This window comes from Panulirus ornatus, chromosome 3, assembly GCF_036320965.1.
Source record: "Panulirus ornatus isolate Po-2019 chromosome 3, ASM3632096v1, whole genome shotgun sequence".
In the NCBI taxonomy this organism is placed as follows: domain Eukaryota; kingdom Metazoa; phylum Arthropoda; class Malacostraca; order Decapoda; family Palinuridae; genus Panulirus; species Panulirus ornatus.
The window spans coordinates 563,469-707,647 of NC_092226.1; the positions used below are offsets into that span (position 1 = coordinate 563,469).

The window sequence follows — 144,179 nt, forward strand, 5'->3', positions numbered from 1 at the left end:
CCGATCACACAAAATCTTTTTCACTCCATCTTTCCACCTCCAATTTGGTCTCCCTCTTCTCCTTGTTCCCTCCACCTCCGACACATATATCCTCTTGGTCAATCTTTCCTCACTCATCCTCTCCATGTGCCCAAACCACTTCAAAACACCCTCTTCTGCTCTCTCAACCACGCTCTTTTTATTTCCACACATCTCTCTTACCCTTACGTTATTCACTCGATCAAACCACCTCACACCACACATTGTCCTCAAACATCTCATTTCCAGCACATCCATCCTCCTGCGCACAACTCTATCCATAGCCCACGCCTCGCAACCATACAACATTGTTGGAACCACTATTCCTTCAAACATACCCATTTTTGCTTTCCGAGATAATGTTCTCGACTTCCACACATTCTTCAAGGCCCCCAGAATTTTCGCCCCCTCCCCCACCCTATGATCCACTTCCGCTTCCATGGTTCCATCCGCTGCCAGATCCACTCCCAGATATCTAAAACACTTCACTTCCTCCAGTTTTTCTCCATTCAAACTCACCTCCCAATTGACTTGACCCTCAACCCTACTGTACCTAATAACCTTGCTCTTATTCACATTTACTCTTAACTTTCTTCTTCCACACACTTTACCAAACTCAGTCACCAGCTTCTGCAGTTTCTCACATGAATCAGCCACCAGCGCTGTATCATCAGCGAACAACAACTGACTCACTTCCCAAGCTCTCTCATCCCCAACAGACTTCATACTTGCCCCTCTTTCCAAAACTCTTGCATTTACCTCCCTAACAACCCCATCCATAAACAAATTAAACAACCATGGAGACATCACACACCCCTGCCGCAAACCTACATCTGAGAACCAATCACTTTCCTCTCTTCCTACACGTACACATGCCTTACATCCTCGATGAAAACTTTTCACTGCTTCTAACAACTTTCCTCCCACACCATATATTCTTAATACCTTCCACAGAGCATCTCTATCAACTCTATCATATGCCTTCTCCAGATCCATAAATGCTACATACAAATCCATTTGCTTTTCTAAGTATTTCTCACATACATTCTTCAAAGCAAACACCTGATCCACACATCCTCTACCACTTCTGAAACCACACTGCTCTTCCCCAATCTGATGCTCTGTACATGCCTTCACCCTCTCAATCAATACCCTCCCATATAATTTACCAGGAATACTCAACAAACTTATACCTCTGTAATTTGAGCACTCACTCTTATCCCCTTGGCCTTTGTACAATGGCACTATGCACGCATTCCGCCAATCCTCAGGCACCTCACCATGAGTCATACATACATTAAATAACCTTACCAACCAGTCAACAATACAGTCACCCCCTTTTTTAATAAATTCCACTGCAATACCATCCAAACCTGCTGCCTTGCCGGCTTTCATCTTCCACAAAGCTTTCACTACCTCTTCTCTGTTTACCAAATCATTTTCCCTAACCCTCTCACTTTGCACACCACCTCGACCAAAACACCCTATATCTGCCACTCTATCATCAAACACATTCAGGAAACCTTCAAAATACTCACTCCATCTCCTTCTCACATCACCACTACTTGTTATCACCTCCCCATTTGCGCCCTTCACTGAAGTTCCCATTTGCTCCCTTGTCTTACGCACTTTATTTACCTCCTTCCAGATCATCTTTTTATTCTCCCTAAATTTTAATGATACTCTCTCACCCCAACTCTCATTTGCCCTCTTTTTCACCTCTTGCACCTTTCTCTTGACCTCCTGTCTCTTTCTTTTATACATCTCCCACTCAATTGCATTTTTTTCCTGCAAAAATCGTCCAAATGCCTCTTTCTTCTCTTTCACTAATACTCTTACTTCTTCATCCCACCACTCACTACCCTTTCTAATCAACCCACCTCCCACTCTTCTCATGCCACAAGCATCTTTTGCGCAATCCATCACTGATTCCCTAAATACATCCCATTCCTCCCCCACTCCCCTTGCTTCCATTGTTCTCACCTTTTTCCATTCTGTACTCAGTCTCTCCTGGTACTTCCTCACACAAGTCTCCTTCTCAAGCTCACTTACTCTCACCACCCTCTTCACCCTAACATTCACTCTTCTTTTCTGAAAACCCATACAAATCTTCACCTTAGCCTCCACAAGATAATGATCAGACATCCCTCCAGTTGCACCTCTCAGCACATTAACATCCAAAAGTCTCTCTTTCGCACGCCTGTCAATTAACACGTAATCCAATAACGCTCTCTGGCCATCTCTCCTACTTACATACGTATACTTATGTATATCTCGCTTTTTAAACCAGGTATTCCCAATCATCAGTCCTTTTTCAGCACATAAATCTACAAGCTCTTCACCATTTCCATTTACAACACTGAACACCCCATGTATACCAATTATTCCCTCAACTGCCACATTACTCACCTTTGCATTCAAATCACCCATCACTATAACCCGGTCTCGTGCATCAAAACCACTAACACACTCATTCAGCTGCTCCCAAAACACTTGTCTCTCTTGATCTTTCTTCTCATGCCCAGGTGCATATGCACCAATAATCACCCACCTCTCTCCATCAACTTTCAGTTTTACCCATATTAATCGAGAATTTACTTTCTTACACTCTATCACATACTCCCACAACTCCTGTTTCAGGAGTATTGCTACTCCTTCCCTTGCTCTTGTCCTCTCACTAACCCCTGACTTTACTCCCCAGACATTGCCAAACCACTGTTCCCCTTTACCCTTGAGCTTCGTTTCACTCAGAGCCAAAACATCCAGGTTCCTTTCCTCAAACATACTACCTATCTCTCCTTTTTTTCACATCTTGGTTACATCCACACACATTTAGGCACCCCACTCTGAGCCTTCGAGGAGGATGAGCATTCCCCGCGTGACTCCTTCTTCTGTTTCCCATTTTAGAAAGTTAATACAAGGAGGGGAGGATTTTTTTTTTTTTTTTGCTTTGTCGCTGTCTCCCGCGTTTGCGAGGTAGCGCAAGGAAACAGACGAAAGAAATGCCCCCCCCCTCATACACATGTATATACATACGTCCACACACGCAAATATACATACCTACACAGCTTTCCATGGTTTACCCCAGACGCTTCACATGCCCTGCTTCAATCCACTGACAGCACGTCAACCCCGGTATACCACATCGCTCCAATTCACTCTATTTCTTGCCCTCCTTTCACCATCCTGCATGTTCAGGCCCCGATCACACAAAATCTTTTTCACTCCATCTTTCCACCTCCAATTTGGTCTCCCTCTTCTCCTTGTTCCCTCCACCTCCGACACATATATCCTCTTGGTCAATCTTTCCTCAATCATCCTCTCCATGTGCCTAAACCACTTCAAAACACCCTCTTCAGCTCTCTCAACCACGCTTTTTTTTATTTCCACACATCTCTCTTACCCTTACGTTACTCACTCGATCAAACCACCTCACACCACACATTGTCCTCAAACATCTCATTTCCAGCACATCCATCCTCCTGCGCACAACTCTGTCCATAGCCCACGCCTCGCAACCATACAACATTGTTGGAACCACTATTCCTTCAAACATACCCAATTTTGCTTTCCGAGACAATGTTCTCGACTTCCACACATTCTTCAAGGCCCCCAGGATTTTCGCCCCCTCCCCCACCCTATGATCCACTTCCGCTTCCATGGTTCCATCCGCTGCCAGATCCACTCCCAGATATCTAAAACACTTCACTTCCTCCAGTTTTTCTCCATTCAAACTCACCTCCCAATTGACTTGACCCTCAACCCTACTGTACCTAACAACCTTGCTCTTATTCACATTTACTCTTAACTTTCTTCTTCCACACACTTTTCCAAACTCAGTCACCAGCTTCTGCAGTTTCTCACATGAATCAGCCACCAGCGCTGTATCATCAGCGAACAACAACTGACTCACTTCCCAAGCTCTCTCATCCCCAACAGACTTCATACTTGCCCCTCTTTCCAAAACTCTTGCATTTACCTCCCTAACAACCCCATCCATAGACAAATTAAACAACCATGGAGACATCACACACCCCTGCCGCAAACCTACATTCACTGAGAACCAATCACTTTCCTCTCTTCCTACACGTACACATGCCTTACATCCTCGATAAAAACTTTTCACTGCTTCTAACAACTTTCCTCCCACACCATATATTCTTAATACCTTCCACAGAGCATCTCTATCAACTCTATGTATGTATGACTCATGGTGAGGTGCCTGAGGATTGGCGGAATGCGTGCATAGTGCCATTGTACAAAGGCAAAGGGGATAAGAGTGAGTGCTCAAATTACAGAGGTATAAGTTTGTTGAGTATTCCTGGTAAATTATATGGGAGGGTATTGATTGAGAGGGTGAAGGCATGTACAGAGCATCAGATTGGGGAAGAGCAGTGTGGTTTCAGAAGTGGTAGAGGATGTGTGGATCAGGTGTTTGCTTTGAAGAATGTATGTGAGAAATACTTAGAAAAGCAAATGGATTTGTATGTAGCATTTATGGATCTGGAGAAGGCATATGATAGAGTTGATAGAGATGCTCTGTGGAAGGTTGATATATATATATGTATATATATATATATATATATATATATATATATATATATATATATATATATATATATATATATATATATATATATATATATATATATATATATATATATATATATATATATATATATATATATATATATATATATATATATATTTCCTTTTTTCCATAGCCAGAGGTTGAACCATTATGTGACATTCATTTTTTTCATTCATTTCAAGCTAGAAGTTTCAGTTTTCTAAATTGTTTCTTACATTTTTCATATGTATATATATGTATGTGTGTGTGTGTGTGTATATGTGCGTATGTATGTGCATGTGTATATGTATATATATATGTATATTATCCCTGGGGATAGGGGTGAAAGAATACTTCCCACGTATTCCTCGCGTGTCGTAGAAAGCGACTAGAGGGGACGGGATCGGGGGGCCAGAAATCCTCCCCTCCTTGTATTAACTTTCTAAAATGGGAAACAGAAGAAGGAGTCACGCGGGGAGTGCTCATCCTCCTCGAAGGCTCAGAGTGGGGTGCCTAAATGTGTGTGGATGTAACCAAGATGTGAAAAAAGATGATAGGTAGATATGTTTGAGGAATATGTAGATATGTAGAGATAGGTAGTATGTTTTGAGGAAAGGAACCTGGATGTTTTAGCTCTGAGTGAAACGAAGCTCAAGGGTAAAGGGGAAGAGTGGTTTGGGAATGTCTGGGGAGTAAAGTCAGGGGTTAGTGAGAGGACAAGAGCAAGGGAAGGAGTAGCAATACTCCTGAAACAGGAGTTGTGGGAGTATGTGATAGAGTGTAAGAAAGTAAATTCTCGATTAATATGGGTAAAACTGAAAGTTGATGGAGAGAGGTGGGTGATTATTGGTGCACATGCACCTGGGCATGAGAAGAAAGATCAAGAGAGGCAAGTGTTTTGGGATCAGCTGAATGAGTGTGTTAGTGGTTTTGATGCACGAGACCGGGTTATAGTGATGGGTGATTTGAATGCAAAGGTGAGTAATGTGGCAGTTGAGGGAATAATTGGTATACATGGGGTGTTCAGTGTTGTAAATGGAAATGGTGAAGAGCTTGTAGATTTATGTGCTGAAAAAGGACTGATGATTGGGAATACCTGGTTTAAAAAGCGAGATATACATAAGTATACGTATGTAAGTAGGAGAGATGGCCAGAGAGCGTTATTGGATTACGTGTTAATTGACAGGCGTGCGAAAGAGAGACTTTTGGATGTTAATGTGCTGAGAGGTGCAACTGGAGGGATGTCTGATCATTATCTTGTGGAGGCTAAGGTGAAGATTTGTATGGGTTTTCAGAAAAGAAGAGTGAATGTTGGGGTGAAGAGGGTGGTGAGAGTAAGTGAGCTTGAGAAGGAGACCTGTGTGAGGAAGTACCAGGAGAGACTGAGTACAGAATGGAAAAAGGTGAGAACAATGGAAGCAAGGGGAATGGGGGAGGAATGGGATGTATTTAGGGAATCAGTGATGGATTGCGCAAAAGATGCTTGTGGCATGAGAAGAGTGGGAGGTGGGTTGATTAGAAAGGGTAGTGAGTGGTGGGATGAAGAAGTAAGAGTATTAGTGAAAGAGAAGAAAGAGGCATTTGGACGATTTTTGCAGGGAAAAAATGCAATTGAGTGGGAGATGTATAAAAGAATGAGACAGGAGGTCAAGAGAAAGGTGCAAGAGGTGAAAAAGAGGGCAAATGAGAGTTGGGGTGAGAGAGTATCATTAAATTTTAGAGAGAATAAAAAGATGTTCTGGAAGGAGGTAAATAAAGTGCGTAAGACAAGGGAGCAAATGGGAACTTCAGTGAAGGGCGCAAATGGGGAGGTGATAACAAGTAGTGGTGATGTGAGAAGGAGATGGAGTGAGTATTTTGAAGGTTTGTTGAATGTGTTTGATGATAGAGTGGCAGATATAGGGTGTTTTGGTCGAGGTGGTGTGCAAAGTGAGAGGGTTAGGGAAAATGATTTGGTAAACAGAGAAGAGGTAGTGAAAGCTTTGCGGAAGATGAAAGCCGGCAAGGCAGCAGGTTTGGATGGTATTGCAGTGGAATTTATTAAAAAGGGGGTGACTGTATTGTTGACTGGTTGGTAAGGTTATTTAATGTATGTATGACTCATGGTGAGGTGCCTGAGGATTGGCGGAATGCGTGCATAGTGCCATTGTACAAAGGCAAAGGGGATAAGAGTGAGTGCTCAAATTACAGAGGTATAAGTTTGTTGAGTATTCCTGGTAAATTATATGGGAGGGTATTGATTGAGAGGGTGAAGGCATGTACAGAGCATCAGATTGGGGAAGAGCAGTGTGGTTTCAGAAGTGGTAGAGGATGTGTGGATCAGGTGTTTGCTTTGAAGAATGTATGTGAGAAATACTTAGAAAAGCAAATGGATTTGTATGTAGCATTTATGGATCTGGAGAAGGCATATGATAGAGTTGATAGAGATGCTCTGTGGAAGGTATTAAGAATATATGGTGTGGGAGGAAAGTTGTTAGAAGCAGTGAAAAGTTTTTATCGAGGATGTAAGGCATGTGTACGTGTAGGAAGAGAGGAAAGTGATTGGTTCTCAGGAATGTAGGTTTGCGGCAGGGGTGTGTGATGTCTCCATGGTTGTTTAATTTGTTTATGGATGGGGTTGTTAGGGAGGTAAATGCAAGAGTTTTGGAAAGAGGGGCAAGTATGAAGTCTGTTGGGGATGAGAGAGCTTGGGAAGTGAGTCAGTTGTTGTTCGCTGATGATACAGCGCTGGTGGCTGATTCATGTGAGAAACTGCAGAAGCTGGTGACTGAGTTTGGTAAAGTGTGTGGAAGAAGAAAGTTAAGAGTAAATGTGAATAAGAGCAAGGTTATTAGGTACAGTAGGGTTGAGGGTCAAGTCAATTGGGAGGTGAGTTTGAATGGAGAAAAACTGGAGGAAGTGAAGTGTTTTAGATATCTGGGAGTGGATCTGGCAGCGGATGGAACCATGGAATCGGAAGTGGATCATAGGGTGGGGGAGGGGGCGAAAATTCTGGGGGCCTTGAAGAATGTGTGGAAGTCGAGAACATTATCTCGGAAAGCAAAAATGGGTATGTTTGAAGGAATAGTGGTTCCAACAATGTTGTATGGTTGCGAGGCGTGGGCTATGGATAGAGTTGTGCGCAGGAGGATGGATGTGCTGGAAATGAGATGTTTGAGGACAATGTGTGGTGTGAGGTGGTTTGATCGAGTGAGTAACGTAAGGGTAAGAGAGATGTGTGGAAATAAAAAGAGCGTGGTTGAGAGAGCAGAAGAGGGTGTTTTGAAGTGGTTTGGGCACATGGAGAGGATGAGTGAGGAAAGATTGACCAAGAGGATATATGTGTCGGAGGTGGAGGGAGCAAGGAGAAGAGGGAGACCAAATTGGAGGTGGAAAGATGGAGTGAAAAAGATTTTGTGTGATCGGGGCCTGAACATGCAGGAGGGTGAAAGGAGGGCAAGGAATAGAGTGAATTGGAGCGATGTGGTATACCGGGGTTGACGTGCTGTCAGTGGATTGAATCAAGGCATGTGAAGCGTCTGGGGTAAACCATGGAAAGCTGTGTAGGTATGTATATTTGCGTGTGTGGACGTATGTATATACATGTGTATGGGGGGGGGGGGTTGGGCCATTTCTTTCGTCTGTTTCCTTGGGCTACTTCGCAAACGCGGGAGATAGCGACAAAGTATAATATATATATATATATATATATATATATATATATATATATATATATATATATATATATATATATATATATATATATATATATATATATTTGCTTTGCCGCTGTCTCCCGCGTTTGCGAGGTAGCGCAAGGAAACAGACGAAAGAAATGGCCCAACCCACCCCCATACACATGTATATACATACGTCCACACACGCAAATATACATACCTACACAGATTGCTATGGTTTACCCAAGACGGTTCACATGCCCTGATTCAATCCACTGACAGCACGTCAACCCCGGTATACCACATCGATCCAATTCACTCTATTCCTTGCCCTCCTTTCACCCTCCTGCATGTTCAGGCCCCGATCACGCAAAATCTTTTTCACTCCATCTTTCCACCTCCAATTTGGTCTCCCACTTCTCCTCGTTCCCTCCACCTCAGACACATATATCCTCTTGGTCAATCTTTCCTCACTCATTCTCTCCATGTGCCCAAACCATTTCAGAACACCCTCTTCTGCTCTCTCAACCACGCTCTTTTTATTTCCACACATCTCTCTTACCCTTACGTTACTTACTCGATCAAACCACCTCACACCACACATTGTCCTCAAACATCTCATTTCCAGGACATCCATCCTCCTGCGCACAACTCTATCTATAGCCCACGCCTCGCAACCATACAACATTGTTGGAACCACTATTCCTTCAAACATACCCATTTTTGCTTTCCGAGATAATGTTCTCGACTTCCACACATTCTTCAAGGCTCCCAGAATTTTCGCCCCCTCCCCGACCCTATGATCCACTTCCGCTTCCATGGTTCCATCCGCTGCCAGATCCACTCCCAGATATCTAAAACACTTTACTTCCTCCAGTTTTTCTCCATTCAAACTTACCTCCCAATTGACTTGACCGTCAACCCTACTGTACCTAATAAACTCGCTCTTATTCACATTTACTCTTAACTTTCTTCTTTCACATACTTTACCAAACTCAGTGACTAGCTTCTGCAGTTTCTCACCCGAATCAGATACCAGCACTGTATCATCATTGAACAATAACTGACTCACTTTCCAAGGTCTCTCATCCACAACAGACTTCATACTTGCCCCTCTTTCGAAAACTTTTGCATTCACTTCCCTTACAACCCAGTCCATAAACAAATCAAACAGTCATGGAGACATCACACACCCCTACCGCAAACCAATATTCACTGAGAACCAATCACTTTCCTCTCTTCCTACTTGTACACATGCCTTACATCCTTGATAAAAACTTTTCACTGCTTCTAACAACTTACCTCCCACACCATATATTCTTAATACCTTCCACAGAGCATCTCTATCAACTCTTATCATATGCCTTCTCCAGATCCATAATTGCTACCTACAAATCCATTTGCCTTTCTAAGTATTTCTCACATACATTCTTCAAAGCATACACCATATATTCTTAATACCTTCCACAGAGCATCTCTATCAACTCTATCATATGCCTTCTCCAGATCCATAAATGCTACATATAAATCTATTTGCCTCTCTAAGTATTTCTCACATACATTCTTCAAAGCATACACCATATATTCTTAATACCTTCCTCAAAGCATCTCTATTAACTCTATCATATGCCTTCTCCAGATCAATAAATGCTACATATAAATCCATTTGCCTTTCTAAGTATTTCTCATGTACATTCTTCAAAGCAAACACCTGATACACACATCTACCACATCTGAAACCACACTGCTCTTCCCTAATCTGATGCTTTGTACATGACTTCACCCTCTCAATCAACACCCTCCCATATAATTTCCCAGGAATACTCAACAAACTTATACCTCTGTAATTTGAGCACTCACGTTTGTCCCCTTTGCCTTTGTACAATGGCACTATGCAGGCATTACGCCAATCCTCAGGCATCTCACCAAATATATCATATGAATAGATAAATCTCCAACATATTCCCTTGCTCTTTGGGAAATGAATTTCATTATATTGTGTGTGTTCCGGCAGTGTTTGACACTATTTCGGTTAATAATAACCTGAAGAAATTTAACACACGCCAGAATCTAGTGGCTAGGTGGTTATGGGATGGTAGCGATGGGTCACGAGTCTAAGTATCAAGGGAACCATGGGAGTGTTAGTCATGACGTCATCATGAGTGTAAACATACACAGGATTGGTCGAGGAAGAGGCTCGTTCTATGGTGGTGTTGTGGTAGTCATACTCGTCCTGTGGTGGTAGTTATACTCGTCGTGTGGTGGTAGTTATACTCATCCTGTGAGTTGTATATTGTCTGCAGCAGCCACACAAGACTAGCCGCCTCCAGAGACGTGTAATGACACATCCAGAACAGTAATGGTGGAGGACGTGCATTGTGAAGTGCACGTTAACCTTGGTGTGGCCTGTAGTTGGCTGTGAGTGCTTGTGGTGTGGTGGCACCATGGGGCAGGGCAACAGTCAGTTTACCGAGGCTGAGCTGGAGGAATATCAGGTATGACAACGTTGACTTGCTGCTCATGTTGTCAGCACTCGTCTCCCTAACACACCTCAATAATGGCTGATTTGAATTGACTTTAACAAAATACTTATACATCGTCCACATTTGAATATTTCACTAATAATTGTGTAGAAATTACATGAAATACTTATTTCCAGTGTGGTTTTGGCAGTATATTCGATATAATGAAGGAAAGCACCTTATGACGAAAGACCTGCCTGTATATGGTGTAGGGTCTCTGTTCTGCTTTTATGAATTGGTTCATACCATTGTATATAAATATATATCAGGATAGGATTATCAGGCCTCACTGATGTAACTTATCTTTTGATACAGTGAATACCTACTGATCTAGGAGTGACTGTGATGAGATGGTGGCAGGGCTAGGCCTCCTGCCCTCAATGTTTCATTGGTTTGAGAGGTAAACAGTAAGTTCAGATATGTAAAGAAATATAGGAATCTAGCCTTGTGTGGAATATATCCCCCTATGCATTAATTGGATCCCAGTATCTTTATAGATTTCTGAACTAAACAAACAAACAATACCATGAAATTTCTCACCCTGATATTACTCAGTGGCTAAGCTTTATGTAATGTCCATCATAGGAGGGGCAGTGCTAATGACCTCAATGTCGAGATTAAGTCTACAGTGTAAGGATTCTAATAGTACCACTTTCTTCAAAATGTAAGATACAATGCACATCCATTTTTATACATTGCTTATTAACTGTAGAATGTAACAGAATTTTCAATGGGTTCATTGTACTTTATAAAGGTAATTCCTCCAGTAGAAAATGCACATGCTTGAGGGTCTACATTTTAGTTTACTGAAATTATTGTTTTGCATAAAAGTATGGATTCAAGAGTGGGTTTTTTTTGTTAGTACTAAATAAATAAATAAATGAAATAATATATATATATATATATATATATATATATATATATATATATATATATTTTATTATTTTTTATTATACTTTGTCGCTCTCCCGCGTTTGCGAGGTAGCGCAAGGAAACAGACGAAAGAAATGGCCCAACCCCCCCCCATACACATGTATATACATACGTCCACACACGCAAATATACATACCTACACAGCTTTCCATGGTTTACCCCAGACGCTTCACATGCCTTGATTCAATCCACTGACAGCACGTCAACCCCGGTATACCACATCGCTCCAATTCACTCTATTCCTTGCCCTCCTTTCACCCTCCTGCATGTTCAGGCCCCGATCACACAAAATCTTTTTCACTCCATCTTTCCACCTCCAATTTGGTCTCCCTCTTCTCCTCGTTCCCTCCACCTCCGACACATATATCCTCTTGGTCAATCTTTCCTCACTCATTCTCTCCATGTGCCCAAACCACTTCAAAACACCCTCTTCTGCTCTCTCAACCACGCTCTTTTTATTTCCACACATCTCTCTTACCCTTACGTTACTCACTCGATCAAACCACCTCACACCACACATTGTCCTCAAACATCTCATTTCCAGCACATCCATCCTCCTGCGCACAACTCTATCCATAGCCCACGCCTCGCAACCATACAACATTGTTGGAACCACTATTCCTTCAAACATACCCATTTTTGCTTTCCGAGATAATGTTCTCGACTTCCACACATTCTTCAAGGCCCCCAGAATTTTCGCCCCCTCCCCCACCCGATGATCCACTTCCGATTCCATGGTTCCATCCGCTGCCAGATCCACTCCCAGATATCTAAAACACTTCACTTCCTCCAGTTTTTCTCCATTCAAACTTACCTCCCAATTGACTTGACCCTCAACCCTACTGTACCTAATAACCTTGCTCTTATTCACATTTACTCTTAACTTTCTTCTTCCACACACTTTACCAAACTCAGTCACCAGCTTCTGCAGTTTCTCACATGAATCAGCCACCAGCGCTGTATCATCAGCGAACAACAACTGACTCACTTCCCAAGCTCTCTCATCCCCAACAGACTTCATACTTGCCCCTCTTTCCAAAACTCTTGCATTTACCTCCCTAACAACCCCATCCATAAACAAATTAAACAACCATGGAGACATCACACACCCCTGCCGCAAACCTACATTCACTGAGAACCAATCACTTTCCTCTCTTCCTACACGTACACATGCCTTACATCCTCGATAAAAACTTTTCACTGCTTCTAACAACTTTCCTCCCACACCATATATTCTTAATACCTTCCACAGAGCATCTCTATCAACTCTATCATATGCCTTCTCCAGATCCATAAATGCTACATACAAATCCATTTCCTTTTCTAAGTATTTCTCACATACATTCTTCAAAGCAAACACCTGATCCACACATCCTCTACCACTTCTGAAACCACACTGCTCTTCCCCAATCTGATGCTCTGTACATGCCTTCACTCTCTCAATCAATACCCTCCCATATAATTTACCAGGAATACTCAACAAACTTATACCTCTGTAATTTGAGCACTCACTCTTATCCCCTTTGCCTTTGTACAATGGCACTATGCACGCATTCCGCCAATCCTCAGGCACCTCACCATGAGTCATACATACATTAAATAACCTTACCAACCAGTCAACAATACAGTCACCCCCTTTTTTAATAAATTCCACTGCAATACCATCCAAACCTGCTGCCTTGCCGGCTTTCATCTTCCGCAAAGCTTTCACTACCTCTTCTCTGTTTACCAAATCATTTTCCCTAACCCTCTCACTTTGCACACCACCTCGACCAAAACATCCTTTATCTGCCACTCTATCATCAAACACATTCAACAAACCTTCAAAATACTCATTCCATCTCCTTCTCACATCACCACTACTTGTTATCACCTCCCCATTTGCGCCCTTCACTGAAGTTCCCATTTGCTCCCTTGTCTTACGCACTTTATTTACCTCCTTCCAGAACATCTTTTTATTCTCCCTAAAATTTAATGATACTCTCTCACCCCAACTCTCATTTGCCCTTTTTTTCACCTCTTGCGCCTTTCTCTTGACCTCCTGTCTCTTTCTTTTATACATCTCCCACTCAATTGCATTTTTTCCCTGCAAAAATCGTCCAAATGCCTCTCTCTTCTCTTTCACTAATACTCTTACTTCTTCATCCCACCACTCACTACCCTTTCTAATCAACCCACCTCCCACTCTTCTCATGCCACAAGCATCTTTTGCGCAATCCATCACTGATTCCCTAAATACATCCCATTCCTCCCCCACTCCCCTTACTTCCATTGTTCTCACCTTTTTCCATTCTGTACTCAGTCTCTCCTGGTACTTCCTCACACAAGTCTCCTTCCCAAGCTCACTTACTCTCACCACCCTCTTCACCCCATCATTCACTCTTCTTTTCTGAAAACCCATACAAATCTTCACCTTAGCCTCCACAAGATAATGATCAGACATCCCTCCACTTGCACCTCTCAGCACATTAACATCCAAAAGTCTCTCTTTCGCATGCCTGTCAATTAACACGTAATCCAATAACGCTCTCTGGCTATCTCTCCTACTTACATACATATACTTATGTATATCTCGCTTTTTAAACCAGGTATTCCCAATCATCATTCCTTTTTCAGCACATAAATCTACAAGCTCTTCACCATTTCCATTTACAACACTGAACACCCCATGTATACCAATTATTCCTTCAACTGCCACATTACTCACCTTTGCATTCAAATCACCCATCACTATAACCCGGTCTCGTGCATCAAAACCACTAACACACTCATTCAGCTGATCCCAAAACACTTGCCTCATGATCTTTCTTCTCATGCCCGGGTGCATATGCACCAATAATCACCCACCTCTCTCCATCAACTTTCAGTTTTACCCATATTAATCGAGAATTTACTTTCTTACATTCTATCACATACTCCCACAACTCCTGTTTCAGGAGTATTGCTACTCCTTCCCTTGCTCTTGTCCTCTCACTAACCCCTGACTTTACTCCCCAGACATTCCCAAACCACTCTTCCCCTTTACCCTTGAGCTTCGTTTCACTCAGAGCCAAAACATCCAGGTTCCTTTCCTCAAACATACTACCTATCTCTCCTTTTTTCACATCTTGGTTACATCCACACACATTTAGGCACCCCACTCTGAGCCTTCGAGGAGGATGAGCACTTCCCGCGTGACTCCTTCTTCTGTTTCCCATTTTAGAAAGTTAATACAAGGAGGGGAGGATTTCTGGCCCCCCGCTCCCGTCCCCTCTAGTCGTTTTCTACGACACGCGAGGAATACGTGGGAAGTATTCTTTCACCCCTATCCCCAGGGATAATATACATATATATATACATATACACATACACACACATACACATACATACGCACATATACACACACACACACATACATATATATACATATGAAAAATGTAAGAAACAATATAGAAAACTGAAACTTCTATTTATTTATTTTTATTTATTTATTTTGCTTTGTTGCTGTCTCCCGCGTTAGCGAGGTAGCGCAAGGAAACAGACGAAAGAAATATATATATATATATATATATATATATATATATATATATATATATATATATATATATATATATAAATATATATATATATTTTTTTTTTCTTTTTCTTTTATACTATTCGCCATTTCCCGCATTAGCGAGGTAGCGTTGAGAACAGAGGACTGGGCCCTTGAGGGAATATCCTCACCTGGGCCCCTTCTCTGTTCCCTCTTTTGGAAAATTAAAAAAAAAGTGAGAGGGGAGGATTTCCATCCCCCCGCTCCCTCCCCTTTTAGTTGCCTTCTACGACACGCAGGGAATACGTGGGAAGTATTCTTTCTCCCCTATCCCCAGGGATATATATATATATATATATATATATATATATATATATATATATATATATATATATATATATATTTATATATATATATATATATATAAAAAAAAAATATATATATATATATATATATATATATATATATATATATATATATATATATATATATTTATTTTTTTTTCTTTTTATACTTTGTCGCTGTCTCCCGCGTTTGCGAGGTAGCGCAAGGAAACAGACGAAAGAAATGGCCCAACCCCCCCCATACACATGTATATACATACGTCCACACACGCAAATATACATACCTTCACAGCTTTCCATGGTTTACCCCAGACGCTTCACATGCCTTGATTCAATCCACTGACAGCACGTCAGCCCCGGTATACCACATCGCTCCAATTCACTCTATTCCTTGCCCTCCTTTCACCCTCCTTCATGTTCAGGCCCCGATCACACAAAATCTTTTTCACTCCATCCTTCCACCTCCAACTTGGTCTCCCTCTTCTCCTTGTTCCCTCCACCTCCAACACATATATCCTTTTGGTCAATCTTTCCTCACTCATCCTCTCCATGTGCCCAAACCACTTCAAAACACCCTCTTCTGCTCTCTCAACCACGCTCTTTTTATTTCCACACATCTCTCTTACCCTTACGTTACTCACTCGGTCAAACCACCTCACACCACACATTGTCCTCAAACATCTCATTTCCAGCACATCCATCCTCCTGCGCACAACTCTATCCATAGCCCACGCCTCGCAACCATACAACATTGTTGGAACCACTATTCCTTCAAACATACCCATTTTTGCTTTCCGAGATAATGTTCTCGACTTCCACACATTCTTCAAGGCCCCCAGAATTTTCGCCCCCTCCCCCACCCTATGATCCACTTTCGCTTCCATGGTTCCATCCGCTGCCAGATCCACTCCCAGATATCTAAAACACTTCACTTCCTCCAGTTTTTCTCCATTCAAACTCACCTCCCAATTGACTTGACCCTCAACCCTACTGTACCTAATAACCTTGCTCTTATTCACATTTACTCTTAACTTTCTTCTTCCACACACTTTACCAAACTCAGTCACCAGCTTCTGCAGTTTCACACATGAATCAGCCACCAGCGCTGTGTCATCAGCGAACAACAACTGACTCACTTCCCAAGCTCTCTCATCCCCAACAGACTTCATACTTGCCCCTCTTTCCAAAACTCTTGCATTTACCTACCTAACAACCCCATCCATAAACAAATTAAACAACCATGGAGACATCACACACCCCTGCCGCAAACCTACATTCACTGAGAACCAATCACTTTCCTCTCTTCCTACACGTACACATGCCTTACATCCTCGATAAAAACTTTTCACTGCTTCTAACAACTTTCCTCCCACACCATATATTCTTAATACCTTCCACAGAGCATCTCTATCAACTCTATCATATGCCTTCTCCAGATCCATAAATGCTACATACAAATCCATTTGCTTTTCTAAGTATTTCTCACATACATTCTTCAAAGCAAACACCTGATCCACACATCCTCTACCACTTCTGAAACCATATATATATATATATATATATATATATATATATATATATATATTTTTTTTTTTTTTTTTTTCATACTATTCGCCATTTCCCGCATTAGCGAGGTAGCGTTGAGAACAGAGGACTGGGCCCTTGAGGGAATATCCTCACCTGGGCCCCTTCTCTGTTCCCTCTTTTGGAAAATTAAAAAAAAAAGTGAGAGGGGAGGATTTCCAGCCCCCCGCTCCCTCCCCTTTTAGTCGCCTTCTACGACACGCAGGGAATACGTGGGAAGTATTCTTTCTCCCCTATCCCCAGGGATATATATATATATATATATATATATATATATATATATATATATATTTTTTTTTTTTTTATACTTTGTCGCTGTCTCCCGCGTTTGCGAGGTAGCGCAAGGAAACAGACGAAAGAAATGGCCCAACCCACCCCCATACACATGTATATACATACGTCCACACATGCAAATATACATACCTACACAGCTTTCCATGGTTTACCCCAGACGCTTCACATGCCTTGATTCAATCCACTGACAGCACGTCAGCCCCAGTATACCACATCGCTCCAATTCACTCTGTTCCTTGCCCTCCTTTCACCCTCCTGCATGTTCGGGCCCCGATCACACAAAATCTTTTTCACTCCATCTTTCCACCTCCAATTTGGTCTCCCTCTTCTCCTTGTTCCCTCCACCTCCGACACATGTATCCTCTTGGTCAATCTTTCCTCACTCATCCTCTCCATGTGCCCAAACCACTTCAAAACACCCTCTTCTGCTCTCTCAACCACGCTCTTTTTATTTCCACACATCTCTCTTACCCTTACGTTACTCACTCGATCAAACCACCTCACACCACACATTGTCCTCAAACATCTCATTTCCAGCACATCCATCCTCCTGCGCACAACTCTATCCATAGCCCACGCCTCGCAACCATACAACATTGTTGGAACCACTATTCCTTCAAACATACCCATTTTTGCTTTCCGAGATAATGTTCTCGACTTCCACACATTCTTCAAGGCCCCCAGAATTTTCGCCCCCTCCCCCACCCTATGATCCACTTCCGCTTCCATGGTTCCATCCGCTGCCAGATTCACTCCCAGATATCTAAAACACTTCACTTCCTCCAGTTTTTCTCCATTCAAACTCACCTCCCAATTGACTTGACCCTCAACCCTACTGTACCTAATAACCTTGCTCTTATTCACATTTACTCTTAACTTTCTTCTTCCCCACACTTTACCAAACTCAGTCACCAACTTCTGCAGTTTCTCACATGAATCAGCCACCAGCGCTGTGTCATCAGCGAACAACAACTGACTCACTTCCCAAGCTCTCTCATCCCCAACAGACTTCATACTTGCCCCTCTTTCCAAAACTCTTGCATTTACCTCCCTAACAACCCCATCCATAAACAAATTAAACAACCATGGAGACATCACACACCCCTGCCGCAAACCTACATTCACTGAGAACCAATCAATTTCCTCTCTTCCTACACGTACACATGCCTTACATCCTCAATAAAAACTTTTCACTGCTTCTAACAACTTGCCTCCCACACCATATATTCTTAATGCCTTCCACAGAGCATCTCTATCAACTCTATCATATGCCTTCTCCAGATCCATAAATGCTACATACAAATCCATTTGCTGTTCTAAGTATTTCTCACATACATTCTTCAAAGCAAACACCTGATCCACACATCCTCTACCACTTCTGAAACCACACTGCTCTTCCCCAATTTGATGCTCTGTACATGCCTTCACCCTCTCAATCAATACCCTCCCATATAATTTACCAGGAATACTCAACAAACTTATACCTCTGTAATTTGAGCACTCACTCTTATCCCCTTTGCCTTTGTACAATGGCACTATGCACGCATTCCGCCAATCCTCAGGCACCTCACCATGAGTCATACATACATTAAATAACCTTACCAACCAGTCAACAATAAAGTCACCCCCTTTTTTAATAAATTCCACTGCAATACCATCCAAACCTGCTGCCTTGCCGGCTTTCATCTTCCGCAAAGCTTTCACTACCTCTTCTCTGTTTACCAAATCATTTTCCCTAACCCTCTCACTTTGCACACCACCTCGACCAAAACACCCTATATCTGCCACTCTATCATCAAACACATTCAACAAACCTTCGAAATACTCACTCCATCTCCTTCTCACATCACCACTACTTGTTATCACCTCCCCATTTGTGTGTGTATATATATATATATATATATATATATATATATATATATATATATATATATATATATACATATATATATATATATACACACACACACACACACACACACACACACACACACACACACACACATTGCCCACCGTCTTCGGTCATGTTACTCCATTCATCCACCTGTCTTGCTGGAAAAGAACTTTTTTTTTCACATCTTCCAGAACAAGTTTCTTGCTTGGTTCCACGTCATGTCACCTGGTTTATTCTACTCCGTCGTCCATCTCTCGCTGCACTGTTCACTGTCTACGTCATCAGCCTATTTTGAAACTTTATTTACTTTGCTATCTTAATTTCGGAAAGCAAAAATGGGTATGTTTGAAGGAATAGTGGTTCCAACAATGTTGTATGGTTGCGAGGCGTGGGCTATGGATAGAGTTGTGCGCAGGAGGATGGATGTGCTGGAAATGAGATGTTTGAGGACAATGTGTGGTGTGAGGTGGTTTGATCGAGTAAGTAACGTAAGGGTAAGAGAGATGTGTGGAAATAAAAAGAGCGTGGTTGAGAGAGCAGAAGAGGGTGTTTTGAAATGGTTTGGGCACATGGAGAGAATGAGTGAGGAAAGATTGACCAAGAGGATATATGTGTCGGAGGTGGAGGGAACGAGGAGAAGAGGGAGACCAAATTGGAGGTGGAAAGATGGAGTGAAAAAGATTTTGTGTGATCGGGGCCTGAACATGCAGGAGGGTGAAAGGAGGGCAAGGAATAGAGTGAATTGGAGCGATGTGGTATACAGGGGTTGACGTGCTGTCAGTGGATTGAATCAAGGCATGTGAAGCGTCTGGGGTAAACCATGGAAAGCTGTGTAGGTATGTATATTTGCGTGTGTGGACGTGTGTATGTACATGTGTATGGGGGGGGGATTGGGCCATTTCTTTCGTCTGTTTCCTTGCGCTACCTCGCAAACGCGGGAGACAGCGACAAAGTATAAAAAAAAAAAAAAAAAAAAAAAAAAAAAAAAATCTTAATTTCGGACACGTGTATGTTGTTATTTTCTGTAAACTTTCTATACGTGTTCTTTGTGCTTCCTTCGGTGTGGTGACCAAACGTGGGAGGCACATTCTAGTTTTGGCCTTGTGTATAATGTGAACAGCTTACTGGATATTTCCTTATTCATGAAAGTGTGTAATTACTATTTGTGTTACTGGGAGAGAGAGTTTTACACCCGTATTGCCCCATCTCTTAACCTGAAAGGGAGCTGTGGTTTCAGTGCATTATACATGGCAGCTAGAGACTGAGTGTGAACGAATGTGGCCTTTGTTGTCTTTTCCTAGCGCTACCTCGCGCACATGCGGGGGGAGGGGGTTGTTATTTCATGTGTGGCGGGATGGCGATGGGAATGAATAAAGGCAGACAGTATGAATTATGTACATGTGTATTTATGTATATGTCTGTATGTGTATATATATGTATACGTTGAGATGTATAGGTATGTATATTTGCGTGCATGGACATGTATGTATATACATGTGTATGTGGGTGGGTTGGGCCATTGTTTTGTCTGTTTCCTTGCACTACCTCGCTAATGCGGGAGACAGCGACAAAGCAAACAGAAAAACAATTAAGGTAAAGGTCAAGTTTTGGGGCATTACAGGAATAACATAGATTTTCTTGAAATGCATGTCTTTGGACTCCATGCACTTCACTCCAGTTGACTTCGAGTGAGAGCTCTTATATTTTTGTTCTGTATGTAACAAGGTGTAGGTATGTATATTTGCGTGTGTGGACGTATGTATATACATGTGTATGGGGGTGGGTTGGGCCATTTCTTTCGTCTGTTTCCTTGCGCTACCTCGCAAACGCGGGAGACCGACAAAGCAAAAAAAAAAAAAAAAAAAAATGTAACAAGGTACTAACAAAGTGGGCAGGGCTTTGATTTAGGGTGAAATTTTACAGTAAAAGCACTGAATACTAACACTTCATCAGAATGAAAAAATTTATTGGTACCACTGTTGTCAGAATCTATCTGTGAGAACAGGAGAGACACCCATGGCATCCCAAAGAGAATTGTGAATATTCTCGTGCATAGTTTGAGAATATTCACAAATAACCTTCCTGCACAGTCAAAGGCACACATCAACCAGGCACATGTTCAGAGTCTGTCGACTTTTATTCTGTTTGTAAAGTGACTGACGCATTTGATAAAGATGTAAAAAAGAAATAACTTGCCTGTAGACAATAAAGTACCAAACTTGCCTAGTCACACTTGCTTCACTTGTGCTTCATTACTAGGGAAAAAATGTAGATGATTTCAGTACTTTCTGTTACAAAACCTGATTAAGACTGGAGATACTAATGAACCAGTCTGATATTTTGATTACCATTAGGGAAAAACAAAATTAAATCCTATTCAGTAGTGTCGAAAACCCTTTTTATTGTTTCATTAAAACCTTTATACAGTGCAGTAATTATGATGTCACATGTACTATATAAACATCATGGTAAAAGCAGAAGAATGTAAATTGTAGAACATTTGAAATATATAGAAATGAACCATGAGTTTATAATAGGACTTGAAAAGTAGTGTTTTGTTTACTGAGTTATTGAAAGTGTATTTCTTTTAAAGCTTTTTTTATCATGTTGGTATCAGCTGGATGATTGTATACTAATGGTGAGGTGATAGACTATGCCATATTTACAGTCTTATTTGCTATAATTTACAAAATGGGATATGTCATTGTAAGTTTCAGTAATTCCTCTTTATATTGCAAATATTTTTGATTCTTTATCCTTAGATTTTCCCTTAATATTATAGCCCTATCCTATACTGCATATTTCCTCTTTATATTGCAATTATTTTTGATTCTTTATCCTTAGATTTTCCCTTAATATTATAGCCCTATCCCATACTGCATATCAAGTATCATAGGATAAAGAATGATACTTCAGTTGTTGTTCGCTGATGATGCAGCACTGGTGGCTGATTCTGGTGAGAAACTGCAGAAGCTGGTGACTGAGTTTGGTAAAGTGTGTGAAAGAAGAAAGCTGAGAGTAAATGTGAATAAGAGCAAGGTTATTAGGTACAGTAGGGTTGAGGGACAAATCAGTTGGGAGGTAAGTTTGAATGGAGAAAAACTGGAGGAAGTGAAGTGTTTTAGATATCTGGGAGTGGATTTGGCAGCAGATGGAACCATGGAAGAGGAAGTGAATCATAGGGTGGGGGAGGGGGCAAAAGTTCTGGGGGCGTTGAAAAATATGTGGAAGTCGAGAACATTATCTCGGAAAGCAAAAATGGGTATGTTTGAAGGATTAGTGGTTCCAGCAATGTTATATGGTTGCAAGGCGTGGGCTATAGATAGAGTTGTGTGGAGGAGGGTGGATGTGCTGGGAATGAGATACTTCAGGACAATATGTGGTGTGAGGTGGTGTGATCGAGTAAGTAATAATAGGGTAAGAGAGATGTGTGGTAATAAAAAGAGTGTGGTTGAGAGAGCAGAAGAGGGTGTTTTGAAATGGTTTGGTCACATGGAGAGAATGAGTGAGGAAAGATTGACCAAGAGGATATATGTGTTAGAGGTGGAGGGAACGAGGAGAAGTGGGAGACCAAATTGGAGGTGGAAAGATGGAGTGAAAAAGATTTTGAGTGATCAGGGCCTGAACATGCAGGAGGGTGAAAGGCGTGCAAGGAATAGAGTGAATTGGAATGATGTGGTATACCGGGGTCGACGTGCTGTCAATGGATTGAACCAGGGCATGTTCTGGGGTAGACCATGGAAAGGTCTGTGGGGCCTGGATGTGGAAAGGGAGCTGTGGTTTTGGTGCATTATACATGACAGCTAGAGACTGAGTGTGAATGAATGTGGCTTTTGTTGTCTTTTCCTAGTGCTACCTCGTGCACATGCAGGGGGTGGGGGTTGTTATTTCATGTGTAGCGGGGTGGCGATGGGAATGAATAAAGGCAGACAGTATGAATTATGTACAAGTGTATATCTATGATTATGTGTGAGTATATATATGTATGCGTTGAGATGTGTAGGTAAGTATATTTGCTTGTGTGGACGTGTGTTGACGTGTATGTGGGTGGGTAGGGCCATTCTTTCATCTGTTCCCTTGCGCTACCTCGCTAACGCAGGAGGCAGCGACAAAGTAAAATGAATAAATACTTCAGATCACCCTAACTTAATGTGAATCACCTATAATGCACTAATTATAAGGAAAGCCGTCATATTGTTGGGCAGTAGTTGGTAGGTAGACATCGACCAGAGAGGTACATTACTGGTACTAATTGCCTGGGTATCCAGAGGGTCAGTGATGGCTGCATTGTGAACCAGCACTTCATTAAATGTCAAGTTGCACTCCATTGACCCCGGTAGCTTTCTTTTCTTTCTGCCTCATTCACACATAGACTGCTGGCATTCTGTCCACAAACATACAATCTTTCCTTGACATATAACCTTTGACAACACACAACTCATTCTTCCTAACTTTATATTTTTCTGTGGTGAGTGCAGTGTGCTAGCCTTGTCTTTTAGCAAAATGGTAGAAGTAGAAGTAGTAGGTAGGAACAGTAGATAGGAACATTAAGTAGAAACAATAGGTAGAAGTAGTTGGTAGGAACATCTTTTGGGAGCATTAGAAGTAGTAGGTTAGAACATTACTGGGTAGACACATTAGGTGATAGTAGTTGGTGGGAGCATTATGTTGAAGCTTCTGAAAACACTGTGCTAGAGTTGTCCTATGCCAGTGGCCCGTTAAGGATGAGGGAGTAAAGGCTAAAAGGCAGCATTGACGTTCTGAAATTCACTCATTATGGAGACTTTTGTCATGGCCACCCTCAAGGGAGTTCCCAAAGGGAACAGGTGTCAGAGATATAAACAGATAGATCCATTCATATTCACTTTATTGAAATCTGTAATTTTTTTGTGTCCCCAAACTGGAACTTTACCAATAAAGGTAACATGATCTAATACAAGAATTTAAAATGAACAAAGGCTTTGATTATCTATCAAGTTACTTAAGATATGATTTGTGTGATTTTGCTCATAGCAATGGATACAAACTACTGGGCAAACAATTTGCCTGAATGAGGCAAAGTACTTTAGTTAACAGGATTGTTAACATATGGAATAATTTGCCAAGGAGAGTGGTTGAAAGCAGTATTATGGGTACATTTAAGAACAGACTTGATAAATACTTTGCTTCAAATCCATGACATTCATTATTTGTGCCTCCATTATCAAAATAACAGTTTGCAGATTGTTCTCTCTGAATTATCTGTATGCCTTCTAACTTTTATCACCTGTTCTGTGAGTTTCTTCCACTATCACAAACAGCCTTGAGAGGACCTAATGGTGACTTTTTGTTTGAATTCCTTTGTATTTATTCCATCTGTGTTCTGTAACATCCTGTAAGACTGCGTAATGCATTTGGAACAGATTAACAATTAGAGTAGCTAAAAGCAGCACAGTTGATACTTTGAGGAATAGAGTTGATGTATACTTTGCTTTTAGTCATTGACTGACATTATTTACTTGAAAAGTTTACTGGCATTTCTCTTTAAATGATATATAAGCCTTTCTATTCTTACCACACTTATTATGAGTTTCTGATCTCTTCCACTTTCACAAATAACCTTGAAAGGAACCAGTAGTTTGTTGCTTGTTCATTTACTCTGTTTATCTATGGTGTACATTTTGGCTTTTCATTTTTGTTGTGCTATGGCTTCCTAAGTCCACAATGTACTTTATGATCCACTGCATCATCATTTTTTGTTTCATTTTCCTCTGCTTTTGCTCGGAGATTAAGTCTTGTGCTATTGTATTTGAAATTACTCCTCATGGTCTCCTGACATACCCACATGCAGTATGCTGTAATGATAGGCTGTCATCATCATCCAAACCCCACAAAATATCATTTGTTTACTTTGTAGAGCATGATTTGGGTTTAGGTGAGGTATGCGTGCTTTGTCCTCATTCCATGGTGTATTCTGAGTAACCAAACTTTGTGGATATTTCTGCGTGCTAGGCAGATTTGCAGGTGACATTGGCATCTCCTATGTCTGTAGTTGGTAGAGGAACTGTTTGTTCCCTGAAATTCAGTTAGGAAAATTCAGACCATACAATATGTGTGATTATAGTTCTACCAGTCAGTCCTATGAGGTATATGGGTGGAACCAAAAGGGTTGATAAGTCATATGATCTATCTGTCTTTTCCATCAGTATCTCTGCTGCCTGTTCCAGTTGGAGCTCCCTCAAAGGGGTGGCCACTGCAACAGATTCTCCATAACTAAAGAACTCCAGTGCTGCTTCTCAGCCTTTAGTGCTTCACCCTTAACAGGCCACTAGCAGAGGGCAAGTCTTGTTCAATGTTTGCCAAGGCTTCTACCCAAGTCATATAATATGTTGATAAAGAAGTCTTAGACAACTTGAGACCTTGATGTGGGCACTTGTACCCAATGTTATTGCATTTTTGAGGTGGAGAAAAATGCTAAAGGATACTTATATATATTTTTCTCCTAATTCTCTCAGGAGTCAGACATGTTTATTGCTAACTTTGATAGAGATTAGTTTTGTACATAAGCTGCATGTTTTAGCTGCATATTAAATGTATTTGACACTACTGTATAAGGTTACATTTTATAGGGTAAGCAAGTATATAGTTTTTTGAATTCATGTTATTTTACCCAAAAACCAAAGTTTTGAAAATATTTCTCATATCTCTAAAATATTATTCTATTACATGAAAATTTATTTCATAAGGTTTTCAAGATGATGTGTGTATTTGTTTTATTAAGAATATTATGATCATTAAGATTAGTATGATAACGCATGTTAATTACCTTCTTGCAGGAGCTGACATATTTCACCAAGAAGGAGATCCTATAGTGAGTTGTCATTGTTCCATTTCATTAATCTTAGTAAAGTAGAATTTAGATATTGTGAATATTTCTGATGGATAGGGAAGGTTTTATAATTTGTGGTATACTGCCTTTAAATTCCAGTGCATTACATCAGAAGTTAAAGATTATTTAGATACTATAGATGTTTCTTTTCAACAAACTTGCTATCTAGAGCTAGGTAATGTCTTGGCCATCACAATTATATCCATGCCAAATCTTTCTAAGGCTTATTTTGTTTCATAATTTGCCCCAAATATATTATACTGGAGTCATTGTAAGCTAAATTCCCTTTTGATTGTTCAGTCAGATTGGAAAAGGCAAGAGAATCAAGATGGTGGTGGCTAAGGACAGTGTTAAGGATCATATAGGAAAAGGCAAGAGAATCAAGATAGTGGTAGTTAAGGATCAGATAGGAAAAGGCAAGAGAATCAAGATAATGGTAGTCAAGGATCAGACAGGAAACGGCAGGAGAATCAAGATGGTGGTGGTTAAGGATCAGATAGGAAGAGGCAAGAGAATCAAGATGGTGGTGGTTAAGGATCAGATAGGAAAAGGCAAGAGAATCAAGATAGTGGTAGTTAAGGATCAGATAGGAAAAGGCAAGAGAATCAAGATGGTGGTGGTTAAGGATCAGATAGGAAAAGGCAAGAGAATCAAGATAATGGTAGTTAAGGATCAGATAGGAAATGGCAAGAGAATCAAGATGGTGGTGTTTAAGGATCAGATAGGAAAAGGCAGGAGAATCAAGATGGTGGTGGTTAAGGACAGTGTTAAGGATCAGACAGGAAAAGGCAAGAGAATCAAGATGGTGGTGTTTAAGGATCAGATAGGAAAAGGCAGGAGAATCAAGATGGTGGTGGTTAAGGACAGTGTTAAGGATCAGACAGGAAAAGGCAAGAGAATCAAGATGGTGATAGTTAAGGACAGTGTGAAGGATCAGATAGGTAAAGGCAAGAGAATCAAGATGGTGGTGGTTAAGGATCAGATAGGAAAAGGCAAGAGAATCAAGATAATGGTAGTTAAGGATCAGATAGGAAAAGGCAAGAGAATCAAGATGGTGGTGTTTAAGGATCAGATAGGAAAAGGCAGGAGAATCAAGATGGTGGTGGTTAAGGACAGTGTTAAGGATCAGACAGGAAAAGGCAAGAGAATCAAGATGGTGATAGTTAAGGACAGTGTGAAGGATCAGATAGGTAAAGGCAAGAGAATCAAGATGGTGGTGGTTAAGGACAGTGTTAAGGATCAGATAGGAAAAGGCAAGAGAATCAAGATGGTGGTGGTTAAGGACAGTGTTAAGGATCAGATAGGAAAAGGCAAGAGAATCAAGATGGTGGTGGCTAAGGACAGTGTTAAGGATCAGATAAGAAAAGGCAAGAGAATCAAGATGGTGGTGGTTAAGGACAGTGTTAAGGATCAGATAAGAAAAGGCAAGAGAATCAAGATGGTGGTGGTTAAGGACAGTGTTAAGGATCAGATAAGAAAAGGCAAGAGAATCAAGATGGTGGTGGTTAAGGATCAGATAGGAAAAGGCAAGAGAATCAAGATAATGGTAGTTAAGGATCAGATAGGAAATGGCAAGAGAATCAAGATGGTGGTGTTTTAGGATCAGATAGGAAAAGGCAGGAGAATCAAGATGGTGGTGGCTAAGGACAGTGTTAAGGATCAGATAGGAAAAGGCAAGAGAATCAAGATGGTGGTGGCTAAGGACAGTGTTAAGGATCAGATAAGAAAAGGCAAGAGAATCAAGATGGTGGTGGTTAAGGACAGTGTTAAGGATCAGATAGGAAAAGGCAAGAGAATCAAGATGGTGGTGGTTAAGGACAGTGTTAAGGATCAGATAAGAAAAGGCAAGAGAATCAAGATGGTGGTGGTTAAGGACAGTGTTAAGGATCAGATAAGAAAAGGCAAGAGAATCAAGATGGTGGTGGTTAAGGACAGTGTTAAGGAGGAAGACACAATTAAGTTGCAGATAGAGGCATAAGTAAAGCAAAACAAAGAACATATTTGAAGAGTGCAGTGGGAAGGGATACAAAAATAGTGGGACAAGTTAGAAAAGAAACATGTTTGAGAAGATTATGGAACATGTTAATTCATTAGTTGATGCATAAGTTCAGTTGGAATGATAAAGTTTGAAAGAAAAATAGTTTCTATCCTGGTGCTGCCTTGCTAACATGGGAAATGGCAATCAAGTATGAAAAAAGGAATCTCTGCTTGTACACAAACCTGTTTTTTATAGGCAAGACACAGTACAGAGGAGAGTTAGCATTTTTGGAAACAGCTTTATGTGTTATGTTCTGAAAATGATTGGTGATCAGGAGAACTTGGCTAAGTGATCAGGAGAACTTGGCTAAAAAGAATATGTGCATACAGACAGCCGGAAAAGTATCATTACACTTTCATTGTCATACTTAATGACACAATAGACGAAAGACACTGAACAAAGGTCATGAGTCTTGTGTCACGTTGGTATACCTGTTTATCCCTCGTATGGATAAATGTGGATTAGGCTGTGATACACACATCCTTGTTTGGTTATTTGTTTAATAGGTGATAAATATGGTGTCATTGTGATTGTAATTCATAATAAAACACATAAATGGTATGGTATTCATGTCATGTCAGAATGCAAAATCATGCATGTGGCAGTGACCAGCACATGCTAGTTTGTAAGGGTGATTCTTGTCAGGTAATGTAGACTGTTTGGGAAACATTATGTGATTATTTGTTTTCAGCTTGTCTCAGTGTTAGATGTTATAGGTCACCTGAAACTTCAATAAGTGACCCAAGACATCTGAGTGAGGCTTGCCAAAACAATAAGAAAAGGAAATAGATGGATAAACTGGCTACAGTGACACCTGTGGGTTGACAGCGAGTGCATCACATAAGACAGATCTGTATACTGAAACCGTTTAATGCAAATTGTGAATTATCAACAAGTCATATAAATGATGATCCACTTGAGACATGACTTATGTCATGGACAGAAAACCAGAAATATTCTGAAACAGTTTATTCATTAATATTGGTGTAGGAACCTCCTTTGTCAAGCACACAGTTGAGTCTATGTGGCATGGGAGCCCAGACATGTTCTATGGGATTAAGGTTGGTGGATTTAGGAGGATGTGGCAGTAGGATTATACGAGGGTGTTGCCAAAACCATTCCTGAACTACCTGACTTGTGTGTATTGGGCTGTTGTCCATCTTCTTTCTTTCTCAGCTACACTCTGTTACCATACATCTCACTTACCCTTTCATTACTTAATCAAACCACCTCACACCACATATTGTCCTCAAACATTTCATATCCAACATATTAGTTCTCTTCCACTCAGCCGATAATTATCTATAGCCATGCCTCACATCCATATAATATTGATGGTACTACTATTCCTTAAACATACCCATTTTTGCCTTTTAGTACATCATTCCCAGAACCTTTGTCCCCTGCCCCACCCTATGAGTCTTCTGCTTCCATGGTTCTGTTCACTGCCATGTTAACTCCCAGATATCTAAAACACTTCACTTTCAGTTTTTCTCCATTCAGACTAACCTGTCCGTCAACCCTGTTGAACTTGATAACCTTGCTTTTATTCACATTCACTTAACTTTTTCCTTTCACATCTTCTTCCAACTTCTGCAGTTTCTCACTCGAATCCCCTTTCAGTGCTGTATCATCAGCAAACAAGATATGACTTGCTTCCCAGCTTCCCAGGCCCACTCATCCCTACAGACTGCATACTCAACCCTTTCTCCAAAACTCTCGCATCTACCCTTTCACAACCCCATCCACATACAAATTGAACAACCGAGGTGACTTCACTTGGAACCATTCACTCTCCTTTCTTCCTACTTGTACACAAGTCTTATGCCCTTGATAAAAACTTCTTACTTCTTCTAGCAGCTTTCCTCCAACACCATATATTCTTAAGACCTTACACAAAACATCTGTGAACTATATCAAATGCTTTCTTCAAATCCATAAATGCCACTTACAAATCCATCTATTTTTCTAAGTATTTCTCACACATGTTCTGTAAAGCAAACACCTGATCCACACATCCTCTACCACTTCTAAGACCACACTTCCCCACTTGTTTTTTCCCTTGTCTTGAAGGTCCCCAGGATTCAGCCTGCCAAAATTCTGCATGAAGCAACATTTTTTTTTTTTTTTTATGAAGGTTAAGTCATTAGATGTTATTACTCCAAGATATTCCACATTCATCTGGTATGTGCTAGTGTATTTGTCTGTCCAGTACTGTGTGTTGTTTTTGCTTTCTTCATTTTCCCCACGCCGGAGGAGTGAAACTTATCTCCATTGAAAAGCATGTTGTTCTTGGTTGCCCTGTCAAAGGCTTCATTTATTTATATTTGTAGCCTTTTGGCATCTTCTATTAACGTGATTTTCATACCTATTCTTACATCATCTGCAAAGGATGATATGGAAATATATGGCTGATGTTTGTATCAATATCAAGTATATGAATGAGGAACAGGAGGGATGCACATACAGTTCCTTGGGGGGTTGAGCATTTTATTATGGACACACTGGATATGGCATAGTTTAAGTTTATAGGTTGTGGTCTATTCGTTATGTAGTTGTGTATCCACCTCCCAGTTTTTCTATCTCTTGACATTTTATGTACTATGGTACCATGATCACATCTGTCAATGCTTTTGCAAATTCTGTGTAAATCAAGTCAGCAATTTCTTTGTTTTCCAGAACTTTAACAATCCTATCATAATTGTTGAGTAACTGAGACAGGCAAGATCTTCCCACCATGAAACCTTGTTGTCCAGGGGTATGAAGCTTGTTCGCTTCAGTAACTTCAGTCAGCTGCCTCTTAGGATTTTTTCAAAGATTTCAGTGATCTGCAGTGTTAATACTGTTGACTGATAGAATTTTTTGATTGCTCTGCTTCCACCTATTTAAAGTAGGGTGATGTGGTCAGCTTCAGACTCTTGAGAATGATACTAGGACCTACACTTTTTCTTTGGAGGATACTTAATGCATATGCTAGAGGTGTTTTGCATTTTTTTTATGAAGACTGAGCTCCGTGAGCATCGGCCTGTGAATGAGAGCATGGTCATGATTTCTATGGCCCTCTCAAAATCTTGTGTTAAGAAGGTGATATCTTGTTATGTATATACCAGGAGGACTGTTGTTTAGAAGTGTTTGGTCATTTATTTTTAGAGTTGTTTTGGCTCACTGAATACTGATTCATATTGTCTTGTAAGAATTTCACTTATCTCTTGGCATTCATCTGTAAAATTACCTTGTTTTGAGTGGGCCAATGGAGTTTGTGGTTCTGGATTTGTGTTTTGCATAAGTAAAAGTATTTTGGGTTACTTTTTATTTCATAATGGCTTTTTATTCTTTTCCCTGAGTTTATTATGAGTTTTAGCTTAAAGTCTATGTATGATAATTCACTTTATAGGTTTTTTCCTTTGCTGGGCAAGCTGTGGCATCATTAAAAGATCTTTATTTCTCTTTTGCCCCCTGTAAAATGCCTGTCTTGCTCATTGTCACATAGAGCTTTTAGTGCTTTCTTCTCACTGTTATATGTCTGTTGCTTGTTTGGAGTACCAAAGTGGTTGTGTCATTTACACAATCCTCCTTTTTTTTGGCACTCAGCAAGGTTTTCCACTGTGTCTCAGACATGCCATCAATCACACCCTCCTAGTTTATCTGTTTATTGTTAAAACTGAAATTATTGAAATCACCTTCACTGTTTCATGTGTTCTGACTGGGCAGTTTAGCATCTAACTTTTTTTCAGTCAGATTGTATTCAGAGTGTAGGGTGTATGAGATTGTAATATCACATATTAGGTCCACATTATTTTTGAAGATTACGTCTATGTTATTTCTTCTGGTTGGTTTTGTTATTTGGTGACTTGGGAGTACTTTACATTGTCTGATTAACTCTATTTTTTCAGCTGTTCATCTGAGTTGTTTTCAGTGTTGGTACTTTTTGCTACAGTATTATTTCCTGCCTATCTTCTTTTAATGTGTAGTAGGTAGAACTCTAGTAAGACAATTATATTTAGGGCTAGGTTTTTTTAGGTCATGAGTCTTTATTTCTTATTAGTTCTGCACATTTAGAAGGCTTTTCATTAAGTGGTCTACAGATTAATGCAGTGATCAGGTTTGGATTTTCAGTCTTGACAATGAGATGCTTCTGCTACATCATTTAAGGAGTTCAGGATTTTTGTTGTTATAATTGTGTCTGCTATATACAGTGCAACTCCTCCACATGATCTTTTAGTCCTGTTGCATCTGTACAGGTTTTAATTGGGACCCACAGCTCACTATTCATATAATGATCTGTGTGTTTCAATGAAGGCCACAAGTACTGCACTTCACCCATTTAGCGAGCTACTTATAAGTGGTGCTGTCAGTCTGTAAGAATGGAGACCATTTTAATTTTTTCACCTATCACCTCATTGCTCTCACTTCTCTTGTCTCCAAAGTTTATGAAACTCACTAATGAACACTTTTCTAAAGATTTAGAATACCTTTTTTTCTCTTGATCCTATGTGACTCACCTTTCAGGGATTTTAGTGAATTCTCTGTCGTGGCCTTCAACATCTCCGGAGTATTTAAGAGGGTTTAGCATAAGTCTTTGATTTTTAAATTTCCTTCCTTTGGCCTCTCTGCTTCTTTTACTTCTCTGAAGTGCAGCATCCTCTTTGATTAGTCGATTGTATTAGTCACAGATGGACCAATGTCTCCCTATTAATGTATCAACACTAATATCCCACTTTTGTCATGCTCTGCTATGTATCCTCTTGCTTCCCTTCGTGAATGATCTTTTTTCAGCGTTTAATCCTATTTACTCTTGTGTCAGTGAATCCATTCTTCTTAAAGTACTTCACTTCGCCTTTCCTATTCTTTTTATTAATCTAAGGTGCGTAACATAATCTTTTCTTAATTTAAACCTATGCAGCATCTCAGAATGGGGATTTCTCTTGGGCAAAACTCAATTGTCACCTTTATTTCTCCCTAAATCTCATTTATTTCCAGTTGTTAAACTTCAGAATCCTACATTTAAACCCAACAGCAACATTAATTATTTTTGTTTTTGTTTAACTTTGTTGCTGTCTCCCGTATTAGCAAGGTAGCGCAAGGAAACAGATGAAAGAATGGCCCACCCTACCCAGATACACATGTATATACATACACGTCCACACACGCACATATACATACCTGTACATTTCAATGTATACATATATATATTATATTTTTTTTTTTATTATACTTTGTCGCTGTCTCCCGCGTTTGCGAGGTAGCGCAAGGAAACAGACGAAAGAAATGGCTCAACCCCCCCCCCCCATACACATGTATATACATATGTCCACACACGCAAACATACATACCTACACAGCTTTCCATGGTTTACCCCAGACGCTTCACATGCCCTGCTTCAATCCACTGACAGCACGTCAACCCCGGTATACCACATCGCTCCAATTCACTCTATTCCTTGCCCTCCTTTCACCCTCCTGCATGTTCAGGCCCCGATCACACAAAATCTTTTTCACTCCATCTTTCCACCTCCAATTTGGTCTCCCTCTTCTCCTTGTTCCCTCCACCTCTGACACATATATCCTCTTGGTCAATCTTTCCTCACTCATCCTCTCCATGTGCCCAAACCACTTCAAAACACCCTCTTCTGCTCTCTCAACCACGCTCTTTTTATTTCCACACATCTCTCTTACCCTTACGTTACTTACTCGATCAAACCACCTCACACCACACATTGTCCTCAAACATCTCATTTCCAGCACATCCATCCTCCTGCGCACAACTCTATCCATAGCCCACGCCTCGCAACCATACAACATTGTTGGAACCACTATTCCTTCAAACATACCCATTTTTGCTTTCCGAGATAATGTTCTCGACTTCCACACATTCTTCAAGGCCCCCAGGATTTTCGCCCCCTCCCCCACCCTATGATCCACTTCCGCTTCCATGGTTCCATCCGCTGCCAGATCCACTCCCAGATATCTAAAACACTTCACTTCCTCCAGTTTTTCTCCATTCAAACTCACCTCCCAATTGACTTGACCCTCAACCCTACTGTACCTAATAACCTTGCTCTTATTCACATTTACTCTTAACTTTCTTCTTCCACACACTTTTCCAAACTCAGTCACCAGCTTCTGCAGTTTCTCACATGAATCAGCCACCAGCGCTGTATCATCAGCGAACAACAACTGACTCATATATATATACACACACATAATAACTTATGGGCTATGGATAGAGTTGTGCGCAGGAGGGTGGATGTGCTGGAAATGAGATGTTTGAGGACAATATGTGGTGTGAGGTGGTTTGATCGAGTAAGTAATGTAAGGGTAAGAGAGATGTGCGGAAATAAAAAGAGTGTGGTTGAGAGAGCAGAAGAGGGTGTTTTGAAATGGTTTGGGCACATGGAGAGAATGAGTGAGGAAAGATTGACCAAGAGGATATATGTGTCAGAGGTGGAGGGAACGGAGAAGTGGGAGACCAAATTGGAGGTGGAAAGATGGAGTGGAAAAGATTTTGAGTGATCGGGGCCTGAACATGCAGGAGGGTTAAAGGCGGGCAAGGAATAGAGTGAATTTTGATCAATGCGGTATACCGGGGTCGACGTGCTGTCAATGGATTGAATCAGGGCATGTGAAGCGTCTGGGGTAAACCATGGAAAGTTGTGTGGGGCCTGGATGTGGAAAGGGAGCTGTGGTTTCGGGCATTACTGCGTGGCAGCTAGAGACTGAGTGTGAACGAATGGGGCCATTGTTGTCTTTTCCTAGTCTACCTCGCACACATGAGGGGGAACGGGGATGGTATTCCATGTGTGGCGAGGTGGCGATGGGAGTGAATGGGGGCAGACAGTGGGAATTGTGTGCATGGGTATATATGTATGTGTCTGTGTATGTATATATATGTGTACATTGAGATGTATAGGTATGTATATTTGCGTGTGTGGATGTGTGTGTATACATTGTGTATGGGGGTGGGGTGGGCCATTTCTTTCGTCTGTTTCCTTGCGCTACCTCGCAAACGCGGGAGACAGCGACAAAGCAAAATAAAAAGCAAATAAAAATATAATGACTTATGTATATCTCGCGAAAGAGAGACTTTTGGATGTTAATGTGCTGAGAGGTGCAACTGGAAGGATGTCTGATCATTATCTTGTGGAGGTGAAGGTGAAGATTTGTATGGGTTTTCAGAAAAGAAGAGAGAATTTTGGGGTGAAGAGGGTGGTGAGAGTAAGTGAGCTTGGGAAGGAGACTTGTGTCAGGAAGTACCAGGAGAGACTGAGTACAGAATGGAAAAAAGGTGAGAACAAAGGAGGTAAGGGGAGTGGGGGAGGAATGGGATGTATTTAGGGAAGCAGTGATGGCTTCAGTAAAAGATGCTTGTGGCATGAGAAGCGTGGGAAGTGGGTTGATTAGAAAGGGCAGGTGAGTGGTGGGATGAAGAAGTAAGATTATTAGTGAAAGAGAAGAGAGAGGCATTTGGACGATTTTTGCAGGTGAAAAATGCAAATGAGTGGGAGATGTATAAAAGAAAGAGGCAGGAGGTCAAGAGAAAGGTGCAAGAGGTGAAAATGAGGGCAAATGAGAGTTGGGGTGAGAGAGTATCATTAAATTTTAGGGAGAATAAAAAGATGTTCTGGAAGGAGGTAAATAAAGTGTGTAAGACAAGGGAGCAAATGGGAACTTCAGTGAAGGGCGCAAATGGGGAGGTGATAACAAGTAGTGGTGATGTGAGAAGGAGATAGAGTGAGTATTTTGAAGGTTTGTTGAATGTGTTTGATGATAGAGTGACAGATATAGGGTGTTTTGGTCGAGGTGGTGTGCAAAGTGAGAGGGTTAGGGAAAATGATTTGGTAAACAGAGAAGAGGTAGTAAAACTTTGCGGAAGATGGTGGTTTGGATGGTATAGCAGTGGAATTTATTAAAAAAGGGGGTAACTGTATTGTTGACTGGTTGGTAAGGTTATTTATGTATGTATGATTCATGGTGAGGTGCCTGAGGGTTGGTGGAATGCTTGCATAGTGCCATTTTACAAAGGCAAAGGGGATAAGAGTGAGTGCTCAAATTACAGAGGTATAAGTTTGTTGAATATTCCTGGTAAATTATATGGGAGGGTATTGATTGAGAGGGTGAAGGCATGTACAGAGCATCAGATTGGGGAAGAGCAGTGTGGTTTCAAAAGTGGTAGAGGATGTGTGGATCAGGTGTTTGCTTTGAAGAATGTATGTGAGAAATACTTAGAAAAGCAAATGGATTTGTATGTTAGCATTTATGGATCTGGAGAAGGCATATGATAGAGTTGATAGAGATGCTCTGTGGAAGGTACTAAGAATATATGGTGTGGGAGGCAAGTTGTTAGAAGCAGTGAAAAGTTTTTATCGAGGATGTAAGGCATGTGTACGTGTAGGAAGAGAGGAAAGTGATTGGTTCTGAGTGAATGTAGGTTTGCGGCAGGGGTGTGTGATGTCTCCATGGTTGTTTGATTTGTTTATGGATGGGGTTGTTAGGGAGGTGAATGCAAGAGTTTTGGAAAGAGGGGCAAGTATGCAGTCTGTTGTGGATGAGAGAGCTTGGGAAGTGAGTCTGTTGTTGTTCGCTGATGATACAGCGCTGGTGGCTGATTCATGTGAGAATCTGCAGAAGCTGGTGACTGAGTTTGGTAAAGTGTGTGAAAGAAGAAAGTTAAGAGTAAATGTGAATAAGAGCAAGGTTATTAGGCACAGTAGGGTTGAGGGTCAAGTCAATTGGGAGGTAAGTTTGAATGGAGAAAAACTGGAGGAAGTAGAGTGTTTTAGATGTCTGGGAGTGGATCTGGCAGCGGATGGAACCATGGAAGCAGAAGTGAATCATAGGGTAGGGAGGGGGCGAAAATCCTTGGAGCCTTGAAGAATGTGTGGAAGTCGAGAACATTATCTCGGAAAGCAAAGATGGATATGTTTGAAGGAATAGTGTTCCAACAATGTTGTATGGTTGCGAGGCATGGGCTATGGATAGAGTTGTGTGGAGGAGGGTGGATGTGCTGGAAATGAGATGTTTGAGGACAATTTGTGGTGTGAGGTGGTTTGATCGAGTAAGTAATGTAAGGGTAAGAGAAATGTGTGGAAATAAAAAGAGCGTGTTTGAGAGAGCAGAAGAGGGTGTTTTGAAATGGTTTGGGCACATGGAGAGAATGAGTGAGGAAAGATTGACCAAGAGGATATATGTGTCGGAGGTGGAGGGAACGAGAAGAGGGAGACCAAATTGGAGGTGGAAAGATGGAGTGAAAAAGATTTTGAGTGATCGGGGCCTGAACATGCAGGTGGGTGAAAGGCAGGCAAGGAATAGAGTGAATTGGATCAATGTGGTATACCGGGGTCGACGTGCTGTCAGTGGATTGAATCAGGGTATGTGAAGCGTCTGGGTGAACCATGGAAAGTTCTGTGGGACTGGATGTGGAAAGGGAGCTGTGGTTTCGGGCATTATTACATGACAGCTAGAGACTGAGTGTGAACCAATGGGGCCTTTGTTGTCTTTTCCTAGCGCTACCATCGCACACATGAGGGGGGAGGGGGATGTTATTCCATGTGTGGTGAGGTGGCGATGGGAATAAATAAAGGCAGACAGTATGAATTATGTACGTGTGTATATATGTATATGTCTGTGTGTGTATATATATATGTACATTGAGATGTATAGGTATGTATATTTGCGTGTGTGGACGTGTATGTATATACATGTGTATGGGGGTGGGTTGGGCCATTTCTTTCGTCTGTTTCCTTACGCTACCTCGCAAACACGGGAGACAGCAACAAAGCAAAATAAATATGAACTATGATATACACAGACAGACATATACATATATACACATGTACATAATTCATACTGTCTGCCTTTATTCATTCCCATCGCCACCCCGCCACACATGAAATGACACCCCCCCCACACACACACACACACACACGTGTGCGAGGTAGCGCTAGGAAAAAACAACAAGGCCATATTCGTTCACACTCAGTCTCTAGCTGTCATGTATAATGCACCAAAACCACAGCTCCCTTTCTGCATCCAGGCCCCATAAAACTTTCCATGGTTTACCCCAGACACTTCACACTCCCTGCTTCAATCCACTGACAGCACGTCAACCCCGGTATACCACATCGCTCCAATTCACTCTATTCCTTGCCCTCCTTTCACCCTCCTGCATGTTCAGGCCCGATCACACAAAATCTTTTTCACTCCATCTTTCCACCTCCAATTTGGTCTCCCTCTTCTCCTTGTTCCCTCCACCTCTGACACATATATCCTCTTGGTCAATCTTTCCTCACTCATCCTCTCCATGTGCCCAAACCACTTCAAAACACCCTCTTCTGCTCTCTCAACCACGCTCTTTTTATTTCCACACATCTCTCTTACCCTTACGTTACTTACTCGATCAAACCACCTCACACCACACATTGTCCTCAAACATCTCATTTCCAGCACATCCATCCTCCTGCGCACAACTCTATCCATAGCCCACGCCTCGCAACCATACAACATTGTTGGAACCACTATTCCTTCAAACATACCCATTTTTGCTTTCCGAGATAATGTTCTCGACTTCCACACATTCTTCAAGGCCCCCAGGATTTTCGCCCCCTCCCCCACCCTATGATCCACTTCCGCTTCCATGGTTCCATCCGCTGCCAGATCCACTCCCAGATATCTAAAACACTTCACTTCCTCCAGTTTTTCTCCATTCAAACTCACCTCCCAATTGACTTGACCCTCAACCCTACTGTACCTAATAACCTTGCTCTTATTCACATTTACTCTTAACTTTCTTCTTCCACACACTTTTCCAAACTCAGTCACCAGCTTCTGCAGTTTCTCACATGAATCAGCCACCAGCGCTGTATCATCAGCGAACAACAACTGACTCATATATATATACACACACATAATAACTTATGGGCTATGGATAGAGTTGTGCGCAGGAGGGTGGATGTGCTGGAAATGAGATGTTTGAGGACAATATGTGGTGTGAGGTGGTTTGATCGAGTAAGTAATGTAAGGGTAAGAGAGATGTGCGGAAATAAAAAGAGTGTGGTTGAGAGAGCAGAAGAGGGTGTTTTGAAATGGTTTGGGCACATGGAGAGAATGAGTGAGGAAAGATTGACCAAGAGGATATATGTGTCAGAGGTGGAGGGAACGGAGAAGTGGGAGACCAAATTGGAGGTGGAAAGATGGAGTGGAAAAGATTTTGAGTGATCGGGGCCTGAACATGCAGGAGGGTTAAAGGCGGGCAAGGAATAGAGTGAATTTTGATCAATGCGGTATACCGGGGTCGACGTGCTGTCAATGGATTGAATTAGGGCATGTGAAGCGTCTGGGGTAAACCATGGAAAGTTGTGTGGGGCCTGGATGTGGAAAGGGAGCTGTGGTTTCGGGCATTACTGCGTGGCAGCTAGAGACTGAGTGTGAACGAATGGGGCCTTTGTTGTCTTTTCCTAGTCTACCTCGCACACATGAGGGGGAACGGGGATGGTATTCCATGTGTGGCGATGGGAGTGAATGGGGGCAGACAGTGGGAATTGTGTGCATGGGTATATATGTATGTGTCTGTGTATGTATATATATGTGTACATTGAGATGTATAGGTATGTATATTTGCGTGTGTGGATGTGTGTGTATACATTGTGTATGGGGGTGGGGTGGGCCATTTCTTTCGTCTGTTTCCTTGCGCTACCTCGCAAACGCGGGAGACAGCGACAAAGCAAAATAAAAAGCAAATAAAAATATAATGACTTATGTATATCTCGCGAAAGAGAGACTTTTGGATGTTAATGTGCTGAGAGGTGCAACTGGAAGGATGTCTGATCATTATCTTGTGGAGGTGAAGGTGAAGATTTGTATGGGTTTTCAGAAAAGAAGAGAGAATTTTGGGGTGAAGAGGGTGGTGAGAGTAAGTGAGCTTGGGAAGGAGACTTGTGTCAGGAAGTACCAGGAGAGACTGAGTACAGAATGGAAAAAAGGTGAGAACAAAGGAGGTAAGGGGAGTGGGGGAGGAATGGGATGTATTTAGGGAAGCAGTGATGGCTTCAGTAAAAGATGCTTGTGGCATGAGAAGCGTGGGAAGTGGGTTGATTAGAAAGGGCAGTGAGTGGTGGGATGAAGAAGTAAGATTATTAGTGAAAGAGAAGAGAGAGGCATTTGGACGATTTTTGCAGGTGAAAAATGCAAATGAGTGGGAGATGTATAAAAGAAAGAGGCAGGAGGTCAAGAGAAAGGTGCAAGAGGTGAAAATGAGGGCAAATGAGAGTTGGGGTGAGAGAGTATCATTAAATTTTAGGGAGAATAAAAAGATGTTCTGGAAGGAGGTAAATAAAGTGTGTAAGACAAGGGAGCAAATGGGAACTTCAGTGAAGGGCGCAAATGGGGAGGTGATAACAAGTAGTGGTGATGTGAGAAGGAGATAGAGTGAGTATTTTGAAGGTTTGTTGAATGTGTTTGATGATAGAGTGACAGATATAGGGTGTTTTGGTCGAGGTGGTGTGCAAAGTGAGAGGGTTAGGGAAAATGATTTGGTAAACAGAGAAGAGGTAGTAAAACTTTGCGGAAGATGGTGGTTTGGATGGTATAGCAGTGGAATTTATTAAAAAAGGGGGTGACTGTATTGTTGACTGGTTGGTAAGGTTATTTATGTATGTATGATTCATGGTGAGGTGCCTGAGGGTTGGTGGAATGCTTGCATAGTGCCATTTTACAAAGGCAAAGGGGATAAGAGTGAGTGCTCAAATTACAGAGGTATAAGTTTGTTGAATATTCCTGGTAAATTATATGGGAGGGTATTGATTGAGAGGGTGAAGGCATGTACAGAGCATCAGATTGGGGAAGAGCAGTGTGGTTTCAAAAGTGGTAGAGGATGTGTGGATCAGGTGTTTGCTTTGAAGAATGTATGTGAGAAATACTTAGAAAAGCAAATGGATTTGTATGTTAGCATTTATGGATCTGGAGAAGGCATATGATAGAGTTGATAGAGATGCTCTGTGGAAGGTACTAAGAATATATGGTGTGGGAGGCAAGTTGTTAGAAGCAGTGAAAAGTTTTTATCGAGGATGTAAGGCATGTGTACGTGTAGGAAGAGAGGAAAGTGATTGGTTCTGAGTGAATGTAGGTTTGCGGCAGGGGTGTGTGATGTCTCCATGGTTGTTTGATTTGTTTATGGATGGGGTTGTTAGGGAGGTGAATGCAAGAGTTTTGGAAAGAGGGGCAAGTATGCAGTCTGTTGTGGATGAGAGAGCTTGGGAAGTGAGTCTGTTGTTGTTCGCTGATGATACAGCGCTGGTGGCTGATTCATGTGAGAATCTGCAGAAGCTGGTGACTGAGTTTGGTAAAGTGTGTGAAAGAAGAAAGTTAAGAGTAAATGTGAATAAGAGCAAGGTTATTAGGCACAGTAGGGTTGAGGGTCAAGTCAGTTGGGAGGTAAGTTTGAATGGAGAAAAACTGGAGGAAGTAAAGTGTTTTAGATGTCTGGGAGTGGATCTGGCAGCGGATGGAACCATGGAAGCAGAAGTGAATCATAGGGTAGGGAGGGGGCGAAAATCCTTGGAGCCTTGAAGAATGTGTGGAAGTCGAGAACATTATCACGGAAAGCAAAGATGGATATGTTTGAAGGAATAGTGTTCCAACAATGTTGTATGGTTGCGAGGCATGGGCTATGGATAGAGTTGTGTGGAGGAGGGTGGATGTGCTGGAAATGAGATGTTTGAGGACAATTTGTGGTGTGAGGTGGTTTGATCGAGTAAGTAATGTAAGGGTAAGAGAAATGTGTGGAAATAAAAAGAGCGTGTTTGAGAGAGCAGAAGAGGGTGTTTTGAAATGGTTTGGGCACATGGAGAGAATGAGTGAGGAAAGATTGACCAAGAGGATATATGTGTCGGAGGTGGAGGGAACGAGAAGAGGGAGACCAAATTGGAGGTGGAAAGATGGAGTGAAAAAGATTTTGAGTGATCGGGGCCTGAACATGCAGGTGGGTGAAAGGCAGGCAAGGAATAGAGTGAATTGGATCAATGTGGTATACCGGGGTCGACGTGCTGTCAGTGGATTGAATCAGGGTATGTGAAGCGTCTGGGGTGAACCATGGAAAGTTCTGTGGGACTGGATGTGGAAAGGGAGCTGTGGTTTCGGGCATTATTACATGACAGCTAGAGACTGAGTGTGAACCAATGGGGCCTTTGTTGTCTTTTCCTAGCGCTACCTCGCACACATGAGGGGGGAGGGGGATGTTATTCCATGTGTGGTGAGGTGGCGATGGGAATAAATAAAGGCAGACAGTATGAATTATGTACGTGTGTATATATGTATATGTCTGTGTGTGTATATATATATGTACATTGAGATGTATAGGTATGTATATTTGCGTGTGTGGACGTGTATGTATATACATGTGTATGGGGGTGGGTTGGGCCATTTCTTTCGTCTGTTTCCTTACGCTACCTCGCAAACACGGGAGACAGCAACAAAGCAAAATAAATATGAACAATGATATACACAGACAGACATATACATATATACACATGTACATAATTCATACTGTCTGCCTTTATTCATTCCCATCGCCACCCCGCCACACATGAAATGACACCCCCCCCACACACACACACACACACGTGTGCGAGGTAGCGCTAGGAAAAAACAACAAGGCCATATTCGTTCACACTCAGTCTCTAGCTGTCATGTATAATGCACCAAAACCACAGCTCCCTTTCTGCATCCAGGCCCCATAAAACTTTCCATGGTTTACCCCAGACACTTCACACTCCCTGGTTCAATCCATTGGCAGCACGTTGACCCTGGTACACCACATCATTCCAATTAACTCTATTCATTGCTCACCTATCACCCTCCTGCATGTTCAGGCTCTAATCGCTCAAAATCTTTTTCATTCCATCCTTCCACCTCCAATTTGGTCTCCCACTTCTCGTTCCCTCCACCTATGACACATATATCCTCTTTGTCAATCTTTCCTCACTCATTCTCTCCATGTGACCAAACCACTTCAACACACCCTCTTCTGCTCTCTCAGCCACACTCTTTTTGTTACCACACATCTCTCTTTCATTACTTACTTTCATTACTTACTCGATCAAACCACCTCACAGCACATTTTGTCCTCAAATATCTCATTTCCAACACATCCACCCTCTTCTGCACAACCTTATCTATAGCCCACGCCTCGCAACCACATAACATTGTTGGAACCACTATTCCTTCAAACATACCCATTTTTGCTTTCTAAGATAATGTTCTCGCCTTCCACACATTATTCAAGGCCCCCAGAACCTTTGCCCCCTCCCCCACTCTGTGACTCACTTGCGCTTCCATGGTTCCATCCGCTGCCAAATCCACTCCCAGATAACTTAAACACTTCACTTCCTCCGGTTTTTCTCCATTCAAACTTACTTCCCAATTGACTTGTCCCTCAACCCTACTATACCTAATAACCTTGCTCTTATTCACATTTACTCTCAGCTTTCTTCTTTCACGCACTTTACCATACTTAGTCACCAGCTTCTGCAGTTTCTCACCTGAATCAGCCACCAGTGCTGTATCATCAGCGAACAACAACTGACTCACTTCCTAAGCCCTATCATCCACAACAGACTGCATATTTGCCCCTCTTTCCAAAACTTTTGCATTCACCTCCCTAACAACCCTATCCATAAACAAATTAAACAACCATGGAGACATCATGCACCCCTGCTGCAAACTGACATTCACTGAGAACCAATCACTTTCCTCTCTTCTTACATGTACACATGCCTTACATCCTTGGTAAAAACTTTTCACTGCTTCTAGCAACTTGCCTCCCACACCATATACTCTTAATACCTTCCACAGAGCATATCCATCAACTCTATCATATGTTTTCTCCAGATCACAAATGCTACATACAAATCCATTTCTTTTTCTAAGTATTTCTCACATACATTCTTCAAAGGAAACACCTGATCCACACATCCTCTACCACTTCTGAAACCACACTGCTCTTCCCCAATCTGATGCTCTGTACATGCCTTGACCCTCTCAATCAGTACCTTCTCATACAATTTCCCAGGAATACTCAACAAACTTATACCTCTGTAATTTGATCACTCGCCTTTATCCCCTTTGCCTTTGTACAATGGCGCTATGCATGCATTCCACCAATCCTCACGCACTTCACCATGAGCCGTACATACATTGAATATCCTCACTAACCAGCAACAACACAGTCACCTTCTTTTTTGATAGATTCCACTGCAATACCATTAACAACATTAATACATTAGAAAAAACCGTATCCTGTTCTCTATCCTATAATCCCCTCTAAATGAACATTATGAAATCTGCTCCCCAGATGCTGAGAGCATTGTATAGGTGACATAACTGCTTCTTTAGTGAGCAGCTGTTCCATATTTACTGGGGTTTTATTTGACCCATATTGTTCACATGCCTAAGATGGTTCATCCTACGCCTCCCACTTAAGTGGAATCAGAAGCCTTATTATTTCTTTCATTATCACCTCTCTTCAGCAGTCATTTTTCATCCATTGGGATGTTGCAGCCTATTCCTTGTTCTGTTGGTATCTTTTGGCCACTGGTCTCAAGTGTTGTCTGCCTATGTTACTGCCACAAAAGGCATGGATTCATGGCTTATACCTGGCTGCTTTTTCTCACAGATTTTTAGCGGAGATCATTGAAGATTGGTTATTATGATTCTTTCCTCAAGCACTGAAGCTCTGAAGTTCTGTTCTTTTATTCATGTTTCACACTTTATATAACCTTTCCACCTGTAAGAGTCAGGTCTTCAAATGCTTAAGGCGTTATAATTGTTTCTATTCCCTTTCTTGTATGCTATTTCTCTTTCTTCTGAGATCACTATGAGTAAGGCATTTCTGTCTGTACTATGTTGGCTATAATGAATAGAAGATTCATTTAATGACTCGTGTTATTTTTTATGATGATTACAGCATGAATGATATTATGTGGAAGTTTGACAAACTGTGTAATCAAGCTCATAGAGATTGTATTTAGTACTCCAACTTTTTCATGTAAATTTTAATCGTAAGCAAATGTCACCATCATAGTGACCTCCAGCTTAGTTGCAGCAAGCAGTCTATACTGTACTATTAGTTTTTTTCATATTTTCACTGATTATTAATAACATTACTACCATCCAGGTTTTGTACCACAGTAGTCAAGATTTGGTAAAACTATTCAGCTTGAATTTCAATTTATCTGGTGCATTAGGATTTATGTACATATCAGCATATTATTGTATAAACTTCTCTATTTTATAAATGTGTTCCTTAGTTTAGAGCTTCTTTTTCTTCAGTGCTCACAAGCGTTTTAAGAACTTGGCCTTGGAGAAAGTAGGACATAACCGCAATGCCAAATTGCCAATGGACAAGTTGTTGACACTTCCAGAACTGCGGGCAAACCCATTTGGTGAACGCATGTGTCTCATTTTTTCATCAACAAAGGTATGTATTACCTTACATTAGTATGAAACTGTGAACTGAAATCATTCTTTTTATTTATTTTTTTATTTTACTTTGTTGCTGACTCCCACGTTTGCGAGGTAGCGCAAGGAAACAGACGAAAGAATGGCCCAACCCACCCACATACACATGTATATACATACACGTCCACACACGCAAATATACATACCTATACATCTCAACATATGCATATATATACACACACAGACATATACATATATACACATGTACATAATTCATACTGTTTGCCTTTATTCATTTCCATCGCCACCCTGCCACACATGAAATAACAACCCCCTCCCCCCCATGTGCGCGAGGTAGCACTAGGAAAAGACAACAAAGGCCACATCTCAACATATGCATATATATACACACACAGACATATACATATATACACATGTACATAATTCATACTGTCTGCCTTTATTCATTTCCATCGCCACCCCGCCACACATGAAATAACAACCCCCTCCCCCCCCATGTGCGTGAGGTAGCGCTAGGAAAAGACAACAAAGGCCACATTCATTCACACTAAGTCTCTAGCTGTCTTGTAATAATGCACCAAAACCACAGCTCCCTTTCCACATCCAGGCCCCACAGAACTTTCCATGGTTTACCCAGATGCTTCACATACCCTGATTCAATCCATTGACAGCATGTCGACCCCAGTATACCACATCGTTCCAATTCACTCTATTCCTTGCACGCCTTTCACCTTCCAGTATGTTCAGGCCCCGATCATTGAAAATCTTTTTCACTCCATCTTTCCACCTCCAGTTTGGTCTCCCACTTCTCGTTCCCTCCACCTCTGACACTTATATCCTCTTGGTCAATCTTTCCTCACTCATTCTCTACATGTGACCAAACCATTTCAAAACACCCTCTTCTGCTCTCTCAACCACACTCTTTTTATTACCACACATCTCTCTTACCCTATTATTACTTACTCGATCAAACCACCTCACACCACATATTGTCCTTAAACATCTCATTTCCAGCACATCCACCCTCCTCCGCACAACTTTATCTATAGCCCACGCCTCGCAACCATATAACATTGTTGGAACCACTATTCCTTCAAACATAACCATTTTAGCTTTCGGAGAATGTTCTCGACTTCCACACATTCTTCAATGCTCCCAGAACTTTTGCCCCCTCCCACACCCTATGATTCACTTCCGCTTCCATGGTTCCATCCGATGCCAGATCCACTCCCAGATATCTAAAACACTTCACTTCCTCCAGTTTTTCTCCATTCAAACTTACCTCCCAATTGACTTGTTACTTGTATACTACTTGGGACTGTCAAACCTTTTTTTCTGTTGGTAGCCCTTTCCTTGGAATACACAACGTCGCAAGGTATTTTTTGAGTGTATGAAGTGGGGTCAGCCTTGTGCTAGTCCCTTGAAAATGCAACTGAAACAGAGGCTTGCTAAAGAGTGACCTTTTATTGTGCAGGGTCATTTTATTAACAATGAACTACTGCTACGTGATCACTTTACCCCCATCTGGCTGGATCTTTTGTGCAACTCTGCCTGCTGATATAGTAGAAGACGACATTGGACAAAGCTCTGCCTGATAATAGAATAAAAGACACAGACAGGCATGATCGGACTGATTTCACGCAATAAAAGGCTGTTTTACAGCACTGCATTATGATCATTGGCTGTACGCACAGCATCATGCACTGGGCTTCATTGAAGCAGAGGGGCCATTGCCTGTGCCCCCAATTATGGATGTGGTCATGTTCTGAGTGAAGCGCCCTTTGTTGCTAGGTAAGCTATTTTCATCTGGGTGGTTGGTAAGAGGTTATGGTGCCATTTAGCTGACAGGGATTTGGCATTGAAAGCGTCGAGGAGATTCTTCTTGATCCAAAGTCTTGCTACTTTGTGTTTCTGGTGTTTGATCTGTTGCAGGCTCACTGGAATTTGCCCCTGGTTGTTGCTTAAACATGTGGTTGCTTTGGCTGCCTCGTCTGCTTTCTTATTCCCTTTGATCCCCATGTGGCTGAGGATCTCCTGTATGGTGACAGGACAGCTTCATCACTGTCACCGTAGTTCTTGAAGTTGAGCAAGGATTGAGGTGACGAGCTTGATGTTGTCTTTCGGGCGGCTGTGTTGAAGTGCTTGCACTGATGATTTGGAATCAGTGTGTACTATCATGGGCTTGGAGTGCTTGGTAGATGTGTTTTCCAGGGCTTTAGAGTTAGCCACCAGCTCCATCTGTAGTTTGGATCAGCCGTCTGACAGCCTCTAGAGGTGAGTATGACTGTAGGTGTGGAAAGCCACCCCCATACTTCACTCATGTGTATAGTCCACTGAGCCATCTGTGAAATGTATCACAGCTTCAGCTGTTGTCTCCTTGGCCATGGCTTTCAAAGCCAGTCTTCTTAGGTCTTCCTGCTGGAGACTGGACTTTCTGTCTCCGAGTGATGTGACTGTGAAAATGGCTGGTGTTGGGTCCCATGGAAGCAGTACACTGGACTCATGGTGGCATGTATCCTCTGTATTCAGTATGGATGCAATTGCTTCAAAATGTTGTATGATGTAAGCTGCCTCATGTGTCCAGGTGGTCCCTCGCACTGTATGGTCTTTGTGGAAGGCAGCACTGTTTTTGGCCTTCATATCTGTATGGTTATCTAACTACACATCTTGGCTAAGAGCACAGCTGTTGTCGGCTTCACTCTTGCTGCTGGTCCACATAGGAGCTCCCAGCATGGTCCTGAGTGCATTATTCTCAATAGCCTCCATCTTGGTCACCTGGTTATCCCTTAGGCCAATGAGTGCTGGAGCACAGTAGTCCACCAGTGATCGGATGGCACTGGTGTAGGACATCTTAAGTACTTGTATGTTGGCCCCAGCGATTGGGCTGGTCCCTGACCTCATATATCCTCAATTTTGGTCCTATGAAGGAGATATTCAAGCTGTGGCCTGAAGCTGAGGTTTTGGTGGAACCACACCCAAGACATTGGTGGGTGTCAACCCAGTTCACTGGCTTTTCCTGAATGGAGAGCATCTTGTCTGGCTTTGCTGAGCAGAGGGCCATCGCTTTTGTCTTGGTTGTGGTGACCTTGAGACTCTTTTGCATTTGTTCTCAACAAGCTTGAGTGTGTGTTGAGTGATGGCAAATTTGTTGGACCCTTGCACTATCAGCCAAAGATAATCTGTGTAACAGAGGAGCATAGCTGTTTGCCTGAAAGAGAACTTTACCAAATTCTCCATCAAGACATTGAAAAGCATTGGGCTGAGGATGCCTCCTTGTGGAGTGCCATTCTCAAGGAGCTTGTATGTTGGGACAGTATGTTGGACAACTCCTTGGAATCATACTTGTTCTGGGTGGTGTGTTGGATAGTCCGGGATCCACTCCAGTAGCCTTCCCTGCACACTTTTCGAAACTAGAATTTCTAATATTGCCAGTAGACTGGTTAGCTCGAAGGCTTTTTCCAGGTCCAGGAAGACCAATGTGGTCGGCCTGTCATCTATAGTGCTTAGTTAGTTGCTGAGCTGGTGTTTTCCCTGTAGGCCACCTTTCCACTTGAGCTTGTTGAGAACCATCCCCTCTGCTGTCTTGGCACTGCAACTGTGGAGGGAGATGGGTCTTGGTTCTCTGGTTCTCTGGGCATTGGAATAGACTGGATATCTGCCTATTTCCATTCCAGTGGAAGTCTCTGTGGCATTCATGAAGCATTGATAACATACAGCAGTGCCTTGTGTCCAGCTTCTCCAGTGTGGTGTAGCATATTGTACATTTTTCTGGCAGCCTGTGATGCCATTCCCTGGTCCGTTTCATCGCTTGATTTGGTTTCTGTTTGGTGAAGGGCCGGTTGGTTATGTCTTCTGTTACATGTTTCACCTGCTCGTTTTGCCCTACCCGGTCTGAGTTATTCTTGTGTCCCAACTCCATGTGTGGTCAGGTTGTATGTGGCTGCTTAGTCAGAGAAGAGACCCACAAGCCTCTCTGCCTCCTCCCTGGGATTGGGGTGTGTCAGAGGACTTGGTCTTGGGGATTGCTAGATCTGCTGCTTCCTGAAAGGCTCAAACCAGTTTCTCACATAGGCTACCTTAGTCTGTTAGTTTGAGGGTTGCAAGTTTGGTACCAGCCTGCTGCTGCTTAGCTTGCCATGTTTTTTATTTTCTTCATGAAGAGCTCCCAGTTTGCTTTTTGAGTATTGTATCTCCATCTCTGTGGTGGTGGCAGGAGGAGCTTGCTGACCAGTAGAGTGGTAAGTGTGGCATAGTGGTCGCTGAAGAGATTTGGGTATAGTTGCCAGCAGGCTAAGTCTTGTAGTAAGCAGGAGAGGAAAGTAAGATCGAGTCTTCCTCCCCTTATGTGGATGTGTTCTCCATTGTTGAGTAGGGTAATGTCTGGCATATCGTGCATTGTGTGGTAGAGGTGTAGCCCATCCTTGTTTTTGGCACTCGAGTTGATTAAGAGGTGGTGGGCACTGAACTCTTCACCATCCAGCATGATATTATGTTTTCAAGTCTGTGTGACTCAGCATAGATCTGTAGTGCGTCATTAGCACCTGCTGAGTCTGTGCAGTTTTGTTCATGAGTGGAATGCAGCATTTTGCCTTTAGAACCTTGGGCTGGTTTTCCAGGGGATCAAGGGGTAGTTCCATTAAGTAATTCAGTGCCATTGATTTGGTGTCCTTCAGCTCCAGGTCCAGTTTGATGGAAAATATGCTGGAGTTCTTTAGAAGTATGTCCAGGGCATTGGTGGAGGAAGCATCTTTGGGGTGCAAAATAACCTCCCCCCCCTGAGGTTTGGTTGGACTAAATGTTGCCATGGGGATTTTCTGTAATGATGGCGTATGCTGATTTGATCTCTGTCCTTGCAATCCGGAACTTTGGAAGTGTAAAAGTTGAGCTTGTGGAGACAGTGGTGTTGGTTTTGGTTGTGGTGGCTGAGGCTCTGGGGGCATCCTGGAAACTCCTGAGGAGTGGAGGTGGCATTTTTCGTTCTCGACAGTGGTCTATCCCTCTTTGTCGTTGCTTGCAATGGTGCTAGCAGTAGCATTGGCTTTTTTGGTGGTGGCAACTGAAGACCAGGCAGGGGCAGTGTTGGTTGTCAAGGCATTGGCGGGGATCATGGTCTCGGGTCCTTCTTTGGAGAGTATAAGCCCTTCGTACCAAGTGAAGGAAGAGGAAAGACCCTACTTTGGAGTTTTTGTGAAAAATCTCCCCTAACAGCTGTAATTTCGTAGAACCGTCAACCATGGTTGCCTTTATATGATCACAGAATCCCACAGCTAATCGGTAGGTTGCTGCTGATCCTTTATATGTGCATGAACCCACTCTGAGTGAGAAGCACATCACTCTAGGTGCTTCAGAGCAAATACAAACCCTACTTTCACTGTAGGTTCTGTAGGCCCCTCCATGACAGAGGAAAAAGGAAGGAAATGACTAAGAGAGAAAGTGTCTGATAAATCCATGAGACCATGATTGAATGACAGAGACCCTTAGCAGCAAGAGGGTTTCCAGTGGGAGGTCCAATGCTGTGAGAGAGTCTCTCCTTAACCACCTTGCTCTTGCTTCCTCAAAAAAGTCTAGTAGCAGCTGTGGTTGACCAAAGTTGACAGTATCTCAGCCCAGATGAGTTAGTAGATGGTCAGAAGAGCCTGCTGTCTACAGAACATGTAGAAACCTGCATGTTTTCCAGGATCAGCATTTTAGCTGGAGAAGAGAGAACTTCTTGCTTTGGTGGTTCTTGTTTTTGATAAAGGAAGATTTCTTCTATATCCTTTGACCATGATTACAGACAGGTACATTTATGGTGGCAGTAATGGGATTAAGCACTTCCAGCATCGAATCAAGAGTTTACAACATTCTGGTGGATTCATGTGGGACGTCAGTATTTGTTGCGTTTCCTGTTCAGGCCAACATTTTGTTGAAGTGTTGTCGTAACAACCTTCCCTCTACAGTCAACACCTGGTAGTTGTGAAGTCATGTTGTAACCATCCAGCAGCTTCCTGAACCATGCTGAGACCATGTTGTGTGAGCAGCATGATGCCTCTTTTTTATGCTTCATGTCATCACTTCGTCACTGAGCCGTGCCCAGCCCCTCTTTATTCCTGACTACATCAACTCTACTTTGCTCATGATGACAATGGCACCTGCATCCTGCTGAGGTTCATCTTGACGTTCCATACTGCATCATCCAGGAATATTTCTCGTAACAATTATGTAGTTTGATATTGTACTATTTTAAGAATTTATGAAACTTAGATCAAGGGTTAAAAACATGGCTCCTCCACAGACATTCCAGTGCACTAATGCACTGACAACTCAACACTACATTCATCCACCTCCTTCAATTTTGCTCCTTTTTCTCTCTCTCGATGTGCATCTCATATTGTTATGGCTTCCTCAGTGGACTCAGACTGTGGCAGGATATCTCAGTGGGTTCGGGGGTGGACAGAATCTTGTTGACTTTGGTGCCTCCAAGACCCAATTCCTACCTATCTCTCTATTGAGGGCTCCTCACAGCTCTCGTCTATCTTTGATAGTTCTGTAATTCCACCTCTTGAAATCAGTAAACATACTTAGTATTACTGTAACATCCACTCTTTCTTGGAAACCCCACATCACAGGAATAGCTACATCTGCCTCTAAGAAACTAGGTGTCCTGTTTAGGTGTCGAAACTACTCTTCTGAACAGTATCTCCGTTTATACTAGGGATTGATTGGTCCCTTTATGGAGTACTGCTCTCACATTTAGGGTGTTTCTAGCTCTGCATCCTTACTTGACAGAGTTGAGTTAAAAGTGATCTGCCTTATAAACTGTCCTGGGCTAACTTCCAAACTTGGCCCCCTTCCCTTGTGCCAGAGTTGGTTCACTTTCCCTCTTCTGTGGGTATTGCTTTGGTTTTTGCTCCTGGTGTACCCACACCCCTTGCTAGACCACGCAATATTCAGTGGGCTGCTGCATCACATGATTATTGTGGGGCCATTGGCAGCTCAAGGGTGGACTGTTTTGACAACTGCTTCTTTCCCTGTTTGTTGAGACCTTGGAACTCTCTACCTTCTCATGTCTTTCATGATAACTAGGACATGATACATTTCAAAAGACAGGTTTTTCACTTTCTCAAATATTCGTAAATACTTTCCCTTGTCTTTTCTTTTTCTGTTTGATATATTTATGTATTTATTTATTTATTTATTTATTTTGCTTTGTCGCTGTCTCCCGCGTTAGTGAGGTAGCGCAAGGAAACAGACGAAAGAAATGGCCCAACCCACCCACATACACATGTATATACATACACATCCACACACGCAAATATACATACCTATACATCTCAATGTACACATATATATACACACACAGACATATACATATATACACATGTACATAGTTCATGCTGTCTGCCTTTATTTATTCCCATCGCCACCTGGCCACACATGGAAATAACAACCCCCTCCCCCCCTCATGTGTGCGAGGTAGTGCTAGGAAAAGACAACAAAGGCCCCATTCGTTCACACTCAGTCTCTAGCTGTCATGTAATAATGCACAGAAATCACAGCTCCCTTTCCACATCCAGGCCCCACAGAACTTTCCATGGTTTACCCCAGACGTTTCACATGCCCTGGTTCAATCCATTGACAGCATGTCAACTCCAGTATACCACATCATTCCAATTCACTCTATTCCTTGCCCGCCTTTCACCCTTCTGCATGTTCAGGCCCCGATCACTCAAAATCTTTTTCACTCCATCTTACCACCTCCAATTTGGTCTCCCACTTCTCCTCGTTCCCTCCACCTCTGACACTTATATCCTCTTTGTCAATCTTTCCTCAGTCATTCTCTCCATGTGACCAAACCATTTCAAAACACCCTCCTCTGCTCTCTCAACCACACTCTTTTTATTTCCTCACATCTCTCTTACCCTATTATTACTTACTCGATCAAACCACCTCACACCACATATTGTCCTCAAACATCTCATTTCCAGCACATCCACCCTCCTGCGCACAACTCTATCCATAGCCCACGCCTTGCAACCATACAACATTGTTGGAACCACTATTCCTTCAAACATACCCATTTTTGCTTTCCGAGATAATGTTCTCGACTTCCAAACATTCTTCAAGGCTCCCAAAATTTTCGCCCCCTCCCCCACCCTATGATTCACTTCCGCTTCCATGGTTCCCTCTGCTGCCAGATCCACTCCCAGATATCTAAAACACTTTACTTCCTCCAGTTTTTCTCCATTCAAACTTACCTCCCAATTGACTTGACCCTCAACCCTACTGTACCTAATAACCTTGCTCTTATTCACATTTACTCTTAACTTTCTTCTTTCACACACTTTACCAAACTCAGTCACCAGCTTCTGCAGTTCCTCCCATGAATCAGCCACCAGCACTGTATCATCAGCGAACAACAACTGACTCACTTCCCAAGCTCTCTCATCCACAAGAGACTGCATACTTGCCCCTCTTTCCAAAACTCTTGCATTCACCTCCCTAACAACCCCATCTATAAACAAATTAAACAACCATGGAGACATCACACACCCCTGCCGCAAACCTACATTCACTGAGAACCAATCACTTTCCTCTCTTCCTACATGTACACATGCCTTACATCCCTGATAAAAACTTTTCACTGCTTCTAACAACTTGCCTCTCGCACCATATATTCTTAATACCTTCCACAGAGCATCTCTATCAACTCTATCATATGCCTTCTCCAGATCCATAAATGCTACATACAAATCCATTTGCTTTTCTAAGTATTTCTCACATACATTCTTCAAAGCAAACACCTGATCCACACATCCTCTACCACTTCTGAAACCACACTGCTCTTCCCCGATCTGATGCTCTGTACATGCCTTCACCCTCTCAATCAATACCCTCCCATATAATTTGCCAGGAATACTCAACAAACTTATACCTCTGTAATTTGAGCACTCACTCTTATCCGCTTTGCCCTTGTACAATGGCACTATGCAAGCATTCCACCAATCCTCAGGCATCTCACCATGAATCATACATACATGAAATAACCTTACCAACCAGTCAACAATACAGTTACCCCCTGTTTTGATAAATTCCACTGCAATACCATCCAAACCTGCTGCCTTGCCGGCTTTCATCTTCCCCAAAGCTTTTACTACCTCTTCTCTGTTTACCAAATCATTTTCCCTAACCCTCTCACTTTGCACACCACCTCAACCAAAACACCCTATATCTGCCACTCTGTCATCAAACACATTCAACAAATGGGGTGTTCAGTAATTGTAAATGGAAATGGTGAAGAGCTTGTGGATTTGTGTGCTGAGAAAGGACTGGGGATTGGGAATATCTGGTTTAAAAAGCGAGATATACATAAGTATACGTATATAAGTAGGAGAGATGGCCAGATAGCGTTATTAAATTATGTGTTAATTGATAGGCGCGCAAAAGAGAGACTTTTGGATGTTAATATGGTTAGAGGTGCAACTGGAGGGATGTCTGATCATTATCTTGTGGAGGTGAAGGTGAAGATTTGTAGAGGTTTTTAGAAAAGAAGAGAGAATGTTGGGGTGAAGAGAGTGGTGAGAGTAAGTGAGCTTGGGAAGGAGACTTGTGTGAGGAAGTACCAGGAGAGACTGAGTACCGAATGGAAAAAGGTGAGAACAAAGGAGGTAAGGGGAGTGGGGGAGGAATGGGATGTATATAGGGAAGCAGTGATGGCTTGCGCAAAAGATGCTTGTGGCATGAGAAGCGTGGGAGGTGGGTTGATTAGAAAGGGTAGCGAGTGGTGGGATGAAGAAGTAAGATTATTAGTGAAAGAGAAGAGAGAGGCATTTGGACGATTTTTGCAGGAAAAAAATGATAATGAGTGGGAGATGTATAAAAGAAAGAGGCAGGTGGTCAAGCGAAAGGTGCAAGAGGTGAAAAAGAGGGCAAATGAGAGTTGGGGTGAGAGAGTATCATTAGATTTTAGGGAGAATAAAAAGATGTTTTGGAAGGAGGTAAATAAAGTGCGTAAGACAAGGGAGCAAATGGGAACTTCAGTGAAGGGGGCTAATGGGGAGGTGATAACAAGTAGTGGTGATGTGAGAAGGGGATGGAGTAAGTATTCTGTTTGATATTTCTCTATATTTCAATAAAGGCCTGGCCTTGATGTGGACTTTTGTCCATGAATGGAGCCTTAAGCTTAAAAAAAAGCACCTTCATCTGTAATCCATAAGTTAGTGTTTAAAGATACTATCAGTAGCCAGTTTAAGTGAGATTGTGAGGATTTAGAGTTGTGGTTTACAAACACAGAACATTCAGCCTCTGACAGGGGTAGGACTCCCTCAGATAGTGATCTGATTAAAGAAGCTTTAAACCTAATAGACTATCAGTATGGAGGTGCTAAGAAATTTTCTCAAATACCCAAACTCAGAGATGTATCTAAATGTGAAGAATTTAAACAATTTTGGAGAGAATTTTCTAGACATGAGAAGAGGGTTAATGTGATGGCAATAATCATAGAAATGTTTGAGCTAGATTATGTTGATGAGGATGATGGTGTCTATGTACACAAAGCTACCAGCCTGGGACAGTGATTGGATTGGATGTTGTGGGGTATGTCATGGATTATGACAATGGCAAGGCAGTTACATTGACATAATTGTCTAAGCCCATAACCTGAGCGTTGGTGATTAATTTGGTCCTACTGGTGGTTAAATACAGAATTATGGACAGAGAAGATTGAATTAAGTACTTGAGTATCAGAATTGTCATTTTTTATATGTAGAATATAAGACCCCAGTCATAGCTACAAATAGTAAGACTCAGTCGAAATTTGTGAAACATAATGTAAGGGTTCTGACTGGTCCTTCACAATACTCACTCTCAAAATCTAATAGGACAGCCTAGAAGAGGGACAACCAACAGATCCTTTTGTTCACACATGCCCATGTCTCAGCCATCTATCCATAGACCCACACCACCATGGTGCTACTACTGCAAGCAGACAGGACATTGCAGATTTGCTTCCCAAGCTTAATGTCACAGGTGTTCCATGAATATTTTTCCTATCATAAGACAACAACCCACAACACGAGAGATTGCAGACAGGTACAGGCATGCTCTAATCCACAGTGATTTACAGATGCACAGTAGACATCACCACCCTAGCTGGCATTGTGCCTTCCTCAAGCTAAACTGACTTAGTTCTGAACTCATGAACAACTGAAACAGACAGCTAAGTTCTTTTAGTTCAGAAAATCTAGTTAACCCTTGTACAGTTCTAGACGATAAATGTAAATGATGAGTTTCAGAGCTTAGTTGTTAATTAGACTACTTGGCCTATGATTTTAGCCAAACTTAATGGGATAACAGTAAAGGTGTTTGTAGAACATAAATCAGTTTGATTAAATTAGATTGCATTAAAAGACTGCCAGAGGGACCAGTACAAGAATGACATAGGAATTATTGGTGTAACTGGAGTGTCTGGACGACCATTAAAGATATTAGGAAAAGTTAGAATTACAAGTTATTAATAAGACTATAAGACTGCAATACAATGTTGTTGATCTGGTAAAACTTAGAGATGTATTAATGGATGTCGCTACAGTTTACTCAATATACCTCTAAACTGGTAGACCTATTGAATGGTTACAAAAGTACAGTGGCTTTGGAAGGGGAACCTTTAGGATTAACTCCTTATATTTCTCACTCCATACCCTTACAGCATGGTACTTTTTTTTATGTTGAAGGCTCCAGTCACACATCAAGGCCAGGCCTTAATTGAAATATAGAGAGAGTTATGACACAGAAAAAGAAAAGACCAGGGAAAGTATTTACAAATTTTGTCGAAGTGAATGACCTGTCTTTTGAAATGTGCCAGGTCATAGTTATTGGGAAAGACATGAGCAGGTAGTCCAAAGCTTCGATGTGTAGGGAAAGAAATAGGTATCAAAACGGCCCACCCTTGAGTTGCCACTGGCCACACAGTAATCATGTAACACACCAGCTTGCCAAGCATTGCATGGTCAAGCTAGTAGTTTAGGCACACGAGAGGCCAGCTCTCAGGAGCAAAAACCATAGTAATACCTATAGAAGAGGGAAAGTAAACCAACATTGCAGCGTAGGGTGAGGGGTGGTCAAGTTTGGAAGTTAGCCTGGGACAGTTTATTAGATGGACTGCTTTCGACTCAACTCAGTCAAGTAAGGATGCAGAGCTTGAACCAACCCAAATCTGAGAGGAGTACTCCATACAAGGATGAAAGAATCCCTTGTATGAACGGAGCAACTGTTCAGAAAAGTTTCAGCATCTAAACGACACAGTTTCTTGGAGGCAGACAGCTATTCTTGTGATATAGGGTTTCCAAGAAAGAGTGAGTATTACAGTAATACTAAGTATGTTCATTTAGTCAAGATGTGGAATTACAGAACTGTGAGAGATGAGAGTTATGAGGAGTTTTTGATAGATAGGTAGAAACTGGGTCTTGGAGGCATTAAACTTAAATAGATTTTGTGTACCCCACTGAAATATCCTGTCCAAGTCTGAGTTTATTGAGGAAGCTGTTTCAAGGCGATATGCAGGTCGAGTGAGAGAAAAGGGAGCAGAATTGAAGGATGTTGATGAATGCAGTGTTGAGGGAAGCCAAAAGAGGGGAGGTTAGAGAAGAGACCCCAATGCCACACCCTGTCAGAAGCCTTAGATATGGCAAGGGCAACTACACATGACTCCCCAGAATCTTTCAGAGCTTGAACCAACCCAAATCTGAGAGGAGTACTCCATACAAGAATGAAAGAATCCCTTGTATAAATGGAGCAACTGTTCATAAAAGTTTCAACATCCAAACAGGACACAATTTCTTAGAGGCAGACAGCTATTCTTGTGATATGGGGTTTCCAAAAAAGAGTTGATATTACAGTAATACCAAGTATGTTCTACAGTAATACCAAGTATGTTCATTTAGTCAAGATGTGGAATCACAGAACTGTGAGAGATGAGAGTTATGAGGAGTTTTTGATAGAGAGATAGGTAGAAATTGGGTCTTGGAGGCATTAAACTTAAATAGATTTTGTGTACCCCACTGAAATATCCTTTCCAAGTCTGAGTTTATTGAGGAAGCTGTTTCAAGGCGAGATGCAGGTCGAGTGAGAGAAAAGGGAGCAGAATTGAAGGATGTTGATTAATGCAGTGTTGAGGGAAGCCAAAAGAGGGTAGCTTAGAGATGAGACCCTGATGCCACACCCTGTCAAAAGCCTTAGATATGGCAAGGGCAACTACACCAGACTCCCCAGAATCTTTCAGGGATGTTGACTTGAAACTAGAAAGATAGCAAAGAATATCACCAGTGGATCTCGCCTTACGGAAACCATACTGGTGATTGGAGAGAAAACTGATTTTTGAGGTGTCTAAGTATATGGGAGTTGGAGAGGGACTCAAAGACTTTGCAAATGGTAGATGTTAAAGCAATAGGACGATAGTTAGAGGGTTCAGAATGGTCACCCTTCATAGGGATGGGATATATCAATGCATGCTTCGAGGAAGAAGGAAAAGTTGTGGTTTTTGAACAGACACAGAACAGACAAGCAAGCACAGGTGCAAGTTCAGAAGCACACACTTTCACTGCTCAGGGATGAGTGCCATCAGGACCATAAGCTTTGCTTGTGTCTGGAGAAAGAAGCACTTTTTGGACATTCTGAAGAGAGATTATGGGAAGGGGCATAGGATTAATAAGAGGAGCATCAGGGGTTGAAGGAATGTTAGTGTCACCCAAAGTGGAGTTAGAGGAGAAACAGGAACCAAAGAGAGTTACTTTGTCAACAGGAGAGACAACTATAGTGCAGTCAGAATGGATAAGTGAAGGAAGGGTAGAACATAAGTTGTTGGAGATGCCTTTAGCTAAAGACCAGAAAGACCTATCATTGGATGATAAGAAAAGGTTATCACACTTCTTTTGAATAAGGAACACTTTGCATCATGGATAAAGTGCTTGCAGTGATTAGAAGCAGTGATAAAATCTGAAAGGGAGCCAGAGGGAGAGTTTTTCCAAGCCTGATATGCCTGATCCCTTGCCTGAATGGCCTTAGAACAGGAACAGTTGAACCATGGATTGGATGAAGAGGTCGTCTTGGAGGAAGAGGGGATAGATACTTCCATTCCTACAAGAATAACCTCTGCTATGCATTTGGCAGAGACAGTAATTTACCCAAGGAAAGTCAGAAAATAAGTTACATAAGTTATTTCTGTCAGCTTTGTTGAGGTGCCAGTATTTATACGTAGAAGGGGCTGCTGGAGGGGGAGGTGCTGTTAGAATAGATACATTTATGAGAGTGTGATCAGATGAACCAATTGGGGGCAAGATTATGTATTTACAATGGGATGTACTAAAGGTGAAAAACAAATCCAAAATACTAGGAGAGTGGTCACAGTGGTCAGGATTATGGAAAGGTTGGGAGATAATTTGCTCTAAATCATTGCAGTGTTCCTGTCCATAGACTCTCATTCCCAAAGACAGACAGTAGTTGAATATGTTAATGAAATGCCACAACAGGGTGTGATTCAGCCCAGTAGCTCTCCTTGGAATTCCATACTTTTCTTAGTACCAAAGAAGGATGGAAATTGGAAGCCTGTGATAGATTATATGCTGTTGAATAAGGTTACCTGTAATAGGTGAACTTATTCAATAATTAGGGGATAATAAGGTATTTTCCACCTTAGCTTTCTTACACATTTTTTGGCAGATACCATAGGATGATATCAGTAAATCAGTGACTGCATTCAGCACCCCTATAGGTCACTGGGAGTTTACAATGATGCCTTTTGGACTAAGATCATTGCCTTTAACTTTTTCAAGGCTCATGACAATGATTTTTTGAAATTAGATAGGACAGACCTTTAGGCCTTGCTGACAATGATTATTAGTAAGGATGTCCTTACCCATCTGAGAAACTTAGAGGAAACCTTCAAGGAGTTACAGTTGGCGAATTTAAAGATCGACTTGTCAGAATGTAAATTTTAAGGACAAAGATAAAATATTTAGGACATGTAGTGAATGGGAGAGGAGTTTCCCCAGATAATGAGAAGGTAAAAGCTGTAGCACAATTTCGCACACCTAGGAATGCAGATGAGGTTCGAACATTTGGAGGATTAGCTGGATTCTACCAGAGTATTGTGAAGGGATTTAGTACCATGGCCTCATTTCTAACAAACTTACTAAGGAAGGATGTTACTTTCCATTGGGGGAAAGCACAGCAATATATCATGAACACATTGAAGCAAGCACTCAGTTCTGCACCTATTTTAGTACTGTACTTCCTGATTTTCAGCAACCATCCTTTTTAGTTACTGTTGCAAGTGTGAAAGGGGTTGAAGCAGCCCTAATGCAGAGAATTGTTGGACAACCACATCTCATAGCTTACAGCAGCAGGATGCTGAACAAAGCAGATAAAAAATACATGGTCATAGAGCAAGATGCAATAGTAATGGTTTTGGTACTGAAACATTTTAAGGATCTTATTTACCATTACCCAGTTCATATGTTTACTGATCACCAACCCATGGTAGGGTTATCCCAAAATTGAAAACCCACAGGAAGGTTTGCTAGATGGCCAGTGACTATACAGATACTATAGGATACTATAGAGAACATAGCTGGAAAACAGAACATTTTACCCCACCCTAGATATAGATATAGATGAGTTAAAGGAAGAGCAACAGAATGACCTAGTCTGGTCACAGACGATAAAATACTTACATAAAGAAACTCCTGACGTGACAATTAAACCCCCGTGGCCTGAATAGGGAATTTGTCTTACAGGATGAATTATTGTACAGGGAAGTGGAACTAGGAACTCCTGTTCATACAGTTCTACAATTAGTTAAACCAACTAGCTTAGTATCCCAATTGTTTGTCATAATTCATGATATACCCCAAGCAATTCATCCAGGTAAAGACATGCATTAAAGAAACTTGGTTAAAGTACTTTTGGCCTGAGATGGCAAAGCAAATTGCACAGTATGTAGACAAGTGTTCCATATGCAGTCAGCTTAAAGGTAATGTCATAGCACCAAATCCAGTTTTTTATACCCTGAGGTCAAGGAACCATGGGACTTGTATGGACTTACTGTAAGGATTGTCTCAAACTCATCAAGGAAACAGGTGCTTGCTAGTCATGATAAGTGCCTTTACCCAGTATTGTAATCTGGTTCCACTGCCAGAAAAAACTTCTAAGACTTTTGTTAAGGCATTTAAGGAAGCATCTTGAATCTCCACAGTGCACCAAGAGTTCTAATTAGGAGAATGGAGGAGACTTTAACAATAAACTCATGGAAGAATTACATGTAAAGTATAACATAAGGAAGATTAACATTGCTGCTCATCTCCTAGCATTGAATGGGTTAGCAGAGATGTTGAATTGCAAGGTGTTAGAGACACAAGGAGTAACTATTGACTTTCAGAATACCCATTGAGATGAATGGATCTCTGATGTACAAAGTGTCATTAATGCTTCATATCATGCCATTATAGGTGACACCCCATTTTATGCATTTTATGGATATGACAAGAGATATCCATATGACCTGTTGATGTCTAAATCACAAGCAGTGTATGATACTGATAATTATGAAGCATATAAGTTCTCATTTTCCCAACATGCACATCAGCGAATTAGACAGAACATAGGTGAAGCAACATGACAGTTCACTCAAGCGAAAGCTAGCTAGACCTGGACAGATTAGAGAAGGTAACTTAGTAATGGTAAAGAATTTTATTACTCCAGGAGAGAATTATAATATAGCATCACAGTTCACGGGACCATATAGGGTACTACAACACATAAGAGGACATGAATATAAATTCAGACATTTGGAAACTCAATACGTTTGAGAAGAGCATGCTGACAACCTTAAACTACTCGACCGTAATGAGAACAGTAAGGACCTTGTCCCTGGTACTAAGACCTACACAGTAGATATGTTAACAACTGCGCTTTGACATGATGCATACCTGAAACATTTTCATGGTTTACATCTAGACTCACATTGATATATCTTAATCTTAGTGATACCATTGTTGGTAACTGCACTACCCCTATAAACATCAGACAGACTTGGAGCTGTGGTTGAACCCCCTAAGGATGTTACTTGATTTAGGTTGAAAATGGAGTGGTACATCAGTGTGAATGAATAGTATTTCATATTTCATTTATCCAAAAGCAGAGCTATATAAACTGTCAGGTTAAGCCTTCCCTTTTATATGTGAATCATTGTTATGTAGAAGCTGTAGTTTTAGTAAGCTATGATTTAGTTATATGTTGTAAACTCGCCTTTCCTAGTTTAGATGTTTTGTTACATTGTTAAGAACTTCAACTCTGTTACCAGTACATTCAGTAAATACATCTCTTAGTGACTGGAGGCTGGTAAATGTTAGTGCAACAGATGATTGTGAATTTGTTTTGCGAATATTGACCTAGCCCTTAGTAGAAGTTTTAGATGTTAATATCTGTATATGTTTTCCGAAAGTGTTAATTATCTACCAGTGTTTAATAGTTATATCAAGCAGGGAGGGATAGAGACCAACACTCTCCCCCTAACTCATGCAACATCCAAGTTTGAAGTCATGTGCAAAAAGGGAGATGTTTATTGAAGTTTGACTCCACAGCGAACAGACTGTTGTCAATAACAATGTTGGTAATTGTTCACTGGTCAGAAGTTATGGAAGACCCATTGACCACAGGAACTCTAGGAAAACTAGACCTGAAGTGAACGAAGTTGAACCTAATGGTACAAAGAACTCGGGATGTCAGAAAACTACTCCAAGTGAATAAATGATATTAGAACTAGTATTTTTGTTGAACTTTATTTTGGTCATTGTACTGTTAAAATTGTTTTGAAACCCTTAGCATGTAGTTCATCACAGTGCAGGCTGAGAAACTTATTGATTAGGAAGAACTCTATATTATGTACTTTTTTGTGTTCCAGTATCAAGACATATGTAACCAAGATTTTGACACCATGATTACTTTAGATTATTCAGTATAGACTATAGTGCTTGGGTTAGACAACCCAGAGATGCATGAGGCCATGCGATAGAAGTGGCTGAGCGAATGTAATATACATCATCACCGACTCCAGTAATGACAGATAAGGGAGCTGCGAGAGTCAGCAGTTTTAATGACTTGTGTTATGCATGAGGCAGGACAAGGCCTAACAGTGGAGACCACTCTGAATGTTACGCAACATTCTTCATTAAGGTTATACTCTCTCAACACTATTCACAAAGAATTAAGTGATACATTTTTTTTGTTTATCACCAAAATTAACTTTAAAAACAGCATGGATGTAGAGCATTCAAGCCGCCTTATGGTCTGTTGACATACAAGATGAACTAATTTTTCAAAGCTTCTTCAACCCTTAAGTGTACTGACTAGCCATAACAAGTCTCATAGCACTTTATGCTCAAGACAACAACCCCTCTTTTAAGAACCCTACCACAGGCTGTTATGGAGCAGCTCCTCAGAGAGTCTTGAGCAGGTCTCCACCTAGGGCTGATGTTCCACCTTCAGCTTTCTGGGGACAGAAGTCCTTTGTGCTTCACCTTGTTGAAATAGAATTTATTTTTGATAAAAGAAGATTTCCCATATGTTCTTTGAGCATGACTACAAGCAATTTCACACACTCACACAGGAACCCCATAGAAGGGGAACCTGGATTAGGAAGGTAATAGTAAATGTATGAAGTCAAAGGACTAATAATGAACCGTTGTCTCCTAGTTCAGTCTTGAACTCTGTTCCACTAGACATACTTGCACTTGAAACAACTCTTCTCACACAATTGCAAGTCACACTGCATTCTTGATGTAAATCACCCCCTTATTACCTTCATTAGTTTAAAACATGTCAAGAACAGCTCATGCCCAGAATGCAACTGTCACACTGAAGTCACCAAGATAGCATTATCACTTTGCAGATGGTTATGTTTTTGAACAAATGTTTTAGAAGAAACTCTGAAATCTATACTTCTGTATTACATCATGAACACCCAGGGGATTGTCTTATATCAGCTGCCCTGTATTTACACAAAGAAGACAGTCATTCATCATCACCATGCTTCATGAATTGCAGTCCCAGCCACAAGACAAGGTTGACTTGAATGCTATAGAAGCCCCCATGGAAGAGGTCCTAGGGTTGCCAAGTTCAAGGTAAAAGGTTAAAGGTCAAGGTATACCATGAGGTAGTCTGTGGAGCATGTATTTGGATGATAGTCCTTGATTTTGGCACATTATATGTGGCAGTTAGAAATCATATGTGTGTGAGGCCATTGGTCATTTGTCATTGACACTTACCTTAATAAAGTGAGAAGTTAGTTATAAATAGAAAGTAAAAATATGTTGATAGTAACTTTTAGATATCAATTTTAATGATTACTTAAGGTGCTGAGTTTGATGAACAACATCTATCTCTTCATGGAAGGTTGAATAAGAATTTAGATATTTTTTTTTTTTTTTCATACGATTCGCCATTTCCCGCATTTGCGAGGTAGCGTTAAGAACAGAGGACTGGGCCTTAGAGGGAAAATCCTCACCTGGCCCCCTTCTCTGTTCCTTCTTTTGGAAAATTAAAAAAAAAAGAGAGGGGAGGATTTCCAGCCACCCGCTCCCTCCCCTTTTAGTTGCCTTCTACGACACGCAGGGAATACGTGGGAAGTATTCTTTCTCCCCTATCCCCAGGGATAAAATGTACAAATCTAGATTTGTACAAATTTAGATATAGTAGCCTTTTAAAGACAAGAACTGCGGTAGAGTGCCTGTTTTGCAGATTTTGACTAGAACTATGATGAGGTATAACAAAGAATTATTTTATTTGTGTATTTAATTTCAGGATGGTGACTGCACATTTGAGGATTTCTTGGACATGATGTCTGTGTTCAGTGAGGCAGCACCCAAGTCAGTCAAAGCAGATTATGCTTTTCGTATTTTTGGTAAGTGACATTTTAGGTGTTTGAAAGTATGAAAAATATTCCAACTTCATGTGTTTTTTGTTAAATGATAATTTGTACATTTTAGTTAGATTTGCCAAGAAATGTGCATTTAAGATAGTTACACTTGCTTATGTATTACAGTCTTACAGTTGTACTGTCATTACTGTTTGATGGTTGTGTACTCTTTTTCTGTCTCAGGTTTCCCTATCTAGAACTCCCTTTTTGCTATTGTTTAATCCTATTTAACCACAAACATAGCCTATAAGAATCTGATGGAGCTTTTGCTTGATGGAGGGATTAAAACACCATTTTTTTACCTGAGAAATAAGGTGTGTCCATGAGGATTCACATATTTCAACCACTGTGAAACATATTTGGCAGGCAGATACTCATTTACTTGTGGAAGCTGGTGATTATACAGAAACCTGCCCAAGCCTGTAGTTATGGCAGTAAGGTGATGTGGCTTGAAGCAGCTCAACTCACATCATTCACTTTATCTGGGGCAATACTCCAGCTGTCTATGATCTTATGTGGCATGTAATGTCTTCACTTTCATTTCTGGCTTAGAAAGATGTTAAATCCTTGTCCTTTTACTTTTATCTTGGTTTCCAAGGCATCAATTGTATGTACTTTTCTTTCATGAGGAACAGTATACCAGGAGACCGACAGTATCAGTTGTCACAGTATGGTGGTGACTTTAGAGTACCAATACTATTTGTTTTATGTGTTTTTTTACTTTTATCTTTTATCTTTTTACATGAGTGAAAAAGATTTTGAGTGATTTGGGCCTGAACATGCAGGAGGGTGAAAGGCGTGCAAGGAACAGAGTGAATTGGAATGATGTGGTATATCGGGGTCGATGTGCTGTCACTGGATTGAACCAGGGCATGTGAAGCGTCTGGGGTAAACCATGGAAAGTTTTGTGGGGCCTGGATGTAAAAAGGGAGCTGTGGTTTCGGTGCATTATACATGACAGCTAGAGACTGAGTGTGAACGAATGTGGCCTTTGTTGTCTTTCCCTAGCGCTACCTCGCTCCCATGAGGGGGGAGGGGGTTGTTATTTCATGTGTGGCAGGGTGGCGACGGGAATGAATGAGGGCAGACAGTATGAATTATGTACATACTGACAGAGGGCAACTCTAGTGCTTGTTTCCAAAGGCTTCTACCTAACATTCCTACTGACTACTGCATTCCAACCTACTGCTTGTACTTTATTTTCTTTCTTTCAAACTATTCGCCATTTCCTGCGTTAGCGAGGTAGCGTTAAGAACAGAGGACTGGGCCTTGGAGGGAATATCCTCACCTGGCCCCCTTCTCTGTTCCTTGTTTTGGAAAATTAAAAAAAAACGAGAGGGGAAGATTTCCAGCCCCCCGCTCCCTCCCCTTTTAGTCGCCTTCTACGACACGCAGGGAATACGTGGGAAGTATTCTTTCTCCCCTATCCCCAGGGATAATATTCTGGCCTTATACTACTTATATTCTCTAAGCACATAAGTGTTTTCCTCAAATTTTGTCTTTCCATGGCTCTAAGATTGCATGATGTCCATAGGTTTCCTGTTCGTAGTAAATTTATGTGAATAGAATGTTTGCAAGATAGCAACATAGTACTGTTAGGATGAAGATTTTACAGATTTTGATGGAGATGACTACTTAGGCCGCAGAGACCTTGAGGAGACTATAACAAAACTTGTCAGCCCCCAGCGCTTTTCACCTGGAGATATGGAGGTAAGTATTAATGCTTTACTGATGTATTTCCACAGAGTTTTGTAAATTTTTTGTTTTTTATTTGAGGGAAAAAGAATATCTGGCAAGTTGTAGGGTTGGTGAAAGAAAACAGCATTTTTCAATATATTGCTTGCGAAATTAAAAAAAATGAATGCCCTAACTTCAGGAGGAGGGAAAAATACAAAATATGTAAGTGGAATGTTAAGAAGCTGATAGAGAAAAGCAAAAGATTAGATGAAAATTTTGGAAGGAAGTTAAGTGGAAAGTTTTGGGATAATAAGAAACTATACTGGAAGGAGGTGAAAATGGAAAGAGGTGGATGGAAGAATGGAAATGTTGATGTAAGAAGTAAGGAAGGGGAGTTAGTGAATCAGAAGGAGGAAGTGAAAGGAAGATGGAAAGATTATTTTGAAGAACTGAACATGAGAGAAGGGGAGGCAGCAGTTGTTACATGCATAGATAAGGGGGATGGAGAGGATACAAGTGCAGGGGCATATAGCAAAGATGGAGGTAAGAAGGGTAATAATGAGGTTGAAGGTAGGAAAGGCATGTGAAGTTGATGAGATTATGGCTGAAATGCTGAAGTATGAAGCTGAAAGTGTGATAAAGTAGATGCATCATATGTAATTTAGCATGGAAAAGAAGGTTGTGCCTGAGGATTGGGTGAAAGCTTATTATTGTTCCTTTATTCAGTGGAAAAGCTGTGAAGAATGTATATAGCTATTGTAGGGGAATAAGTCTGTTAAGTATATTAGGAAAAGTGCATGCAAGAATATTAATTGATAGAGTGATGGAAGTGACTGAATGCAGAATCATTGAAGAGCAAGGGGGTTTTAGGAATGGTAGGGATGTGTGGATCAGATTTTTGTAGTAAAAATGACCATGGAAAAGTATTTAGCGAAAGATAAGAATTTGTATTCAGCTATTATGGATCTGGAGAAAGCACATGACAGAGTCGAGTGGAATGCTTTGTGGGAGGTGTTAAGGATATATGGTGTAGGGGGACAACAGTTGGATGGGGTAAAAGCCTTATGTACTTCTGTAGAGGAGCAGATGTGCATGTAAGAGTGGATGGAGAACTGAGCAAAAGTTTTGGGATACTTGTAGGTGTGAGGCAGGGCTGTGTGATGTCACTGTGGTGGAATGCTTGCATAGTGCCATTGTACAAAGGTAAAGGGGACAAAGGTGAGTGCTCAAATTACAGAGGTATAAGTTTATTGAGTATGCCCGGGAAATTATATGGGAAGGTATTGATTGAGAGCGTGAAGGCATGTACAGAGCATCAGATTGGGGAAGAGCAGTGTGGTTTGAGAAGTGGTAGAGGATGCTTGGATCAGGTGTTTGTTTTGAAGAATGTATGTGAGAAATACTTAGAAAAGCAAATGGATTTGTATGTAGCATTTATGGATCTGGAGAAGGGATATGATAGAGTTGATAGAGATGCTCTGTGGAAGGTATTACGAATATATGGTGTGGGAGGCAAGTTGTTAGAAGCAGTGAAAAGTTTTTATCGAGGATGTAAGGCATGTGTACGTGTAGGAAGAGAGGAAAGTGATTGGTTCTCAGTGAATGTAGGTTTGCGGCAGGGGTGTGTGATGTCTCCATGGTTGTTTCATTTGTTTATGGATGGGGTTGTTAGGGAGGTAAATGCACGAGTTTTGGAAAGAGGGGCAAGTATGCAGTCTGTTGTGGGTGAGAGAGCTTGGGAAGTGAGTCAGTTGTTGTTCGCTGATGATACAGCGCTGGTGGCTGATTCATGTGAGAAACTGCAGAAGCTGGTGACTAAGTCTGGTAAAGTGTGTGAAAGAAAAAAGTTAAGAGTAAATGTGAATAAGAGCAAGGTTATTAGGTACAGTAGGGTTGAGGGTCAAGTCAGTTGGGAGGTAAGCTTGAATGGAGAAAAACTGGAAGTGAGGTGTTTTAGATATCTGGGAGTGGATTTGGCAGCGGATGGAACCATGGAAGCGGAAGTGAATCATAGGGAGGGGGAGGGGAGTTAAAATTCTGGAAGCGTTGAAGAATGTGTGGAAGTCGAAAGCGTTACCTCGGAAGGCAAAAATGGGTATGTTTGAAGGAATAGTGGTTCCAACAATGTTGTATGGTTATGAGGCATGGGCTATGGATAGAGTTGTGCGGAGGAGGGTGGATGTGCTGGAAATGAGATGTTTGAGGACAATATGTAGTGTGAGGTGGTTTGATTGATTAAGTAATAATAGGGTAAGTGAGATGTGTGGTAATAAAAAGTGCGTGGTTGAGAGAGCAGAAGAGGGTGTTTTGAAATGGTTTGGTCACATGGAGAGAATGAGTGAGGAAAGATTGACCAAGAGGATATATGTGTCAGAGGTGGAGGGAATGAGGAGAAGTGGGAGACCAAATTGGAGGTGGAATGATGGAGTGAAAAAGATTTTGAGTGATCGGGGCCTGAACATGCAGGAGGGTGAAAGGCGTGCAAAGAATAGAGTGAATTTGAACGATGTGGTATACCGGGGTCGACGTGCAGTCAATGGATTGAACCAGGGTATGTGAAGCGTCTGTGGTAAACCATGGAAAGTTCTGTAGGGCCTGGATGTGGAAAGGGAGCTGTGGTTTCTGTGCATTATTACATGACAGCTAGGGACTGAGTGTGAACGAATGTGGCCTTTGTTGTCTTTTCCTAGTGCTACCTCACACACATGAGGGGGGAGGGGGTTGTTATTTCATGTGTGGCAGGGTGGCGATGGGAATGAATAAAGGCAGACAGTATGAATTATGTACATGTGTATATATGTATATGTCTGTGTGTATGTATATTTATGTATATGTTGAGGTGTATAGGTATGTATATTTGCGTGTGTGGACGTGTATGTATATACGTGTGTATGTGGGTGGGTAGAGCCATTCTTTCATCTGTTTCCTTGTGCTACCTCGCTAATGCGGGAGACAGCGACAAAGCAAAATAATAATAATGAAAATATATATATATCCCTGGGGATAGGGGAGAAAGAATACTTCCCATGCATTCCTCACGTGTCGCAGAAGGCGACTATAGGGGATAGGAGCGGGGGGCTAGAAACCCTCCCCTCCTTGTATTTTAACTTTCTAAAAGGGGAAACAGAAGAAGGAGTCACGCGGGGATTGCTCATCCTCCCGAAGGCTCAGATTGGGGTGTTTAAATGTGTGTGGATGTAACCAAGTTGAGAAAAATGGAGAGATAGGTAGTATGTTTGACGAAAGGAACCTGGATGTTTTGGCTCTGAGTGAAACAAAGCTCAAGGGTAAAGGGGAAGAGTGGTTTGGGAATGTCTTGGGAGTAAAGTCAGGGGTTCGTGAGAGGACAAGAGCAAGGGAAGGAGTAGCACTACTCCTGAAACAAGAGTGGTGGAAGTATGTGATAGAGTGTAAGAAAGTAAACTCTAGATTGATATGTGTAAAACTGAAAGTGGATGGAGAAAGATGGGTGATTATTGGTGCATATGCACCTGGGCATGAGAAGAAAGATCATGAGAGGCAAGTGTTTTGGGAGCAGCTGAGTGAGTGTGTTAGTAGTTTTGATGCACGAGACCGGGTTATAGTGATGGGTGATTTGAATGCAAAGGTGAGTAATGTGGCAGTTGAGGGAATAATTGGTGTACATAGGGTGTTCAGTGTTGTAAATGGAAATGGTGAAGAGCTTGTAGATTTCTGTGCTGAAAAAGGACTGGTGATTGGGAATACCTGGTTTAAAAAGAGAGATATTATATAAGTATACGTATGAAAGTAGGAGAGATGGCCAGAGAGCATTGTTGGATTATGCAATAATTGATAGGCACACGAAAGAGAGGCTTTTGGATGCTAATGTGCTGAGAGGTGCAACTGGAGGGATGTCTGATCATTATCTTGTGGAGGCTAAGGTGAAGATTTGTAGAGGTTTTCAGAAAAGAAGAGAGAATGTTGGGGTGAAAAGAGTGGTGAGAGTAAGTAAACTTGGGAAGGAGACTTGTGTGAGGAAGTACCAGGAGAGACTGAGTACAGAATGGAAAAAGGTGAGAACAAAGGATGTAAGGGGAGTGGGGGAGGAATGAGATGTATTTCGGGAAGCAGTGATGGCTTGCACAAAAAATGCTTGTGGCATGAGAAGTGTGGGAGGTGGGTTGATTAGAAAGGGTAGTGAGTGGTGGGATGAAGAAGTAAGATTATTAGTGAAAGAGAAGAGAGGCATTTGGACGATTTTTGCAGAGAAATAATGCAAACGAGTGGGAGATGTATAAAAGAAAGAGGCAGGAGGTCAAGAGAAAGGTGCAAGAGGTGAAAAAGAGGGCAAATGAGAGTTGGGGTGAGAGAGTATCATCAAATTTTAGGGAGAATAAAAAGATGTTTTGGGATGAGGTAAATAAAGTGCGTAAGACAAGGGAACAAATGTGAACTTCAGTGAAGGGGGCAAGTGGGGAGGTGATAACAAGTAGTGGTGATGTGAGAAGGAGATGGAGTGAGTATTTTGAAGGTTCGTTGAATGTGTTTGATGATAGAGTGGCAGATATAGGGTGTTTTGGTCGAGGTGGTGTGCAAAGTAAGAGGGTTAGGGAAGATGATTTGGTAAACAGAGAATAGGTAGTAAAAGCTTGGCGGAAGATGAAAGCCGGCAAGGCAGTGGGTTTGGATGGTATTGCAGTGGAATTTGTTAAAAAAGGGGATGATTGTGTTGTTGACTTGGTAAGGTTATTCATTGTATGTATGACTCATGGCGAGTTGCCTAAGGATTGGCGGAATGCTTGCATAGTGCCATTGTACAAAGTCAAAGGGGATAAAAGCGAGTGCTCAAATTACAGAGGTATAAGTTTGTTGAGTATTGCTGGGAAATTATATGGGAGGCTATTGATTGAGAGGGTGTACAGAGCATCAGATTGGGGAAGAGCAGTGTGGTTTCAGAAGTGGTAGAGGATGTGTGGATCAGGTGTTTCCTTTGAAGAATGTATGTGAGAAATACTTAGAAAAGCAAATGGATTTGTATGTAGCTTTTATGGATCGAAAGAAGGCATATGATAGAGTTGATAGAGATGCTCTGTGGAAAGTATTAAAAATATATGGTGTGGAAGGCAAGTTGTTAGAAGCAGTGAAGTTTCTATCAAGAATGTAAGGCATGTGTACATGTAGGAAGAGAGGAAAGTGATTGGTTCTCATTGAATGTAGGTTTGCGGCAGGGGTGTGTGATGTCTCCATGGTTGTTTAATTTGTTTATGGATGGGGTTGTTAGGGAGGTGAATGCAAGAGATTTGGAAAGAGGGGCAAGTATGAAGTCTGTTGTGGATGAGAGAGCTTGGGAAGTGAGTCAGTTGTTGTTCGTGGATGATACAGCGCTGGGGGCTGATTCATGTGAGAAACTGCAGAAGCTGGTGACTGAGTTTGGTAAAGTGTGTGAAAGAAGAAAGCGAGAGTAAATGTGAATCAGAGCAAGGTTATTAGGTACAATAGAGTTGAGGGACAAGTAAATTGGGAGGTAAGTTTGAATGGAAAAAACTTGAGGAAGTGAAGTGTTTTAGAGTACAAATGGGAACATCAGTGAAGGGGGCTAATGGGGAGGTGATAACTGATAACAAGTAGTGGTGATGTGAAAAGGAGAGGGAGTGAGTATTTTGAAGGTTTGTTGAATGTGTTTGATGATACAGTGGCAGATATAGGGTGTTATGGTTGAGTTGGTGTGCAGAGTGAGAGGGTTGGGGAGAATGATTTGGTAAACAGAGAAGAGGTAGTAAAAGCTTTGCGGAAGATGAAAGCCGCAAGGCAGCAGGTTTGGATGGTATTGCAGTGGAATTCATTAAAAAAGGTGGTGATTGTATTGTTGACTGGTTGGTGAGGTTATTTAATATATGTATGACTCATGGTGAGGTGCTTGAGGATTGGTGGAATGCTTGCATAGTGCCATTGTACAAAGGCTAAGGGGACAAAAGTGAGTGCTTAACTTACAGAGGTATAAGTTTGTTGAGTATTCCTGGGAAATTATATGGGAGGGTATTGATTGAGAGGGTGAAAGGCATGTACAAAGCATCAGATTGGGGAAGAGCAGTGTGGTTTCAGATGTGATAGAAGATGTGTGGATCAAGTGTTTGCTGTGAAGAATGTATGCGAGAAATACTTCGAAAAGCAAATGGAGTTGTATGTAGTATTTATGGATCTGGAGAAGGCATATGATAGTGTTGATAGAGATACTCTGTGGAAGGTATTAAGAATATATGGTGCGCGACGCAAGTTGTTAGAAACAGAGAAAAGTTTTTATCGAGGATGTAAGGCATGTGTACGTGTAGGAAGAGAGGAAAGTGATTGGTTCTCATTGAATGTAGGTTTGCGGCAGGGGTGTGTGATGTCTTCATGGTTGTTTAATTTGTTTTGAATGGGGTTGTTAGGGAGGTGAATGCAAGACTTTTGGAAAGAGGGGCAAGTATGTAGTTTGTTGTGGATGAGAGAGCTTGGGAAGTGAGTCAGTTGTTGTTCGCTGATGATACAGCACTGGTGGCTGATTCATGTGAGAAACTGCAGAAGCTGGTGACTGAGTTTGGTAAAGTGTGTGAAAGAAGAAAGCTGAGGGTAAATGTGAATAAGAGCAAGGTTATTAGGTACAGTAGGGTTGAGGGACAAGTAAATTGGGAGGTAAGTTTGAATGGAAAAAACTGGAGGAAGTGACTGTTTTAGAGTACAAATGGGAACATTAGTGAAGGGGGCTAATGGGGAGGTGATAACAAGTAGTGGTGATGTGAGAAGGAGATGGAGTGAGTATTTTGAAGGTTTGTTGAATGTGTTTGATGATACAGTGGCAGATATAGGGTGTTATGGTCGAGTTGGTGTGCAAAGTGAGAGGGTTGGGGAGAATGATTTGGTAAACAGAGGAGAGGTAGTAAAAGCTTTGCGGAAGATGAAAGCTGGCAAGGCAGCGGGTTTGGATGGTATTGCAGTGGAATTCATTAAAAAAGGTGGTGACTGTATTGTTGACTGGTTGGTGAGGTTATTTAATATATGTATGACTCATGGTGAGGTGCCTGAGGATTGGTGGAATGCTTGCATAGTTCCATTGTACAAAGGCTAAGGGGATAAAATTGAGTGCTTAAATTACAGAGATATAAGTTTGTTGAGTATTCCTGGGAAATTATATGGGAGGGTATTGATTGAGAGGGTGAAGGCATGTACAGAGTATCAGATTGGGGAAGAGCAGTGTGGTTTCAGAAGTGGTAGAGGATGTGTGGATCAGGTGTTTGCTGTGAAGAATGTATGCGAGAAATACTTAGAAAAGCAAATGGAGTTGTATGTAGTATTTATGGATCTGGAGAAGGCATATGATAGTGTTGATAGAGATACTCTGTGGAAGGTATTAAGAATATATGGTGCGCGACGCAAGTTGTTAGAAACAGAGAAAAGTTTTTATCGAGGATGTAAGGCATGTGTACGTGTAGGAAGAAAGGAAAGTGATTGGTTCTCAGTGAATGTTGGTTTGCAGCAGGGGTGTGTGATGTCTCCATGGTTGTTTAATTTGTTTATTCATGGAGTTGTTAGGGAGGTGAATGCAAGAGTTTTGGAAAGAGGGGCAAGTATGCAGTCTGTTGTGGATGAGAGAGCTTGGGAAGTGAGTCAGTTGTTTGCTGATGATACAGCGCTGGTGGCTGATTCATGTGAGAAACTGCAGAAGCTGGTGACTGAGTTTGGTAAAGTGTGTGAAAGAAGAAAGCTGAGAGTAAATGTGAATAAGAGCAAGGTTATTAGGTAAAGTAGAGTTGAGGTTCAAGGCAATTGGGAGGTAAGTTTGAATGGAGAAAAACTGGAGGAAGTGAAGTGTTTTAGATATCTGGGAGTGGATTTGGCAGCGGATGGAACCATGGAAATGGAAGTGAATCATAGGGTGGGGGAGGGGGGCGAAAGTTCTGGGAGTGTTGAAGAATGTTTGAAAGTCGAGAACATTATCTTGGAAAGGAAAAATGGGTATGTTTGAAGGAATAGTGGATGTACTGGAAATGAGATGTTTGAGTAAAATATGTGGTGTGAGGTGGTTTGATCGAGTAAGTAATGAAAGGGTAAGAGAGATGTCTGGTAATAAAAAGAGTGTGGTTGAGAGAGCAGAAGAGGGTGTTTTGAAATGGTTTGGTCACATGGAGAGAATGAGAGAGGAAAGATTGACAAAGAGGATATATGTGTCAGAGGTGGAGAGAACGAGAAGTGGGAGACCAAATTAGAGGTGGAAAGATGGAGTGAAAAAGATTTTGAGCGATTGGGTCCTGAACATGCATGAGGGTGAAAGGCGTGCAAGGAAGAGAGTGAATTGGAACGATGTGGTATACCGGGGTCGACATACTGTCAGTGGATTGAACTAGGGCATGTGAAGCATCTAGAATAATCCATGGAAAGTTTTGTGGGGCCTGGATGTGGAAAGGGAGCTGTGGTTTCAGTGCATTATACATGACAGCTAGAGATTGAGTGTGAATGAAAGTGGTCTTTGTTCTCTTTTCCTAACGCTACCTCGCGGGCATGCGGGGAGGGGGTTGTCATTTCAAGTGTGGTGGGGTGGCAGCAGGAATGAGTGCTCATCCTCCTCGAAGGCTCAGATTGGGGTGTCTAAATGTGTGTGGATATAACCAAGATGAGAAAAAAGGAGAGATAGGTAGATTGTTTGAGGAAAGGAACCTGGATATTTTGCCTCTGAGTGCAACGAAGCTAAAGGGTTAAGGGGAAGTGTGGTTTGGGAATGTCTTGCGAGTAAGGTCAGGGGTTAGTGAGAGGACAAGAGCAAGGGAAGGAGCAGCACTACTCCTGAAACAGGAGTGGTGGGAGTATGTGATAGAGTGTAAGAAAGTAAACTCTAGATTGATATGGGTAAAACTGAAAGTGGATGGAGAGAGATGGGTGATTATTGGTTCATATGCACCTTGGCATGAGAAAAAAGATCATGACAGGCAAGTGTTTTGGGAGCAGCTGAGTGAGTGTGTTAGTAATTTTGATGCACAAGACCGGGTTATAGTGATGGGTGATTTGAATCCAGAGGTGAGTAATGCGGCAGTTGAGGGAATAATTGGTGTACATGGGGTGTTCAGTATTGTAAATGGAAATGGTGAAGAGCTTGTAGATTTATGTGCTGAAAAAGGACTGGTGATTGGGAATATCTGGTTTAAAAAGAGAAAGATATACATAAGTATACATATGTAAGTAGGAGAGATGGCCAGAGAACATTAATGGATTATGTGTTAATTGATAGGTGCTCGAAAAAGAGACTTTTGGATGTTAATGTGCTGAGAGGTGCAACTGGAGGGATGTCTGATCATTATCTTGTGGAGGCGAAGGTGAAGATTTGTAGAAGGTTTTCAGAAAAGAAGAGAGAATGTTGGGGTGAAGAGAGTGGTGAGAGTAAGTGAGCTTGGGAAGGAGACTTGTGAGAGGAAGTACCAGGAGAGACCGAGTACAGAATGGAAAAAGGTGAGAACAAAGGACGTAAGGGGAGTGGGGGAGGAATGGGATGTATTTAGGGAAGTAGTGATGGCTTGCACAAAAGATGCTCGTGGCATGAGAAGCGTTGGAGGTGGGCAGCTTAGAATGGGTAGTGAGTGGTGGGATGAAGAAGAAAGATTATTAGTGAAAGTGAAGAGAGAGGCATTTGGATGATTTTTGCAGGGAAATAATGCAAATGAGTAGGAGATGTATAAAAGAAAGAGGCAGGAGGTCAAGAGAAAGGTGCAAGGGGTGAAGAAGAGGGCAAATGAAAGTTGGGGTGAGAGAGTATCATTAAATTTAAGGGAGAATGAAAAGATGTTTTGGAAGGAGGTAAATAAAGTGCATAAGACTTTTTTTTTTTTTTTTTTTTTTGCTTTGTCGCTGTCTCCCGCGTTTGCGAGGTAGCGCAAGGAAACAGACGAAAGAAATAGCCCAACCCACCCCCATACACATGTATATACATACGTCCACACACGCAAATATACATACCTACACAGCTTTCCATGGTTTACCCCAGACGCTTCACATGCCTTGATTCAATCCACTGACAGCACGTCAACCCCGGTATACCACATCGCTCCAATTCACTCTATTCCTTGCCCTCCTTTCACCCTCCTGCATGTTCAGGCCCTGATCACACAAAATCTTTTTCACTCCATCTTTCCACCTCCAATTTGGTCTCCCTCTTCTCCTCGTTCCCTCCACCTCCGACACATATATCCTCTTGGTCAATCTTTCCTCACTCATTCTCTCCATGTGACCAAACCATTTCAAAACACCCTCTTCTGCTCTCTCAACCACGCTCTTTTTATTTCCACACATCTCTCTTACCCTTACGTTACTTACTCGATCAAACCACCTCACACCACACATTGTCCTCAAACATCTCATTTCCAGCACATCCATCCTCCTGCGCACAACTCTATCCATAGTCCACGCCTCGCAACCATACAACATTGTTGGAACCACTATTCCTTCAAACATACCCATTTTTGCTTTCCGAGATAATGTTCTCGACTTCCACACATTCTTCAAGGCTCCCAGAATTTTCGCCCCCTCCCCCACCCTATGATCCACTTCCGCTTCCATGGTTCCATCCGCTGCCAGATCCACTCCCAGATATCTAAAACACTTCACTTCCTCCAGTTTTTCTCCATTCAAACTCACCTCCCAATTGACTTGACCCTCAACCCTACTGTACCTAATAACCTTGCTCTTATTCACATTTACTCTTAACTTTCTTCTTTCACACACTTTACCAAACTCAGTCACCAGCTTCTGCAGTTTCTCACATGAATCAGCCACCAGCGCTGTATCATCAGCGAACAACAACTGACTCACTTCCCAAGCTCTCTCATCCCCAACAGACTTCATACTTGCCCCTCTTTCCAAAACTCTTGCATTCACCTCCCTAACAACCCCATCCATAAACAAATTAAACAACCATGGAGACATCACACACCCCTGCCGCAAACCTACATTCACTGAGAACCAATCACTTTCCTCTCTTCCTACACGTACACATGCCTTACATCCTCAATAAAAACTTTTCACTGCTTCTAACAACTTGCCTCCCACACCATATATTCTTAATACCTTCCACAGAGCATCTCTATCAACTCTATCATATGCCTTCTCCAGATCCATAAATGCTACATACAAATCCATTTGCTTTCCTAAGTATTTCTCACATACATTCTTCAAAGCAAACACCTGATCCACACATCCTCTACCACTTCTGAAACCACACTGCTCTTCCCCAATCTGATGCTCTGTACATGCCTTCACCCTCTCAATCAATACCCTCCCATATAATTTGCCAGGAATACTCAACAAACTTATACCTCTGTAATTTGAGCACTCACTCTTATCCCCTTTGCCTTTGTACAATGGCACTATGCACGCATTCTGCCAATCCTCAGGCACCTCACCATGAGTCATACATACATTAAATAACCTTACCAACCAGTCAACAATACAGTCACCCCCTTTTTTAATAAATTCCACTGCAATACCATCCAAACCTGCTGCCTTGCCGGCTTTCATCTTCCGCAAAGCTTTTACTACCTCTTGTCTGTTTACAAAAATCATTTTTCTAACCCTCGCACTTTGCACACCACCTCGACCAAAACACCCTATATCTGCGACTCTATCATCAAACACATTCAACAAACCTTCAAAATACTTACTCCATCTCCTTCTCACATCACCACTACTTGTTATCACCTCCCCATTAGCGCCCTTCACTGAAGTTCCCATTTGCTCCCTTGTCTTACGCACTTTATTTACCTCCTTCCAGAACATTTTTTTATTCTCCCTAAAATTTAATGGTACTCTCTCACCCCAACTCTCATTTGCCCTTTTTTTCACCTCTTGCACCTTTCTCTTGACCTCCTGTCTCTTTTTATACGTCTCCCACTCAATTGCATTTTTTCCCTGCAAAAATCGTCCAAATGCCTCTCTCTTCTCTTTCACTAATACTCTTACTTCTTCATCCCACCACTCACTACCCTTTCTAATCAACCCACCTCCCACTCTTCTCATGCCACAAGCATCTTTTGCGCAATCCATCACTGATTCCCTAAATACATCCCATTCCTCCCCCACTCCCCTTACTTCCATTGTTCTCACCTTTTTCCATTCTGTACTCAGTCTCTCCTGGTACTTCCTCACACAAGTCTCCTTCCCAAGCTCACTTACTCTCACCACCCTCTTCACCCCAACATTCACTCTTCTTTTCTGAAAACCCATACAAATCTTCACCTTAGCCTCCACAAGATAATGATCAGACATCCCTCCAGTTGCACCTCTCAGCACATTAACATCCAAAAGTCTCTCTTTCGCGCGCCTGTCAATTAACACATAATCCAATAACGCTCTCTGGCCATCTCTCCTACTTACATAAGTATACTTATGTATATCTCGCTTTTTAAACCAGGTATTCCCAATCATCAGTCCTTTTTCAGCACATAAATCTACAAGCTCTTCACCATTTCCATTTACAACACTGAACACCCCATGTATACCAATTATTCCCTCAACTGCCACATTACTCACCTTTGCATTCAAATCACCCAACACTATAACCCGGTCTTGTGCATCAAAACCACTAACACACTCATTCAGCTGCTCCCAAAACACTTGCCTCTCATGATCTTTCTTCTCATGCCCAGGTGCATATGCACCAATAATCACCCATCTCTCTCCATCAACTTTCAGTTTTACCCATATTAATCGAGAATTTACTTTCTTACATTCTGTCACATACTTCCACAACTCCTGTTTCAGGAGTACTGCTACTCCTTCCCTTGCTCTTGTCCTCTCACTAACCCCTGACTTTACTCGCAAGACATTCCCAAACCACTGTTCCCCTTTACCCTTGAGCTTCGTTTCACTCAGAGCCAAAACATCCAGGTTCCTTTCCTCAAACATACTACCTATCTCTCCTTTTTTCACATCTTGGTTACATCCACACACATTTAGGCACCCCAATCTGAGCCTTCGAGGAGGATGATCACACATATATATATATATATATATATATATATATATATATATATATATATATATATATATACATATATATATATTTTTTTTTCTTTCTTTTTTAAACTATTTGCCATTTCCCGCGTTAGCGAGGTAGCGTTAGGAACAGAGGACTGGGCCTTTTTTGGAATATCCTCACCTGGCCCCCTCTGTTCCTTATTTTGGAAAATAAAAAAAAAAAAAAAAACGAGAGGGGAGGATTTCCAGCCCCCCGCTCCCTCCCCTTTTAGTTGCCTTCTACGACACGCAGGGAATACGTGAGAAGTATTCTTAATCCCCTATCCCCAGGGATAATATATATATATATATATATATATATATATATATATATATATATATATATATATATATATATATATATATCTGTTCTTGACGCTACCTCGCTAATGCGGGAAATGGTGAATAGTGTGAAAGAAAGATATATATATATTTCTTTTTATTTTATTATTTTGCTTTGTTGCTGTCTCCCACTTTAGCGAGGTAGTGCAAGGAAACAGACGAAAGAATGGCCCAACTCATTCACATACACATGTATATACATACATGCCCACACACGCAAATATACATACCTATACATCTCAACGTATACATATATATACACACAGACATATACATATATACACATGTACATAAGTCATACTGTCTACCTTTATTCATTCCCATCGCCACCCCTGCCACACATGAAATAATGACCCCCTCTCCCCCCTCTTGTGTGCGAGGTAGTGCTAGGAAAAGACAACAAAGGCCACATTCATTCACACAGTCTCTAGCTGTCATGTAATAATGCACCGAAACCACAGCTCCCTTTCCACATCCAGGCCCCACAGAACTTTCCATGGTTTACCCCAGATGCTTCACATACCCTGGTTCAATCCATTGACTGCACGTCGACCCCGGTATACCACATTGTTCCAATTCACTCTATTCCCTGCATGCCTTTCACCCTCTTGCATGTTCAGGCCCCTATCACTCAAAATCTTTTTCACTCCATCTTTCCACCTCCAGTTTGGTCTCCCACTTCTCCTCGTTCCTTCCATCTCTGACACATATATCCTCTTGGTCAATCTTTCCTCACTCATTCTCTCCATGTGACCAAACCATTTCAAAATACCCTTTTCTGCTCTCTGAACCACACACTTATTAGCACACATCTCTCTTACCCTATAATTACTTACTTAATCAAACCACCTCACACCACATACTGTCCTCAAACATCTCATTTCCAGCACATCCACCCTCCTCCACACAACTCTATCCATAATCCACGCCTCGCAACCATATAACATTGTTGGAACCACTATTCCTTCTAACATACCCATTTTTAATTTCCGAGATAATGTTCTCGACTTCCACACATTCTTCAAGGCTCCCAGAACTTTTGCCCCCAGCCTCCACCCTATGATTCACTTCCACTTCCATAGTTCCATCCGCTGCCAAATCCACTCTCAAATATCGAAAACAATTCACTTCCTCCAGTTTTTCTCCATTCAAATTTACCTCCCAGTTGACTTGACCCTCAACCCTACTGTACCTAATAACCTTGCTCTTATTCACATTTACTCTCAGTTTTCTTCTTTCACACACTTTATCAAACTCAGTCACCAGCTTCTGCAGTTTCTGACATGAATCAGCCACCAGCGCTGTATCATCAGCGAACAACAACTGACTCACCTCCCAAGCTCTCTCATCCACAACAAACTGCATACTTGCCCCTCTTTCCAAAACTCTTGCATTCACCTCCCTAACAACCCCATCCATAAACAAATTAAACAACCATGTAGACATCACACACCCCTGCCGCAAACCTACATTCACTGAGAACCAATCACTTTCCTCTCTTCCTACACGTACACATGCCTTACATCCTCGATAAAAACTTTTCACCGCTTCCAACAACTTGCCTCCCACACCATATATTCTTAATACCTTCCACAGAGCATCTCTATCAACTCTATCATATGCCTTCTCCAGATCCATAAATGCTACATACAAATCCATTTGCTTTTCTAAGTATTTCTGACTTAAATTTTTCAAAGCAAACACCTGATCCACACATCCTCTACCACCTGAAACCACACTGCTCTTCCCCAATCTGATGCTCTGTACATGCCTTCACCCTCTCAATCAATACCCTCCTATATAATTTCCCAGGAATCCTCAACAAACTTATACCTCAGTGAAATTTCCCAGGAATACTCAACAAACTTATACCTCTGTAATTTGAGCACTCACTTTTATCCTCTTTGCCTTTGTATAATGGCACTATGCAAGCATTCTGCCAATCCTCAGGCACCTCACCATGAGTCATACATACATTAAATAATCTTACCAACCAGTCCACAATAGTCACCCCCTTTTTTAACAAATTCCACTGCAGTACCATCCAAACTTGCTGCCTTGCTGGCTTTCATCTTCTGCAAAGCTTTTACTACCTCTTCTCTGTTTACCAAATCATTTTCCCTAACCCTCTCACTTTGCACACCATCTCGACCAAAACACCCTATATCTGCCATTCTATCATCAAACATTCAACAAACCTTCAAAATACTCACTCTATCTCCTTCTCACATCACCACTACTTTTTATCACCTCCCCATTAGCCCCCTTCACTAAAGTTCTCATTTGTTCCCTTGTCTTATGCACTTTATTTACCTCCTTCCAAAACATCTTTTTATTTTCCCTAAAATTTAATGATATTCTCTCACCCCAACTCTCATTTGCCCTCTTTTTCACCTCTTGCACCTCTCTCTTGACCTCCTGCCTCTTTCTTTTATACATCTCCCAGTCATTTGCATTATTTCCCTGCAAAAATCGTCCAAATGCCTCTCTCTTCTCTTTCACTAATAATCTTACTTCTTCATCCCACCACTCACTACCCTTTCTAATCTACCCACCTCCCACGCTTCTCATGCCACAAGCATCTTTTGCACAAGCTATCACTGCTTCCCTAAACACATCTCATTCCTCCCCCACTCCCCTTATGTCCTTTGTTCTCACATTTTTCCAATCTGTACTCAGTCTCTCCTGGTACTTCCTCACACAAGTCTCCTTCCCAAGTTCACTAACTCTCACCACTCTTTTCACCCCAACATTCTCTCTTCTTTTCTGAAAACCTTTACAAATCTTCACCTTCGCCTCCACAAGATAATGATCAGACATCCCTCCAGTTGCACCTCTCAGCATATTAACATCCAAAAGTGTCTCTTTTGCGCGCCTATCAATTAAAACATAATCCAATAATGCTCTCTGGCCATCTCTCCTACTTACATACGTATACTTATGTATATCTCTCTTTTTAAACCAGGTATTCCCAATCACTAGTCTTTTTTCAGCACATAAATCTACAAGCTCTTCACCATTTCCATTGAAAACACTGAACACCCCATGTACACCAATTATGCCCTCAATAGCCACATTACTCACCTTTGCATTCAAATCACCCATCACTATAACCCGGTCTTGTGCATCAAAACTACTAACACTCACTCAGGTGCTCCTAAAACACTTGCCTCTCATGATCTTCTCATGCCCAGGTTCATGTGCCCCAATAATCACCCATCTCTCTCCATCCACTTTCAGTTTTACCCATATCAATCTAGAGTTTACTTTCTTACACTCTATTACAGACTCCCACCACTCCTGTTTCAGGAGTAGTGCTACTCTTGTCCTCTTACTAACCCCTGACTTTACTCCCAAGACATTCCCAAACCACTCTTCCCCTTTACCTCTGAGCTTGGTTTCACTCAGAGCCAAAACATCCAGGTTCCTTTCCTCAAACATACTACCTATCTCTCCTTTTTTCACATCTTGGTTACATCCACACACATTTAGGCACCCCACTCTGAGCCTTCGAGGAGGATGAGCACTCCCCGCGTGACTCCTTCTTCTGTTTCCCATTTTAGAAAGTTAATACAAGGAGGGGAGGATTTCCGGCCCCCCGCTCCCGTCCCCTCTAGTCGCTTTCTACGACACGCGAGGAATACGTGGGAAGTATTCTTTCACCCCTATCCCCAGGGATAATATACATATATGTACACACACACACACACACACACACACACACGCACACACACACACACACACACACACACATATCTAAAACACTTCACTTCCTCCAGTTTTTCTCCATTCAAACTCACCTCCCAATTGACTTGACCCTCAACCCTACTGTACCTAATAACCTTGCTCTTATTCACATTTACTCTTAACTTTCTTCTTCCACACACTTTACCAAACTCAGTCACCAGCTTCTGCAGTTTCTCACATGAATCAGCCACCAGCACTGTATCATCAGCAAACAACAACTGACTCACTTCCCAAGCTCTCTCATCCCCAACAGACTTCATACTTGCCCCTCTTTCCAAACCTCTTGCATTTACCTCCCTAACAACCCCATCCATAAACAAATTAAACAGCCATGGAGACATCACACACCCCTGCCGCAAACCTACATTCACTGAGAACCAATCACTTTCCTCTCTTCCTACACGTACACATGCCTTACATCCTCGATAAATACTTTTCACTGCTTCTAACAACTTTCCTCCCACACCATATATTCTTAATACCTTCCACAGAGCATCTCTATCAACTCTATCGTATGCCTTCTCCAGATCCATAAATGCTACATACAAATCCATTTGCTTTTCTAAGTATTTCTCACATACATTCTTCAAAGCAAACACCTGATCCACACATCCTCTACCACTTCTGAAACCACACTGCTCTTCCCCAATCTGATGCTCTGTACATGCCTTCACCCTCTCAATCAATACCCTCCCATATAATTTACCAGGAATACTCAACAAACTTATACCTCTGTAATTTGAGCACTCACTCTTATCCCCTTTGCCTTTATACAATGGCACTATGCACGCATTCTGCCAATCCTCAGGCACCTCACCATGAGTCATACATACATTAAATAACCTTACTAACCAGTCAACAATACAGTCACCCTCTTTTTTAATAAATTCCACTGCAATACCATCCAAACCTGCTGCCTTGCCGGCTTTCATCTTCCGCAAAGCTTTCACTACCTCTTCTTTGTTTACCAAATCATTTTCCCTAAGACATTCCCAAACCACTCTTCCCCTTTACCCTTGAACTTTGTTTCACTCAGAGCCAAAACATCCAGGTTCCTTTCCTCAAACATACTACCTATCTCTCCTTTTTTCACATCTTGGTTACATCCACACACATTTAGGCACCCCACTCTGAGCCTTCGAGGAGGATGAGCACTCCCCGTGTGACTCCTTCTTCTGTTTCCCATTTTAGAAAGTTAATACAAGGAGGGGAGGATTTCTGGCCCCCCGCTCCCGTCCCCTCTAGTCGCTTTCTACGACACGCGAGGAATACGGTGGAAGTATTCTTTCATCCCTATCCCCAGGGATAATATACATATATATATACATATACACATACACACACATACACATACATACGCACTTATACACACACACACACATACATATATATACATATGAAAAATGTAAGAAACAATTTAGAAAACTGAAACTTCTAGCTTGAAATGAATGAAAAAATGAATGTCACATAATGGTTCAACCTCTGGCTATGGAAAAAGGAAATGTATAATTTATTTACACAAACGTCAATAGCAGTTCTCATCAATTTAACCACTGTATCAATAAGCTTCAATGTCTAAGCTACATTTTTCTCCAATTTCACTATTTTCTTGTCAAAACACCATGTATGAAAACTATCACTCCAGTAACACAACTATAAACATTTACTTCCCCTTTAAAAGAAAAAAAAAAAATATATATATATATATATATATATTTCTTCTTTCTTTTCTTTCAAACTATTCGCCATTTCCCGCATTAGCGAGGTAGCGTTAAGAACAGAGGACTGGGCCTTTGAGGGAATACCCTCACCTGGCGCAATTCTCTGTTCCCTCTTTTGGAAAATTAAAAAAAAAACGAGAGGGGAGGATTTCCAGCCCCCCGCTCCCTCCCCTTTTAGTCGCCTTCTATGACACGCAGGGAATACGTGGGAAGTATTCTTTCTCCCTTATCCCCAGGGAAAATATATATATATATATATATATATATATATATATATATATATATATATATATTTTTTTTTTATTATACTTTGTCGCTGTCTCCCGCGTTTGCGAGGTAGCGCAAGGAAACAGACGAAAGAAATGGCCCAACCCCCCCCCATACACATGTATATACATACGTCCACACACGCAAATATACATACCTACACAGCTTTCCATGGTTTACCCCAGACGCTTCACATGCCTTGATTCAATCCACTGACAGCACGTCAACCCCGGTATACCACATCGCTCCAATTCACTCTATTCCTTGCCCTCCTTTCACCCTCCTGCATGTTCAGGCCCCAATCACACAAAATCTTTTTCACTCCATCTTTCCACCTACAATTTGTTCTCCCTCTTTTCCTTGTTCCCTCCACCTCCGACACATATATCCTCTTGGTCAATCTTTCCTCACTCATCCTCTCCATATGCCCAAACCACTTCAAAACACCCTCTTCTGCTCTCTCAACCACGCTCTTTTTATTTCCACACATCTCTCTTACCCTTACGTTACTCACTCGATCAAACCACCTCACACCACACATTGTCCTCAAACATCTCATTTCCAGCATATCCATCCTCCTGCGCACAACTCTATCCATAGCCCACGCCTCGCAACCATACAACATTGTTGGAACCACTATTCCTTCAAACATACCCATTTTTGCTTTCCGAGATAATGTTCTCGACTTCCACACATTCTTCAAGGCCCCCAGGATTTTCGCCCCCTCCCCCACCCTATGATCCACTTCCGCGTCCATGGTTCCATCCGCTGCCAGATCCACTCCCAGATATCTAAAACACTTCACTTCCTCCAGTTTTTCTCCATTCAAACTCACCTCCCAATTGACTTGACCCTCAACCCTACTGTACCTAATAACCTTGCACTTATTCACATTTACTCTTAACTTTCTTCTTCCACACACTTTTCCAAACTCAGTCACCAGCTTCTGCAGTTTCTCACATGAATCAGCCACCAGCGCTGTATCATCAGCGAACAACAACTGACTCACTTCCCAAGCTCTCTCATCCCCAACAGACTTCATACTTGCCCCTCTTTCCAAAACTCTTGCATTTACCTCCCTAACAACCCCATCCATAAACAAATTAAACAACCATGGAGACATCACACACCCCTGCCGCAAACCTACATTCACTGAGAACCAATCACTTTCCTCTCTTCCTACACGTACACATGCCTTACATCCTCAATAAAAACTTTTCACTGTTTCTAACAATGTGCCTCCCACACCATGTATTCTTAATACCTTCCACAGAGCATCTCTATCAACTCTATCATATGCCTTCTCCAGATCCATAAATGCTACATACAAATCTATTTGCTTTTCTAAGTATTTCTCACATACATTCTTCTAAGCAAACACCTGATCCACACATCCTCTACCACTTCTGAAACCACACTGCTCTTCCCCAATCTGATGCTCTGTACATGCCTTCACCCTCTCAATCAATACCCTTCCGTATAATTTACCAGGAATACTCAACAAACTTATACCTCTGTAATTTGAGCACTCACTCTTATCCCCTTTGCCTTTGTACAATGGCACTATGCACGCATTCCGCCAATCCTCAGGCACCTCACCATGAGTCATACATACATTAAATAACCTTACCAACCAGTCAACAATACAGTCACCCCCTTTTTTAATAAATTCCACTGCAATACCATCCAAACCTGCTGCCTTGCCGGCTTTCATCTTCCGCAAAGCTTTTACTACCTCTTCTCTGTTTACCAAATCATTTTCCCTAACCCTCTCACTTTGCACACCACCTCGACCAAAACACCCTATATCTGCCACTCTATCATCAAACACATTCAACAAACCTTCAAAATACTCACTCCATCTCCTTCTCACATCACCACTATTTGTTATCACCTCCCCATTTGCGCCCTTCACTGAAGTTCCCATTTGCTCCCTTGTCTTACGCACTTTATTCACCTCCTTCCAGAACATCTTTTTATTCTTCCTAAAATTTAATGATACTCTCTCATCCCAACTCTCATTTGCCCACTTTTTCACCTCTTGCACCTTTTTCTTGACCTCCTGTCTCTTTCTTTTCTACATCTCCCACTCAATTGCATTTTTTCCCTGCAAAAATCGTCCAAATGCCTCTCTCTTCTCTTTCACTAATAATCTTACTTCTTCATCCCACCACTCACTACTCTTTCTAATCAACCCACCTCCCATGCTTCTCATGCCACAAGCATCTTTTGCGCAATCCATCACTGATTCCCTAAATACATCCCATTCCTCCCGCACTCCCCTTAATTCCATTGTTTTCACCTTTTTCCATTCTGTACTCAGTCTCTCCTGGTACTTCCTCACACAAGTCTCCTTCCCAAGCTCACTTACTTTCACCACCCTCTTCACCCCAACATTCACTCTTCTTTTCTGAAAACCCATACAAATCTTCACCTTAGCCTCCACAAGATAATGATCAGACATCCCTCCAGTTGCACCTCTCAGCACATTAACATCCAAAAGTCTCTCTCGCGCGCCTGTCAATTAAAACGTAATCCAATAACGCTCTCTGGCCATCTCTCCTACTTACATACGTATACTTATGTATATCTCGCTTTTTAAACCAGGTATTCCCAATCACCAGTCCTTTTTCAGCACATAAATCTGCAAGCTCTTCACCATTTCCATTTACAACACTGAACACCCCATGTATATCAATTATTCCCTCAACTGCCACATTACTCACCTTTGCATTCAAATCACCCATCACTATAACCCGGTCTCGTGCATCAAAACCACTAACACACTCATTCAGCTGCTCCCAAAACACTTGCCTCTCATGATCTCTTCTTCTCATGCCCAGGTGCATATGCACCAATAATCACCCATCTCTCTCAATCAACTTTCAGCTTTACCCATATTAATCGAGAATTTACTTTCTTACATTCTATCACATACTCCCACAACTCCTGTTTCAGGAGTAGTGCTACTCCTTCCCTTGATCTTGTCCTCTCACTAACCCCTGACTTTACTCCCAAGACATTCCCAAACCACTCTTCCCCTTTACCCTTGAGCTTCGTTTCACTCAGAGCCAAAACATCCAGGTTCCTTTCCTCAAACATACTACCTATCTCTCCTTTTTTCACATCTTGGTTACATCCACACACATTTAGACACCCCAATGTGAGTCTACGAGGAGGATGAGCACTCCCCGCGTGACTCCTTGTTTCCCATTTTTTAGAAAGTTAAAATTACAAGGAGGGGAGGATTTCTGGCCCCCCGCTCCCATCCCCTCTATTCGCCTTCTACGACACGTGAGGAATGTGTGGGAAGTATTCTTTCACCCTAATCCCCATGGATAGTATATATATATATATATATTCACACACATACACACACACACACATATATATATATATAAATATATATATATATATATATATATATATATATATATATATATATATATATATATATATATATATATATATATATATATATATTTTTTTTTTTTTTTCTTTTATACTTTGTCGCTGTCTCCTGCATTTGCGAGGTAGCGCAAGGAAACAGACGAAAGAAATGGCCCAACCCCCCCCCCATACACATGTATATACATACGTCCACACACACAAATATACATACCTACACAGCTTTCCATGGTTTACCCCAGACGCTTCACATGCCCTGCTTCAATCCACTGACAGCACGTCAACCCCGGTATACCACATCGCTCCAATTCACTCTATTCCTTGCCCTCCTTTCACCCTCCTGCATGTTCAGGCCCCGATCACACAAAATCTATTTCACTCCATCTTTCCACCTCCAATTTGGTCTCCCTCTTCTCCTTGTTCCCTCCACCTCCGACACATATATCCTCTTGGTCAATCTTTCCTCACTCATCCTCTCCATGTGCCCAAACCACTTCAAAACACCCTCTTCTGCTCTCTCAACCACGCTCTTTTTATTTCCACACATCTCTCTTACCCTTACGTTACTCACTCGATCAAACCACCTCACACCACACATTGTCCTCAAACATCTCATTTCCAGCACATCCATCCTCCTGCGCACAACTCTATCCATAGCCCACACCTCGCAACCATACAACATTGTTGGAACCACTATTCCTTCAAACATACCCATTTTTGCTTTCTGAGATAATGTTCTCGACTTCCACACATTCTTCAAGGCCCCCAGGATTTTCGCCCCCTCCCCCACCCTATGATCCACTTCCGCTTCCATGGTTCCATCCGCTGCCAGATCCACTCCCAGATATCTAAAACACTTCACTTCCTCCAGTTTTTCTCCATTCAAACTCACCTCCCAATTGACTTGACCCTCAACCCTACTGTACCTAATAACCTTGCTCTTATTCACATTTACTCTTAACTTTCTTCTTCCACACACTTTTCCAAACTCAGTCACCAGCTTCTGCAGTTTCTCACATGAATCAGCCACCAGCACTGTATCATCAGCGAACAACAACTGACTCACTTCCCAAGCTCTCTCATCCCCAACAGACTTCATACTTGCCCCTCTTTCCAAAACTCTTGCATTCACCTCCCTAACAACCCCATCCATAAACAAATTAAACAACCATGGAGACATCACACACCCCTGCCGCAAACCTACATTCACTGAGAACCAATCACTTTCCTCTCTTCCTACACGTACACATGCCTTACATCCTCGATAAAAACTTTTCACTGCTTCTAACAACTTTCCTCCCACACCATATATTCTTAATACCTTCCACAGAGCATCTCTATCAACTCTATCATATGCCTTCTGCAGATCCATAAATGCTACATACAAATCCATTTGCTTTTCTAAGTATTTCTCACATACATTCTTCAAAGCAAACACCTGATCCACACATCCTCTACCACTTCTGAAACCACACTGCTCTTCCCCAATCTGATGCTCTGTACATGCCTTCACCTTCTCAATCAATACTCTCCCATATAATTTACCAGGAATACTCAGCAAACTTATACCTCTATAATTTGAGCACTCACTCTTATATATATATATATATATATATATATATATATATATATATATATATATATATATATATATCTTTCTTTCAAACCATTCGCCATTTCCCGCATTAGCGAGGTAGCGTTAAGAACAGAGGACTGGGCCTTTGAGGGAATACCCTCACCTGGCCCAATTCTCTGTTCCTTCTTTTGGAAAATTGAAAAAAAAAAAAAAAATATATATATACACATATGAAAAATGTAAGAAATAATTTAGAAAACTGAAACTTCTAGCTTGAAATGAAATGAAAAATGAATGTCACATAATGGTTCAACCTCTGGCTATGGAAAAGGGAAATGTATAATTTATTTACACAAACATCAGTAGTAGTTTTCATCAATTTAACTACTGTATCATACTGCCTGGTCCACTTCTCTTATCATGAAACAGGAAATATTGGCTTATGATGTTTCTCAATTGACTTCATTACACAAAGTACAACCATATCTTGGATACATGAGGGTAGGTAGTTGGTCATCCGCCATAATAAAGCCTTGACAGACCAAAAATTTATCTGGACCTCAACTTTTCCAGTACATTTATGAAAAACTTTTATGAAAAAGTGATTGGTTCTCAGTGAATGTACGTTTGTGGCAGGGGTGTGTGATGTCTCCATGGTTGTTTAATTTGTTTATGGATGGGGTTGTTAGGGAGGTGAATGCAAGAGTTTTGGAAAGAGGGGCAAGTATGAAGCTGTTGTGGATGAGAGAGCTTGGGAAGTGAGTCAGTTGTTGTTCGCTGATGATACAGTGCTGGTGGCTGATTCATGTGAGAAACTGCAGAAGCTGGTGACTGAGTTTGGTAAAGTGTGTGAAAGAAGAAAGTTAAGAGTAAATGTGAATAAGAGCAAGGTTATTAGGTACAGTAGGGTTGAGGGTCAAGTCAATTGGGAGGTAAGTTTGAATGGAGAAAAACTGGAGGAAGTAAAGTGTTTTAGATATCTGGGAGTGGATCTGGCAGCGGATGGAACCATGGAAGCGGAAGTGAATCATAGGGTTGGGGAAGGGGCGAAAATCCTGGGAGCCTTGAAGAATGTGTGGAAGTCGAGAACATTATCTCGGAAAGCAAAAATGGGTATGTTTCAAGAAATAGTGGTTCCAACAATGTTGTATGGTTGCGAGGCGTGGGCTATGGATAGAGTTGTGCGCAGGAGGGTGGATGTGCTGGAAATGAGATGTTTGAGGACAACGTGTGGTGTGAGGTGGTTTGATCGAGTAAGTAATGTAAGGGTAAGAGAGATGTGTGGAAATAAAAAGAGCGCGGTTGAGAGAGCAGAAGAGGGTGTTTTGAAGTGGTTTGGGCACATGGAGAGAATGAGTGAGGAAAGATTGACCAAGAGGATATATGTGTCTGAGGTGGAGGGAACGAGGAGAAGTGGGAGACCAAATTGGAGGTGGAAAGATGGAGTGAAAAAGATTTTGTGTGATCGGGGCCTGAACAAGCAGGAGGGTGAAAGGTGGGCAAGGAATAGAGTGAATTGGATCGATGTGGTATACTGGGGTTGACGTGCTGTCAGTGGATTGAATCAGGGCATGTGAAGCGTCTGGGGTAAAGCATGGAAAGTTGTGTGGGGCCTGGATGTGGAAAGGGAGCTGTGGTTTCGGGCATTATTGCATGACAGCTAGAGACTGAGTGTGAATGAATGGGGCCTTTGTTGTCTTTTCCTAGTGCTACCTCACACACATGAAGGGGAGGGGATGGTATTCCATGTGTGGCGAGGTGGTGATGGGAATGAATAAAGGCAGACAGTGTGAATTGTGTGCATGGGTATATATGTATGTGTCTATGTGTGTGTATATATATGTGTACATTGAGATGTATAGGTATGTATATTTGCGTGTGTGGACGTGTATGTATATACATTGTGTATGGGGGTGGGTTGGGCCATTTCTTTCGTCTGTTTCCTTGCGCTACCTCGCAAATGCGGGAGACAGCAAAAAAAAAAAAAAAAAATATCTCCTCGAAGGCTCAGAGTGGGGTGCCTAAATGTGTGTGGATGTAACCAAGATGTGAAAAAAGGAGAGATAGGTAGTATGTTTGAGGAAAGGAACCTGGATGTTTTGGCTCTGAGTGAAACGAAGCTCAAGGGTAAAGGGGAAGAGTGGTTTGGAAATGTCTGGGGAGTGAAGTCAGGGGTTAGTGAGAGGACAAGAGCAAGGGAAGGAGTAGCAATACTCCTGAAACAGGAGTTGTGGGAGTATGTCATAGAATGTAAGAAAGTAAATTCTCGATTAATATGGGTAAAATTGAAAGTTGATGGAGAGAGGTGGGTGATTATTGGTGCATATGCACCTGGGCATGAGAAGAAAGATCATGAGAGGCAAGTGTTTTGGGAGCAGCTAAATGAGTGTGTTAGCGGTTTTGATGCACGAGACCGGGTTATAGTGATGGGTGATTTGAATGCAAAGGTGAGTAATGTGGCAGTTGAGGGAATAATTGGTATGCATGGGGTGTTCAGTGTTGTAAATGGAAATGGTGAAGAGCTTGTAGATTTATGTGCTGAAAAAGGACTGATGATTGGGAATACCTGGTTTAAAAAGCGAGATATACATAAGTATACTTATGTAAGTAGGAGAGATGGCCAGAGAGCGTTATTGGATTACGTGTTAATGGACAGGCGTGCGAAAGAGAGACTTTTGGATGTCAATGTGCTGAGAGGTGCAACTGGAGGGATGTCTGATCATTATCTTGTGGAGGCTAAGGTGAAGATTAGTATGGGTTTTCAGAAAAGAAGAGTGAATGTTGGGGTGAAGAAGGTGGTGAGAGTAAGTGAGCTTGGGAAGGAGACCTGTGTGAAGAAGTATCAGGAGAGACTGTGTACAGAATGGAAAAAGGTGAGAACAATGGAAGTAAGGGGAGTGGGGGAGGAATGGGATGTATTTAGGGAATCAGTGATGGATTGCGCAAAAGATGCTTGTGGCATGAGAAGAGTGGGAGGTGGGCTGTTTAGAAAGGGTAGTGAGTGGTGGGATGAAGAAGTAAGAGTATTAGTGAAAGAGAAGAGAGAGGCATTTGGACGATTTTTGCAGGGAAAAAATGCAATTGAGTGGGAGAAGTATAAAAGAAAGAGACAGGAGGTCAAGAGAAAGGTGCAAGAGGTGAAAAAAAGGGCAAATGAGAGTTGGGGTGAGAGACTATCAGTAAATTTTAGGGAGAATAAAAAGATGTTCTGGAAGGAGGTAAATAGGGTGCGTAAGACAAGGGAGCAAATGGGAACTTCAGTAAAGGGCGTAAATGGGGAGGTGATAACAAGTAGTGGTGATGTGAGAAGGAGATGGAATGAGTATTTTGAAGGTTTGTTGAATGTGTCTGATGACAGAGTGGCAGATATAGGGTGTTTGGGTCGAGGTGGTGTGCAAAGTGAGAGGGTTAGGGAAAATGATTTGGTAAACAGAGAAGAGGTAGTAAAAGCTTTGCGGAAGATGAAAGCCGGCAAGGCAGCAGGTTTGGATGGTATTGCAGTGGAATTTATTAAAAAAGGGGGTGACTGTATTGTTGACTGGTTGGTAAGGTTATTTAATGTATGTATGACTCATGGTGAGGTGCCTGAGGATTGGCGGAATGCTTGCATAGTGCCATTGTACAAAGGCAAAGGGGATAAGAGTGAGTGCTCAAATTACAGAGGTATAAGTTTGTTGAGTATTCCTGGTAAATTATATGGGAGGGTATTGATTGAGAGGGTGAAGGCATGTACAGAGCATCAGATTGGGGAAGAGCAGTGTGGTTTCAGAAGTGGTAGAGGATGTGTGGATCAGGTGTTTGCTTTGAAGAATGTATGTGAGAAATACTTAGAAAAGCAAATGGATTTGTATGTAGCATTTATGGATCTGGAGAAGGCATATGATAGAGTTGATAGAGATGCTCTGTGGAAGGTATTAAGAATATATGGTGTGGGAGGCAAGTTGTTAGAAGCAGTGAAAAGTTTTTATCGAGGATGTAAGGCATGTGTACGTGTAGGAAGAGAGGAAAGTGATTGGTTCTCAGTGAATGTAGGTTTGCGGCAGGGGTGTGTGATGTCTCCATGGTTGTTTAATTTGTTTATGGATGGGGTTGTTAGGGAGGTAAATGCAAGAGTTTTGGAAAGAGGGGCAAGTATGAAGTCTGTTGGGGATGAGAGAGCTTGGGAAGTGAGTCAGTTGTTGTTCGCTGATGATACAGCGCTGGTGGCACCCTATTTACCTCCTTCCAGAACATCTTTTTATTCTCCCTAAAATTTACTGATAGTCTCTCACCCCAACTCTCATTTGCCCTTTTTTTCACCTCTTGCACCTTTCTCTTGACCTCCTGTCTCTTTCTTTTATACTTCTCCCACTCAATTGCATTTTTTCCCTGCAAAAATCGTCCAAATGCCTCTCTCTTCTCTTTCACTAATACTCTTACTTCTTCATCCCACCACTCACTACCCTTTCTAAACAGCCCACCTCCCACTCTTCTCATGCCACAAGCATCTTTTGCGCAATCCATCACTGATTCCCTAAATACCAAATATATATATATATATATATATATATATATATATATATATATATATATATATATATATAATGCTCATAAGCACATACATTGAAAAAGAAACATGGCATTAATGAGGTGGTCCTGATTAACGCATTCTGTTGCACATGGCATATCACTTAACAGGAAAAAAATGTAGACTTCTGAATGTAGGTTTTTAAGAATTAAGTTTTGAAAAATGGAACAGGAGCTCAGGGAAGGAGAAAACAAAATATATGAGTAAATACATTGCCATTAAGCTAGAAATTGACACTTCAGAAAATGGCATAGAAATTGACACTTGAGAAAATTTAATGGGATTGAAATTATAAGACAAGGTTGTGGTTTATTAGGATATATACTAGTTGCAAGAAACTAAGGTTTAAACATAGATGGCAAGCTTGTGCTTTGTCAGGTATTTGTTAGGTCCAACAAACAAGAGTAAAATTCGATCTCAGGCTTGTAATTTATTAGAATACTTATAAGGTCCCGCAAACTTAATCCATCAAAACTATATGGCAAGCGTCCCACCTCATTATTTTTTCGTAGGCCTTAGTTACAAGAGTTTTGGAAGAGGCTGACCTGGATGATGATGGGATGTTGGCATTTGCTGAATTTGAACATGTGATATCAAAATCTCCAGACTTTGCCAAGTAAGATTAGAGTTATGTTATGGATATTGTAAATGGTATCTTGTTGAAATGAAATCTGTGTTTATTATATATAATGTCAAGTTCAGTAAATTTACTTATTATTTTCTTCTTGAAAAGATACACAGTTTGACGAAAGATTACACTAATATCTGTAACATTCACAAATTTCAAAAAGAAGCTTAATTTAGTCTGTATTCATTATCTTTCAGTTCTTTCAGGATTCGCCTCTGAATAATGGATGGAAGCATAAGTAAGCATTTTTTTCGTTTCTAAACTTTGTAAATAATTAGAAAAGAATATACTTTCTTTTGGTTAATTGATGTCATGTTCATAGCCTTGGGAATAAAAAGATAATCTTTAACAACCTATTGAGTGAAGTTAACTTATGAAAATAACTGCAAAGGTATTTCCAGCCACAGTTACTGCCTAGAATTTAACATTTAATGTGGTAGAATATTTGTCCTGCATTGTACAGAAACTCATGTTTAAACATGGAAGTCTCAAAGGCATATTGACAAAGCAAAACATTAAGTGTCTTTTAGGCCCATCATTTTGTCAATAAAAATGTTAACCAATACATAACATTGGTACTGGACTCTGCCTGTGAGTGGTTATACCACAAATGAGAAGTGATTTCAGCAAGGCTGTATCACTGTCAGTAGATTGAATGGAGTATATCCTCATTAAAGACCTCATTACAGAGGTATCCATTGTTACTTTAGTCCTGTGTGGATTGTGGCATTGCTCCAAAAGGAGTCCCATCTATCATCAGACTCAACTTTGATAATTTAATTCTTTTATGTTATCTACAGAATGTAAAAAATAAATAATTTCATATTCTAAGTATGTTTTTGTTTGGTTATGCATGACATTATCAGTTTTTTGCATCAATAATCAGGTACTAATATTTTCAGGAAAAACAGTAATTGAAGATCCATGTGTATGTTACTGTGTGTAGAGAAATCCTCCTAATTTGGCATATATGGATCTCAGCCTTTGTCAATTATGTTGTTTTGAATTATGAAATAAATTATTAAACATGGGTATAAGTGAACAAACAAAATAAAATCTTTTTATGTGTTTACTTACAAGTAGATGATCGTAGTTTTATGATGTGATTCTGAGATACTGTGTCTCAGATGACATGCTCCCTTTGCAAGCAGTTTGTTTACCCATGTAGTATAATTCAGCATCTTTCTGAATTGGTGCATTTTTTCTTTTCTGATGATGGCTGAATTATTCAAAAAGTATTTTTTCTTTATTATTATATACATTATTGGATGCTTTTAAGTTTGTACCTAGTAATGTTTAAAAAGTGATAACCGGGAATTATAGTGCAAGAAGGTTGGCAAAAAAATGTTTAAAGCATGTACTCTATTTTGCAATTCAGTGAAACCATGAATGTTTTGTGACGTACACTGATGTTGGTCCCTCTGATATTATGTCAAGGCAGTCACAGCCTTCATTACAAAGTGAAAAAAAAAGTTTGCCAGAAACCCATCCAAGTAAAGCAAGACAGATTTTTAACTAGTAAGAATTTCAGTTGTAGCAACATATTGCATAAGATTAACCACATTTTTACCCCCAAAAAACTGTCATCAGTAAAGAGTGAAGGTAATATAAAATGGTAAAGCAGTTTCAGTGCAGTGAATTTTAAGGGTAGCATCACCTTAGGAAATGAACTGTAAGATGACATGAATTTCTCTATATCATTCAAGAATTACTAGTTGCACGTTTAAGGTTGACCACCACCATTCATATTGAGCTGTACAATGATAAATTCTAGATGCCAATTGTATTACAGTAGCTACATTTCCTATGAAAAATTGTATTGTTAGCTTAAAAAAGGTAACGTATAATAAAGTTTTAATTTGTTTCATATTTTTATTGTTACCTCAGGACCTTATTTTGGGAGCTACTGCAGCTTCAAGGCTGTGTTCCAAACCAGATGGATGGTTAACTCCATTTTCAAGGAAGACTGTAGTGTGCTCATCACTATATATTGACACCGATAGGGCCTAACAAAAGGTGCCCTTTAATTCCTAATCACTTTCAGGTGGAGTATAGTAACACTTCATTTATTTATTGATAATTGTCCCAAGACTTCTTTCTAAGAAGGCCCATGGTGTTACCAAGAATCTTTTCCAGGACCTCCCGCAGCTCCAAGGCTGAGTAACTTCCAGTATCAGGGAAATGATGGACTTCTTTGCAGTTGGTAGTTCTTTGATGAGATTATACTGCCAGTGATAATGCCTTGCCAAAGGTGACTTCTCTCTTCTGCAGGCAGAGTCCAGTAACACCTTTGTTATTCATGTATTTTTTTTTCTTTGCCATGTTAGCAAGGTAGTCCTAAAGAAAAGATGAAGAGGTGGCTTCATTTGCTCACAACAACTCTAGCTGTCATGAATAATGCACCAAAACCATGTCCTCTATCCACAACCAGGCTCTTATAGACCTTCCTGTGGTTTCCTCCATCTTTTTCAAATGCCTTGTTTCAGCCTATTGACAGCACTTCATCCTGTGGACCACATCACTCCATTTCATTCTATCCCTTGTACACCTTGCATCCTTCTGTAAGTTTGGGCCCCCAATCCTTCAAGGCATTTTTGCACCATCCTTCCACCTTCTTGGTTTCCTCCCTTCTCCATTTTCCTTCTACTTCCAACATGCATACCCTCTTAGTCATCCTTTTCTCTCATCCTCTGCATATGTCCATGCCATTTCAGTTTCTTATGTATAATCCTCTTGATACCACACCTCTCCTACCCTATCATTTCTTATTTCAAGTAACCCTCCTCACATGCATATTGTCCTCAAACATTTCATTTCCAACACATTCACCCTGTTTTTCTTAGGCTCATGCCTTGCATCCATACCCATCTTTGTCCTTAGAAATGGCCTCTCTTTCTACACATTCTTGAATGTGCCAAAATTTTTGCCCCCTTACCCACTGCTGCAAACTATTGTAGCAGCAGAATTGTACTGTGATTATCTTTAGCAACCAAGATGTACCACAGACTACCTTGTAAAGAGCACTTTGGGGATGTTACTAATTCAGATTGTTGTCAAGCAATGTTGATGATTACTGAATTACTGTAAGTGTGTGAAGAATGAATGCTGCTATCTTATTCCATTAATAAACCAGTGTCATCCAGTGATTTTAGCATAAATCAACATCTGTATACCTATGATGCTACTCATTGCAATATCTTTGTTACACCTGTGCAAGACCACTGTTTGTGGAGGAGATTTAGCACAGGTTGAGCCTCTTTAATCTGTCAACCTTGGAACCTGGCCATTGCTGGACTAAAGAAAATGCCGGAAAACAGAAATTAACCCCTAAGAGAACCCCCTATGTAAATATGTGCCCTAAACCCTAGTTTGGCCAGTTCATTCCACATGCATATTACTGTTATCAAAGGTAGAACAAAGCTTAAAACAGGAAATAATACCACCATTAAAACTTCCAAACAAGGTTTTTATTGTTACATCAGAAGTACCCCCAGATGGTGAATCCGCAACATCGTGCAAAGGTTTTCCGTGGCATGTGATGCCAATATAGGGCAGATTTGTCTTTATGCACTTGTATGGGGCTAAGTTTACACTGCCACTAACTGTGCAAATTCTTCCACAAACTTTGTTGCAGCTATGTAACGAGTAGTTATTGTAACAAACGACCATAGGTTTGTAGTTGGCTTTGGTCGACTCTTGTTGTTTTATTGTTATTGTCAAGGCAGCCAGCCTGCGCTGTGGCGTCAGTCCCAGCCAGGCAGCTGGCTCATACACTCTCTGTCGCCCTGTACACACCTCGACATTGCATTATGCATGAGAGGGCCAACACATAATCCTATAACCAATTCTGGCTCACTATCCCTTGCAGCCAGAGCGCTGAAGTTTTTTTGGTTGTCTAGCATCAGGCAGATGAGAGGGATTGAGCTACGAACATGCCCAGGGAAACAAAAGCAAGTTGTCTTTTATCATTAGTAGGAAGTTGATAAATGTTGATGGTCTACCCAAGTTTCTCCCCTTCTGATACCCTACTGCTGAAGGTTTTCATGCTCTCTAACCACAATGGGGAAGTGAAAGGACTTGACAAAAGAGCAAATAGCTTCAATTATTAGTGAGTACAAGGCACAGAAGCCAGTAAAGGAAATATCAAGAATTGTCAGCGCTAGTGTCCAATCATTGCAGGTATAAACATTAAGATTTCGTAACAGTGAAGGGAAGGCAACACCACCACATAAGGGAAGACCTGGGAAGACTCTGAAGACTTCACCACGCACACTAACCATCCTGAAATGTTAGCTAGAAGCTAATCCACGTTTGTCAGCATGGGAATTAAAAGAAAAACCCTAGACTGATTGGTGAAGTGTCAATAATGACTGTTCATCGATGCATCCATGATGACCTGCACTTCAGCTGCCATTGCACCAGAAAGTAGCCCCTCCTCACCATTATGTAGAGGCACTCTAGGATCGTGTTTGTGAAGACATACCTTTAGTGGGATAAGAAGCACATCTGTGGAGTGACAAAGCCACATTTTCTGTGACTGGGAACCAAGTTGGCATGTTTATTGGCAACCCTGTAGTGGCCCTCTTGATCTGAAGTACTTTTTTAAGTAGTGTTGAATACCCTGATTCTCTCATGGTTTGGGTTGTTTCTCTTATTATGGAATTGTTGACCTTGTCATACTGCCCAGACATCAAACCATGAATCAACACAACTACCTCCAGCTACTTATGGGCTACTTACCAGACTGTTTTCAGAAGTGCCATGTAGACATGTTCATGCAGGATAGAGTTCTGTGCCATACAGCAAAATCTGGGAAGCATTGGCTTACTGACTATGGAATCCACTTCACCAATGATTGGCCTGGAAACAGCCCATATATTCATCCGATAGAGAAATTATGGAGCATCAATAAGTGCCGACTTCCAGGGAAGGATACTAGCATTGTCCCCAAGCTTGAGGCAGCCATTCGTGAAGAGTGGCACAACTTGGACCCACACTCAAGAACTTGGCAGAATCGGTGCCTTCACACCTTCAAGAATGTATAAAGAGGAAAGGGAAGCCAATTACCTATCAAAACTGGATATAAATAAAACTAGTGAATAGTTTATATTTATCCATTGGCTTCCCCGCACAAAATGGACTATCGAGGTGTAGACATATTGTTGGTGGTTTAATTGAGAATTGGAGTTTTTATCGATTCTTTTAACACAACCTTCCACAACAAGCTTCTATTCAGCGCTATGCTTTTCACTGCATACACTAAATACTGATATTCCATATCACCACTTAAACTTGGGTAACCATCCTCTCAAATATTCACAATCATATTCCAGCTTTAGTTCTCTATGAAAAACTTTGACCTGCTTGATAAGCATCTCCCCAGAAATGCTTACACCTTCATTACATGGGAGCTTAAACTACTTTATATGTGCAGTCTAATTCTGAGCTCCTGATACCTCTAAAAGTTTTCCAAAACTTTAAACTTTTCTGGCTTTCATTTTCAGCAAAAAAAAAAAAAAAAGAAAAAAAAAAATTAACAGGACTGTTAACTAGCTTGGCAGTAGTGTAAACAGATATTGGTGCCTTAGTGCTGCTAACAGCGCTGCCTTGGTGGCAGATCCACAAACTAATGGCAGCACATTCAAAACGTGTTGGACCATGAGAGTTACTGAACCATAGAGCTCTGGATTAGAGAGATTCAACCTGTACCTTTTAGAACAAAGGCCTGTAGTAATGTCAGAGTCCTGGGACCAATCAGAGGAAGTACATCAGAGTCCAAAGATTCAAAACTGTCCAGAGGCCAGAGTCAGTTGATTTTTTAACAAGAGGCCCTAGAGAAGCATTATAGACCTGCTCTCTCATAAAAAAAAAAAGGAAGGGGGGAGCTATCTCCCCAACTGTACAAGAGCACAACTACCCATTTTATGATGGGACTGATAGTGGGTTGGAAGAAGAAGAGAGCTCATACTCTTTGGAGGCTGGATTTCCAGCTGAGTTAGTCATGAGACCAACAGACAACAGATGGCCTGCTGAAGAGATGCTAAATTTCCAATACACACGCACCAGTAGAATTCCTGGAACCCAAGTTGCTAGAGTCTGCCTAAGTGACAGTGTCAAGCAACCGGTGTGCTCCAGAGAATAGGATTCAGTTTGAACCAGGGGCAAGGTAACCTTCTCAAATCTTCACACCACAGCTGCCTTATTGGGTAGATGACCAGCCAATTTATGCCATCATTGTTGCATCATAACCACACAACAAACATCAACTTAGGAATTGAATTGCAGACATTCTCCTATCAACTGAGAGAAGGTGATATTACCAAAATGGTACAGTTAAGCCTAAACACCTCAAGCATTGTTGGTCCTGCTACAGTTCCACACCATACGAATGGTCACTGGTCATAAGACAGACATACCATTCCGTGCATTTTGATAAAATATGGTTGAGGATGCAAGATCCATAGGGCATGTTTACAATAATTATTAAAGTAAAAATTAAAAGGGCCATTTGCTGTAACAAATGATAAGATGACTTTTAATGAAAAAAGAAAAATCAGTATGATTTACACCATATGTCCAACAGATTCATCTTCATTGTCACAATGGCACAGACCACCATTTTAGACATGCCCGACATCTGAACAGTTGGAGTCAGTCATTGCCACATGTTCTTATCCTCGCATCAATGTGTTGGGAAGGTAGAAGGTCTCTGTGCCCATTGCCATTGAGTAGCCTATTTGTGAACTTCAAAGTCAGCTTCTCCTTCCTTTGTGACAATGTATGTAAGGAGGACTTATTGAGGGTTTCTTGATATTTTTCATACATGTAACAGATCTTCATAGCTTTCCTTTGCACCCTCTCAATTAACTGAGACTGGGGAACAGAGATCTCAGCATGAAACGGTAGGCAGTAATACTCCAGGATAAGTTGTATTTAAGTTATGAGCATTTTGACTAGTTGATTGGGTGGGGCATTGTGTTTCTTTTGTACGTGTAGCATGTAGAGAAGTCGGGATGCTCATAATATGTTACTTGTCTGTTCAGCCCATGTCAGGTCAGACTTTGTGGTGAATCCTAACAGTTTACAACTGTTTACCACTGAGATGTTGATGTCTCCTACGGTTATGCTTGGTAAAACTAGTGGTCGTTTAGTTTTTGTTGCATGCATTACTTGGTTGCTTTCTCTTATACATCTCCCAATCATTTGTATTCCTACCATGTAAGTACCACCCAAATGCCTCCCTTTTCTCTTTCACTGGCAACTTTACTTCATCCCACCACTCACTACCCTTTCTAATGAGCCCACCTCCCACCTTTCGCATGCAACATGCATCTCTTGCACATTTTATCATTGCTTCCCTAAATACCTTCCATTCCTGATCCACTCCTCTTGCTTCATTTGCTCTCACCTTTTGACATTCTACACTCAAACTTTGCTAGTACTCTGGGTAGAATTTACTTCCTTACACTTATCACACAATCCCACAACTGCTCTGGGAGTAGTGCTACTCCTTCCTTAGCTCTTGTCCTTACACCAACCCCTGACTTTACTTGTAAGACATTTCCAAACCATTCATCCCCTTTAAGCTTGAACTTTGTTTCACTCAGAGCCAGGTTTCTATCCTGAAACATATTACCTGTCTCTGCTCTCCTTATCTGGGTTACATCCACACACATTCAGACACCCTAGTCTGAGCCTTTGAGGAGTATAGGCACTCCCTTCCTGGCTCCTTCATCTGTTTCCTCTGTTAGAATTTGAAATACAAGAAAGGGGGGTCCCCAGCCCCCACTACTGCACCCTTTAGTTGCCTTGTACAACATGCAGGGAATACAAAGGTAGAATTCTTTCTCTCCAACCTCAGTAGACATATACATTTATAAACATACATACATACATATATATATATTTATATACACAAACATATTAATTTATCAACAAAAAACAATAATACAACGATAGGCAAACACATTTTTCCATAATTTTTGTCTGAACGACATTCTTTACACTTACACTCCAATTTACTTGAGTTTTGTAACTGAGAGCAGACAATCTTAACATACACATAACACCTATACATAAAACTTCAATGCATCATAGACATATTTACCTACTTCTTTTGCACTGTCATTGCAATCCATCAATTTGTTCACACTTGTGGATTTAAACATAGGGTATCTTTGGCTGATATTGACTGACGCTGGGCAACCTAAAAACACGTGTTCTTCTGTCTGTATGGCATTACTAATACATGTACACATCCACATTTCTGGTGGTGTCCTACTCCATCTGCCTATCTCTATTTTCAGATTGTGGGACATGACGAGTAACCTTGTAACTGCTTGGCATTGGTAATCTGGAATGAGTTTTTTTATTGATATAAACCTGATGCAAGAGTGTGGAGTTAAGTATAGTTCTTTAGACTAGATATGTAGTGGCATCCTGTTTTTCTCTGATATTTGTTGTTATTTTGTCTACTGGATCCACACTCTGATTATGCTGCAATGTGTGTGAGTGGAATTGGTACCCTGGTGTATTGGACTGGCAACACAGCTTGTATATCACAGAAAAAGGTTCATCAGAATTAACGGAATGAAACTTTGCTTTTAAAAAATTGTACCCTCTCCTCATAACTGTCCTTCAATGGATGTATTCCTGATTCTATGAATGGTATTTCTGTATTTGACAAAAAAAAAAATGAAAACTTATTTACTGTTGCCACACTTGATGACTCATGAAGCTTCATTAGTTTCTATTTTGCAATCATTGCTGAACCAGGCTCCTAAATATGAGTATTTGTGAAAGTATGATATACTAACATCATGAGTTGACAGCAGTAGGGTGTCTCCTGCACTACCACCCACCACAAAAAATTGAGTCTCCCTGTTCATGTCCATGCTGTACTCATCACAGTACTTCAAAACTATGTTTTACTTTCTCAAGACAAATTTCCCACAATGTAACAACAAGTACAGCATTGTCCATTAGTAAGAGAGCATGCAGTGAACCAAGGAAACTGTCCACACCAATCTCACACTGTAGCATCCTCACCATCTGATCCATGCATATGACAAAAAGTAAGACAACTTGACAGTCCCCCCAGTCCCCCCTGCCTAACGCCTGCCGTGGCAGTCACTCCCCCTGCATTAGCAAGATAGTGCCAGGAAACAGACAAAGAAAGACCACATCTATACATGAGCTCTCAGGTGTAATGCACTGAAACCACAGCTCCCTTTGCTTGCCTTCATCCATTTCCAATGCCACCTTGCCTCACAGGAAATAGCACAAACGCAGGAAAGAAATTAAAGAAATGATAATTCATACATGCTCTTATCCCACACACATGATTACATCCATACATGAGCTGTCATGTGTAATACATTGAAACCACAGCTCCCTCTCCACATTCAGGCCTCACAGACCTTTCCATGGTTTATCCCAGATATCTCACATGCCCTGGTGCAGTCCTTTGACTGCATGTTAACCCCAGTATACACACTGTTCCAATTCACTCTATCCGATAAATGCCTTTCACCCTCCTGCATGTTCAGGCAACAATTGCTCAAAATCTTTTTCATTTCATCCTTCCATCTCCAGTTTGGTTTCCCTGCTCTCCTTGTTCCCTCCACTTCTGATACATATATCCTCTTTGTCAGCCTCTCCTTACTCAATCTCTGTGTATGTCCATACCATTTCAGTACATCCTTATGAGCTCTCTCACACACACTCTTTTTATTATGACACTTCTCTCTTACCTCATGTATTACATACTTGATCAACCACCTCACACCTCATATTGTCTTCAAACATTTCATTTTCCATCACTTCCTCCTCCAAACATCCACATTCATGGGCCATGCCTTGCATCTCTATAACACTGTTAGGACTACTATACCATCTAACACACCCATTTTTGTCCTTCCAGATACTGAGCTCTCTTCCCCCACATTCTTTATTGCTCCTAAAACCTTTGCCCCCTCCCCCACCCTATGACACTTCCATTTCCATAGTTCCATTTGCTGCTATGTCCTCTCCCAGATACCTAAAACAAATCACTTCCTCTTAAATTTTCTCCAGGCAGACTCACACCACAGCTAAACCTAAAAACCTTTCTTTTATTCACATTTACTCTCAAATTCCTCCTTTCACACACTCTCCCATACTTAGTCACCAACTTTTACAGTTTCTCACTTAAATCTGCCACCAGAACTCTGTCATCAGCACACAGTAACTAACTCAATTCCTAGGCCCCTCTCATCCCCTACAGACTGCATAGTCACCTCTCTCTCCAAGACCCTCACATTAACCTCCCTCACCAACCTGTTCGTATTTAAATTAAGCAGCCATGGAGACATCACACACCCATGTTGCAGACCAGTCTTCACCTGGAACCACTCCCTTCCTTTTTTCTCACTCATAGACATGTCTTATACCCTTGATAAATACTTCATACTGCTTCTAAAAGCTTTCCTACTCCACCATATATCATTACAAACTTCCATTAAGCATCTCTATCAACGCTATTATTTGCTTTCTCCAGATTCATAAATGCCAGATTGAAATCCTTTTATTTCTCTATTTCTCATACATTCTTTAAAGCAAAATACCTGATCCACACTTTCTCTACCACTTCTGAAACCACACTGCTCCTTCCCAGTCTGATGCTCTGTACATACCTTAACCCTCTCAGTTACTACCCTCCTAAACAACTTACAAGGTACACTCAACAAACTTGTACCACTGCAGCAGAACACTCACCTTTATCCCCATGCTGCTCCCGCCCACTTTAGTCGCCTTCTATAACACGCAGGGAATATGTGGGAAGTATTCTTTCTTCCCTATCCCCAGGAGTTGAAAAGGGGGGCAAATGAGAGTTGGGGTGAGAGTATAATTAGACTTTGGGGAGAGTGAGATGTTCTGGAGGATCGTATATGGAATGCTTGGGACAAGAGAACAAATGGGGATATTGATGAAGGGGGTCAAGGGGGAAGGTGGTAACAAGTAGTGATGGAGTGAGGGGGAGATGGAGTGAAAGTTTTGAGGGTTCGTTGGGGGAGTTTAGTGATGGAGTGGCAGATGTAGGGTGTTTTGGTCAGGGTGGTGTGCGAAGAGGATCAGGGACAGTGGTTTGGTTGAGAGGAGAGAGGTGGTGAGGGCTTTGCGGAGGATGAAGTCCAGCAAGGTGGCAGGTTTGGATAGTGTTGTGGTTGAGATTGTTGAGAGGTGGGGGTGGCTGTGTTGTTGATTAGTTGGTGGGGATATTCATTGAGTGTGGATTGTGGTTAGGTGCCTGAGGACTGGCAGTGTGCATGTATGATGCCATTGTACAAAGGCTGGGGGATGAAGGTGAGTGTTCAGACTACATACGCATGAGTTTGTTGAGTGTTCTTGGGAAATTGCATGGAAGGGTATTGATTGCGAGGGTGAGGGCAAGTACTGAGCATCAGATTAGGGAGGAGTGGCGTGGTTTCAGAAATGGGGTTGGATGTGTGGATCAGGTGTATGCTCAGAAGAATGTCTGTGAGAAACATTAGAAAGGCAGATGGGTTTGTATGTGGCATTTGTGGATATAGGGAAGGCGCGAGATGGGGCTGACAGAGATGTTTTGCGGAGGGTCTTGAAAGTGTGTAGTGTGGGAGGTAGGCTACTAGAAGCAGAGAAGTATTTGTCAGAGATGTGAGGCATATGTGCAGGTAGGAAGAGAGGAAAGTGATTGGTTCCCAATGAAGTCGGTCTGCGGCAGGGGTGTTATGTTCCCTTGGTTGATTTGTTTGTGGATGGGTTGGTTAGGGAGGCGAGTGCAAGAGTTTTGGAGAGGGGCAAGTATGGAGTCTGTTGGGGATGAGAGGGCCTGGGAAGTGAGTCAGTTGTTGTTCACTGATGATACAGCACTGGTGGCTGGTTTGAGTGAGAAACTGCAGAGATTAGTGACTGAGTTTAAAAAAGTGTGTGGAGAGAGAGTTGAGAGTGGATGTGGGTGGGAGCAAGGTTATTGGGTTCAGCAGGGTTGAGGGACAAGTTAGTTGGGATATGGGTTTGAATGGAGAAAGTTTGGAGGAGCTGGGGTGGGATGTTTTGGATCTCTGGGAGTGGACTTGGCAGTGAATGGAACCATGGGAGCAGAGGTGAGTCACAGGGTGGGGGAGGGGGCGAAGGTTCTGGGAGCAATGAGAGTATGGAAGGAGAGAACATTATCTCACAGAGCAAAAATGGGCATGTTTGAAGGAATAGTGGTTCCAACAGTGTTATAGGGATGCAAGCCATGGGCTATAGATAGGGTTGTATGGAGGAAGGTGGATGTGTTGGAAATGAAACATTTGAGGACAATATGTGGTGTGAGGTGATTTGATCAAGAAAGTAATGAAAGGGTAACAGAGATGTGTGGATATAAAAAGTGTGGTTGAGAGAGCAGAAGAGGGTGTGGAAATGATTTGGACATATGGAGAGAATGAGTGAGGAAAGGTTGATAAAGAGGTTACACGTGTCACAGGAGGAGAGAAGAAGCGGGAGACCACATTGTGGGAGGATGGAGTGAAAAAGATTGTGAGTGATTAGGGCCTGAACGTACAGGAAGGTGAGAGGTGTGCATGGAATATTGTGTTTTTGGAATGATGTGGTATATCATGGTTTGCATGCTGTCAGTGGATTAAACCTGGGCATGTGAAATGCCTAGGGTCTATCACTTAAAAGTCTGTGGATCCTGAATGTGCATAGGGAGCTATGGTTTCGGTGCATTACACGACAGCTAGAGATTGTGTCAACGAATGTGGACTTTTTTTTGTCTGTTTTCCTGGCGCTACCTCACTCAAGCACGGGGTAGCAGTGCTGTCTCCTGTTGGGTGGGGTATTGCCAGGGATGGATGAAGGCAAGCAACTATGAATGTGTATATGTGTATGGCTGTGTACGTATGAATATATTATTATTATTATTATTATTTTGCTCTGTTGCTGTCTCCCACGTTTGCGAGGTAGCGCAAGGAAACAGACGAATGAATGGCCCAACCCGCCCACATACACATATATATACATACATGTCCACACACGCAAATATACGTACCTATACATCTCAATGTATACATATATATACACACAGACATATCCATATATACACATGTACATAATTCATACTGTCTGCCTTTATTCATTCCCATTGCCACCCTGCCACACATGGAATAACAACCCCCTCCCCCTCATGTGCGCGAGGTAGCACTAGGAAGACAACATAGGCCCCATTCGTTCACACTCAGTCTCTAGCTGTCATGTAATAATGCACCGAAACCACAGCTCCCTTTCCACATTCAGGCCCCATAGAACTTTCCATGGTTTACCCCAGATGCTTCACATGCCCTGGTTCAATCCATTGACAGCAAGTCGACCTTGGTATACCATATCGTTCTAATTCACTCTATTCCTTGCACGCCTTTCACACTCCTGCATGTTCAGGCCCCGATCACTCAAAATCTTTTTCACTCCATCTTTCCACCTCCAATTTGGTCTCCCGCTTCTCGTTCCCTCCACCTCTGACACATATATCTTCTTGGTCAATTTTTCCTACCTCATTCTCTCCATGTGACCAGAACATTTCAAAACACCCTCTTCTGCTCTCTCAACCACACTCTTTTTATTACCACACATCTCTCTTACCCTATTATTACTTGCTCGATCAAACCACCTCACACCACATATTGTCCTCAAACATCTCATTTCCAGCACATCCATCCTCCTCTGCACAACTCTATCCATAGCCCACGCCTCACAACCATACAACATTGTTGGAACCACTATTCTTTCAAACATACCCATTTTTGCTTTCCGAGATAATGTTCTTGACTTCCACACATTCTTCAAGGTTCCCAGAATTTTCGCCCCCTCCCCCACCCTATGATTCACTTCCGCTTCCATGGTTCCATCCGCTGCCAAATCCACTCCCAGATATCTAAAACGCTTCACTTCCTCCAGTTTTTCTCCATTCAAACTTACCTCCCAGTTGACTTGACCCTCAGCCCTACTGTACCTAATAACCTTGCTCTTATTCACATTTACTCTCAACTTTCTTCTTTCACACACTTTACCAAACTCAGTCATCAGCTTCTGCAGTTTCTTACATGAATCAGCCACCAGCGCTGTATCATTTCCTGGGAAATTATATGGGAAGGTATTGATTGAGAGGGTGAAGGCATGTACAGAGCATCAGATTTGGGAAGAGCAGTGTGGTTTCAGAAGTGGTAGAGGATGTGTGGATCAGGTGTTTGCTTTGAAGAATGTATGTGAGAAATACTTAGAAAAGTAAATGGATTTGTATGTAGCATTTATGGATCTGGAGAAGGCATATGATAGAGTTGATAGAGATGCTCTGTGGAAGGCAAGTTGTTAGAAGCAGTGAAAAGTGATTGGTTCTAAAGTGAATGTAGGTTTGCGGCAGGGGTGTGTGATGTCTCCATGGTTGTTTAATTTGTTTATGGATGGGGTTGTCAGGGAGGTGAATGCAAGGGTTTTGCAAAGAGGGGCAAGTATGCAGTCTGTTGTGGATGAGAGAGCTTGGGAAGTGAGTCAGTTGTATGAATATATATGTATATATCCCTGGGGATAGGGGAGAAAAAATATTTCCCACGCATTCCTCATGTGTCGTAGAAGGCGACTAAAGGGGATGGGAGCGCGGGGCTGGAAACCCTCCACTCCTTGTATTTTAACTATTCTAAAAGAGAAAACAGAAGGAGTCACGCGGGGAGTGCTCATCCTCCTCGAAGGCTCAGATTGGGATATCTAAATGTGTGTGGATGTAACCAAGATGAGAAAAAAGGAGAGATAGGTAGTATGTTTGAGAAAAGGAACCTGGATGTTTTGGCTCTGAGTGAAACGAAACTCAAGGGTAAAGGGGAAGAGTGGTTTGGGAATGTCTTGGGAGTTAAGTCAGGGGTTAGTGAGAGGACAAGAGCAAGGGAAGGTGTAGCACTACTCCTGAAACAGGAGTGGTATGAGTATATGAAAGAGTGTAAGAAAATAAACTCTAGATTGATGTGGGGAAAACTGAAAGTGGATGGAGAGAGATGGGTGATTATTGGCGCATATGCACCTGGGCATGAGAAGAAATATCATGAGAGGCAAGTGTTCTGGGAGCAGCTGAGTGAGTGTGTTAGTAGTTTTGATGCATGAGACTGGGTTATAGTGATGGGTGATTTGAATGCAAAGGTGTACATGGGGTGTTCAGTGTTGTAAATGGAAATGGTGAAGAGCTTGTAGATTTATGTGCTGAAAAAGGACTGGTGATTGGGAATACCTGGTTTAAAAGGAGAGATATACATAAATATATGTATGTAAGTAGGAAGGGCGCAAATGGGGAGGTGATAACAAGTAGTGGTGATGTGAGAAGGAGATGGAGTGAGTATTTTGAAGGTTTGTTGAATGTGTTTGATGATAGAGTGGCAGATATAGGGTGTTTTGGTCGAGGTGGTGTGCAAAGTGAGAGGGTTAGGGAAAATGATTTGGTAAACAGAGAAGAGGTAGTAAAAGCTTTGCGGAAGATGAAAGCCGGCAAGGCAGCAGGTTTGGATGGTATTGCAGTGGAATTTATTAAAAAAGGGGGTGACTGTATTGTTGACTGGTTGGTAAGGTTATTTAATGTATGTATGACTCATGGTGAGGTGCCCGAGGATTGGCAGAATGCGTGCATAGTGCCATTGTACAAAGGCAAAGGGGATAAGAGTGAGTGCTCAAATTACAGAGGTATAAGTTTGTTGAGTATTCCTGGTAAATTATATGGGAGGATATTGATTGAGAGGGTGAAGGCATGTACAGATCATCAGATTGGGGAAGAGCAGTGTGGTTTCAGAAGTGGAAGAGGATGTGTGGATCAGGTGTTTGCTTTGAAGAATGTATGTGAGAAATACTTAGAAAAGCAAATGGATTTGTATGTAGCATTTATGGATCTGGAGAGGGCATATGATAGAGTTGATAGAGATGCTCTGTGGAAGGTATTAAGAATATATGGTGGGGGAGGCAAATTGTTAGAAGCAGTGAAAAGTTTTTATCGAGGATGTAAGGCATGTGTATGTGTAGGAAGAGAGGAAAGTGATTGGTTCTCAGTGAATGTAGGTTTGCGGCAGGGGTGTGTGATGTCTCCATGGTTGTTTAATTTGTTTATGGATGGGGTTGTTAGGGAGGTGAATGCAAGAGTTTTGGAAAGAGGGGCAAGTATGAAGTCTGTTGGGGATGAGAGAGCTTGGGAAGTGAGTCAGTTGTTGTTCGCTGATGATAAAGCGCTGGTGGCTGATTCATGTGAGAAACTGCAGAAGCTGGTGACTGAGTTTTGTAAAGTGTGTGAAAGAAGAAAGTTAAGAGTAAATGTGAATAAGAGCAAGGTTATTAGGTACAGTAGGGTTGAGGGTCAAGTCAATTGGGAGGTGAGTTTGAATGGAGAAAAACTGGAGGAAGTGAAGTGTTTTAGATATCTGGGAGTGGATCTGGCAGCGGATGGAACCATGGAAGCGGAAGTGGATCATAGGGTGGGGGAGGGGGCGAAAATTCTGGGAGCCTTGAAGAATGTGTGGAAGTCGAGAACATTATCTCGGAAAGCAAAAATGGGTATGTTTGAAGGAATAGTGGTTCCAACAATGTTGTATGGTTGTGAGGCGTGGGCTATGGATAGAGTTGTGCGCAGGAGGATGGATGTGCTGGAAATGAGATGTTTGAGGACAATGTGTGGTGTGAGGTGGTTTGATCGAGTAAGTAACGTAAGGGTAAGAGAGATGTGTGGAAATAAAAAGAGCGTGGTTGAGAGAGCAGAAGAGGGTGTTTTGAAATGGTTCGGGCACATGGAGAGAATGAGTGAGGAAAGATTGACCAAGAGAATATATGTGTCGGAGGTGGAGGGAACGAGGAGACGAGGGAGACCAAATTGGAGGTGGAAAGATGGAGTGAAAAAGATTTTGTGTGATCAGGGCCTGAACATGCAGGAGGGTGAAAGGAGGGCAAGGAATAGAGTGAATTGGAGCGATGTGGTATACCGGGGTTGACGTGCTGTCAGTGGATTGAATCAAGGCATGTGAAGCATCTGGGGTAAACTATGGAAAGCTGTGTAGGTATGTATATTTGCGTGTGTGGACATATGTATATACATGTGTATGGGGGTGGGTTGGGCCATTTCTTTCATCTGTTTCCTTGCGCTACCTCGCAAACGCGGGAGACAGCGACAAAGCAAAAAAAAAAAAAAAAAAAAAAAAAAAAAAAAAGTAGGAGAGATGGCCAGAGAGCGTTATTGCATTACGTGTTAATTGATAGGCGTGCGAAAGAGAGACTTTTGGATGTTAATGAGCTAAGAGGTGCAACTGGAGGGATGTCTGATCATTATCTTGTGGAGGCGAAGGTGGAGATTTGTAGAGGTTTTAGAAAAGAACAGAGAATATTGGGGTGAAGAGAATGGTGAGAGTAAGTGAGCTTGGGAAGGAGACTTGTGTGGGGAAGTACCAGGAGAGACTGAGTTCAGAATGGAAAAAGGTGAGAACAAAGGACATAAAGGGAGTGGGGGAGGAATGGGATGTATTTAGGGAAGCAGTGATGGCTTGCGCAAAAGACGCTTGTGGCATGAGAAGCATGGGAGGTGGGCAGATTAGAAAGGGTAGTGAGTGGTGGGATGAAGAAGTAAGCTTATTAGTGAAAGACAAGAGAGAGGCATTTGGACAATTTTTGCAAGGAAATAATGCAAATGACTGGGAGATGTATAAAATAAAGAGGCAGGAGGTCAAGAGAAAGGTGCAAGAGGTGAAAAAGAGGGCAAATGGGAGTTGGGGTGAGAGAGTATCATTAACTAAACTATCAGGGAGAATAAAAAGATGTTTTGGAAGGAGGTAAATAAAGTGCATAAGACAAGGGAACAAATGGGAACTTCAGTGAAGGGGGTAATGGGGAGTGAAGGGGGCTAATGGGGATGTGATAACAAGTAGTGGTGATGTGAGGAGATGGAGTGAGTATTTTATTTGTTGAATGTGTTTGATGATAAGAGTGGCAGATATAGGGTGTTTTGGTTGAGGTGGTGTGCAAAGTGAGAGGGTTAGGGAGAATGATTTGGTAAACAGAAAAGAGATAGTAAAAGCTTTGCGGAAGATGAAAGCTGGCAAGGCAGCGGGTTTGGATGGTATTGGAGTGGAATTTATTAAAAAAGGGGGTGACTGTATTGTTGACAGGTTGGTAAGGTTATTTAATGTATGTACGACTCATGGTGAGGTGCCTGAGGATTGTCAGAATGCTTGCATAGTGCCATTGTACAAAGGCAAAGGGGGATAAAAAAGAGTGCTCAAATTACAGAGGTATAAGTTTGTTGAGTATTCCTGGGAAATTATATGGGAGGGTATTGATTGAGAGGGTGAAGGCATGTACAGAGCATCAGTGGATGTAGGTTTGCGGCAGGGGTGTGTGATGTCTCCATGGTTGTTTAATTTGTTTATGGATGGGGTTGTTAGGGAGGTAAATGCAAGAGTTTTGGAAAGAGGGGTAAGTATGCAGTCTGTTGTGGATGAGAGAGCTTGGGAAGTGAGTCAGTTGTTGTTTGCTGATGATACAGCGCTGGTGGCTGATTTGTGTGAGAAACTGCAGAAGCTGGTGACTGAGTTTGGTAAAGTGTATGAAAGAAGAAAGCTGAGAGTAAATGTGAATAAGAGCAAGGTTATCAGGTACAGTAGGGTTGAGGGACAAGTCAATTGGGAGGTAAGTTTGAATGGAGAAAAACTGGAGTAAGTGATGTGTTTTAGATATCTGTGAGTGGATTTGGCAGCGGATGGAACCATGGAAGCGTAAGTGAATCATAGGGTGGGGGAGGGGGCGAAAGTTCTGGGAGCCTTGAAGAATGTGTGGAAGTCGAGAACATTATCTCGGAAAGCAAAAATGGGTATGTTTGAAGGAATAGTGGTTCCAACAATGTTATGTGGTTGCAAGGCATGGGCTATGGATAGAGTTGTGCAGAGGAGAGTGGATGTGCTGGAAATGAGATGTTTGAGGACAATATGTGGTGTGAGGTGGTCTGATCGGGTTAATAAGGTTATTTAATGTATGTATGACTCATGGTGAGGTGCCTGAGGATTGGCGGAATGCGTGCATAGTGCCATTGTACAAAAGCAAAGGGGATAAGAGTGAGTGCTCAAATTACAGAGGTATAAGTTTGTTGAGTATTCCTGGTAAATTATATGGGAGGGTATTGATTGAGAGGGTGAAGGCATGTACAGAGCATCAGATTGGGCATTCAGAAGTGGTAGAGGATGTGTGGATCAGGTGTTTGCTTTGAAGAATGTATGTGAGAAATACTTAGAAAAGCAAATGGATTTGTATGTATCATTTATGGATCTGGAGAAGGCATATGATAGAGTAGATAGAGATGCTCTGTGGAAGGTATTAAGAATATATGGTGTGGGAGGAAAGTTGTTAGAAGCAGTGAAAAGTTTTTATCAAGGATGTAAGGCATGTGTATGTGTAGGAAGAGAGGAAAGTGATTGGTTCTCAGTGAATGTAGGTTTGCGGCAGGGGTGTGTGATGTCTCCATGGTTGTTTAATTTGTTTATGGATGGGGTTGTTAGGGAGGTGAATGCAAGAGTTTTGGAAAGAGGGGCAAGTATGAAGTCTGTTGGGGATGAGAGAGCTTGGGAAGTGAGTCAGTCGTTGTTCGCTGATGATACAGCGCTGGTGGCTGATTCATGTAAGAAACTGCAGAAGCTGGTGACTGAGTTTGGTAAAGTGTGTGAAAGAAGGAAGTTAAGAGTAAATGTGAATAGGAGCAAGGTTATTAGGTACAGTAGGGTTGAGGGTTAAGTCAATTGGAAGGTAAGTTTGAATGGAGAAAAACTGGAGGAAATAAAGTGTTTTAGATATCTGGGAGTGGATCTGGCAGCGGATGGAACCATGGAAGCGGAAGTGGATCATAGGGTGGGGGAGGGGGCGAAAATCCTGGGAGCCTTGAAGAATGTTTGGAAGTCAAGAACATTATCTCGGAAAGCAAAAATGGGTATGATTGAAGGAATTGTGGTTCCAACAATGTTGTATGGTTGCGAGGCATGGGCTATGGATAGAGTTGTGCGCAGGAGGATGGATGTGCTGGAAATGAGATGTTTGAGGACAATGTGTGGTGTGAGGTGGTTTGATCGAGTAAGTAACGTAAGGGTAAGAGAGAGGTGTGGAAATAAAAAGAGTGTGGTTGAGAGAGCAGAAGAGGGTGTTTTGAAATGGTTTGGTCACATGGAGAGAATGATTGAGGAAAGATTGACCAAGAGGATATATGTGTCGGAGGTGGAGGGAACGAGGAGAAGAGGGAGACCAAATTGGAGGTGGAAAGATGGAGTGAAAAAGATTTTGTGTGATCGGGGCCTGAACATGCAGGAGGGTGAAAGGAGGGCAAGGAATAGAGTGAATTGGATCGATGTGGTATACCGGGGTTGACGTGCTGTCAGTGGATTGAATCAGGGCATGTGAAGCGTCTGGGGTAAACCATGGAAAGCTGTGTAGGTATGTATATTTGCGTGTGTGGACGTATGTATATACATGTATATGGGGGTGGGTTGGGCCATTTCTTTCGTCTGTTTCCTTGCGCTACCTCGCAAATGCGGGACATAGCGGAAAAAAAAAAATATATATATATATATATATATATATATCCCTGGGGATAGGGGAGAAAGAATACTTCCCACGTATTCCCTGCGTGTCGTAGAAGGCGACTAAAAGGGGAGGGAGCGGGGGGCTGGAAATCCTCCCCTCTCGTTTTTTTTTTTTTTTTCTTAATTTTCCAAAAGAAGGAACAGAGAATTCGGCCAGGTGAGGGTATTCCCTCAAAGGCCCAGTCCTCTGTTCTTAACGCTACCTCGCTAATGCGGGAAATGGCGAATAGTTTGAAAGAAAAGAAAGAAAAGATATATATATATATATATATATATGTATTTGTTTATGGATGGGGTTGTTAGGGAGGTGAATGCAAGAGTTTTGGAAAGAGGGGCAAGTATGAAGTCTGTTGTGGATGAGAGAGCTTGGGAAGTGAGTCAGTTGTTGTTCGCTGATGATACAGCGCTGGTGGCTGATTCATGTGAGAAACTGCAGAAGCTGGTGGAAAGATGGAGTGAAAAAGATTTTGAGCGATCGGGGCTTGAACATGAAGGAAGGTGAAAGGCGGGCAAGGAATAGAGTGAAGTGGATCGATGTGGTATACCGAGGTTGACGTGCTGTCAGTGGAATGAATCAGGGCATGTGAAGCGTCTGGGGTAATCCATGGAAAGTTGTGTGGGGCCTCGATGTGGAAAGGGAGCTGTGGTTTCGGGCATTATTGCATGACAGCTAGAGACTGAGTGTGAACGAATGGGGCCTTTGTTGTCTTTTCCTAGCGCTACCTCGCACACATGAGGGGGGAGGGGGATGGTATTCCATGTGTGGCGAGGTTGCGATGGGAATGAATAAAGGCAGACAGTGTGAATTGTGTGCATGGGTATATATGTATGTGTCTGTGTGTGTATATATATGTGCACATTGAGATGTATAGGTATGTATATTTGCGTGTGTGGACGTATATGTATATACATGTGCATGGGGGTGGGTTGGGCCATTTCTTTCGTCTGTTTCCTTGCGCTACCTTGCAAACGCGGGAGACAGCGACAAAGCAAAATATATATATATATATATATATATATATATATATTTTTTTTTTTTGTCGCTGTTGAGAGTAAATGTGAATAAGAGCAAGGTTATTAGGTACAGTAGGGTTGAGGGTCAAGTCAATTGGGAGGTAAGTTTGAATGGAGAAAAACTGGAGGAAGTAAAGTGTTTTAGATATCTGGGAGTGGATCTGGCAGCGGATGGAACCATAGAAGTGGAAGTGAATCATAGGGTGGGGGAGGGGGTGAAAATTCTGGGAGCCTTGAAGAATGTTTGGAAGTCGAGAACATTATCTTGGAAAGCAAAAATGGATATGTTTGAAGGAATAGTGGTTCCAACAATGTTGTATGGTTGCGAGGCGTGGGCTATGGATAGAGTTGTGCGCAGGAGGGTGGATGTGCTGGAAATGAGATGTTTGAGGACAATACGTGGTGTGAGGTGGTTTGATCGAGTAAGTAATGTAAGGTTAAGAGAGATGTGTGGAAATAAAACGAGTGTGGTTGAGAGAGCAGAGGAGGGTGTTTTGAAATGGTTTGGTCACATGGAGAGAATGAGTGAGGAAAGATTGACCAAGAGGATATATGTGTCAGAGGTGGAGGGAACGAGGAGAAGTGGGAGACCAAATTGGAGGTGGAAAGATGGAGTGAAAAAGATTTTGAGTGATCGGGGCCTGAACATGCAGGAGGGTGAAAGGCATGCAAGGAATAGAGTGAATTAGAACGATGTGGTATACTGGGGTCGACGTGCTGTCAATGGATTGAACCAGGGCATGTGAAGCGTCTGGGGTAAACCATGGAAAGTTGTGTGGGGCCTGGATGTGGAAAGGGAGCTGTGGTTTCGGTGCATTATTACATGACAGCTAGAGACTGAGTGTGAACAAATGGGGCCTTTGGTGGCTCTTCCTAGCGCTACCTCGAACACATGAGGGGGAGGGGGTTGTTATTCCATGTGTGGCGAGGTGGTGATGGGAACAAATAAAGGCAGACAGTATGAATTATGTACATGTGTATATATGTATATGTCTGTGTGTGTGTATATATGTGTACATTGAGATGTATAGGTATGTATATTTGCGCGTGTGGACGTGTATGTATATACATGTGTATGTGGGAGGGTTGGGCCATTTCTTTCGTCTGTTTCCTTGCGCTACCTCGCTAATGCGGGAGACAGCGACAAAGCAAAATAAATAAATAAATAAATATATATATATATATGGATTTGTATGTAGCATTTATGGATCTGGAGAAGGCATATGATAGAGTTGATAGAGATGCTCTGTGGAAGGTATTAAGAGTATATGGTGTGGGAGGAAAGTTGTTAGAAGCAGTGAAGTTTTTATCGAGGATGTAAGGCATGTGTACGTGTAGGAAGAGAGGAAAATGATTGGTTCTCAGTGAATGTAGGTTTGCGGCAGGGGTGTGTGATGTCTCCATGGTTGTTTAATTTGTTTATGGATGGGGTTGTTAGGGAGGTAAATGCAAGAGTTTTGGAAAGAGGGGCAAGTATGAAGTCTGTTGGGGATGAGAGAGCTTGGGAAGTGAGTCAATTGTTGTTCGCTGATGATACAGCGCTGGTGGCTGATTCATGTGAGAAACTGCAGAAGCTGGTGACTGAGTTTGGTAAAGTGTGTGGAAGAAGAAAGTTAAGAGTAAATGTGAATAAGAGCAAGGTTATTAGGTACAGTAGGGTTGAGGGTCAAGTCAATTGGGAGGTGAGTTTGAATGGAGAAAAACTGGAGGAAGTGAAGTGTTTTAGATATCTGGGAGTGGATCTGGCAGCGGATGGAACCATGGAAGCGGAAGTGGATCATAGGGTGGGGGAGGGGGCGAAAATTCTGGGGGCCTTGAAGAATGTGTGGAAGTCGAGAACATTATCTCGGAAAGCAAAAATGGGTATGTTTGAAGGAATAGTGGTTCCAACAATGTTGTATGGTTGCGAGGCATGGGCTATGGATAGAGTTGTGCGCAGGAGGATGGATGTGCTGGAAATGAGATGTTTGAGGACAATGTGTGGTGTGAGGTGGTTTGATCGAGTGAGTAACGTAAGGGTAAGAGAGATGTGTGGAAATAAAAAGAGCGTGGTCGAGAGAGCAGAAGAGGGTGTTTTGAAGTGGTTTGGGCACATGGAGAGGATGAGTGAGGAAAGATTGACCAAGAGGATATATGTGTCGGAGGTGGAGGGAGCAAGGAGAAGAGGGAGACCAAATTGGAGGTGGAAAGATGGAGTGAAAAAGATTTTGTGTGATCGGGGCCTGAACATGCAGGAGGGTGAAAGGAGGGCAAGGAATAGAGTGAATTGGAGCGATGTGGTATACCGGGGTTGACGTGCTGTCAGTGGATTGAATCAAGGCATGTGAAGCGTCTGGGGTAAACCATGGAAAGCTGTGTAGGTATGTATATTTGCGTGTGTGGACGTATGTATATACATGTGTATGGGGGGGGTTGGGCCATTTCTTTCGTCTGTTTCCTTGCGCTACCTCGCAAACGCAGGAGACAGCGAAAAAAAAAAAAAAAAAAAAAAAAAATTAAAAAGAGAGACATACATAAGTATACGTATGTAAGTAGTAGAAATGGCCAGTGAATGTTACTGGATTACGTGTTAATTGATAGGCGCATGCAAAAAAGACTTTTGGATGTTAATGTTCTGAGAGGGGCAACTGGAGGATGTCTGATCATTATCTTCTTAGGCACGAGTCTGTCCACAATGCATCGCCCTGTTTATTCATGTAGGTTACGATCTTGTATACAACTACTGATTCTACAACCTTTCCGAGTATTTCTCTAAACATTTTAAACACCTCATTCACATGACTCCATTCCTACATTCACTGCACGTCCAATCTAAGATTCTAAGGTTTCAGCTACCTTCATTTCATATTCCTCTCTGTATTTTTCCTGATTTATCTTCTGGCTTGGCAGCACTTTTATCTCTCCACTCTTCCTTACTCCATACCTCCACTTCTCCCTGATCCTTATCCCCAAAAGAACTGCGAAGTGGTCAGTCTCTCCAAAGAATCCTCTCATGATCTTAAGCATCCAGCACAGCCTTTCTCAATCTTTCATCCACTGCTACATAGTCAATCAAAGCCTTTTGTTCTTCTCTTCCATTATTCCTCATCCATGTAAATTTGTGGATCATCTTGTGCTGAAAAAAGGCATTTGCAAGGAAACCCCTCAGCACAAATATCCACAAGATAGCTTCCATTCTCATTTACTCCAGGCATTCTCCATTTACCAACTATCTCATCAATTTCATCAAATCCCACTTTCACATTCATATCACCCAGTATAACCATATTTCTCTCATTCTCAAAACCATTTATGCAGTCATTCAAATTCCTCCAGAAGAGCTTCATTTCATACTTACCTCATACAGTCTTCATATTAATAGGTGCATATACACATACCCATGCATGCTTCGCAATCACAATATTTCCTTTCACTTACACTATTCTTCATCCATTCCCTGTAACACCCTCCCATATTCTTGGTGATGGCAGAATTGAACATCCTTCTTTTCCTGATAATTTTCACTCATTCCTGTCCATATCACACCTCCTTCCATGCCCTACCACAGCTTGCATTCATCATTTCCATTTTCATTCCACACACCCTGCCCAAGGATATGGGTTCCCCAATCCCTAGCAAATCCACGCTACAACTTTGAAACCACATTTCATGGTGGTTCATATGTTCCATCCCAATAATGTTGTTTATGAAATGTTTCTGAATTCTCTCTAATGTGTCTATTTCTATTTGTTTCATTGGTGACCACACAATACAGCAGTAGTCAGTTTTGATCCACACAAATACATTAAAAATTCTCATTATCAGGTTTCCATCCTCTACAGGGAAAATTCTCAGGATCATACCACTCATCTCTTAACTTCATAAGAGTTGCCTTCACAATATGCTTTCAAAATCTAGTTGCTCATTTATGATGAAAGTCAAACCTTTTTTATTTGTCCCAGTTTCCATCACTTTTCCTGTTGGGCCTTTATATTATACTAATAATGAATCCTTCCTTGCTCCATAACTTACTTGTTCAAGTCTATCTTCAGTGAATTCCATCAAGTACACTTCTGGCCATTTGTAATTTGTGTCTGTCTTTTTGCATCCCCATTTGATCTGTTTCTGATCCAATCATTTTGTATGGTCTAGTGTCATCAGCAAAGCCCCTTGCTAAGAAGAGAGAGAGCAGTCAGTCTTTGACTTATTACAGACCCACATTGAAACTTCTGATAATTACACACTACAAAACATTTACTCACAAGCTTGCATTTCCTTGCAGGAATTAACCAAACACTACATCATACCATTAATAGCTGTGATCATCAAATCTTATTTCGTACAAATGAAACCTCTGCCAAAGTCTCAGAAATCTTCAGGATTGTATATTCATTTCCCAGTACTTTTCACAACTTTAAACTGATATGTTAACCAATATTTGAAGTCATGATATATGCATGTCTAGTCATTCTTATAGCAGTGTATCCTGATATCAACAGCCACTTAAGAGGTTAACAAAACACTACCATACGAACTCAAAGTTATTTCTATATAATATTTTTAATAATTCTAGTACTCTATAAGATTTTGGACAAAGAACAAAGTTCCTGAATTTTCTATTTCTAGGCCAGGAGTATCATGATCCAATTTTTTTAAACTCCCAGACATGGACAAATCAGGCACGCAAAATGTAATCCGGGTATGTACTGAGGTGATCTGCATGGGTTGGTGAAAACTTGTCAAGACCAGACTTACAAATACGCAAGATGTTGACCTGTAGACTTCACCAACTCCTGAAAAGACAGTTATCTAAAGAGAGTATGTGGATCCACAGCAGATCTGATGATTAACCTATTGTGTCCAACTCCAAACAAGAAGCATAATTAAAAAAGAAGGGATGTGACAGTAGAACTGATCTTACTTGTATCAAAGTATTTCAAAAGTGAATTCCAATATTCAAAACTATGCTAGATGCACAAACTTACAAAAATGCCTGAATCACTGTTTATCTTAGGACCTTCATTAAAAACGTATGAGTGTTTATGTTGTAAAAAAAAATTGGGGGTTGTTTTTTTATCAAGAAATTCAAAACAGATGTTCTATAAATTCAACAAACTTCAAATTCTATATGAATATATCTCCCTGAATGTACATAATTAAAGTGACATCAGTATTATGAAAACAGTAAAAAGACAAAAATTTAAAAAAAGCAACTAATACTTGCTACTTCAATTTTGTTGTTGTTGCCAACTTCAGGTAATAAAAGCATAGGCAGTATAAAAGAGAGGAACTTTAAGCATCAGTAAGACTGAGAATTGGGCCAGGTGAGGGTATTCCCTCAAAGGCCCAGTCCTCTGTTCTTAACGCTACCTCGCTAATGCGGGAAATGGCGAATAGTTTGAAAAAAAAAAAAAAAAAAAGTAACAATGTAATCATGTATTAAGTAAAATCTTAGGGAGGAAGATCACTGTCAGTGGACTGTACCTCAACATATGATGTAAAATAAGCCTTGGAGAGGTCTCTGAGGCGTGGGCTTGGGTGACTCCCTCATCTTTTTAGCATTTCTTTTTTTTTTTTCACTGGGGAAAAGTTTCAAAAGTTCAGCAGATTCTAAGAGTCCCATTATCTAAATGACTTAGATATGCAGATAGTGTTATTTTACCTTTTACTGGCTATTACTTTGATATAGAACAAAAAAGATACTTATAACAACTTGAACAACTTACCCCTCAGCAATCAATGTGATGAGAAAAAGCTGCAAGGCTTCAATGATTGCTTTCCAAGCATTCATGAGCAGAACTATGAGCAGCCTGAACAAAATGCCAAAATTAGTTGTTATACCTGAGTACAATAAAGTATCTGTAAACAATATAACATACTGTATATTAAAGTAACTGTGTAAATTTTACTCCTTTAACCCTTAAACACCACAAGGCATATCATTATCAATATGACCATCCATTTGGTGCTGGGAGGTATCACATAAGCAATGATACTGAGACATGTTTTAATCACTAACTGGTTTTTCATTTATTTTCTTATTTTATTTTGCTTTGTCGCTGTCTCCCGAGTTAGCGAGGTAGCGCAAGGAAACAGACAAAAGAATGGCCCAACCCACCCACATACACATGTATATACATACATGTCCACGCACGCAAATATACATACCTATACATCTCAATGTACACATATATATATACACACAGACATATACATATATACACATGTACAATATTCATACTGTCTGCCTTTATTTATTCCCATCGTCACCCCGCCACACATGGAATAACAACCCCCTCCCCCCTCATGTGTGTGAGGTAGCACCAGGAAAAGACAACAAAGGCCCCATTCGTTCACACTCAGTCTCTAGCTGTCATGTAATACTGCACAGAAACCACAGCTCCCTTTCCACATCCAGGCCCCACAGAACTTTCCATGGTTTACCCCAGACGCTTCACATGCCCTGGTTCAATCCATTGACATCACGTCGACCCCGGTATACCACATAGTTCCAATTCACTCTATTCCTTGCACGCCTTTCACCCTCCTGCATGTTCAGGCCCTGATCACTCAAAATCTTTTTCACTCCATCTTTCCACCTCCAATTTGGTCTCCCACTTCTCCTCATTCCATCCACCTCTGACACATATATCCTCTTGGTCAATCTTACCTCACTCATTCTCTCCATGTGACCAAACCATTTCAAAACACTCTCTTCTGCTCTCTCAACCACACTCTTTTTATTTCCACACATCTCATTTCCTGCACATCCACCCTCCTGCACATAACTCTATCCATAGCCCACGCCTTGCAACCATACAACATTGTTGGGACCACTATTCCTTCAAACATACCCATTTTTGCTTCCCAAGATAATGTTCTCGACTTCCAAACATTCTTCAAGGCTCCCAAAATTTTCGCCCCCTCCCCCACCCTATGATTCACTTCCGCTTCCATGGTTCCATCCGCTGCCAGATCCACTCCCAGATATCTAAAACACTTTACTTCCTTCAGTTTTTCTCCATTCAAACTTACCTCCTAATTGACTTGACCCTCAACCCTACTTTACCTAATAACCTTGCTCTTATTCACATTTACTCTTAACTTTCTTCTTTCACACACTTTACCAAACTTAGTCACCAGCTTCTGCAGTTTCTCACATGAATCAGCCACCAGCGCTGTATCATCAGCGAACAACAGCTGACTCACTTCCCATGCTCTCTCATCCACAACAACTAACTGGTTTTATGAAATTTATATTGCTGCTCAGTTAGCCTTAGTCACTTCCCATGAATAGGCAGTGTGGGTGGTGACTCAATGACACCTCAGACTGTGACAGTGGCTGGTGCAAACCCTTCTCCACTTTTCCTCCCCCATCCCTATCGGTGACCTTAGTAAGCATCAGGTACCATGTAAGATACATTTGCTCACTTGTTTTTACATGTGCTTTTTTCTTACTTGTATTTATTTATTATACTTTGTCACTGTCTCCAGCGTTAGCGAGGTAGTGCAAGGAAACAGTTGAAAGAATGTTTCATATAATATTGGAAAACAGAAAACCTTAATGAGGCACATCCTCCACGATTATCCCTTGGGGGATCTAAACATAGGATTTCATTATAACATGGCCATTTGGCATGTAAATATCCTTTGTATTTTCTCATGTATTTCTTTCATCTAACAATGGGAACAACAGTATATCCAACACCCATCTAAGGAATCTACTTTATACTTCACCACTAAACATAACTTTTACATATATTTCTGTCACTGTATTGTGGGAGACAGAAATTTAAAGAACTTTTTCAGTCTAAATCATGAGTGATTTTTCACAAGTCACCTGGCATTTAAGGGTTAATTCAAAATTTTGACTCATTCAACCTGTTCTTACTGAACAGAGGTCGAATTATGATGTTTTACTCACTTATTAATGAATGTGTACCACATCATCATTCTCTCATTATGATATAATCCCAAGCACCCTTCCTCAGCAGTTCCTGCAGCTTACAAGGCTAAACTACTATCATCAGCAAGGAAAGAATGGACATCTTTTTAGTTATAGGTTCTGTGACAAGAATGTGGATTGATGATATATGGTAGGCAGTACTTGGTAGGCAGCCAACGACCAAGGAGGCATATTAACAGTACTACTTGCCTGGCTATAGGAAGGGTTTGTGATGGAAGCATGGTGAGCCATCACTTCAATGTCTGTCAAGGTGCACTCCTGTGATGAAGGTAGTTGTCTTTTCTTTCTCCCTCACCCATATGTGAACTACTGGCATTCTGTTCACAAAGATACAATCTTGCTTTGTCATACATAACACATAACAACACTCAACTCACACAGCTCATTCTTCATAATTCTAAATTTTCTTTTAGTGAGCACTATGTGTTAGCCTTCTCTTTTGGCAAAATGGAAGGGGCAACTGATAAAAGTAATGTCGGAACATTTAGGAAGGAGCATTAGGTAGAAGCAATAGGTATGAACATCAGGCAGGAGCATTAGCTAGATGTAGCCAGTAGGAAGAATAGGTAAGAGCCTCTGCACACACTATGCTTGAGTTGCCCTCTATCTGTGGCTTGCCAAGGGTAAGGTAAGGTGCATTGAAGACTATGTGGCAAGAGAGGATGTTACCTGGGAGGGCAAAAATGATTATATATAAAGGTGTCTATCTATCTATATCTCTCTATACTCATACTATATCTCTGAACCTTGTTCCTTCCAAGAACTCCACCACAGTAAAAGTCTCCACTTATGCCTTTTCTTACACAAGACGCCTCACTCGCACACACCATTCTACACATTCTTCCACCATTTCTCTCCCTCCAGAACTCTTCCACTCTATTTTCCCTTGTCACAGGTGGTCCTCCTCTCACACTAACCCTTTAATCATACCATCATACACTCTTCTTGTAAACTCCCCATCTTGCACTTTTCCACATGCCAAAACCACCTTAAAGTATCATGTTTCACTCTCTACCATTCCACAATTCATTCCCTCTGTATTCCCTGCCGTACCAAATCTCTCATACACCCCCTCATTTCTTTCTTCATTCTATATAATCATACCACATGCTCCTCTTGAACAGCTGATTTCCACAGCCTGTATTCTTGACCTCTATGAATCATTCTACGTCCATGTCTTGGCTGCATATGTCAAGATCAAGAGGCCTATGCTGTCCCTTAATCTTCTTTACTTCCATTCTTACACCTCTACTCTTCATCATTCTCTTAAGGGGCCCAATGACTCTACTACCTTGTACTGCTCCTTTCCTTGTTTCTCCTTCCTTATAACCAAACTTACTTCTAACACCCCCCTCCCATACCTACAACACAGTTTAGTAAATTTCATTCTTTCAATCTACAGGGCTCTGCAAAATCTATACTTTCATTGTTTCCTTTCACACACCATCATTTCACTTTTACTCATGTTCATCTTCAATCACCTATATGAATGCACATCTGTCCAGGTGAATCTCACCCATATGTTTATCCAAAGTATGGAAATATCCAGCTCACCCTAATCTTAAGCTCTTGCATAATTAGTTACCTTGTAACTATCATGCCCTCCCTCTTCTGCAATACCTCGATTGTATTTTCAGCTGATTGGCTGCCTATATCCAATAAACTGTTTATATTTATCTTTCTTTTCTTTCAAACTATTCGCCATTTCCCGCGTTAGTGAGGTAGCATTAAGAACAGAGGACTGGGCCTTTGAGGGAATATCCTCACCTGGCCCCCTTCTCTGTTCCTTCTTTTGGAAAATTAAAAAAAATAATGAGAGGGGAGGATTTCCAGCCCCCCGCTCCCTCCCCTTTTAGTCGCCTTCTACGACACGCAGGGAATACATGGGAAGTATTCTTTCTCCCCTATCCCCAGGGATTTATATTTATCTATCAATCATAAATCACACTTACATCCTTCTGCAAAACCTCTTCACTCTCAAGAAACAACACAGTAACATCTGTAAACAAGCTTGCCACTAGTCACCGTACCTCACCAACACACTCCATTTCTCTTATTACTCCATCCAAATACTATGGTGACATTACACAGCCCTGCCTTGTACACAAAAGTATAACGAAACTTTCAATCAACTCTCCATTCACTTTTACACATGTATTTGCTATTCTGTATGAGGCTTTCAAACCATACAACAGTAGTCCCTCTCCCCCTATCCCATATATCCTAAACACATCCTATAAAGCATTCCACAGAACTCAGTCACACAGATTCTCCAGATCCATAAAAGCTTTACACAGCTTCTTACCTCTTGCTTGATACTTTTCCAGTCATTTTCACCACAAAGATCTGCTCCACACATCCCCTGCCTTTCCTGAAACCCTCTTGCTCCTTACTAATTCTATATTCATTCACTTCCATTACTCTATCAATCAACATTCTTGCATACAGACTTATTCCCCTATAATTGCTACATACATCATGAGCAACTGCTCCTTTAAATAAAGACAAAAACAGCTTTCACTCAATCCTCAGGCACAACCTTCTGCTTCTATGCTAAATACATATCAAATGCATCCAATCTATCACACTTTTTCCTCCATTTCAGCAGCTATACCAGGTGCCTTTCCTTCCTCCAACCTCATTATTGCCCTTTTCACCTCCCTTCTTGTACCCTTTTCCTTCCTCCATACCCATCCATGTAACATCTGCTGTCTCACCTCCCACATTCACCATTTCTTCAAATATTCTTTCCATCTTCCTTTCACTTCATCCTGTTGATTCAGCATCTCCCCTTTCTTATCAATCACATTTATCTTTAAACTCTTACATCCACCTCTTGTCATTTTAATTTCCTTCCAGTATAATTTCTAGTTTTCTTGATACTTTCATTCTGCACTTGTGCTTTTCTTTACTATCCCTTGTTTAAAAAGAGAAATATCCCCTTTGCCTTTGTACAATAGCACTATGCAAGCATTCTGCCAATCCTCAGCCACCTCACCATGAGTCACACATACATTAAATAACCTTACCAACCAGTCAACAACACAGTCACCCCCTTTTTTAATAAATTTCACTGCAATACCATCCAAACCCGCTGACTTTCCGGCTTTCATCCTGTTTACCAAATCATTCTCCCAAACCCTCTCACTTTGCACACCACCTCGACCAAAACACCCTATATCTGCCACTCTATTATCAAACACATTCAACAAACCTTCAAAATACTCACTTCATCTCCTCACATCACCACTACTTGTTATCACCTCCCCATTAGCCCCCTTCACTGAAGTTCCCATTTGTTCCCTTATCTTATGCACTTTACTTACCTCCTTCCAAAACATCTTTTTATTCTCCCTAAAATCTAATGAAACTCTCTTACCCCAACTCTCATTTGCCCTCTTTTTCACCTCTTGCACTTTTCTCTTGACCTCCTGCCTCTTTCTTTTATACATCTCCCAGTCATTTGCATTATTTCCCTGCAAAAATCGTCCAAATGCCTCTCTCTTCTCTTTCACTAATAATCTTACTTCTTCATCAAACCACTCAATACCCTTTCTAATCTGCCCACCTCCCACGCTTCTCATGCCACAAGCATCTTTTGCACAAGCCATCGCCACCTCCCTAAATACATACCATTCCTCCCCCACTCCCCTTACCTCTTTTGTTCTCACCTTTTTCCATTCTGTACTCAGTCTCTCCTGGTACTTCCTCACACAAGTCTCCTTCCCAAGCTTACTTCCTCTCACCACTCTTTTCACAACCAACATACTCTCTTCTTTTCTCAAAACCTCTACAAATCTTCACCTACGCCTCCATGAGATAATGATCAGACATCCTTCCAGTTGCACCTCTCAGCACATTAACATCCAAAAGTCGCTCTTTCCCACGCCAATCAATTAACACATAATCCAATAACGCTCTCTGGCCATTTCTCCTACTTACATACGTATACTTATGTATATTCTCTTTTTAAACCAGGTATTCCCAATCACCAGTTCTTTTTCAGCACATAAATCTACAAGCTCTTCACCATTTACATTTACAACACTAAACACCCTATGCACACCAAATATTCCCTCAACTGCCACATTACTCACCTTCGCATTCAAATCACCCATCACTATAACCCGGTCTCGTGCATCAAAACTACTAACACACTCACTCAGCTGCTCCCAAAACACTTACCTCTCATGATCTTTCTTCTCATGCCCAGGTACATATGTACTAATTATCACCCATCTCTCTCCATCCACTTTCAGTTTTACCCATATCAATCTAGAGTTTACTTTCTTACACTCTATCACATACTCCCACCACTCCTGTTTCAGGAGTAGTGCTACTCCTTCCCTTGCTCTTGTCCTCTCACTAACCCCTCACTTTACTCCCAAGACATTCCCAAACCACAGGTACATATGTACTAATTATCACCCATCTCTCTCCATCCACTTTCAGTTTTACCCATATCAATCTAGAGTTTACTTTCTTACACTCTATAACATACTCCCACCACTCCTGTTTCAGGAGTAGTGCTACTCCTTCCCTTGCTCTTGTCCTCTCACTAACCCCTCACTTTACTCCCAAGACATTCCCAAACCACTCCTCCCCTTTACCCTTGAGCTTCGTTTCACTCAGAGCCAAAACATCCAGGTTCCTTTCCTCAAACATACTACCTATCTCTCCTTTTTCCTCATCTTGATTACATCCACACATTTAGACACCCCAACCTGAGCCTTTGAGGAGGATGAGCACTCCCTGCGTGACTCCTTCTTCCGTTTCCCCTTTTAGAAAGTTAATTTACAAGGAGGGGAGGGTTTCCAGCCCCCCGCTCTAGTCCCCTTTAGTCGCCTTCTACGAAACGTGAGGAATGCGTGGGAAGTATTCTTTCTCCCCTATGACCATGGATATATATATTATTATATGTTTATTTATTTATTTATATTTCATATTTATTTTGCTTTGTCGCTGTTTCCCGCATTAGAGAGGTAGCACAAGGAAACATGAAAGAATCGCCCAACCCACCCACATACACATGTATATAAATGCACGTCCACACACGCAAATATACATACCTATACATCTCAACATATGCATATATATACACACAAAGACATATACATATATACACATGTACATAATTCATACTGTCTGCCTTTATTCACTCCCATTGCCACCTTGCCACACATGAAATAACAACCCCCTCCCCCTTCATGTGTGCGAGGTAGCGCTAGGAAAAGACAACAAACGCCCCATTCGTTCGCACTCAGTCTCTAGCTGTCATGTAATAATGCACCGAAACCATAGATCCCTTTCCACATCCAGGCTCCATAGAACTTTCCATGGTTTACCCCAGATGCTTCACATGCCCTGGTTCAATCAAATGACAGCATGTCGACCCCTGTACACTACATCGTTCCAATTCACTCTATTTCTTGCACGCTTTTCACCCTCCTGCATGTTCAGGCCCCGATCACTCAAAATCTTTCACTCCAACTTTCCACCTCCAATTTGGTCTCCCACTTCTCATTCCCTCCACTTCTGACACATATATCCTCTTTGTCAATCATTCCTCACTCATTCTCTCCATGTGACCAAACATTTCAAAACACCCTCTTCTGCTCTCTCAACTACATTCTTTTTATTACCACACATCTCTCTTACCCTTTCATCACTTACTCGATCAAACCACCTCAAGCCACATATTGTCCTCAAACATCTCATTTCCAGCATATCCACCCTCCTCCGCACAACTCTATCTGTAGCCAATGCCTTGCAACCACATACCATTGTTGGAACCACTATTCCTTCAAACATACCCATTTTTGCTTTCGAAGATAATGTTCTCGACTTCCACACACTTCTCAATGCCCTCAGAACTTTTATCCCTTCCCCTACCCTGTGACTCACTTCTGCTTCCATGGTTCCATCCACTGCTAAGTCCACTCCCAGATATCTAAAACACTTCACTTCCTCCAGTTTTCTCTATTCAAACTTATCTCCCAATTGACTTGTCCCTCAACCCTACTGTACCTAATAACCTTGCTCTTATTCACATTTACTCTCAGCTTTCTTCTTTCACACACTTTATAAAACTCAGACACCAGCTTCTGCAGTTTCTCATCCGAATCAGCCTCCAGCACTGTACCATAAGTGAACAACAAGTTACTCACTTCCCAAGCTCTTTCATCCACAACAGACTGCATACTTGCCCCTCTCTCCAAAACTCTTGCATTCACCTTCCTAACAACCCCATCCATAAACAAATTAAACAACCATGGAGACATCGCACACCCCTGCTGCAAAATGACATTCACTGAGAACCACTCAATTTCCTCTCTTCCTACTCGTAAACATGCCTTACATCCTCGATAAAAAACTTTTCACGGCTTCTAACAACTTGCCTCTATATATTCTTAATACCTTTCACAGAGCATCTCTGTCAACTCTATCATGTGCCTTCTCCAGATCCATAAATGCTACATACAAATCCATTTGCTTTTCTAAGTATTTCTCACATACATTCTTCAAAGCAGACACCTGATCCACACATCCTTTGCCACTTCTGAAACCACACTGCTCTTCCCCAATCTGATGCACTGTACATGCCTTCACCCTCTCAATCAATACCCTCCCATATAGTTTCCCAGGAATACTCAACAAACTTAAACCTCTGTAATTTGAACACTCACCTTTATCCCCTTTGCCTTTGTATAATGGCACTTTGCATGCATTCCGCCAATCCTCAGGCACCTCACCATGAGTCATACATACATGAAATATCCTTACCAACCAGTCAACAGCACAGTCACACCCTCTTTTAATAACCTCCACCGCAATACCATCCAAACCTGCTGCCTTGCCGGCTTTCATATTCCGCAAAGCTTTTACTACCTCTTCTCTGTTTACCAAATCATTCTCCCTAACCCTCTCACTTCGCACACAACCTCGACCAAAACACCCTATATCTGCCACTCTATCATCTAATACATTCAACAAACCTTCAAAATACTCACTCCACCTCCTCACATCACCACTACTTGTTATCACCTCCCCATCAACCCCCTTCACCGATGTTCCCATTTGTTCTCTTGACTAATGCACTTTATTTACCTCCTTCCAAAACATCTTTTTATTCTCCCTAAAATTCAATGATACTCTCTCACCCCAACTCTCATTTGCCCTCTCTTTCACCTCTTGCACCTTTCTCTTGACCTCCTGCCTCTTTCTTTTATACATCTCCTAGTCATTTGCACTATTTCCCTACAAATATCGTCTATATGCCTCTGATTTCTCTTTCTCTAATAATCTTACTTCTTCATCTCACCACTCACTACCCTTTCTAATCTGCCCACCTCCCACACTTCTCATGCCACAAGCATCTTTTGTGCAAGCTATCACTGCTTTCCTAAATACATCCTATTCCTCCCCCACTCCCCTTACATCCTTTCCTCTCATCTTTTTCCATTCTGCACTCTGTCTCTCCTGGTACTTCCTCACACAAGTCTCCTTCCCAAGCTCACTTACTCACCACTCTCTTCACCCCAACATTCTCTCTTATTTTCTGAAAACCTATAGAAATCTTCACCTTCGCTCCACAAGATAATGAATCAGACATCCCTCCAGTTGTTCCTCTCAGCACAATAACATCCAAAAGTCACTCTATATTTTTCTTTTTCATACTATTCGCCATTTCCCGTGTTAGAGAGGCAGCGTTCAGAACAGAGGACTGTCTTTCAGGGAATATCCTCACTAGGCCCCTTCTCTGTTCCTTTTTTGGAAAATTAAAAACGAGAGGGGAAGATTTCCAGCCCCCCTCCCTTCCATTTTAGTCGTCTTCTACGACACGCAGGGAATATGTGGGAAGTATTCTTTCTCCCCTATCCCAAGGGATAAAATATATATGGCTGTGGAATTTATCAAAAAAGGGGGTGACTGTATTGTTGGTAAGGTTATTTAATGTATGTATGATTCATGATGAGGTGCCTGAGGATTGGCAGAATGCTTGCATAGTGCCATTGTTCAAAGGCAAAGGGGATAAGAGTGAGTGCTCAAATTACAGAGGTATAAGTTTGTTGAGTATTCCTGGGAAATTATATGGGAGGGTATTGATTGAGAGGGTGAAGGCATGTACAGAGCATCAGATTGGGGAAGAGCAGTGTGGTTTCAGAAGTGGTACAGGATGTGTGGATCAGGTGTCTACTTTGAAGAATGTATGTGAGAAATACTTAGAAAAGCAAATGGATTTGGATATAGCATTTATGGATCTGGAGAAGGCATATGATAAGAGTTGATAGAGATGCTTTGTGGAAGGTATTAAGAATATATGGAGGCAAGTTGTTACAAGCAGCGAAAAGTTTTTATCGAGGATGTAAGGAATGTGTACGTGTAGGAAGAGAGGAAAGTGATTGGTTCTCAGTGAATGTAGGTTTGCGGAAAGGGTGTGTGATGTCTCCATGGTTGTTTAATTTGTTTATGGATGGGGTTGTTATGGAGGTGAATGTAAGAGTTTTGGAAAGAGGGGCAAGTATGCAGTCTGTTGTGGATGAGAGAGCTTGGGAGGTGAGTCAGTTGCTGTTCGCTGATGATACAGCGCTGGTGGCTGATTCATGTGAAAAACTGCAGAAGCTGGTGATTGAGTTTGGTAAAGTGTTTGAAAGAAGAAAGTTGAGAGTAAAGATGAAAAAGAGCAAGGTTATTAGGTACAATAGGGCTGAGGGTCAAGTGAATTGGGAGGTAAGTTTGAATGGAGAAAACTGGAGGAAGTGAAGTGTTTTAATATCTGGGAGTGGATTTGGCAGCGGATGGAACCATGGAAGCGGAAGTGAATCATAGGGTGGGAGAGGGGGCGAAAATTCTGGGAGCCTTGAAGAATGTGTGGAAGTCAAGAACATTATCTCAGAAAGTAAAATGGGTATGTTTGAAGGAATAGTGGTTCCAAGAATGTTATATGCTTGCGAGGCATGGGCTATGGATAGAGTTGTGCGAAGTAGGGTGGATGTGCTGGAAATGAAATGTTTGAGGACAATATGTGGTGTGAGGTCGTTTGATCGAGTAAGTAATAATAGGGTAAGAGAGATGTGTGGTAATAAAAAGAGTGTGGTTGAGAGAGCAGAAGAGGGTGTTTTGAAATGGTTTGGTCACATGGAGAGAATGAGTGAGGAAAGATTGGCCTAGAGGATATATGTGTCAGAGGTGGAGGGAATGAGGAGAAGTGGGAGACCAAATTGGAGGTGGAAAGATGGAGTGAAAAAGATTTTGAGTGATTGGGGCCTGGACATGCAGGAGGGAGAAAGGCGTGCAAGGAATGGAGTGAATTGGAATGATGTGGTATACTGGGGTCTACGTGCTGTCAATGGATTGAATCAGGGCATGTGAAGCTTCTGGGGTAAACCATGGAATGTTGTGTGGGGCCTGGATGTGGAAAGGGAGCTGTGGTTTTGGTGCATTATTACATGACAGCTAGAGACTGAGTGTGATCGAATGGGGCCTTTGTTGTCTTTTCCTAGCGCTACCTCGCACACATGAAGGGGGAAGGGGTTGTTATTTCATGTGTGGCGACGTGGCGCTAGGAATCAATAAAGGTAGACAGTATGAATTATGTACATGTGTATATATGTATATGTCTGTATGTGTATATATATATATTATTTATTATATTTTATTAGACTTTGTCGCTGTCTCCCGCGTTTGCGAGGTAGCGCAAGGAAACAGACGAAAGAAATGGCCCAACCCCCCCCCATACACATGTATATACATACCTCCACACACGCAAATATACATACCTACACAGCTTTCCATGGTTTACCCCAGACGCTTCACATGCCTTGATTCAATCCACTGACATCACGTCAACCCCGGTATACCACATCGATCCAATTCACTCTATTCCTTGCCCTCTTTTCACCCTCCTGCATGTTCAGGCCCCAATCACACAAAATCTTTTTCACTCCATCTTTCCACCTCCAATTTGGTATCCCTCTTCTCCTCGTTCCCTCCATCTCCGACACATATATCCTCTTGGTCAATCTTTCCTCACTCATTCTCTTTATGTGCCCAAACCATTTCAAAACACCCTCTTCTGCTCTCTCAACCATGCTCTTTTTATTTCCACACATCTCTCTTACCCTTACGTTACTTACTCGATCAAACCACCTCACACCACACATTGTCCTCAAACATCTCATTTCCAGCACATCCATCCTCCTGCGCACAACTCTATCCATAGCCCACGCCTCGAAACCATACAACACTGTTGGAACCACTATTCCTTCAAACATATCCATTTTTGCTTTCGGAGATAATGTTCTTGACTTCCACACATTCTTCAAGGCTCCCAGAATTTTCGCCCCCTCCCCCACCCTATGATCCACTTACGCTTCCATGGTTCCATCCGCTGCCAGATCCACTCCCAGATATCTAAAACACTTCACTTCCTCCAGTTTTTCTCCATTCAAACTCACCTCCCAATTGACTTGACCCTCAACCCTACTGTACCTAATAACCTTGCTCTTATTCACATTCACTCTTAACTTTCTTCTTTCACACACTTTACCAAACTCAGTCACCACCTTCTGCAGTTTCTCAAATGAATCAGCCACCAGCACTGTATCATCAGCGAACAACAACTGACTCACCTCCCAAGCTCTCTCATCCCCAACAGACTTCATACTTGCCCCTCTTTCCAAAACTCTTGCATTCACCTCCCTAACAACCCCATCCATAAACAAATTAAACAACCATGGAGACATCACACACCCCTGCCGCAAACCTACATTCACTGAGAACCAATCACTTTCCTCTCTTCCTACACGTACACATGCCTTACATCCTCGATAAAAACTTTTCACTGCTTCTAACAACTTGCCTGCCACACCATATATTCTTAATACCTTCCACAGAGCATCTCTATCAACTCTATCATATGCCTTCTCCAGATCCATAAATGCTACATACAGATCCATTTGCTTTTCTAAGTATTTCTCACATACATTCTTCAAAGCAAACACCTGATCCACACATCATCTACCACTTCTGAAACCACACTGCTCTTCCCCAATCTGATGCTCTGTACATGCCTTCACCCTCTCAATCAATACCCTCCCATATAATTTAGCAGGAATACTCAACAAACTTATACCTCTGTAATTTGGGCACTCACTCTTATCCCCTTATCCCCCTATATTTTTTTTTTTTTTTTTGCTTTGTCGCTGTCTCCCGCGTTTGCGAGGTAGCGCAAGGAAACAGACGAAAGAAATGGCCCAACCCACCCCCATACACATGCCTTGATTCAACCCACTGACAGCACGTCAACCCCGGTATACCACATCGCTCCAATTCACTCTATTCTTTGCCCTCCTTTCACCCTCCTGCATGTTCAGGCCCCGATCACACAAAATCTTTTTCACTCCATCTTTCCACCTCCAATTTGGTCTCCCTCTTCTCCTCGTTCCCTCCACCTCCGACACATATATCCTCTTGGTCAATCTTTCCTCACTCATTCTCTCCATGTGACCAAACCATTTCAAAACACCCTCTTCTGCTCTCTCAACCACGCTCTTTTTATTTCCACACATCTCTCTTACCCTTACGTTACTTACTCGATCAAACCACCTCACACCACACATTGTCCTCAAACATCTCATTTCCAGCACATCCATCCTCCCGCGCACAACTCTATCCATAGTCCACGCCTCGCAACCATACAACATTGTTGGAACCACTATTCCTTCAAACATACCCATTTTTGCTTTCCGAGATAATGTTCTCGACTTCCACACATTCTTCAAGGCTCCCAGAATTTTCGCCCCCTCCCCCACCCTATGATCCACTTCCGCTTCCATGGTTCCATCCGCTGCGAGATCCACTCCCAGATATCTAAAACACTTCACTTCCTCCAGGTTTTCTCTATTCAAACTCACCTCCCAATTGAATTGACCCTCAACCCCACTGTACCTAATAACCTTGCTCTTATTCACATTTACTTGTAACTTTCTTCTTTCACACACTTTACCAAACTCATTCACCAGCTTCTGCAGTTTCTCACATGAATCAGCCACCAGCGCTGTATCATCAGCGAATAACAACTGACTCACTTCCCAAGCCCTCTCATCCCCAACAGACTTCATACTTGCCCCTCTTTCCAAAACTCTTGCATTCACCTCCCTAACAACCCCATCCATAAACAAATTAAACAACCATGGAGACATCACACACCCCTGCCGCAAACCTACATTCACTGAGAACCAATCACTTTCCTCTCTTCCTACACGTACACATGCCTTACATCCTCGATAAAAACTTTTCACTGCTTCTAACAACTTGCCTCCCACACCGTATATTCTTAATACCTTCCACAGAGCATCTCTATCAACTCTATCATATGTCTTCTCCAGATCCATAAATGCTACATACAAATCCATTTGCTTTTCTAAGTATTTCTCACATACATTCTTCAAAGCAAACACCTGATCCACACATCCTCTACCACTTCTGAAACCACACTGCTCTTCCCCAATCTGATGCTCTGTACATGCCTTCACCCTCTCAATCAATACCCTCCCATATAATTTGCCAGGAATACTCAACAAACTTATACCTCTGTAATTTGAGCACTCACTCTTATCCCCTTTGCCTTTGTACAATGGCACTATGCACGCATTCCGCCAATCCTCAGGCACCTCACCATGAGTCATACATACATTAAATAACCTTACCAACCAGTCAACAATACAGTCACCCCCTTTTTTAAAAAATTCCACTGCAATACCATCCAAACCTGCTGCCTTGCTGGCTTTCATCTTCCGCAAAGCTTTTACTACCTCTTCTCTGTTTACCAACTCATTTTCGCTAACCCTCGCACTTTGCACACCACCTCGACCAAAACACCCTATATCTGCCACTCTATCATCAAACACATTCAACAAACCTTCAAAATACTCACTCCATCTCCTTCTCACATCACCACTACTTGTTATCACCTCCCCATTTGCACACTTCACTGAAGTTCCCATTTGCTCCCCTGTCTTACGCACTTTATTTACCTCCTTCCAGAACATCTTTTTATTCTCCCTAAAATTTAATGATACTCTCTCACCCCAACTCTCATTTGCCTTTTTTTCACCTCTTGCACCTTTCTCTTGACCTCCTGTCTCTTTCTTTTATACGTCTCCCACTCAATTTCATTTTTTCCCTGCAAAAATCGTCCAAATGCCTCTCTCTTCTCTTTCACTAATACTCTTACTTCTTCACCCCACCACTCACTACCCTTTCTAATCAACCTACCTCCCGCTCTTCTCATGCCACAAGCATCTTTTGCGCAATCCATCACTGATTCCCTAAATACATCCCATTCCTCCCCCACTCCCCTTACTTCCATATATATATATATATATATATATATATATATATATATATATATATATATATAGGGTGGGGGAGGGGTCGAAAATTCTGGGGGCCTTGAAGAATGTGTGGAAGTCGAGAACATTATCTCGGAAAGCAAAAATGGGTATGTTTGAAGGAATAGTGGTTCCAACAATGTTGTATGGTTGCGAGGCGTGGGCTATGGATAGAGTTGTGCGCAGGAGGATGGATGTGCTGGAAATGAGATGTTTGAGGACAATGTGTGGTGTGAGGTGGTTTGATCGAGTGAGTAACGTAAGGGTAAGAGAGATGTGTGGAAATAAAAAGAGCTTGGTTGAGAGAGCAGAAGAGGGTGTTTTGAAGTGGTTTGGGCACATGGAGAGAATGAGTGAGGAAAGATTGACTAAGAGGATATATGTGTCGGAGGTGGAGGGAACGAGGAGAAGAGGGAGACCAAATTGGAGGTGGAAAGATGGAGTGAAAAAGATTTTGTGTGATCGGGGCCTGAACATGCAGGAGGGTGAAAGGAGGGCAAGGAATAGAGTGAATTGGAGCGATGTGGTATACCGGGGTTGACGTGCTGTCAGTGGATTGAATCAAGGCATGTGAAGCGTCTGGGGTAAACCATGGAAAGCTGTGTAGGTATGTATATTTGCGTGTGTGGACGTATGTATATACATGTGTATGGGGGGGGGTTGGGCCATTTCTTTCGTCTGTTTCCTTGTGCTACCTCACAAACGCGGGAGACAGCGACAAAGTATAATAAATATAATAATATATATATATATATTTTTTTTTCTTTTTTATACTTTGTCGCTGTCTCCCGCGTTTGCGAGGTAGCGCAAGGAAACAGACGAAAGAAATGGCCCAACCCCCCCCCCATACACATGTATATACATACGTCCACACACGCAAATATACATACCTACACAGCTTTCCATGGTTTACCCCAGACGCTTCACATGCCTTGATTCAATCCACTGACAGCACGTCAACCCCGGTATACCACATCGCTCCAATTCACTCTATTCCTTGCCCTCCTTTCACCCTCCTGCATGTTCAGGCCCCGATCACACAAAATCTTTTTCACTCCATCTTTCCACCTACAATTTGGTCTCCCTCTTCTTGTTCCCTCCACCTCCGACACATATATCCTCTTGGTTAATCTTTCCTCATTCATCCTCTCCATATGCCCAAACCACTTCAAAACACCCTCTTCTGCTCTCTCAACCACGCTCTTTTTATTTCCACACATCTCTCTTACCCATACGTTACTCACTCGATCAAACCACCTCACACCACACATTGTCCTCAAACATCTCATTTCCAGCACATCCATCCTCCTGCGCACAACTCTATCCATAGCCCACGCCTCGCAACCATACAACATTGTTGGAACCACTATTCCTTCAAACATACCCATTTTTGCTTTACGAGATAATGTTCTCGACTTCCACACATTCTTCAAGGCCCCCAGGATTTTCGCCCCCTCCCCCACCCTATGATCCACTTCCGCGTCCATGGTTCCATCCGCTGCCAGATCCACTCCCAGATATCTAAAACACTTCACTTCCTCCAGTTTTTATCCATTCAAACTCACCTCCCAATTGACTTGACCCTCAACCCTACTGTACCTAATAACCTTGCTCTTATTCACATTTACTCTTAACTTTCTTCTTCCACACACTTTTCCAAACTCAGTCACCAGCTTCTGCAGTTTCTCACATGAATCAGCCACCAGCGCTGTATCATCAGCGAACAACAACTGACTCACTTCCCAAGCTCTCTCATACCCAACAGACTTCATACTTGCCCCTCTTTCCAAAACTCTTGCATTTACCTCCCTAACAACCCCATCCATAAACAAATTAAACAACCATGGAGACATCACACACCCCTGCCGCAAACCTACATTCACTGAGAACCAATCACTTTCCTCTCTTCCTACACGTACACATGCCTTACATCCTCGATAAAAACTTTTCACTGCTTCTAACAACTTTCCTCCCACACCATATATTCTTAATACCTTCCACCGAGAATCTCTATCAACTCTATCATATGCCTTCTCCAGATCCATAAATGCTACATACAAATCCATTTGCTTTTCTAAGTATTTCTCACATACATTCTTCAAAGCAAACACCTGATCCACACATCCTCTACCACTTCTGAAACCACACTGCTCTTCCCCAATCTGATGCTCTGTACATGCCTTCACCCTCTCAATCAATACCCTCCCATATAATTTACCAGGAATACTCAACAAACTTATACCTCTGTAATTTGAGCACTCACTCTTATCCCCTTTGCCTTTGTACAATGGCACTATGCACGCATTCCGCCAATCCTCAGGCACCTCACCATGAGTCATACATACATTAAATAACCTTACCAACCAGTCAACAATACAGTCACCCCCTTTATATTTATATTTTATTTATTTTGCTTTGTCGCTGTGTCCTGCGTTTGCGAGGTAGCGCAAGGAAACAGATGAAAGAAATGGCCCAACCCACCCCCATACACATGTATATACACACACGTCCAAACACGCAAAATATACATACCTATACATCTCAATGTACACATATATATACACACACAGACACATAGATATATACCCATGAACACAATTCACACTGTCTGCCCCCATTCACTCCCATCACCACCTCGCCACACATGGAATACCATCCCCCTCCCCCTCATGTGTGCGGGGTAGCGCTAGGAAAAGACAACAAAGGCCTCATTTGTTCACACTCAGTCTCTAGCTGACATGCAATAATGCCCGAAACCACAGGTCCCTTTCCACTTCCAGGCCCCACACAGCTTTCCATGGTTTACCCCAGACGCTTCACATGCACTGATTCAATCCACTGACAGCACGTTAACCCCGGTATACCACATCGATCTAATTCACTCTATTCCTTGCCCGCCTTTCACTCTCTTGCATGTTCAGGCCCTGATCACTCAAAATCTTTTTCACTCCATCTTTCCACCTCCAATTTGGTCTCCCACTTCTCCTCGTTCCCTCCACCTCTGACACATATATCCTCTTGGTCAATCTTTCCTCACTCATTCTCTCCATGTGCCCAAAACATTTCAAAACACCCTCTTCTGCTCTCTCAACAATGCTCTTTTTATTTCCACATATCTCTCTTACCCTTACATTACTTACTCGATCAAACCACCTCAAACATCTCATTTCCAGCACATCCACCCTCCTGCGCACAACCCTATCCATGGTGAGAAATACTTAGAAAAGCAAATAGATTTGTATGTAGCATTTATGGATCTGGAGAAGGCATATGATAGAGTTGATAGAGATGCTCTGTGGAAGGTATTAAGAATATATGGTGTGGGAGGCAAGTTGTTAGAAGCAGTGAAAAGTTTTTATCGAGGATGTAAGGCATGTGTACGTGTAGGAAGAGAGGAAAGTGATTGGTTCTCAGTGAATGTAGGTTTGCGGCAGGGGTGTGGGATGTCTCCATGGTTGTTTAATTTGTTTATGGATGGGGTTGTTAGGGAGGTGAATGCAAGAGTTTTGGAAAGAGGGGCAAGTATGAAGTCTGTTGTGGATGAGAGAGCTTGGGAAGTGAGTCAGTTGTTGTTCGCTGATGATAGAGCGCTGGTGGCTGATTCGTGTGAGAAACTGCAGAAGCTGGTGACTGAGTTTGGTAAAGTGTGTGAAAGAAGAAAGTTAAGAGTAAATGTGAATAAGAGCAAGGTTATTAGGTACAGTAGGGTTGAGGGTCAAGTCAATTGGGAGGTAAGTTTGAATGGAGAAAAACTGGAGGAAGTAAAGTGTTTTAGATATCTGGGAGTGGATCTGGCAGCGGATGGAACCATGGAAGCGGAAGTGAATCATAGGGTGGGGGAGGGGGCGAAAATCCTGGAAGCCTTGAAGAATGTGTGGAAGTCGAGAACATTATCTCGGAAAGCAAAAATGGGTATGTTTGAAGGAATAGTGGTTCCAACAATGTTGTATGGTTGCCAGGCGTGGGCTATGGATAGAGTTGTGCGCAGGAGGGTGAATGTGCTGGAAATGCGATGTTTGAGGACAATGTGTGGTGTGAGGTGGTTTGATCGAGTAAGTAATGTAAGGGTAAGAGAGATGTGTGGAAATAAAAAGAGCGTGGTTGAGAGAGCAGAAGAGGGTGTTTTGAAATGGTTTGGGCACATGGAGAGGATGAGTGAGGATAGATTGACAAAGAGGATATATGTGTCAGAGTTGGAGGGAACGAGGAGAAGTGGGAGACCAAACTGGAGGTGGAAAGATGGAGTGAAAAAGATTTTGTGCGATCGTGGCCTGAACATGCAGGAGGGTGAAAGGAGGGCAAGGAATAGAGTGAATTGGATCGATGTGGTATACCGGGGTTGATGTGCTGTCAATGGATTGAATCAGGGCATGTGAAGCGTCTGGGGTAAACCATGGAAAGTTGTGTGGGGCCTGGATGTGGAAAGGGAGCTGTGGTTTCGGGCATTATTGCATGACAGCTAGAGACTGAGTGTGAACGAATGGGGCCTTTGTTGTCTTTTCCTAGTGCTACCTCGCACACATGAGGGGGGAGGGGGATGGTATTCCATGCGTGGCGAGGTGGCGATGGGAATGAATAAAGGCAGACAGTGTGAATTGTGTGCATGTCTATAT

The 144,179-nt window shown here is 41.8% G+C and overlaps 1 protein-coding gene across 2 annotated transcripts; it reads left to right on the forward strand.

Annotated features, from left to right (window-relative positions):
* Nucleotides 1–10,404: 10,404 nt before the first annotated feature.
* LOC139759963 (calcium and integrin-binding protein 1-like) lies at nt 10,405–98,446 on the forward strand. 2 transcript variants are annotated; one of them, XM_071682682.1, is made up of 7 exons: nt 10,405–10,739; nt 26,145–26,179; nt 45,557–45,704; nt 65,540–65,639; nt 67,270–67,364; nt 96,468–96,571; nt 96,781–98,446. In XM_071682682.1, the coding sequence occupies exons 1-7, from the start codon at nt 10,689–10,691 to the stop codon at nt 96,800–96,802; spliced, it is 555 nt and encodes a 184-aa protein (XP_071538783.1). In that variant the 5' UTR covers nt 10,405–10,688; the 3' UTR covers nt 96,803–98,446. The 2 variants fall into 2 exon arrangements, with proteins under 2 accessions (XP_071538783.1, XP_071538775.1); XM_071682674.1 differs by having other exon boundaries at nt 10,415–10,739; nt 67,261–67,364.
* The last annotated feature ends 45,733 nt before the right edge of the window (nt 98,447–144,179 follow it).

Bases quoted from the DNA above. Each gene is read 5' to 3' on its own strand.
- LOC139759963 (XM_071682674.1), top strand. From the start codon at position 10,689: ATGGGGCAGGGCAACAGTCAGTTTACCGAGGCTGAGCTGGAGGAATAT. The intron at 45,705-65,539 runs GTATGTATTACC...ATTTAATTTCAG, and splicing joins TCATTTTTTCATCAACAAAG to GATGGTGACTGCACATTTGA. The intron at 67,365-96,467 runs GTAAGTATTAAT...ATTTTTTCGTAG, and splicing joins TTTCACCTGGAGATATGGAG to GCCTTAGTTACAAGAGTTTT.